General features: G+C 34.9%; 1 protein-coding gene and 1 non-coding gene across 2 annotated transcripts; both read right to left on the bottom strand.

Annotated features, from left to right (window-relative positions):
- Positions 1 to 33,353: 33,353 nt before the first annotated feature.
- LOC149072954 (CUGBP Elav-like family member 4) lies at positions 33,354 to 126,982 on the bottom strand. Its single transcript, XM_089247258.1, has 3 exons — positions 126,720 to 126,982; positions 42,824 to 42,906; positions 33,354 to 33,404 (listed from the first exon to the last, which is right to left on the bottom strand). The coding sequence occupies exons 1-3, from the start codon at positions 126,922 to 126,924 to the stop codon at positions 33,354 to 33,356; spliced, it is 339 nt and encodes a 112-aa protein (XP_089103384.1). The 5' UTR covers positions 126,925 to 126,982.
- Positions 99,824 to 99,895, bottom strand: TRNAA-AGC (transfer RNA alanine (anticodon AGC)). The gene has a single exon. It is a non-coding gene; the product is annotated as a tRNA-Ala (tRNA).
- Positions 126,983 to 144,179: the final 17,197 nt, after the last annotated feature.

Here is a 144,179-nt window from a genome sequence, read left to right as displayed (position 1 = left end):
ATGCTGATACAAAAAAGTTTCGAGCACCAACTTAAGAAAGTCTCTTTCATACTGATTTCCAGATGAAATGTTCTCCCAATCAATACCTGGGTAATTGAAATCGCCTAGTATGAGAACCCTCTTACGCTTACATATGTAGGAAATTTCATCATGCAATTTGGCGATGTAGTTTGGATCCCTATTCGGTGGATTGTAACAAACCCCAACAATAAGTTTATGACGTCTTTTGTTCTCAAGTTCAAGCCATATGGTTTCAATATCACTTCTCTGCACGTTACACTCTCTAGCCTTCAAACAGGATTTCACGTATATCAACACTCCACCCCCTTTCCTATCAGATCTATTTCTCAAAAAAGTATCGTATCCTGAGATGTGTAAGAAAGATTCATCCCCATCGTTTGCCCAAGATTCTGTAATGGCTATAAGATCCAAGCCCTCCACAACTATCATAGTTTCTAAAAAATCTTTCTTATTACCCAAGATCCTGGCATTTATTAACACACATTTTAATTTGCCCGGTGGTTTGTTGTCAATCGAGAAGCCATCCAAGTCAGAGGTGGGTAATTCCCCGTCAGTACTGTTGTGATTATCATTAACTAACCCGCATTCCCGACTACGTGGTCTGGGAGTAAAAAACCTGGCCTAAGACTATCATAAACCTCCCAGACCCCCCCCCCCTTATTTAGATGGATACCATCAGAACGAAGCCACCTATCGGTAAATGCTGGAAGCTCCAAGAACGTGACCCCAAGTGAGGAACAAATGTCCTTCAGGCCTATATTGAATTGGTGGATCCTATTCCTATACCCCCTACTACCTCTTGGCAGCACTGGAATCACTGTCACATCTGAATCCCCGTCCCTAGCAGATAATAGTAAATCCCGGTACTCTGACAGAGACTCACTAATATTCGCTCCTGCCTGATTTGTTCCCACCCACAGAATCACCCGCAAGGGCAACTTTCGGCGATGAAAAACGTCTCGAACGTTGCCAATCTTCCCCCCAGGAAGACAACAGCGCTCGAAACCGCTGATTTGACATAGAACTAACAGATAGTAACTTCCGGAAACATTATTTTATCATCCTAAATCGCATAGTTCTTATTTACAAAGCTTGTCAGCGAGTGTCTTACAGAAAACCATCAATTTGACTTGGAGTATGTTTTGTGACCAGATAGTATTACAAACGGAGAATTTAAGGGCTTTGACACTGAAATTAAAGATGATTCATATTCACGAAACCAGACTTTGCACTGGCATCGTTTTTACCTCATTTGCATTTTTCAACTCTTTCGAATTATGTTAATTTTTCAGTGTTCGTATGATGATAACAATCAGCTATGCACAGGAGCCGTTGTGAAAGTTTACACTAGAAATCTTTGCGGCCCTGAGAACGGATCAGTTCACTTTACATTGATTCCTATGGGAAAAAACGATTCGGTTTACGTACGAACTTCAGGAACGAATTAAGCTCGTAAACCTAGGGTTGGCTATAAATTGCTGCCATCAGATTATAGATGGCAAAATGTTGAGCTCCGATAAATAAGAGTGCTTTTATATCTATTTCTCTTCAATATTGTTTTCTCGCAATTTCCGAACGTTATGAACAACAAAGTAATTAATTTTCGGTATGAATAACGCTTTTAATTCCATTACTACATTTATTTATTCCCCCTCCACGTTCTCCTGCAATTTTAAAAACCATATCGATTTATAGAATGGTAACTATACCTCTCCAAAGCATTCATTAGTAAAAACTCTTTTATCGAATGTTGAGATGGGGAGAAATTCGTTCCAACGACAAACGATATTTTCAACTTGGCATTTCAAATGACGATGATTTGGTTTTTTATGATAATATTGATCAATTATTGATTATAGTAATAGAATTTGTTAAACTCCGGTTTTCCGTATTCCTACTTCTTTCACTTGCTTGAGTTTCTGTTGGGAAAATCCAAAATACTTCTCTGGTTTATTTTTTTTTTTTTTGTATTTCCATAACAGTATATCCAATGCAAGAAATGCTGTCATATGGAATACCTCAAAACCGATATCAGTAAACCTAATCGATAGCCGTGGGTGTTTCTTACATCCTACCGCAATTTTACGGAATGGTGTATGCAGGAGAGAGAGAGAGAGAGAAGAGCAAAAAAATCCATTTTCCAGAGGACGCATAATGGACCTTATTGATTTCAAAAACTTTACTTATTTTTCTTTACTGTTTTTTTTTATGGCTTTACTCTGTTTCCTAACAAAATTCTTACCATTAAACCAGTTATCATCTAAGTGCTTTTATTTTTTACCTGTGCAATATCTAATAACCCCAGCTTATCGTTTCTAACATCGATGGTATATACACACACATAAGTTGTTTATCATAAATTAGTTTCCATTACCAGTTTTACACGCAAGTATGGGAATAATAATAAAATTGATGCGTTACCAAATTGAAAAAAAAAATTAGTCTTTTATAGGTTGGATATTAGATAATATTTTTTATATATGTTTTTCTCATTCTCGTTCACTGTATACACTTGAAAGTACAGTTTTACCCCAATTTACGCAACCGCGAGTAGCGCGATTTCGGAGTTACGCGAGTTTCTGTGAAAAATTCACATTTTTCTGAAATTCAATCATAATCACAGGACTAGTGCAGAAAGGTGGGAGATTATTAAGTGTTAATTATGTAAATAATTGTTTTATTCGATTAGAACGTGATATGTGATGAAACTACGTTTATTTTTGAGACGTTGCAGTATACAAAGGTGTATACATATACTCATGGGACAGAGCCTGTGCCACGACTGGTCTCACAGTATACAAAGGTGAAAACTTTGCCGTGATGTAGAAATGGAATCCCGTGATTTGTTTGATGTCAGCCAGTTTTTCCAAGAAATGTCACAATTACCTAAAGTCCAACGAAAAAATAATTTGTTTAATGTCATGCTCTCTTTGATTACAATGCACCTGGTGTGTAACTTTCAATTAATTTCAACTCATGGCTGAAAGTTGTATTCTTGTTTCCAAACACACGCAACTCATTTCTTTCGATGGGTTAAGGTGTTATACAAATACAAAGGCAAACACAACACAACAGGCAAACTGCCCAACGAGGTGGCTGTTCAATTATGCCCATAAAATATGGATGTCAAATATAACAAAAATACAGTAACCCAAAATAAAAGCGAATCTCGCCAAAAAATAGTAATAGTTAATAATATATAATACAGTGCCACCCATAAAAAACATTGTTGTCTTATCTAAGTATGGATAGCTTCTCGATTTTTCCCACTATGTTTATCGTACTTCTTTTTGAACGTATCAATTGTGTTAGAATTCACGATCCCCCGAGGTGAGCTATCCCATTTATTAATACGCCTATTAGAAAAAACTTCCTGCGACTCCACAACCTGCAATTGTCCCTTACTAAACGATACCCTTGTCGAAATAGTTGATTGACGGTGTATTAATAACTTTTGCTCCATCTTTATATCCATCTCGTTGAAATATTTAAACACCTCAATCATATTCCTTGGACACCTGCGTTGCTACAATGTAAACATACGAAAGAAATCAAGTTTTTCTTGAGTATATGTATTTCTGTAGGTATGATCTCCAAACCCTTACAGCATATTCCAGTACAGAACGAAGTAAGCCACAGAAAAACGGAAGAATAACTTTAGGAGAACGCGAAGAGACCTTTTTAAGAATAAAACCGAGCATTCTATTCGCTTTTCTGATCACCACTGAACAATGTTCAGAAAACCTAAGACACTCGTCAATGAGCATTCCCAAATCGTTGACCCTAGTTGCATCCGGGATAATAATACCATTCACCTCGTAAGTGAAGTGTGGGTTGCTCGAACCAAAATGAGCGACCATGCACATATCAACACTAAAGGTCATGGTTCATTCATTAGTCCATGCTGCAATGATATTGAAGATCATCCGGAACAGCTCCCTATCGCTTGGATTCCCGACTAACACCATTAACTTCACGTCATCTGCGAATTTGCTAACAATCCTATCGATACCTTGATCGAGTTTATCAATAAAAAGTGAAAAAAATATGGGGTCAAGAACACTTCCTTGAGAGACCCCACTTTTGACACCTATCCAATCAGAAAATTCCCTGTTCACAATAACCGTTGTAAACGATCTCTCAACCGCGATTCTATCCAATTCAGCAAAATGGCCCCAGTCCCAATCTCATGTAAATGCTTCAAGCGTTTACCATGTTGGACCCGATCGAATGCCTTCTGGAAATCAAGATAAACTACCTCGACGTTTTTGCCATTTCCCAGAGCCTTACTTACTTGATCATAAAAGTAAAGGCGGTCAGTTACATACGACTTCCCTTTTCTGTACACAAGCTGATTATCCGACAGTACATTATTATTATCTATCCATTTCACCAATTGCTTTTTGATAATAATTTCCAAACTTTTCGAGAGGGAACTCGTCAATTCGATATCGGAACCACATTAGCAAGCTTTCAATCCCTTTGGGCGATACCTCCAGCACCACTACTCCTGTAAATTTAAGTGAGTGTCCCCAACAGTCCATTTGCACATTCCCTAAAGACCTTAGGATAAATATCATCTGGTCCTGGTGCTTTGGTTGCACATACATTTTTAGAAGTTTTAGGACTTCCACATCTTCTCCACCTGAATAGCGTTGAGGGATTTATCACCCCATGACACATCCGTACTTCGTATACATCCCCTTCTTTATTAAAAACTGACACGAAAAGTGACTGAAAGCACCACATTGCTCTCTACCCTAGATCCTTCTTTTGAGAAAGGTTTCCAACTGCCCCCTTACATACATTGTTGAAAAATGATTTTGGGTCAGCACCTATGTTATCGGCCAGCGTTGATTCAACTTTCTTCTAACTTTCCCTAATGATCCACTTCAAAGCCCTTTTTTGTTTTAGTAAATGTTCACACATCACCTGTTCCACTTTTATGCTCTCTAAAGGCCCTTTTCAAGATAAAGATTACGGTACACACTTGTTCCCTGAACCAGAGGTAGTGTGACGAACAAACGCACTTTTCTACGAACAAAGATCGTGACGTCATGCAAAACAGAGGCTAGTTATGTGCGTAACACACCAATTTTGACGTATAACAGCCAATTCCAATGGATTTTTGAAAACTCCCGTTAACCTTTCGCTCAAAAATCAAAGTTGGTTCTTCGAAGAGAAGGAACTATTCTTCTGTTATCAGCTTTATCTGAAGAAATGTTACAAAAAAACACTAACGGCATGAAACTCGTCCTCCATCGAAACATTTTCAACAGGATCCTCGGAACCAGTGGGAATGAAGTCCAAAATAGAAGTGCCTCTAGTGGTTTTTGCTAGGTGCTGATACAAACAATTATCGAGCATCAACTTAAGAAAGCCTTTCTCATATCGATCTCTGGCCAATAGGTTCTCCCAATCGATACGCAGATAATTGAAATCCCCTAATATGGCATCCCTCTTATGCTTACATATGCAGGAAATTTCTTCATGAAGAAACATTATCGAAACATTTAAAGCGTTGGGTGGGGGAAGCCCAGGTAGATGAGATACTCACCTAAAGTACCAAAGGATGTTTAGAGGTGTCGCGTGTTCGATACCTGGTCCGTTCTTGTCAGAAACTTTCCTGACACAGGGATACAACAGAAACGGCGACGTGACCACAGAAAAAGATTGCTACCGCAGGGAGTCCCACACCGAGTGGTTAGCACATCAACCTCTCGCTGAGTATAATAAAGGCTGCCGTGTTCGAAGTCGGCAATAAATTGTAGGTCCATATCTAATTAGACCTCGTGTGCAGAAAATGACCGTGGAGCGACAACAGTGATCAAATTTAAAGCGTTTAACACATGACTAGAGCCCGGAAGTTCAAGCAAAATGCCTTTTTTACCTATTTTCAAACTTTTTTTGGTAAAAATGCCTTTTTGACATCTTCGGTCCATAAATGCGTATTTTAACATAGTTTTAAATTTATTAGTGAAATTCAGAATTTGTGTAACTTGAATATCTTGTTCATTGAAAACTTCAAAAGAATTGCTCTTTTTTCAAAATTTTCCAACTCCGAAGAACCCCTTATCATCCGAAAGAACCCCCCTTCCGCAAATAAGTGATCTGAGAGATTGGTGGTGCCATGTATTGACTTTGCTTTAATCAGATTATGTTAGACGTGAATGATTTTATTTCAGATGAACCCAGCCCATGTTAGAAAAAAGCAGAAAATTAGAAATTTTCTATCAGGCTTTACATAATACGTCTCGCTCAGGCATTGGACGACGTTGTATGTGTATAGCGGACCGATGATTTTCACAAGAGGTCTTGAATTGACGTTATGGCACATGGGGTAGGAGCGGACAGGGCTCTGGTACCCATGTTGTTTTGAATTTATTTTTCGCACCATAAATGCACTGCAAAAAAGTAGTACTGTACAGTACTACTTTATACGAATATCACAGTACTGGTAGTACTGTGATATTCGATTTACTGTCACAACTGCGGTCAAATTTAGTTGGCACTTTTTCATATTTGGATTATTTTTTTACTCAAAACACAACAATTCTTAAATTCATCTGATTATGCCTACTTTTAGGAAATAATGAGCAGCTAAAGTGAAGACTACTACGATATCGATTTATGATACTTTGATTTCAAAAGAGATTACTTACTCTTCCGATCCTTTGTGTCCACCAGTGATCCTTTTACACACGCGGAAGCTACAGATCTACTTAGAGAGGATTGACAGTCCAAAACTGATTCTAAACAGCTGCTCGAAAGTATTATGCTTTTAGTAGGGATCCATCCCGTTGAAGTCTGGGATGAAATAATAACCACATAGTTTGCAAAGAGATTATAAAGCGTTTCTCAACTGCTGGAATTGGCTGAATACATATCGACAGATACAAATACTATTGTCACAACAGGCAAATTAACCACGAGGTGGTTGGAAAATAAATGAATAGATAACAAGACTATGTAAAAATGTACAAATAATCATTGTGAACGCACATACAACCTAAATATAGCAATCCTTAATGAAGAATAATAACAAACTAAAAATCTTTGACAATAGGGAAAAAAGAACAATACATAGCCAAAAAAATATAATAAATAACTTAATCATCTAAAAATGGAAAGTTTCTCAATTTTTACTAAAAGAATACCATTGTGTGAGGAAATCTACGCCTACACAAAAGGAATCTATTCCATTCATTCACAACCTCGCTGGAAAAAGCTCCCTGCGACACCAGAACCTGGAATTGTCTCTAACTTAGCAATACTGGCGTTCCCTAGTAGAAACACTTGATTGATGGTCTATCGATGTTTCTCATGGTACAATATCTATCTAATTGAACATCTTGAATGCCTCGATCATATGTTCTCTACACCTATGTTCTTCCATATAAATTATATTCAAAATAATATATGAAGTTATTCTTCACAGCTCCAAGTTCTAAACACACTAATATCAACAGCATTGAATTTATTATTGTAAAATTCAATATTTTTTTAGGAAATAAAAGAGCATATTCAACTGTGACGTCTTTATCCCTTTCAGACCGGAGAATTCATATTTAAGGAATTTTTAAGACGATTTAGCATTTTTGATGCTCAAAACATAAAAACATAAATGTCAGCAAATCTACTTTTTGTTTCAAATTTTCAATTTTTTTCATTTTATTTTTTTTGTGAAGAAATAATTAATCTCGTTCAATGTTTTTCAGACAAGATGATGCAGAATATTCAGCATTCATGTATTCATCTTCACATACATTTTTTCTAGAACTTTATAGCTAAATGTCATGTTATTATGACATTTAGCTATAAATTTAGCTGTTAATATGTCAATAGATCACACTTTTCCCGGAGAGAGAGAGAGCGACAGAGAGAGGCACTTTCTCTCCTGGCAGCCATCTTAAAAAAACGTCTGAAAGTTCAACTTCAGGCCCTTTTAACCTTGCTGCCCTTTGATTAACCCTTAACTAGCTAAGTGAGGTTATTTTGACCCCACGCATTCTTCATCTTGCTACCCCTTGAGAAAGAATTGCATCTGGACCATTTCAGTGCCTTTCAAGCTAGTTGTTAGACGTGTTTAGCAAATTTATGATGTTGTTCTACTTTTTATTCCATCCAAATCATTGATCAAAGTTTCCATGGGGTCAAAATTACCCCACCACCACATTTGCGTAAGTCTTTTTTCTCTGAGGGCAGGAGTGTTCAGATTGAAATGGCGTATCGGAAGAGTGCCAGTTTTCTCGAAAACGGCTTCAAGTTAATGGCGAAACATCAAATATCTGAATCTCAGGTGAGCATGATTGTTGTTAGTGAATTGTACGTGAGATCTGTGTGATCAACATGTCATGGTGTTGTTTAAAGTACTGTGTTTCCTACTAAGAACAAGACTAATTTTGGTGCTCATAGTAAATATTATTTTAATTTGCAAATTTTGTTTTCCGAGTATATTTCACTCATATCTGTTCGCTTTTTAATCATGGAAATTGCGTCCAAAAAAAGTTTAATATATAATTTAAAAAATTTCAAATGTCATGTATCCTTCCGTTTCTTTCGAATGTGTTTCTTAATTAAAGACCAATTTTGAGAAAATAACTAAAGAAATTTGATAAAGTATTCAGTGAATTAATTGATAGATGAATGAGAAGTGATGTAAAAAACCTATTGCTTTTATGAAAATCTCTTTTGTTGTCTTTTGAAAATTCATTAATACTTGCTGAGGTCAAAATTACCCCACAACGCACAGAATTTTGACAATGCTAGTTAAGGGTTAAATCTCCCAAAGTTTATGTTCACCATATTTCTAACTCAAAATTTACACAATTTTTTAAGTTAGGGCGCAACTCCCTGAAGTCAAAAGAAAAAATTCTACATTGCGAAAAAGCAACCACCACGTTTGTGCATGCAGGGTCTGAAAGGTTTATAGTTAAAAAAAGCAGAGTATAAAAAAACGGAGTACATAATAATAAAGAAGCTATCACGCTATGCAATTAGAAGCAAAAAAAAAACGTTTTTGGTCCAAAATGTATTTTTTAGACGTCTTTTACTAAACTAAAAACTCTTCTTTCGTACGTATATATATACTCCCGCACAAGCACGTTGTCTCAAGAAATTCCTTCAAGAGAAAAACTTGTTAACAATTGATTACATCGCTCAAAATCTTTCCGTATAAAAGTTCAGATCCCATCCTATTACTCGACAGAAAAAAAAATTGGACTCCCTTTTTACTTCAACCGATTCAATTTCATCAATGTCAGGATACACTTTTCTCTTAGACTATAAAATTTCCCGCTCATATCCTTCCCGAAAAAAAAGCCGGAGTAAAAATTCTTTTCCCCTTTTGTAGGTTTTTCATTATCGTACAGTTAATTCGAAGCCCTGAGCGTTGAAGGAATTTCCATCGGTATCGATCCCTCGACTCGTTCGTAAACAGCTGACATAGACAATTACTCATTCGCTTGTTTTATTGCTTGTAGAAGAAATTCTTAGAAGATTCAACATACCAGAAATTGCTTGCCCTACATTTCTCTTATAAGCTTCTTCTGAAGAGTTCAGACAGAAAAAATAATGTATCCATATATATATATATATATATATATATATAGAAAGAATCGTTTCGCTTCGAATCAACGCTATGCAACCGGATATATATCTATCCTGTTCCTTTTTTTTCATCTTTTTCTTCAACTCTTTTTCTTAGCTTCAAGTTGTTGCCTACCATCACTTCATTATAAAGTATCCATTTTGCATTGTGACTCAAGAGAATAGATATTTTCTTTCTCGCGAGAATTTCGCAGCCAAATAAATGAATATTTTTATCCTCAAATTCTTTCGAATAGTTTAGACCAAGAGAAAAAAGATTCTTTTCTGAAGAATATTTCGAGCGAAATAAAAATACTAGAATGCAAATAAATCCTGAACCTTAAAACCGAATATAAACGCGTGGGAAGCCCTGGTTGGGTGACAAAGACATTTACGGCAACGTGATTGGACAACGCTTCGGGCCGAATTGCGTAGGTGAAACCTACGGCTTTTAGATCAGGATTTTTTTTAAGGCATTATTTTTATCGATATTTTTGCTTGTTTACCAAAACACACACATTCGGTTTCATATGAAATATTATTCTCACAAATTTTCGAAAAGTCGTGTTTCCTTTCAAATAAGTACAACTCTATTATATATAGAATCATTTTTTCTCAAATATTATACAAAATTTAGAAACACACATTTTTGATATATTTCATAATATAGTCAACTTGAATTTTTTTTATAAAGAAAATAACTTTTCAAAACAATCATTCATTATTTCGGTTTTTTCTTTTTTATGAACACTTTGTGAAGATATGGTGTTTCCCATAAACTTCAGAGTAACTCAATGGAGCAACCAACGAAGTGTAAACAACAAGATCTCATCCTTTTACACTGTATATATATTATCTTCTAAATTATTTAATGCATCCTCATACATTTTTTGAAAGAAAGAAAAAAAAGGAAAAACCCTTAAAAAGAGGAAAAGCTCTAATGCTTTTTCTCCCCTCCCCCATTTCAGAGTAAAGAAGTTTTAAAGTGATATTTATGACTGAAAATTTTTAAGTACCTATTTCAACCTCTAGGCAGATGGTCTATTCTCCGTTTTTATGGATGCTTGATGACTTATTGAAATTTTAAACACTTATCCCCATTATGGCTCCATTTTTTCCCCTGTTTCAATTTTTTTACGTACGTTACGCTTTTACTTTTTCCTTCCCTAGAAAAGAAAAGAACTTTTTCATTTTAGTACAGATATTAGGCTTTAAAAAACGTTTCTTGAATATTTGTAGTATAGATATTAGATTTTTGGGAAATATATCCGAAAAGTGTTTCAATCAATTCATTATTGAATCTTGGAAAAAAATCGTCTGTGTTATTAAAGACGCTATTAACTAAGTATAAATTAATGACTTGATTTTATAGTTTAGTTTATTTGGTTGTGATTCATATCAAGTGTGGGTTGTTGTATAAATAATTGTTTTCCTTTCTGTGAATATGGGGATTCTTAGAATAGCAGATTCACATTAGAAATACCCGTGATATTTAAAATATGCGAAAATGGACTAATATTAGCTGAAGTTTTTCGTTTCCGAATTTACAAAGACTGCAGCTATAATCCCAGAATAAATCAGTACAGGAGACTCGTGCCAATAAATATAAAATCCACAATACCGTAATTTTGTCCCCTACTACTTTACCACACGGTATTGATCTACATCGAACACACCCTATATATTATTCTGCAACCTCGAAAAATCTAGACCTTTTTCAGTGCATAACCCACACGGGCACAAAAAGGAGTCACGTTTCTGTGTAATGCCTCCCGTGGCAACTGTCCAAGTATTCAAAATGTGGGACCTTACTCTGCACACACACACACATATATATATATAACACACACACACACACACATATGCTAGCTACTCGATCCCCAGGAACTTGGAAATAACGTAACCTGGTATCACTACTTCAACTGCGGTTATCCCCAACAAACACTTCTACGCCCTCATTTATCTCTTCTTCTCACAGTTCGCTGACTACTACTGACAGGCGGTGCGGACCGCACGCGTGGGTCAGCTTCGTGGACTTTGGTGTTGCGTTGGCCTCTGCCACCTTCGACAAAAGCGAGCTCCTTTCCTAACAGCAACGAGAATATTATGGAACGGATAGATAGTAGCGTCTGAACACACACACACACACACACTCGCCAGAGTGAGAGAGAGAGAACAAAAAAAGGCAATAAAAAAAGCGCATAACTATGTATCTGTGGCTGTACACCTCCATCAATCAGCGAACTCTAATTATAATTCTTCAAACAAACGGATTACTTGGTAATTAAAGGCTTCGGGGAATCACTAATTTATAGTTGCTCTATCTGAATTCTCCAACACTTTGTCTTCTTTAAATTTAGTAGTCGAGGGGTAATTTTCCTAACAACGCTAGTCTTTCTGGATTTTCTGGTGTTAAATTAATGGTTTCTGGTAACATAATTGATTAAAGACTTTTTTTCTTTCTCTCTTCCCCTTGCTGTTTGTGTGAACACTTTTTTTACAGAGTTTTCGAGCCATTACCTGGAATTCACAGGACTTTTGGAGTTAATTCACACGATGAGACTGGGTTGATTTTAACGTGGAGGTGCTAAATAGTTGCCTAAACTTTACCAGACGCAAACAGAAGCAACTTAATGAAAGTTTTATTTTTACTTTTTTCTTTTTTTCAGTAACAAACACGCTGTCCCCCTTAATGAGCAGAGCAAATAAACCTTAATGTTAATTATCTTCACTGAATTTGTTGAGGGAATTTTAGAAGCCTTTCCTGTCAAATTTGCTTGATATTACGCTGAATTATACTGTCCTCGAAAACGATTTCATTTTCTTAGAACGTGCAATCTCTTAGAAAGAGATTGGAGCTGTATAAATTAGCTTCAATAAAAGCATTTAACGTTGGATACGGAAAATTAATCATCTCTTCCTGTTTCTTTCTCTATTCCTTTAAACTAATGATACAAACTATTTGAAGATTTTAACGTGAATCTTTTCGCGGTAGTCCCATCGTATTTTCCGGAGATATAAGGAAATCTGATTCAGTGGAATTCTTGGTTACTCTGGTTCATCGGAATTACAAATTTCCTCATTTAAATGAATTCTTCTGAGCATTCCTGTGTTTTCTTTGAACCATATAAAACTCCCAAGAAACTAAAGTATTTTGTCAATATAGCATGCTATAAAAAATCTTTCTGTGTTTCACATATACTTTTTATAACTACCACCAATAAATACTTTTGAGGAATATGATGACTTTTCGAGATTTATACCAAATTTATGAATGGTTCTTTATTACTGAACCTGTATAAAACGATTTATATTGGACGATAACCAAAAATTTATTTTAGAGGAATATTCCTATTTTGTACATTTTTAAAGTATTTTCTGATATTTTTGTATTCAATATTCACTGGTATTTGGTATTCATTGAAATATTAATACTTATATATTAATAATTATATAAATTAGAGATAATTGGGGAATATTTTTTTTTATGTAGTACGTTCAAAGAATTTATTATATTAAAGTGATACATTACAGCATAGTTTTCCAAACTTTTTTGTTCCATCACCCCTTCTTCAAAATTTTTTCTCTTTCATCGCTCCCTACTCAAGTGAACCCATAGGATCCTATGTTAAACCAGTAGCTTTTATCGCCCCATTGGACTATTCCATCGCCCACCGAGGGGCGATATTGCCCACTTTGGGAAACACTGCGTTAGAATTCCATGTGCGACTGAATCTCTGATATTTCAGAATAATTATTATTAAGTCAGTATGTATTACTGACATGAATATGGAGCGGCTAATCAAACCAAATTACTTTATTGTCCGCAAGCGCACAATATGAAGCGCACAATTGAAGCGCAGTTCATGAGGTATCATTTCAACACTACTACTTTATTACATGTTGTACTGAGAGAGAGAGTGTGTGTGAGCGAGTTGGAGAGAGAGAGAGGACTAGGTTAAGAAATATAGAAAACAATCAATGATAGATACTCAGAATAACTTCAAATAAAAGTGATTTATTTTAGAAATATCTTGAGAGAAAGCAAAAACGACATTGTTTCGTTTTTAGCAGCGGCTGAAACAAGACTTCCAGTAACGAGACAAGAACTGACACTCACGACCATTTCTTATTTCCCTTTTTCCCCCAGTGATATTAAATTATATCAAATGAAATAAAACAGACAGAATAGTGTAAGACACGTGGATTCGAGTGAAGAATAGAAAAAAATAAAAATAAAAATGAAAACGAAAACAACTAGAGAAAAAAGCAGGACTGAAATGTTTTTCAATATCTTACACTTACTGAAGCAATCTTATCCGTTCCTCCCACTAAAAGTTAAATTCTGAAACACTGGCAAAAGCAAACAGAAAACGAAGATTTCCAAGGAAACACTTCCAAGCACCACCAACAAGACAAAAGAAACAAAAAAGTAAAATAATAATAAATATACATGTATGTATTGAAGAAGGAAAAAAAAAAAGGCAAGAGAGTGAGAAAAAAATCTTAGAGAAGAACAGAGAAAATGGAGAAATCTGACTGCATTCTAAACCTGGCAATGGCTCAACTCATCCTGATACAGGAGCCAGAGACGAACAGAATAAGAGAAAAAAAATCTAAGAAAGAGCATTCCGGTGGATAAAATAAAAGAAAAATAATAATAAAGTAAAAAACAGGCAAAGAAAGAATGGAATAAGAATAGACGGCCAATAGAAAACTATCTAGTTTTCAAAGGTTAAAAATTTAAAGCACATTTTCAAAGGAGCCTCAACGCTTCTAGTAAATAAGCACCATGCTTTAATCTTACTTCTATGTCTTTTCCTTTTTTTTAGACTTTTATCCTTTTTTTATCTTCCCCCCCCCCTTTTACCGGATCTACGTTATCGTCAAAAATAGCCGGAGAAAATTCTTATTTCGTGAAAAAGTCTCAATATCAGTTCATTCTGTTTTTTCTTTTGTGATTTCCTCTTTTTCCTCTTTTTTTTATTCCTTTTTGCCAATGTAAGTTGCCAAAAATCGTCTCTCCTCCTTCTTTTTATAACGGACTTCTAGGAGGTGATTCCGTTGCTTCAAGTAGGTCATGCATAATTTAAAAGTAAAATCATGATTTGGAACAAAAGGAATGACTGTTATAATAAAAACTTCTTTCCTTCGTGGTATTTTGTTTTCTTTTTTGTGTCTGTGTGTTTATCATTCCCTTTAGCTCCTGTTTTTCCTGATCATTTTCTATGCCATGCCCAAAAAGTCTATCTATTACTCTTTTTATCCGGTAGTTTAATTCGAAATGTGTTTTTCTTCTTTGAGGTTAGATCATTCATTTCCCTTTTCTTTTATAGTTAGAGTTGAATTAAGTAACAAATGGTTTAATGCATTCTTTTTATTCAAACAAGTCTGTGCCGTTACAGAAAAGGAAATGAATACGATTTCTCTTAAGTATCCACCCACGATTTTACATTAAATGGCAATAATCGAATGCGGGTTTTAGTGGAGGTCTCTGTAACCGTGCACACACGAAAACTGTTCTTCATAAGAAACCATTATATACGTGTTTATTTTAACTTTGAACCTTATGTGATAATTAAAAAATATTATATTCTAATTTATCGAGGATTTTTAGTTTTAATGAGGAATCGAGGAATTTAGTTTTAATGTTCAATATTTTTTTTTAACTTTTTATCTGCGTTATTATAATATTCTGATATGAATTGGTTAGTTTTTTTAGTACAGGTTTCTAAACCTGTGAGAGAATGGTTGCGGAAACTTTTCCTCCGTATCTATTTTATGCAACGTTATTATTTCACCTTCAAACCTTATACGATAATTTAAAAAAAGTATAATCTCTAATAAAAGATTTAAATTCAGTTTTAAAATTTCGTAACTTCTTTGATTTTTATCTACTTATTAAAATATTTTTAGATGGATATTCAATTAGATTTCCACAAATACATTTTCCAAATGCATGAAATAAATTTCTATAAATGACTAATTTCTTAAACTGAAAAAATTTTGTAACTTACGAAAACAATTTTCCTATAAATATAAAAATATTCCATACTCCTTAATGAATCTTTATTTTATTAAAGTTAAAGTTAAGTTAAAAATAAATATTGTTTTTCTTTTTACATTAATAGATCTGAAATTTGAAACCAAGACGTAACTAACTAAAATTTAGAAAATCGTATAAAAAATGAAAAAGCATAGTTGCGGTTTAAGTCTTTTTCCAATGTATTTTTTTCCAGAAAAATACATTTAAAATGTAGTAAAATATCTGAAATAATTAGACACCGAGATGTAAAAGAGTTATTATTAAAGGGGAAAAATGGAAAATATGTCAATTTTTTTTTCTTTCTCGAATCTTAGTATTAAAAATGTTATTAATGGAACAAGTATATTAATTTTTAATGGCGTCTTTGTATGTCTCCTACGAGAAAGAAAATTAAAAATATATTATATTTTTTTCTAATTAATGTGCGTGGGTTTTAAATTGTATTAGAATTATTATGGGCTTCTTTTGTTACATTATTTTTTGGAAACAATGCTGTAATTAAAACAAAAGCAGATAATTATATTTTTAGCTACTTATAATCAATATTTCTGTACCTATTAGTTGGAAAAATTTGTATGCAATTATTTTATTCTTATCACCTACACAATTTTTTTGACTAGGTTGCGAGAAAATAAATACAAAATTAAGTTAATTTCAATTATTTTGAAGGGGCAAAATACATTTGCAACAATTACTGGAAGTAAAAGAATGTCATTTCCCATACGATGAGCATTTGATGTCACTAACTTAACGGCAAATATGGTATTCAAAGTGCTTTAGTACATGAATGAATGAATGAACGCCAGAACTTTGCCACTGGACTTATTTCGTTGCCGAGATCTCTCCCAGCCCAGCTTCGTGGCAGAGTCTGGAACACTTTATTTAGTGTCAAAAAAACAAAAACAAAAAAAAAAACATACAAACTTTTTTACAACATATTTTCCCCGGACAATTGGGTGCTGTCGCGATTAACAAATTTTGTGGTGATTACAGACGAGATGGGATTAGGAGTTGGAGAAGTTTCGGGGTTTAGTTAAGATGAATGTACACATATTAGGATGGAGGTATGTTTTAAAAGCAATTGAGCCCCCCCCCTCCCCCAGCCATCTCATCTGTTATCTTACACTTGCCATATTATATACACAGGATACAAAAAGAAAAAGAAATGAGAATCTTATTGTGAAATAATATATATATATATGTATCCATCGGAGCGAGTCATCTCGCTTAACACCTTATTGGTGAGCAAATGGGTTTGATAAGTTGCGACTAGAAGCTAGCATCAGTTTTATTGGGTTGAGTTCACTCGCTCCGGTGGATTTAATGAAAATATACGAAATAGAAGTATTGTGTGGGGGAATATATACAATTAGGGAGCACCCGTGGCATCTCGCTTAGCACCTTATTCGGTGAGCAACATGAATACGACAATATGAGTACGCACGTGTGTTGTGGACATGAAATGCATGAACAACTTGGATAGAGGAAAGAGAAATACACACATATACAAACATTTATATACATATATATAACTGCGAGGTCGAGTCGTCTCGCCCTAAACCTATTTTGGTGAGCAATGTGGGCTTGGTTTAAATGGGGGATTGTCTGGAGAGAGCCTTAGCTAAGGATCGGCTTCGGTCTTGGTGTTTTGGTTGACTCGATCTGGCTGATTATATTTATATTTTAAAAAAAAATGAATATATATATAATATAAACTACATGTAATGGTTATTATGAAACCATTCATCTCCCACCTAGCACCCTAGCTAGAATAGCGGCATGAAGGACACTTGTGGTTATCACATTTACATCATTGTAACGGGAATGTCATAAAAATTCTTGTTCGGGTCCCGTTAGTACATGCTATATCTTGTACATGTAATGGTTATGTATTAGTAGTGGCAGTCATGTGGGTATGATTTTTGTTGTTGTTTTTATCCATTTCTGTTTCCCCCCCCCCTCTTATTTTTGTAATATTTAAAACATTATTTTATAAATCTGGTGGACAGATTTCTTGTTTTTCGTTGGCGTGTATATATCTGACAAGGCTTGTAATCCTTGCTGTTTTTTTTTTGTTTTTGATTATTTGAGTGAACCATTGTTTTCTATTGTTTTCGGAATATTTGTACATGTGTAGATGTTTTGTAAATTTGCACTCTGTTGCATAGTGAACAGGAGTACCCACCATACCGCAGGCACATTTGTCTGTTCGGCGGCGTTTCCGTTCGTGTAGATATATAGGGAATGGGCCGTGTCCTGTTATGAAGATAGTCACCTCCCTATTCCAGTTTAGTGTGTTGTATGTGACTCGAGGGACAATTTCGTGCACTTTCCTAGCTGTTGTTCCTTGTTCCCAAATTTGCTGCCATTTCTGGAGGGTTGCTTGTTTAAGTTGTCGCTTCAGGAGCGTTAGTGGGAAAGGGTTATCAAGTTTATTGTCACAGTTGATTGCAGCTTTGGCTAGAGAGTCTGCTCTCTCGTTTCCAAGATTACCTACATGGGCCTTAGTCCAACCTAGGAAAATTTTTGGGTTATTTAATAGACGCCCCACCCAATATACGTACTATTGTGTTTCTATTTGTTGGATCTAGAACGGCTATCAGAGAGAGTTATTATTAAAACTCGCTCTTCTGCTCCCGTTGCGTATTGTGCAGCTGCTTCTATCGCTAACAATTCTGCTTGGAAGTTACTATTGTTTTTATCTAGCGCTGCTTGCCACGTTTGCTTTTCTGTATTGTTTGTGTATACACAATAGGCTGCCCCGACGCCTTCATCGGTTTTGGAGCCATCTGTGTATATGTGGGTGTTTGCTAGTTTTATATCGTGGCCGTCAATCGAAATTTGATTGGGGATAGTTGAGCAGGAAGGGTGGTGGTGCCAGCCATGCTCCCGTGCTTCAAAGTTATTGGGGTCAAAGTCTAGAAGTTCTGGTTGAATGTTTTTCCTAAACCTAACTGCGTTTGTGTAGACTGCTTCCATTTGGAGCTTTAGGTGTAGTGGGCAGTTGCCTGTGATCACTTGGAGTCCGAGCGTAGCTGTTGTGCCATAGGCTCCGGTTATTGTTAAAAGAAATTTCCTCTGTGCGCTATCTAAGGCCTGTTGTGTTTTTTTGGTTGGATGCTTATACCAAGCTGAGGCGCCATGGTCCAAGAATCTCTCGACCACCGTCTTGTAGATAGTGTTCCTAATGCTTTGTGAGATGCCCCAGATTTTCCTGCTATTTTATTTAGTTTAAAATGGAAGCGAGTCGCTTTTAGTTTGCGTTCATTGATGTGTGATTCCCAGCCGAGGTCTTTTTGGATGGTTACGCCTAAATATTTGAGACTGTTTACACATTTAATATTTTTGCCATTAATTTAAATGCTTTAGTACAGTAAAAGAATGGTTTTTTTGTAGGAATCCGTGTAGTTTATTTTTAAGTGGCATCGCAAAAGTCGTATTATGACTTCGTGACCATTAAAAACATTTCCCAACTTCCGCTGAGGAATTTAGACGAGGTGCATGTGTGGCTTAGTGGTAGTAGTGCCCATTCTGATGGAGGTATCTTAATAAAACTTGGTATAGAGGATACATGAGCCATGAGGGAAAAAAGATTCAAGAAAAAAGTTAATCAATTTTTGACCATCAGGTGAAAAAGTGGCACTACTTTTTATCGCAGTTATCTTTTCCCATGGCCCACAAATAACGTATATACAAAGTTACAATGAAATACGTTCGCCACAACGGGCGCTACATAGATCGGAGTAGTGTCAGTATATAATTATACTCACACTACTCAGCTTAATTATACTGACACTACTCTGACTTATGTAGTGCCCGTTGCAGTGGACGTAAACCTCATGCAGGTTTCGACGTCACGCTGGAACGACAAAAAGTACAATAATAACTACAAAAAGACTTATTTGATTAATTATTATAAGAGTTGTTGGAAGTGGCACTCGCTGACGTCATTGCACAGTCTACAACGACGTAAAAACAATTCCCGGATGCCCTCGAAGATACCAGGTATGGTTTTGATGTCTGACGCAGCGACGATAAGTCACGCTATGAGTTCATCCGGTGTATCCACAGGCGTCGCATAAACGACTGATTTAAGGTGATCCCATAGGAAAAAGTCACATGGATTGAGATCCGGAGAACGTGGAGGCCAAGTAAAGGGTCCCGCGCGTCCAATCTAACTGCTACACGTGCTTAATACTGCAATACCGCTAATTTACGTCGTCCACAGAGCGTGATCCTACCCCAGCGCATGCGTTTCGCGACGCTGCTTACGTCAGATATGGTGAGCAAACCCACGAACGCATTCAGCGATCAACTGACATCCACCTTCCGTCTCCTCTGGACTCAGAGCCTGCGTGCGTTTTTTTGCGATTTTCACCCTCTCAACGTGGTTTGCGACACCACGTTCCATTGCAATTTTTGTTCCGCTTGATGTCAACCCTCTGAGTTTGTATAGGTTCATTAACAGAATACCCCCGTATAGTTTGATACTTTAGGTATATTCGGTATTGAATTATACCATAGTCAAGAATACGAGCTGTTTCACGAAGAGTGTCTGAAAGAAATTTAAGTTCAATGGTTGATTCTGAAATTATATACAGTACGAAAAAATATCAACAGAAAAAATTATTTTTATTCTTCTGTGAAAGGATTTACCCCCCATAACATTTGGATATAAATCATCGAGATATCGATAACTAAGTTCGATTTATTACCCCTTTTTATGTGCAAAAATGAGTCTCAAAACTTTTCAAGACTTCGAAAGGACAAGAAAAATGACAAAAATTTAACCCTTACAGCGGCAATCTCGAGATATCTTGATTAATCATCGTTATCTACGTGAATTTTTATCTAAATGTATGGAGTGTGCTTCCATAACAATAAAGAAAGACAAAAATTTAACTAATTGAATTTTCTTTGGATTTAGATTGGATTTTGGTTTTATTGGCAAAAGGACCAATTAGGTCAAACTGAACCAAAATGAATGACCAATTAAAAATAACATAAAATATGTTCTTATCGTGTCAGGGAAATAAAAGTACTTATGATAAAAAAACAATGTTGTTTGAACGTAAAATAATGACATAGATTGTAAGAAACTAACTTGTCATAAAAACCAATAGCTTTGATGAATGCATTTTCTTTAATTGGACGGGGGGGGGGGAGCTTGAAAAAAAATTAAATTTTATAGTTTATCCGAGCAACATTACACAGTGGGGGAAAAATCTCATCTAAGTTTCGCTATTTTGCGGATATTTTCTAGATCTTATAATTCAGTTTTAAAATCCATCATAGAATTTTTATTTCCCGTGAAACACCCTATACGTCAATATTTATATTCATATCTCAGCTAGAATATACACGCTCTTCTAAATTACCTGCTAATACCTTGATTTACAGAAATGACACATTTTTGGAATTTCAAAAGTTAATCCAATCAGTTGCAAAATGTTAATTGGATAACTTTTTTAACTCGCAACGGTGCTAATCAAATCACACTCCTCCAACAAACTGACGGATGAACAATTTTCCTAAGTAATAAATATCTCTTAAATTTGTTTTTTCGCTTCCAGGGAAAGTCTTTCTGTCATTGTTATTCTTTGTTCAAACCGCTATCCATGAATATTGCCTCGATGGAAATACTCTATTCTCTTCTCCGTGGAACAAAAGGCAAGTAAGTACTCTACAAATTTATAAGCACATTATTCGGATATCTAACGGGAGGATAGCCAACAGCTGAAAATAACGGCCCAGTATGGCCTTCTCTTTTCCTTTCCTCCGATTTTCCGTATCCTCTGAGCTTTTCTCAGGAAATTCTTTCGACAAAGCACATTTCTAGAATATGTACATGGGGGGGGGGGGGAACAAAAAAAAATGGAATCAGGAAAAATGGGAGATGGGAAACGAAGAGGAAAGAGAAATATCGGGAGGCTGATGGGAGGGCACTTTATTGAAAAGAGATGAAATCGGGATCTAAAACAGCGGTCCTGCAAATAAAAAATTCATCGATCAGATGGACGGAGATGATGTCCAACACATACATCGATACATCAACATTGCTGTGTTTTAAGAAGGTGATGGGTGGTGTATGTACCGTATAGGGACGCGCGTTACGCTATTGAACAAAAAGATATATTTTTATTATATATTTTTTTTTCTTCTTTCGGAGAGAAAACTGCTTGAGATACAGAAGGAAAAGAAAAAAAACTTTGGAACTATTCCGAAGAATACATATAAAAAAATAAAATTCGTACCAGGGATTTCGTTGCGGTATTGTGAAGATTAAAGAGTAAGAAGGTAGGAGACTGTGGGAAGTTTTATACCATTTTTTTTTTCCCTTAGCGAAGAAGAAAATGTACGCAACATGTACAAGGAGTTCGTGGCCCCAAGCCAAATAAAAACCTCTGAGAATCGAACTCGGATACTCCCGCACACACGACCGACCACCTTAAATTACGGTGATCCATCATTGGCGCAGAGCATAAAGACCTCCTCCGGTATCGCACGCAATAGAAGCTTTATTGTCCGCAAAATGGCTCGTAAGATAAAAGAAGATCTTGTGTGGAACAGCCAAATCGCTTCCCTCTGCCAAAAGACGACGAGATATCTGTTGAATGTTGCCGGGGAATGAATATTCATTAAACCTCTGTTTTTTGACGATGTTAGAAACCGTACGGGTATCGCGTTCATTTACCCGTTACTTCCCCTTATCTGGCTTCGGGATAGTTCTTCACCAAGCTCGAACAATCTTTTGCTAGTTATTGTGATAGTTATGCACAAATCAGGGCCATGTAGCAGGGATGGCCAACGTTTTTCAAAGCCGTGCCACGATCAAGATTATTTTCGATGCGCGTGTCACTCGACAAATTTCAACAGGCAGACCATACGTCTCGTTTTAACGGGACATGAGCATTTCATCCGGTTTTGCAAAAATATTATTCGGCTGTACTGTTACTTTCGTAAAAATGTAGAGTTTGTCACTCTTTTGAGTTCAAAATTGCTTTACTTTTTGTCATAAATTTGACTAACGCAATGTAGATTATGTATGTACGTATTATCGGTAACATTTCACCCTACCTACCCTTACCTACACCATGTTGGGCATAGACGCTGGAACCTGAGGACTCAGGGTGCTTTTTCTCCCTACTCCAATAAACTTTGTAAGAGGGCTTTGCCCTTCCCCCCCCCCCACCCCAAAGAATCCAAGGATGCTTATAGATCCAAGGTTGTATTATACCAGAGGTCTTCAACCTTTTTCAAGTCGCGAGCACTACCTATACTCATCAATCATCAAAAGAAGTGTATCCTTACGGCAAGCTTGACATACAAGTATGAAATGAGAATGATTTCAATCCCTGAATGAATTTCTACAAGTTGTTTAATCGGGACGTTGATTCAGAGCTCACGAACAGGAAATCGACACGAGTATAAAACATTCTGAGGAGCACCGTGGTGCTCGCGAGCAACAGGTTGAAGATGCCTGTATTATGCAATGCATGTTTCCCCATGCGAACGATCCTGAATCTTGAATACATTGGGACGTCCAGTAACTATGCCAGAAGATGAAAACCCGAACAGAAACTCTTTGAATAGAAAGTCATCGCATAATTATTATTTTAAGAATACCTATACCATACTAAATGTAGGCTTGGCAGCCAACAAGACCATCGTTCATAAGAAAAGGATGAATTAAAAGTTTGAGAGAATTTCTTCGATTGAAAAACGAAATAGGATTCCTTAAATTTTTGAAAGCGTTCGTATGCCACTCCTGATACCATGTCATGCCATTTGTGGCACGCGTCCCGCGGGTTGGGCACACCTGCTATATAACGAGCTTTTTTTAACACGATAACTGTTCGAGTTTTGACCGACCATCCTTTATAGTCGGTCCACCAATAAAGAGAAAAATGTTCAGTGGGCTATGACCTATTGTCTTCTCCGTCAATGATTATGTTTCCCGTGCGCTGTTGAATGCCTTTTTCTTCAAAGTGTCCCACCAGTTTCAATTTCTTATAAAATGATCTCCTTCTATATAGTAAGAGTCTTTCTTCCCTTTGAAGTAGCGCTTGCCGCCTTGGCTCAGTGGGCGCGGTCTAAGAGATACTGCGTGACGTCACTGCTCAAACATTTTTTTCTATTTTTTTTTGCAGCACACGAAATGTGTTGAACTTTTACATTTTAATTGCTTACTTTACTGTTTCTAATGAATGATTTCTCGTTCAGGTGTTGTTGGTATTTTTATAATCTTTTTATGATCTATAAGAGCTAAGAAATGGATTTAAAAACAAAGAAATAGTTTTTAAGTAATAATATATTTTGATATTATCATTCAAAATAACAATAATAATAGCTATAAACATTTTATATTAAACCTGGATTACACTATAAAAGTTTGATGAAAGTTCTTTTATAAAACTTGAAAAATGCAGCCGATAAGATTATCGGTTGCATTTGTTCGAATGTAACCAATAGCCTTATTGTAAGATATACAGAAAAACTGGCTAATTTTGCAGAGATAATGATTTTTGGAAAAATTCCCATCTCTGCTCCTACCGGGACTCGAACCCAGTCGAGTGCTCTACCATCTAAGCTATATAGTGACAGATAGAATATTTAACCAATAGAGCGCATATGATGAAAATTTTTCCAGAAATCAGTATCTACAAAATTAGCCGGTTTTTCTGTATATCTTGTATTAACAAGTGGAGAGTACATCTTTCTCTAAACAATTGGTGGTTTTCTCAAGTAAAAGATCTTTTATCAAACTTTTATAGTGCTATTCCGCCCGTACGATTTTTTTTTTCATATATTTGCTTTCCATTTTTTACGTTACTGTTGCATTGGTAATATCGAAGTCCAAGGATTATAAAAGCTACACTTAATTCAAATGAAAACAAAAGGGTAATCCAGAAAGTATTAGATAGTTCAAGAAGTTGATTGCAATTAGCTGTTTCGAGTTGGTGTTTAATCAATCCAATAAAAGTTGACGAACGGGCGTGATTCAACTAAAATAGAGATCCGAGAAAAATATTCTGAGTGGAAGTTACCTCATAAGCAAATGCAAAATTTCTTATTTGAAAATGTTTGAATGGTTAAATGAAGCAAGCCAATAAAAATACAAATACTAATGGCAATAATCGAAGGATAATTTTGGAAATAATTCAGTAAAATGAACAGTACAACGATCGCAAACTATCACAATTAACAATGTAGCAAAGCGGGTGCACTCGGTTCTGTTTGAGTAATGACTCATTGAAAGATGAAAAACTCATTTTCCATGTCGAGGAACTTTGCCGTTTTAGTTTCTTCTGCCTCTATGAACATGTATTTGAAACTGACTTTGGAAAAAAATTTTGTGGCCATAGTCGCAAAAAAATTGTGTAAATTTCGTACCTCACTTAATTGTATCCCGTGTTATTTGGATAAAAATTTTGTCGAGTTAATTAGGTTACACCTAATTAGTTACATATATTTTAACACCTAAAATATGACAAAATAAATTGGCATCACCAATATCTTGATAAATTTTCATTAAGTTCTTACAAGAGAAAATGTTTTCGGTATGATAGAGATACGAATTTTACTATATGTCATTCGTTTTTTTAGTGGGAGCATATGAAAAGTTAAATTTTTCATTTTTCTAGTTTAAAATTTATATAATACCATTATCCTAACTGAATTCTTCTCTTTTTATTGATATCATTTACATATTTTGCTTTTATTTCAGAATCAACCGTATATTCTTCATTCCCTTCGGACAATCTTCGTGAAACAGTCGTCACATCCACGAATATTGACTGAATGCTGACAAATATTAAATTTCACTAAACATTCAGGGATCATGGATTTTTGAAACCATTGGAGAACTTAATTAATTTCCTGGAAAATCACATTTTTTAGAGAAATTTCAAGTTTGCTAATGGGTAGAATTAAGTCACTGAAGATGTCAGATAATCATCAGTTAGACATATTTTTTCACTTTACAGATCTTTTCTATACGCATTTTGTTGTTTTTGGATTTCTCATGGCCTTACACACACACACACACAAGACGCTGTTCAAATTCAGGACATGACGTGCTCAAAGCAAATTCCATTTGATAAAATATTAAAAATAAGAGTGAATTTGCGTGTAGTATAACGTGCGTGTTGCGTGCTGCACAGTTTATCGACTTCAACCAAACCTAATTTATGGAAACATTACAACAACAACAACAACAGAATCAACAAAAAGAAGGAAAAACCGCAAACTTGCATCGCATGAAAAACCAAAAAAAAAAAAAAATCTACATAACAAAATTTACCGTTATCTAAAAGAATAGAACAGTGCAAAATAATGCCGTCGAATCAATTTCCCATTGCGAATAATGTTTCTGTTTGTTCTTTTCTATATGCATACATATACAGAGTCTGAAAAAAGCAGATTAAGGAAAAAAACTATGTATAAACCGTAATATTTAATGAAGAATCCTTAAACATCAATTTTTCTTTGGATATTTATTTATTCCCCTCCTCAAAGAAAGCTTATAGTGACGTGAGGTAATTTGCGTTATTCGATAATCAATAAACCTCTTTTAATTATGCACTAATCTATCCAAAAATGCTTATCTTATGAATTGTAAGTGCCGAATGAATCATTTCCTGTCAAACTAACAACAATGGTATATCAGTAAATCATCAGCCTTCATGATACCTATTAACATAAATTACTTGCTTGATTGTTTTTTTTTGTTCTTCGATGTATGATTGATAAAAATGATATTAACACAGCCGGTGTTTGTAAATATCGACTTTCAATTAAAGATTAAAAAAAAAAAACTTATATCGTTATTGATCATAACATCTCATGTTGTTTCCTCATTTCTGGAAATGTCTCATCAAAAATTTCCAGGATGTTCGTGATAAAACCTATTCAGAACATCTTAGGTAAATGACCACCTATTAGATTCAGGTGAAAAAAATAAACTGTAGTTGGTGTGTGTGTGAGATGATTATCGTTGGTACTCATGCCAAACGTTAAAGGAAAAAGAAACCTTAAATTTGGTTGCGATGTGTTAACCGAATATACTTTTCTATGTCGAGTTTGTGTATAAAAGCAACATTGTTTACAAGTAAACCGGTTAAAGTTAGAGTGGTGTAAGTCAATAATCCTCATTTTGAGAAAAAGAAGGTTCTAATAGAAATGGTGTCTTTTAGGTTCCCATGTTAAAAAAAAAAAATGAATTCATAATTTAGAGTTGCACTATTGGAGCACTATTAGTTCAATTATTTTTTTTGAAAGTGTAGCACTTCTAGATTGCATTTCTAGACTTGGTCAGAGTTGTTGAAAATGTGACTTACCCAACTTCAACCCGTTCAAGTATACATTAGTTAATAAGGTGTTATGGGTTTCAGAACGACAGGAATGACAAAGTTGTTTTTTGATGACGCAAATGTCTGGAAGTTGTTTTTCGATGGCGCGAATGTCTGAAAGTTTTTTTTTGATGGCACCAATGTCTGAAAGTTCTTTAAGAGAAAAGAAATTTGCATGCCTTAAAGTTGTTTGATTTATATAACTAGAATGCCTAAAAATTGTTCAATTTACATGACATGGATGCCTTAAAATTGTTTTTACGTTAAAAAATGACCTAAAGTTATTTTTTACATGAAAAGGGCACTTGAAGGTGTTTCCCACATGTCAGGAATGTCTCAAAGTTGTTATTTTAAAAAGACAAGAATGTCTTATAGTGGTTTGTCGCGTTGCAAGAATGTCTTGAGGTTGTAGTTTTTCACATGAGAAGAGGACGTGAAGTTGTTTTTCTTACATAAGAAGAAAAGCCGCATAAAATTCGACCATTTAACAAGAAAGCCTGATAATAGGTGTTTCAACATGAATCTGATGATTTGTGTTTCAACATGAATCTGATAATTTGTGTTTCAACATGAATCTGATAATTTGTGTTTCAACATGAATCTGATAATTTGTGTTTCAACATGAATCTGATAATTTGTGTTTCAACATGAATCTGATAATTTGTGTTTCAACATGAATCTGATAATTTGTATTTCAACATGAATCTGATAATTTGTGTTTCAACATGAATCGGATAGTTTGTGTTTTAGCATAAACCGAAAGCCTGATAATAGACATTTTAAACATGACTAGAAAGCCTCATAACAGGACTTTTACCACTATCAGGAAACCTTAATGTTCATTTTTTTCCATTAAAGAACAGAAACTCCTTCCATTGTGTTTGCCTCTAGTTTAATATAGAAATCATTTATATACGATTACTCGCAAAATTCCTCCGAACAGTCCACATCGATAAAATTTAAATATTTATCACTCTCGCATAATTCATTACCCAACAATCCTTTAGAAAGAGTGTTCATTCCTTGAAGCAATATTGTTAAATCAGACTTTTGTTGCCGTGTGGTATTAGTAAAAATATTTAACCATCTGTAAATGATGGAATGTTGTTCTGGACCGTAGTTAAGACGGCAATGCGAATATGCTAATTTCCTCGGTAAAAGCCACATTAGTAGCATTAATCGAGAGAGGAAATTAATGAGACAATAAGTCTGGAGGTGTTGTTGAGAGATTTCCGGGACATTAATATTAATAAAATTTTATCTTCTTTGGCCGCAGTTGCAAGAGTTTCTGGATTTTAGTTTTCTTTTATCAGTTTCCTTAAAAAAAAACGTCACGGTTCTTAGAAATGTCTTGGAGAAAGATTTAATTTTTCTTTCAGTTAATCATCTGAATTATTCTTTTGGGGCAAGTGGAATTATGATTCATTGGAAGTACGAAAAAGCCTGGATAACCAAACGGAGATCGATAGTTCGGAAAGAAAATTCACATTCCGCTGTGGGGAATCGAACCACCAATCTCTCACTATCCGGGCGAGTGTTTTAACCATTGAAATACAGAGGGCAGATATTGCCGTGAACAAGGAAGAGGAATGTGAATTTTTTTTTCCGAACTACATCTCTATCTCCGCTTGGTTATCCAGGCTTTCGTGTTTCGTATGAACAGCGGAGAGGGACATCGTTTCTCTCTATATGTCGCCATCTGATGGCTAACGTCGTAAGAGATATTAGCTGAGCTAGCCGGTTGTCCGTACGCAGTCTCGTTCAGCATTCATACATATGCTCTAAGGATTGAAAACATGTCTCTGTAGTTCAATGGTTAGAACGCCCGCCCGGACAGTGAGAGATTGGTGGTTCGATTCCCCACAGTGGATTTTCTTTCCGAACTACAAAGCGACGAGTGATATCGTTTCTTCTCTATATGGTTTACTGACCGCTGTTATAAAATGGATCACTAAATTGCACAAAACCTTGAATGGATGGCTCGTTAAATTTATATCTCATACTCACACACAACAACTTCAAGGTATCGAACTACGCTTAAAACGTCATTTTGGAAGAAAATATCGATTTTTTTATGATTTTAATTTTTTTCATCAGATTACATTGTGTTTGTGATTCCAAAGGCCTTGGTTTGTTTATATAACGCTTAAAACCAAAGTTATGCCTACTTTAGTATTGAGTTTTTGAATCAAGGGGAAACCGTTGTTCCTTCATCATAGTAAACTTTGAAACATTTGAAATAAATTTGACAGTATTGCTTTCCAGCTGATATTTCTGTAGCACAAGAGATTAGAAATACATAACCTTACAACTGAACGTGGTTTCAGCTCTTTGTCTATGGCATTGACAAAAATTTTGCAAGTAGGCCCATAAAGTGAAAAAAAAATTGTCTTCTTATTTTGCTCTGTTTCTTCTCGATGTTTCAAGTTTAGTGAACTATATTAATTAATTATAATCTATGCATTCTCCTGATAAATCGTACAAAGTGTTCAATAATACGAAGCATCATGAAAAAGTTATTAACATTTTTTCATATATAATACAGTATTGTGTGCCTTTTGAAACAAAAAGATCGTGTAACTTGGAACAGTATAAAACTTGAAATTTTCCTAGTTTACCTCGGAATACTCAACTTACACTAATTTTTAATAATTATTTTCTGCTTTTAAATACAATTTGTATTTTAAATTTTAGTTCTATACTTTTTCCTTATAAAAACTTTAGCTACATTCACATTTCTTTTCTTCTTTTAAGCTTCGTTTATTTTCTGATCAAATTTGTTGGAAAAAAACAAACTTTTACAAAGTAAATTTCCTTAGGAAGAGAGGGGAGAAAATACTTCATTGCTTATCTCGGTGCCAGATACAGCAAATGTTATCACGGATATTGTATCTTCAATGCAATCACACCTTTCATGAAAGGAACTGACAGAACTAAAAGATTTAGAAACAATATTTCTTTCTACAAGTATAATAATGAATAATTATGTGCATTCTTTATCTATATAAATACATTCCTACTTCCAATATTGTTACTTTAGTATATACTTTATATAGATATATATAGCCTATATTACAATCATATTTTTGTATCATTATTGTGGTATTTTATATTTCAATATATGATTTATATTTTAAAAAGTTACTTATTATATTAATTTTCCTGTAACATTTGTATTTTTTTTATCTTTGTAATTTTACCCCATTTCAAGGTGCAGCAGGGATTGCTTCACGGTACAAGACCCCTTTGTTGTAATTTGAAACATTTTTGCCTTTTCAAAAATCCATATTTTCATGATTACAATAAGAAAAAAAGGTAATTTAAAATTTATCCAATGTTTCATACAGTATGTAGTTACTGTATTACTAAAAATGAGTTTAGTGAAATTTTACGGTAAAAATTAACGGAGAAAATAAGTTTTAAAAATAATGTGCCAAGGTGTAAGTCTCCCCTAATCTGTGAATAAAAACTTTAAACGCGTTTTACGGAGAATTCTATTTTAGTCATTTTACTTTTATTTAAAAAATTCAATACGATAATTTTATAAATATTCCTACTATTTGACATGCAAATTATTTCTTCAATGATAAACATTTTTTTTTTATTTCTGTAGGGAATTAATTCAATTAGAAGTCATTGCGGCTCCTACAAAATAGATAATTAAGGAATATGTGTGTGAGAATACAAGCATTAGGAAGCTGAGCGCTTTTTCTTAGATACTAGCGGATAAAGATGAAAAATTAAATAGAACGAGAATCGCTTATCTTTAAGGATCTGCATATTTATATATATATATAGGTAGTTTTAGAAGCTTGCAAGCATATTGCATGGTTTCGTGAACGCGCCTCCACGTCAATTTCTTAGGAGTTCGAAGAAGAGCAATGAACAGAAAACGACCGCTATTTATTTTCGCATACTTTCAAAGACGTAAGTCGAAGGTGATGCTAAAGAAAGGAAAAAATAAAATAAATATAGCGAAGAGAGGGTTATATATGTTAGACGATGATGGTGATGCGTGAGTGTGTGTGTGTGACGACGAAGAATACCATTCCTTTACACACTCCAGCAAACAATGGCTCCCATTGCCACCGTCTTCACATTTTTGCCTTCTTAAAATTCACATCCTTTGCTTTTCTGGCTCAGACACATGTACATACTGGTGCTTCCCTTATCAACAAAAGAAAAATGTCTTCCTTTGTGGTTTCCCTCGTGGCAGTAAACGCGATTTTTTTTGTTTTATTTTATGTGTTTTATATTTTATTTTTATTTTATTTTTTTTATCATTTCTTTTACTTCTAAAGAGTAAGCAATGGAAAGCGGAAGTTTTAGTCGTTTTTGGTTTTTTTTTTCCCCTTTCTTACTTCCACCTTTTCCTGAACACTTTTCCTGTGAGCCTTTCCTGAGAAATTTCGATCTTTACGAAGATTCCTTTAATGATAATGACGCTTTTCGTCGCGTGTGTGTGTGGGGGGGATCGAAACAAAAGAGATTCACGAGCATCACTCTTTTGCACTTGTGAATTTCAGTTTTTACAAAGAAGAATAGGAAAAATACAACCGTGATTGTGATGAAAAACTTGTCGGGGAATCTCATCTGTATAATACACTCATGAAGTTTGCCCATAAGTAAAATTGTTTAAAACATATGTTGAAGAACCAAAGGCTATAACAAAACTGTTAAAAATGTCCGACTACCTTTTTTTATGTTTTTTTTTCCCGTAAAATGGTACTGGAGAGAAGTTCAATAACATTTTTTGATAGAAAACGTACGTCTCAAAATAAAGAAAACTATAATAAATTTTGGACTGCCTATGACATGTTCTATGAAAAAGTAATTTTTATGTCAAATTTTAAGTAAAATTCGTGTAATATTCGAAACACGATTGCAAAAAAATTCTTATGTGAATGAAATATTTTGTTATTCTCAGTATATTGAGCTAGTAATGATGCAGACTATGAACTAAATATTAAGGGATTGTACGATATTCTCATAAGTTACACACATATTTGTTGATCTGAAATTTCATTTAACATATCGTGTATAAAACACTGTAATTAGACAAATGCAAGTGATAGACCTTAGGTTTTAGTTCATAACTTTAACAATATGAGGCAAAATACCATATAAAAATTTTGTAGTAGTCATACAAAATAATACTACTGCTTCACCACCCACCGACTCCGGCCATATCGCTACATTGCAGTTTACATCCGTTATAGAGTTTGATTGGACATAAAGGCGCAATCTCTCAGTGGTCGTCATAAACTCGTTAAGGAAAATATCTTGCTATCTATATTCTTACACCCGTATTTAACCTGGGACAAGGTGGCAAACTTCAAGGTGGTAGACGAGCATAGTGCCACTACGCCACTCGGGCACTCTTGCTTGCCTTATTAGTTGAATTCTGGCTTTTGGCTTCATGCAGTGCAAAATGCGTTTTGTGGCCATATGAAGAAGTATAATTGGCAAACTACCTATATAGGAAAGAGCGTGAAATTTAGACATTTAAGATTGAAGGTCCACTTAGAAGCTTATTCAGATTGTTTTATCGGATAGACTGATGTAGGGTAATGTGTGTTCCGTAAAAGAAATGGAAATTGATTTCCCTTGGACTCAAAAGTAGCTATTTATTTTTCCCTAACGGTATGGAGCATGGTTTCCCAAACTTTTTGTTCCATTGCTCCTTTGTCCAGAATTTTTTTTCTCTCATCGCCCCAATACTCAAGCGAACCCATAGGATTCAATGTTAAACCAGTAGGTTTTATTGCCCCCTGGACCATTCCATCGCCCACACTTTGGGAAACACTATAAAATACTAATAAACCCGTCATTTTCAGGTTTAATCAGACATAATGTTCAAAAGAACAATATACGAAGTGTGGATGACTTTATACTTTACCACTATAATTTGAGAGTCATTGCTAAATTATCAACACTTAACATATGTATCCATCTATATCAGGTCACTAGTTATCTGACCCCATAATTTAATAGTAATACTCACAATCAATATTCGATGTGATCAGAATCTAATTCTTAACTTTTATTTCAACGGTAGTTTATTGATCATTTTTTGTCGCAACACGGTCATTTTCTGCACACGAGAGCTAATTAGACCGGGACTTACAATTTATTGCTGATTCTGAACGGCAGCCTTTTTTTTATACTCACCGAGAGGTTGGTGCGCCGACCTCTCGATGTGGGATTCCCTACAGTAGCAATTTTTTTCTGCAGTAATGTCGTCGTTTCTGTTGCACCCCTGTGTCAAGAAAGTTTTCCGACGAGGACGAACCGCTTATCGAACTCGCGACACATCTACACATCCTTTGGTACTTTAGGCGAGTATCTTATCGACCTGGACTACCGTGCCCTTCAACATTAGTAAAATGATATTCAAACTTGAAGAAAGAAAATAATGAGGATTAAAAACACAAGTTAACATATTAAGACAGCTAGCTGCTGTGAAAGTGCGTTCACACAACAAAGAACGGGGAATAGATAACTCACAGCACGCCAAGAACTAAATATGCGAATCATGTATAAAACTTTTTCTGTGTGTAAAACCGTAACAACTTGAACGATCCTCCGTATGGGGGCATTTTTCCGTAAAAGTAATATGAATATCAGTATAGCAAAATGAAATATACACTTGTTTTTGCAGTTCATTTCCACAAAAAATTACGAAATAAAACAGTAAAATATCTTCTCAACAAAATTATTATTTTTTTAAAGAAAACCCAAAATATATTACTGAAAGAGAGAAAGGAAAAAAAGGAACAAAAAATTTTAATGAAATGGAACAAAAAACCTAATGGAAATAATGAATAAAATAGAAGGTGGTTAAAAATCAACTGACACTAATCAGACGCATGTAGCGCCCGTTGTGGTGAACGTATTTCATTGAAACTTGGAATATATGTTATTTGGACGACGGGAAGAAGATAACTGCAATAAAAGCGCCATTTTTTCACCTGGTGGTAAAAATTGAAGTATGTTTTTTTTATTATATTGAACCTTTCATTTCCCCATGTTCCATATACACTGAAGAGCCAAAAAAAACTGGTCCACCTGCCTAATATCGTGTAGGGCCCCCGCGAGCACGCAGAAGTGCCGCAACACGACGTGGCATGGACTCGACTAATGTCTGAAGTAGTGCTGGAGGTAATTGACACCATGAATCCTGCAGGGCTGTCCATAAATCCGTAGGAGTAAGAGGGGGTGGAGATCTCTTCTGAACAGCACGTTGCAAGGCATCCCAGATATGTTCGATAATGTTCATGTCTGGGGATTTTGGTGGCCAGCGGAAGTGTCTAACGTCAGAAGAGTGTCCCTGGTGCCACTTTGTAGCAATTCTGGACGTGTGGGGTGTCGCATTGTCCTGCTGAAATTGTCCAAGTCCGTCGGAATGCACAATGGACATGAATGGGTGCAGGTGATCAGACAGGATGCTTACGTACCTGTCACCTGTCAGAGTCGTATCTAGACGTATCAGGGGTCCCATATCACGCCAACTGCACATGCCCCATACCATCACAGAGCCTCCACCAGCTTGAACAGTCCCCTGTTGACATGTAGGGTCCATGGATTCACCATGGAGGCAGTCTCCATACCCGTACACGTCCATCAGCTCGAAGCAATTGGAACCGAGACTCGTCAGACCAGGCAACGTGTTTCCAGTCCTCAACAGTCCAATGTCGGTGTTGTCGGGCCCAGGCGAGGCGTAAAGCTTTGTGTCGTGCAGTTATCAAGGGTACACGAGTGGGCCTTCGGCTCCGAAAGCCCATATCGAAGATGTTTCGTTGAATGGTTCGCACGCTGGCACTTGTTGATGGCCCAGCATTGAAATCTGCAGCAATTTGCGGAAGGGTTGCACGTCTGTCACGTTTAATGATTCTCGTCAGTCGTCGTTCGTCCCGTTCTTGCATTCCGGCCGCAGCGATGTCGTAGATTTAATTTTTTACCGGATTCCCGATATTCACGGTACACTCGTGAAATGGTCGTACGTGAAAATCCAAATTTCATTGCTACCTCGGAGATGCTATGTCCCATCTCTCGTGCGCCGACTATAACACCGCGTTCAAACTCACTTAAATCTCGATAACCTGCCATTGTAGCAGCAGTAACCGATCTAAAAACTATGCCAGACACTTGTTGTGTTATATAGGCGTTGCCGACAGCAGCGCCGTACTCCGATTGGTCCCATATCTCTTTATTTACATACGCATGCCTGTACCAGTTTTTTGGCTCTTCAGTTTATATCCTATATACACTGGTGAAATAAATTAGGAGAATTTACATATTTTATCGGATTTCATGAAAAGAACTGAACTGAATGTAAAAGCACTGCTTCTAGACAAAAATTCAAATCTTGTACGTCAAATACGTAAGCGTACACGTGTGTGTAGGCGGAGCCAGTAGAGAAACAGGCTTTATAAGAGCGCGTAAGGTAAGACGCATTTCGTTCGCTAGCACACCTCGGCGAATTTCTTGGTGTTATTTTGCAGCAATCGGTCAATTTCAAATTGTAACAGTAAAAATGAGTAACCACCAATGTTTAGATGATGGAATGAGGTGGCGAATTGTGGGGAGGCTAGAAGCAGGCCAATCTCAAGTCCAGATTTGTAGAGAGTTCAATTTAACGCCCAGCGTCGTGTGTAACTTATGGAAACAGTTCCAGGATACCGGATCGAGAGAAAGCCTGGGCAAGGTCGTCGAAGAGCCACGACGGCCAGAGAAGATCGCCATTTGTCGATGATAGCGAGGCGTAACAGGAGTGCTACAGCTTCTCAGCTCTCTCGTGACTTGTATGCAGCCACAGGAACCCGTGTATCAAGGGTGACTGTTTCCAAAAGACTTCATGAGAGAGGGTTGTTTGCAAGAAGACCTGCTGTTTGCGTCCCGCTCACTTCTACGGACAGGAGAATCCGTTTATCATGGTGCAGAGAGCTTAGAGATTGGAGTATGGATCAATGGGCGACCGTTCTCTTCACTGATGAGTATCGGTTCAGCCTAAGCACCGATTCTCGCCGTACGTTCATTTGGAGAGAACCAGGGACCCACAACCCTCCTCCGGGAACCATCCAGGGAATGAAAACAGCTTTGCTGAACGAGTGGGACCAATTGCCACAGGAAATGATAAACTGCCTTATTTCAAATATGAAATCACGCTGCGAGACCTGTATATCTGTAAGAGGGGACCATACCCCCTATTAACCCTTTTTTTTTGTTTATTCTGCAACCGTTGTTTCATACCTTCCGACTCCAACGAGTGTTGCGCACGATCATGCGTGTGTATTACAATTATTGAATAGTTATTTGTTTTGTATTGTATGTACATATCAAATTTCATTAAAATCGGTACAGTAGTTCTAGAGATAATCGACCAAGTCTGCGAATTCTCTCAATTTCTTACACCAGCGTATATACCAAGTTTCATCAAAATATCTTCATCAGAATGAGTGCTACATACGTCTGAGTAGCGTCAGTTTATTTTCAACCACCCTGTGTAGAAGAATTCTTATGATAGCTCAGAAGTTCCAGATTGCGCATGTCTGAGTATTAGACTTTTCACTCAATAAGTTTATGGATAGACTTTTTAACAATGTGCTACACCGTCGCACGGAATTCCAGTCACTAAGTTTCTAGAATAACATGGTAGTACTGGCGACGATATCTGTCTAGACATCTGATCGTAAAACTGATCCAATTGTTTGAACTTGACACTCGGGAAGGAGAAAATTTTTCAGTAAACATTGTTCTTAAGCAAGCATTACGGATTTTGGTGGTTAATTTTTATTTCTTAACTTAATTAAAGAAAACAGGTATTTTTTTACAGTTTTTATTATTTTGTCGGTTATTGTCTAGTTTCCGATTGCTTTGTCAGTGCACTGAAAAACAGTTATGGTTCTATTCTTCCTTATTGTTCGCAAGGGTAGCTATTGGAACATAGTTATTTGGTTAATAATAATTGATTATTTGACAGTGAAAACAATTATTGGCTTGGGTTTTTAAATATTTTTCTCTCGGCATTTTATTTCTGTTAATGTTTCATAGCAGTTATTTATTTTGATTCAAATAATAAATTCGGCATTCGTTTTCAACTGCTCTACAAGCTAAAGACGCAAACATAATGTTTTCAATAGACTACTTGTTTTGACTTCAAACGTTTTGGTGCGAGCCTAGTTGAGCGAGATGGTGAAAAAGAATCACAATCACGTAATTTTTCAGACTATTGTCAATTTTTTGGCTAACTGTTTTCGAATTACAACATTTTGTGACATAATATTCGTAAGTATTTTCTCGTTTGAACGAGAAAAGTTTTTCTGTAATAAGGTGCTTACTTATTGTTTTTGCACTTTTTTCCGTTTGTTTTTGTGTCTCTATTTGATACGTTGTCAACCTTTATTCACTCTCATTTTCTCACCTCTTTTTGTCATTGTTCCGCAATAATAATAATAAGAAACTTCTCACTTATCCCAACAATTTAGAACGTCAGTTACTCTGACGAGTCTAAAATTATAATTTCAAAACAATATTTTACAATAATGTCGATGTTCCAATAGTGTCACAGAGTGCTCTTGCAAACCTCGTATTCGATCATACACAATGCTAATCTTCATACAAGATAAATCTTCATATACCTAACGCACACGAATTGATGACCACCCGATTTCCACGAACCATAATCATCCTGTTCGAACTATAAATCTCAATTTCATTACCTTTCGAGAAATTAAAAAAAAAAAATCGTCGATCGACAAAGCAAACCAAGAACATCAATCTAAGCACAAATTTCTTAATCCATTCAATAGATACTAATAAATCAAAGCACTCTAATTAATCCTCATACTCCTAATTTAGTTCGAACTTCAAGAATGAAAAAAAAAACAGACAATAAGGAAGGCGAACTTTCAAAATTATTTTCTAATCCCCACTGTAAATTTTTAATGGCGTACCTTACGTTGAATGGCAAAGAGATACATTTATACTCAATTAACGTTATTGCATAACGTGATACTTAAATTTCTTAAGTTTTAACCTCAAAATTTTGGCCTTCAAAATAATTACGCAAAAACGTGTGTCCAAAATAAATTATCGCTCTTATTATGGTGTCACTAGTAAGCTCTCCCCACCACATAAAATATTCAACACAAGAAAACATGGGAAGAACCTAAAAAAATGAGATTCTATTAACGCTATTGTCTTAACCCCTCTTTTGGTTGCGAACAAAGCATATAATTTTGCTTCCGTATAATTATTCAAAATCATAAATTCCTTTTTTTCTAACTTTTTTTTTTCTTCTCCTTCGTATAATTTGTTTTTCATTTTTATTTTCTTTCAATAACGTAAAATTTGAATATTAGAGACATTGGAGCAAGAGAAAATAATGCTCCGTGTCGAACAAGACTATCATTACGCGTTTTAAAATATTAAAAGAAAACACCTGTGTCATTATTCTTGAGATGTGTTCTTCTTCTAGTGTTATTATTATTTCTTTTTTTTTTAATTTCTATTTTGAATGGGAACTAAAGAAAAATATATACGGCTAAAATTTAGACATTAGTGAATTGCTGAAAACTTCCATCTGTTCTGTCAATGGGGGGGCTTAAAGAAATATCTTTCTTTCCCCCCTCCCCCCCCCTTTCGTGTAATATTAAATTTGCAAAAATACGAATCTGCAAAAGAGAACGTGACGTGAAGAATGAAGAATAAAAGAATGCGAAGTATTTGCATAATTTAATCATTCCAGGAATTTTTTTTTTAATTTTATTTTTTTTTACGACTAGAAAACACAATTTTCGTTGTTTCGTTCTAATTTTATATATATATATACTTTTTTTTTCAAAATAGCTATTGAAGATAGAAGTAATATACGTCCCATTTTATTTTTGTTGTTGTGTGTGAATATATGTATATTTTTATATATCTGTTGTTATTTCTTGCTTTTCAACGGAATAAAAATTTCTTACATCTTCGTTTGGAATGACAAGACGGAAAAAAAAATATATGAATAAATAAAATTGTAATATTGATATTATTTCTCCGACTTTTTGAAGTATTTAAATGAGATTTTGTGTATACATATTTCATGGATGTAGCAAATATGAAAATGATCATTATTTTATTTTAATATCAATAAAAGAGATGTAACTAGCTGAACAAATGTATAAAATTTATTCAGATGTTTTCTTGGGAAATTCCTTTATTGATTTTCTAGATTCCTAATGGAAATTTTTCTTTGCATCTAAATTAAAAAAATGTCTTCTCGTATTTCGTATACGGGATGCATAGGAAAGTCCATTCAATTTGAAATAATTTGTGAACGCAGAGAGATACAGAGCTATGTAACAGAAAAAAATATAGTAAAGTGATTGGGCTCGTTCCAATGTAAAAAACAGCGGTGTTGAAACGGGGAGGAGAGGTATGAGAATTTAATTGCATGTGCTTCCAAATCTGAAGAATGTCATTCAGTAGAATCTGCCTTCCTCAAATATAGACTTACTTCGTAATATTTTGATGGAAAATTTGCCGAGATGTCAATAATAAAAAATCTTGATTGTTGTCATTTTTCAAAATTTTCTGTCCGTATACCTTTGAAAAGTAGCAAAGATCAGGGATTCCAATCATCTATATCTTGGTTATCATTATCAATACTGCGCGATCTTTCCAAGTATTTCTTGGGATGAGTTCGTAGTATTGTAATAAGAACTATTTTGTTTCAAAAATCTATAAATTTTACATAATGAAAGTGTAGTTATTACTTCCGATTGGATAATTGGGGATAAGAAAGGGCGTTTTGGTTGGCGAAATACAGTAACGTGATAACAATGGTGTTAATCGTCGTGATAACAAATGTTTTATTTGTGTTTCGCATAAAGCCACGTGATAAGACGCATGAAAACATGAATAAATAAGAACGCATTTGATTGGCTGAATAACGAGATAACAGTCGTGTTTTATTTATATTTTACATAGAGCTGTGCCTTTATAGACATGAAAACGTAAATAAGAACGCATTTGATTTATTTGCTAAATACATTTATGTGGTAGCAATAGCACTTTGTTTGTATTTCTCACAAATCCACGTCATTAAACGCATGAGAACGTAAGTGAATAAGAACGTATTTGCTAAATACGATTACGTGATAACAATAGTTCTTTGTTTGTATTCACACCATTAAATATATGCAGCAAATGAGAACGCGTTTGATTGGCTTAATAGGGTTACGTGATAACAATGATGCTTTGTTTGCGTTGCACATAAGTCACGCCATTAGATGCATGAAAACATAAATAAATAATAACGCATACTATTGGCTCAATACGATTGATTACGTGATAACAGTAGTGTTTTGTTTGTGTTTTGCATAAAATCATTAGTTACAATGAAACAATTAACAAATCAGAAGGCGGTTTGATTGGCTGAATCGAATCATCTGTTTCGATTGGATGAATCTGCCATCGGCTCCCACTATCCTTTGTTTTACGATAAATCCGGCGAAGAAAGGATGAGTTCATTACGTTAGTAGATGTTGTCGGAAGGATTTAGCTCAAACACAATCACAATTAAGTCGTCAGAATTCTTTCTAACATCCGGGGTCATCAATCAAAACGAAACATCACGTACCTCTTTTGTAAAAATTTCTAGTTTCAGGGAGATGATTCCATTTTTCCTCGCTAGGAAATTTTTTTTTTCAACTTTCCGTGAAGAACAAAAGAGATTTCCATTCAAAAAATTACCTATTCGTCATAAAACATTTACAACTAAAAACGTCTTCAGCAAAGTACATACTTTAACCAAGAGATGCACGCACGTCATCGTCGAAATGCAAGCGCGCGCCACACCAGTTCACCATTCATCCAGTACTCATCTCGAAAATTAGTCCCATTTTTTCCCCCTTTTAATCTTTTCTATTATTTATTGTACTTTCGGCCATTTTTCCAAGAAGAAAAGAAAAATTCTTTCTGTTTGGACAAGAAAATAAAGTTGTTCCCGTTTTTTTTTTTCTTCTCCTGTTCTTCTCCGTTCTTTTTCATTATCATTATTATTATTACTAAAACTACTTCTACTATCTTTCAGTACCGTGTGCCCCCTTTTAACTGCAATTTTTCTTTTTTGGTCTTATTTTTTCTGTGACATCATCTTTTTTTTTTTCTCTCCATGGATGGTTAATACCATTATCCAAGACGGTTCTCACATCCGGTCGTGATCGCGAACGGTACTCTGATGACACTCCCCACCGAGGAGCATTTCCAGAATTAACTCCGTGATTTAAATTAGGGCGTTCGTGCAGCCAGCGGTCTTTGGTCCCGGATACTTTCTCCACCTCGTACACCAAACCCACTCTATTCTCTCATCCTGGAATTCCTTTTTTCCCAGGATTTTCCTCCTCCTTCGCCCGCTTGTTCTTCTCCCCCCCCCTCTCCTGCCGCACACGGCCCTTCACCCCCGCCCCTGACGCATTCATTAATATAATGAAAGCCCCGCGGGTCCCTATCTTCATTTGAGTCCGTTTCTAGAGAGAGAGAGACATAGAAAGAGCAAATGCAAGGATTCATTTTGAAGATTAATTCCTTAAGCATAGAGACGCACTGAAGACTAGGCTTAAGCGTATAAATCTCGCCGAAAAGATTTATTTAACTAGCGGAGATTTATAGCCAAAACCCAAATACCCATAACAGAATGAAACTTGAATGAAAGCTTTGTTTTAAAGATTTAACCGTTTTGTTCACTTAATTGTCCAGAAGATCTCTCTCTCTCTCTCTCTCTCTCTCTCTTTTCAGTGGTTGATGTTTTCTAGAATATTGCGAAAAATATAAATATATACACACACATGCACTCATGGAATTGAGTTGTAAAATGTCCTGTTTTACACTGGAGAGGCTTTACAAATTGCTCAAACGATTTATTATCTCCCATATTTTATTTCGGTCTTATTATTTAAACTTCATTTGTGACATTCGCTACAAAAGAGTAAAAAAGGATAAAACACATTGTGTGTGTGTGTGTGGTGGTTCAAGGGCGCTAGAGGCAATGTAATATATTTAAAACTGTCGCACGGATGATTTTTATGTTCAAGATAAAGACTTATTTCCGAAGGCAGTCCCGTTTTTCTTTTGTTTTTTTTTCATACTCACGCACTGTAAGCTATTTACAGTATCTTTGACGATGAAATGAATGCTTAATCCATATCATAGCTTTTAAATTTGATGACGTAAAGTGATTCTAATCAGCATAGTCCTATGCCGTTATCCCCAAATTACTATTCAAAAACTGTTCTTTTTGTGAAATGGCTATATAACGTTTCAAATTTTTGTGATAAGAAGTATTTATTGCACCTGTGATATTTTAGTGAGAACGAAAAGTTTCGATTCGATGTAAAACGAGGATTATTGATGTAAAGTACTCGTAAAAACCTGAATTTAATTCTACAAGAAAAGTTTTTGACATTTCTTTCATTTTTATTTCAAAATAATTAAAAGTGTTTACTGTCATATATTCTTGAAAAAAAATGTCATCCTTACACCTCGTTCGAATGACCATTTTAGAGTCTTTACTGCAATGAATCATATCGCAACGTTAATGAAAGCACGTGGCGAGGTACACAACACAGAATTTCAATTCTATGAAACCCTTATAATTTGACTACAATGGTTAAGATTCCATAAATGAGGAAATGTATAACACAAAATAGCAGGAAATCGTATCATTTCTTTGACAACAGAGTCATTAAGTAGCTCACTGGTTAAGTTAGGTTGCAGTTTGGTGATATAAAGTATCTCGGTGGTATAAAACAGAGCTGAAATATACACTTACCCCAGGTAGTGTCTTCTGCTCATGCAGGGCGGACTGAGCCTTCAGGGCGCTGTCTCTGGCACAGTAGGTAAGAAAGGCACACCCTATAAAAGGAGAAAGAACAAATAACCAAATGAACACTGGAGTAAAACAGTCAAAACCGAATGTCACGTGGTAAAGTGTGAGTCACATGACATGATTCTCAACGTTTCGCGTGACACCGGGTGACATCTGAAAAACGCCACCAGGCGCAGAAAGACCGATAAACCGATTATTCAATGCACAAAACTTTTTTTTAGCTCCGGAGCCTGCATTAATATCCTAATTAACCACCCATCAACCAGTAATTGTGTCAAAACTCGAGGCAGCTGGAACAGCACGTAAACGGAGGAAAATCCACCGAGAATTAAAACAGAAAAGAAACAGAAAAGGTTGCAATAAAAACCTCATCGATCTCTCTTTAAATTATTCCGGCCACGTCAATTTCTTTAAAGGAAAGAAAACCTGTCGCAAGTTTAGGATCTAATAATTGTCAAGAGTCTCTTCTACCGAATATAAGACTTGACGGTGCAGAATCTTCGGTGAAACAAAATAGAAATACCAAGTTTCCAATGCACCCGTCGTCTAGAAATACATTGTAACACTCAAAAGCGTGACATATTTCGTACATTAAACAATTCCAAAGAATTATTAATAGTCTGGACGGAAACGCGAATTGATTCCTTTCGTATTCACATCAGGGATTACTAATAAAAACTATATATACACGGATTTTTATTCTAAATATAATATTTGTTGTACTAAATATAACTGCAAGACACTATAATTTCTGGAACGACGTCTTTTATGAAGTTGCTGTAATGATTCGTCGTGTCTAACCTGGCTATTTACCCCGGATTATGGTAAGAATTAAAATAGTAAAGACTACAATAAAAACTTCATCGATCTGTTTTTAAATTTATTCCAACTACGTCAATTTCTTTAAAGGAAAGAAAACCTGTCGCAAGTTTAGGATCGTAATATTATAAGGTCCGGCATCTTCGGTTAAACAAAATAGAAAAACCAAGTTTCCAATGCACCCGTCGTCTAGAAATGCATTGTAATACTCAGAATCGTGACTTGTAAAGTTTTGTGCATTAAACAATTCCAAAGTATTATTAATAGTCTCGACGGAAACACGAAATGATTCATTTTGAATTCTCATCAGGTACTAACAATAAAAACTTACACGGATTTTTATTATAAATATATGTTATATTAAATAAAACTGCAAGACACTATAATTTCTGGAACGAGGTCTTTTATGAAGTTGCTGCAATAATTCCTCGTGTGTAACCTAGCAATCTCCCCCAGATTCTCGTGTGAATTAAAACATGAAAGACTACAATAAAAACCTCATCAATCTCTTTTTAAATTATTCCAACTACTCGTCAGTTTCTTTAAAAAGTAAGAAAACTTGTCGCAAGTGTAGGATTCTGTTCTAAGACTGTATGGAATCTTCGGTGAAACAAAATAGAAATAACGAGTTTTAAAATGCACCCGTCGTCTATCAATACATTGTAACACTGAAAAGCGTGATTTGTTAAGTTTTGTGCATCAAACAATTCCGAAGAATTGTTAATAGTGTGGACGGAAACACGGAATGATTCCTTAAAGTTCTGGGAATGAGATTTTCTATGAAAGTTGCTGCAATGATTCCCCGTGTCTCACCTGGCAATCCATCCCGGATTCTGGTGAGAATTAAGCGTGCGACTACGTTCGAGGGTATTTTTCCATAAAATGGTTCTGCAGTGAATTTCAATGCCAGTATTTCCTAGAAAGTGTCTGAAAATGGTGAAAAATTAATAAATTTTGGACTACCTATGTGACATCTTTCATGAAAAAGTCGTTTTTATGTCAAATATTAAGCAAAATTCGTGTAATATTCGAAGCACGATCGAAAAAAAAACAATGAATGGAGAGCATGTTTTGTTATTTTCACAGTACATTCATATAATAATGATGCAGGTTGTGAACCAAAACTTAAGGGATTGTATGATATGCTCATAAGTTACACTCAAGTCTGCTAATGTACGTGTAAATGTTTTGAAATTTCACTCTACATATTGTCTATAAAACACTGTTATTAGACAAATATATAAGATGGACCTCAGATTCTGGTTCGTAACCTCAAAAATGAGTAGCACAAAATATTACATTAAAATTTCGTAATGATACAATGATAAGAGTTTTAGAAATCATTGTTGAAACTCAAGTAAAATTTCGAAAACAGCATTCTTCGTATAAAACACAGTTTAAATTTTTTATTCACTGGTTACTCGCATATAAAAACGCAACACTAAAGTAGAAACTACTTCGATTCTAAGCGTCATATAAACAAAACAAGGTCTGTTTTGGAATTACAAACAACAGGGCTTTCACATAAAAAGTAAAAAAAATGAAAATTGATATTTTCTTCCAAAATTCCGTTTTCAACATAGTCGGATACCTTAAAAGTATTATTTATTACCTGTTACAATAAAAACGTCATCGATCTCTCTTTAAATTATCTCAACTACGTAATTTTTCAAAAGAAGGAAAACCTGTCGCAACTTTATTACCCAATAATTGTCAAAAGTCTCTTCTAAGACTCGGTGTGGAATCTTTGGTGAAACAAAACAGAAATAACGAGTTTTCAATGCATCCGTGGTCGATACATTGTGACACATGAAACCGTGACTTGTAAAGATTTGGGCATTAAACAATTCCAAAGAATTACATTGCCCGCGTGCGCGCCACTTATTAAAATCATTTTAATCCTTACTATTTTGATTTTATTAAGCTGCTGAATTTTAAAAGCGGCGAAGCAAACATTTTTGTAAAAATCTAAAAAAATAAATGAATATATTTGTGGAAAAATATATGAGCTAAATATGCTGTATTCTAGTCAAAACTTCAGTGTTAATGAGCAGTTTATTACTAATTAATTAATTAAACGATTATAATAGCACAGGTGCATTACAGTGCATGAAGTATTCCTAAGCATGATTTCAGAGTAATTATGCTTAAATTTTTATTGAACACTTATACCAGTCTGTTTAGCAGTCTGTTATTAGTTTCTCAATAAATATTTTTGACATGATTTCTGAATCAAATTTTTTCGCTGACGTTTGCAGACACCCTTTATTGTATTTAATTGTCCATAAATGGCGATAAATTGAGGCTGTGCTCGGTTTGGAACTAGAATCCCACCCCCTCTTCCCTATTCCCCAGCTATTCCTTTATCACTTCTCCAAAAGCTTGAATACTCATTTTTCTGCAATACATGGTTTTTTAGCAAACGAATTGCACAATATTGCAAACGAATCACGAATATATAGAAATGATACCTGATAATTCATAAGGTTACATTTTATTTTGAGTTTGACGCAGTTTCTTAGCAGATGAAATACATTTTAAAAACGATTTTGATTTTTAAAAGCAGCAACGTTGATTTTATCAAACACAAATTTTATAACGTCATTCTATTAATTCGATTTCGTTTCAGCAATTAGATTTTATAAAGCGGCTGATTTTACTAACCAGTAATTTTATTAGAGGCAGGTACTGTATTAATATTCTGAATAGAAACACGAAATGATTCCTTTTTGAGTTCCCACCAGGATTCGATTTCTTGTAAATAAAAACTACATTACACGGATTTATCCTAAGTATAATATTTGTTGTACTAAATAAAACTGCAAGACACTATAATTTCTGGAACGAGGTCTTTTATGAAGTTGCTGCAATGATTCCTCGTGTCTGACCTGGCAATCTACCCCGGATTCTGGTGAGTGCAACATACATGAATTTCGGAACAGGCAGTAAAATATAAAAACAGCCGAGTAAGGTCAGATGGAAAAAAAAAAAAAAGATAAGTAAAGAGAGAGAACAGGAATAAGAAACATAGGCTGGAATAAAGATCAAAGAAAATCCCTTTTCGTCTGCTTAGCAAATGGAGCATCCAGCTACGCGTCTTGGGATATCGTAATGCCTGCACTTACATGTTGGAAAAGACCGACATACTTCTCACAGGCATGGAACGACTCCAAAAAAGCTTCTAGAGGCTCACAGAACCTTTTCCTACGTTAACTGATTTTACGGCTAATTTTCCACAACAAACGCTTCCGCTTTAGACTTAAAGGACAACAACAAAATAATAAAATAAAATTGCGTACTTTTTTTTTTTCTCCCCCGTTTTTTTTATCATTTTATTTTTATGTGCTTCTTCCACTAGAAGTTTGGCGTTTGGTCAAACAAGTACATGGAAGCAATGCGTACATTTCCTGTTCCCGCCCATAATTTCTGCACATCTAAGAAGAATCGGCTGCTCATCAAGTAGTTAGTGCACCTATTATGGAAAAAGTACGAATGTGGGTAGAATATGGTGCATCTTCATCACATGTATACCATATCTCACTTACGAATTGAATGGTATTACTATCCCGGATGCAACTAAGTTCACCGATTTGGGAAGTTTTGGATTAGGTTTTCTGAACATTGTTCAGCGGTGGTGAAAAAATCGAATAGAATGCTCGGATTCGTTATAAATGGTCTCTTAGCGTTCTTCTAAAGTCATCCTTCCGCTTTTCCGGGGCTTAGTTCATCCTGGACTGGAGTATGCCGTAAGGTTTTGGAAACCATACCTACAGAGAGACATAGACTTGGTTGAGGGGTGCAGAGAATAGCTACACGTGCTCTTGTTGGCACACAAGGCTATGAAGAAAGACTTGATTTCTTGAATACGTTTATAATGAAAGAACGCAGATATCGGAAGTTTTAAAATTTGCAACACACACACACACACATGGGTTATTAATGCACCGTCAATTAACTGCTTCCACAAAGGGACTACAGTATCGTTTAATAAGGGAGAATTCCAGGTTGTGGTGTCGCAGGAAAGGAAGTTTCTCTCTATTAGGGTTGTTAATAAACAGAATAGTTTACCTCCGGGGGGGGGGGGGGGGGGAGCATGAATTATAACACAACTGACACGTTCAAAAAGACGTTCGATAAGCATATTAGAATTAATCGAGAAGCTGTTCATTCTCAGACAAGACAACCATAATCTTTTTACGGGCAGTGCATTATATAGTATTAAATATTCGCTTTTTTTTTCCTAATATATGTTTTTATATTGGGTTGCTGTATTTTATTTATATTTGACATCCATATTATTCTTAATGGGCTTCTTTTATCAGCCACCTCGTTGGGCAATTTGTTTATTGTGGCCTTTGTGTTTGTATTTGTATTACAACGCAAGAGCGAATGACTGAGATCTCAGTCTTAACTCGTCTGACTGAAATTCAAAACTGGTTCTTCAGCTGCAGAAAGTTGCCGAGAAAAGTTGTGGAATCCTTTGCCACATTTTTTTAAAACGGGGTGAAAGAAATGGTGTTCGAATCACATCTTTTGGAAGGGATCATCATCAGGAAGGGAAAAAGCAAGAAGGGTGGGTGGCAGGGTGGCAATATTGCGCCTAAAAGAAAAGATAAAACATTTTTACCATTACAGCTGAAAGTCGCCGCACAAGAAGTTTTAAAGTGAGGACCACTTATCTATGTCTTCTGAAAACGCACGTGTTCATAATTTAGCGCATGCGTAATGTCTCACTATCCCAAATGGACACCATTTTAAATCATGTCGGCAGTGTATGCGCGTCTGTGAACATGTTGGTTACTGTGATTATGGGCATCTTTTTATCAGCCATCTCGTTGGGCATTTTGCCTGTTGTGTCGTTGTATTTGTATTTGTATGTTCAAGAAAATCAAACTACACTCTACTTGTAACTAAAAAAAGTGATTCCGTTCCTTACCGTATGAAATGTAACGATTTTAAAGATTTAAGGAAAGTACTTTTTGAATGGATAGAACAGGTAGTATTCAACGTTCTCACATTTTGAACGTACGGACTTCGGCTACTACCTCTTCAATTCCAAGGATTAAGTGCTAGCTCTGTGGAGTGTGTGTTAATAATGTCATGAGTTATTACAAACTTGGTAAATGGCTGAGACTGGTGTCTAAGGATTTAAGACAGGTCATGATAAAGTGCATAATGCACATCGTTTGAGCCGGCCATCAGTAATTGATGATGATGTGAGTGCATTAGACCAGAGGTTTCCAACGTAGAGACTCTCGCGGAACCCTGAATAGTTATGAGGCTGTTCCGTGGAACCCTTATCGATTCTGTATATTTCCAAAACAAGCAGAGTGTCCCGTAAAATTTAAGGAAATTCTGCGGTTCAAGAATCCTCACTCCTAGCGGATGACGAATTAATTTCCGAATTTTTCTACGACTTATGATTTGCGAATGAAACGTAAAATAACGTCTTATTCATCACACGGAGTTAAAACTTTTTTAAACTAGACTATTACGTGTGAAAATTTAAAATGAAGAACAGTTTTACACGCATCAAATATAACAAGAACTATTTTTTTTTCTGCAAAAGCTCTCCGGTTTCCATAACGTTTCACTTCACGGAAGTTCAGAAAAGTTCTCATGGAACCCTAAGATTCCGCGGAACATCAGTTGGAAATATTCAAAATTTAATTTTGAACGTTTCCTTCCGGTATTCTTTGAATAGTTTCGGTCATTGACGAACCTTGCCATCCCTCATGGCATTCAGACCACACATTTCACAGGCTTTGTCATCAACCTCTGCCAGTGTCAAATGTCTTGTGATAAAATAACTTCCTTACTGATATATATAACAACAAAGGACGACTCAATTTTCTTACTCATTTCCATCCTTTTGAAATTTCCGACGGACTGAAATGTTCAACAAAAAAGTTCTTAAACTTAAAATTCAAAAACTCTCAACATGAATCAAATGGCATCTATGCGTCTTAAGGCCGAACAACGCTGCTCGTTGTTCAAAATAACGGATGCACAATGTCAAAAAGATACAGTCGACGCTCAATATAACGGCCCCTTCGTCTCGTCAAAAATGGACGTTATATTGGGAGGGTGGTTATATAAAAAGTGAAACATGTGATAGTCGTTCTATGAAAACATTTGAGACTTATCTTATTGGTCGTTGTAATGGAATGGTGGCTATAATTTTGGGTCGTTATAACGAGCGTCGACTGCATTTTCAAGTGATTCTTAACTCATATTTGGATTGTGAAATGTGTATACGCCACGCTATGTGTTTCATGTCCTCCAGTAGCCTTCACACACAGTATTTACTAGACCAGCGTTTCTCAACCTGTGGACTGCGGACCAGAGGTGGACCGTGACGATGGCATAGGTCGTGCGCAATCAGACTCAGTAATACCTATAGTAATACCCATATGAGTTCAAATAAAATTACACCTTCATGTTTAGGTTCACCATACATCATCGAGCGGAAAGAATTCAGGAAATTGTGATCTTATATACGAGATATCACTAAAGTTTGCTAAAAATTGCAATTTACCGCTTTAAATGCAATTTTCTAATTACTACTAAAATTGCTGAAAGGTGTGGAAATAAAGAGCTGCGACAAATCACAGTTAAACAAAAATGTATTTCACGAAAAAATATTTAAATGATCTGATGACCAAATGTGTCATTGAGAAAAATAAAATGGAATCTTAAACAATAATTCGTAATATACGGGACGCGTTGCCAGTTGTCCTCAAAAAACTTGCCAATCACCAAACGTAATTAAAATAAAAAAATAAAAAAATTTTATGACAAAACGTGAAACTTGACAAATATGTGAGACGAATATTTATCATTAACATTATGAAAACGCTCTGTGTGTATTCACGACTTTTGCAAATATTACAAATTCAAATAAGTATCGTTGGAAAAAACGAGACAATGCATAAAAAAAATCATAACAACGAAAATTACCGGAATATCCCGTAATACGGGACACATCGGCCCATCATTTTGTTTCAGACATTTTACTGTTCCTTGTCTGCAAAAAAGTTGAGGAACATTGCACCAGACAAACACGCATAAGACTTATCAATGACACAATTCACGAGCCAAATTTGAGAGGCAGATTCAACACACACACAACTAACTCTAGAATTAAAATCGCAAAGGGTGAACATCATCAGCTAGAGACTCCACTTGTAAGAACCTACCTTCATGATTCTCATTCCATACGAAATAATGTTTCAAAAATTCTATTATAAAAACGAGAGTAGAGGAAATTCGATATGTTGCTTCCATGGTCTATATATGGCATTGACATCCACCAGAAAAGAACAAAACAACAACAACGCAATAAATCACTGAAAACATTCATATTTATGAACATCCTATATATCGATATCATTGAAAGACGTCCCTCATAAAACAAATATCCAACAATAGAGAACATTTCCTACGAAACTCTACTTGTACTTATACGCCTACTCACTCGAAAAGAAAAAAAAAATAAATAAAAGATCCAAACGATGTTGGGTAGATATTCAATACCAATGGATGACTATTTTCTTGTTGACGCAAGAACATCAAAAACATTTTCGGGAAGTAATTCTCAACATAGCACTCAAGGAGAAAAAAAAAAAAATCTATAGGAAACATTTTTTTTTCCTATCTCATCCTTTCACAACATGCTTCTGTCTGGAATGTAACAAGCTCTTAGATATCTCTAGCTACCTATCATATTTAAAGCTCGAGCCAAAGGAACCAAAAAATATTGTATAAGAAACATATATATCTACTCGAGAAAGTAACAGTCCCGTGTAAGCGTCAAAACAGCATCCCACCTACTTTGGCGTGTGTATGTGTATGAGTGTTTTCTTTTCCCAATGTGTATAAAAGCACATGTGTGTGTAAAAGTACTGTACTGTACCTTACCGACCAGAAAAGCAGTAGTCAGAAGGCGACTGAAACCTCACCACGAAATCCGATAGGGGGTAAAGCGCCATTACCTAAACGACCTATCTTCGTACCAAATCTCGGTGAATCGTCGTAAATGATGCTTCGAACTTTTATTTTTGTGCTTTTTTTTTTTCTTCTCCCGTTTTTCCCGTTTTTTTTTATTATTATTTCTGGCTGCCGACTAGTCTTCATTTCTTTCTCAAAGACTTCTAGCTCGAGCTATACACTACAGGATCTGAAAGAAAAGCCTCCAGGATAGAGCATTGACAGAAAGCGAGTCACGTCGTCTTCGGACTACGAGGAATAAAATGGGAAAAAAAAAACGGGTATAAAAAAAAGGGAAAAAAATTCCGGAATTCTTATCCGGGGTTTCCATATCTGGGCAGGGATTTTCCAGGACCTACGACAGAGAAATAATAATAATATATAAAAAAAAAAAATCTCGGAACTTTCTTTCTTAACCCGATCCTGTTTATAGATTTGATCGAATTATTATTTCATTGCTCTAACTGCTTGTTTTTATCCATTTATATATAACGTTATTTAATTCAATATCTAACCAATTATAAATCTGATAAAAATCAGGGTTTTTGCGTTATAAAAAACTTTTCACGATGATGAATTATCTTGAAAATTTTATAGGAATTAAATTAGATATATACTAATTGGTGTTGCTGAATTCCTTTTTACCTTAAAAAAATGTTTTTATTCTTGATGATGCATCTGAGTTTTTCCGTCATCGTCTTTGGTTTTGATGGATTAATTAATGGTTTAATTAATCTCTAAAAAATGATTATAGAGATTTTTTTTTGTAAATGCACACCAGAATTTGCGGATTCATAACACCGAAGTAATATATCATCTCATTTACATCACTATGAAATCGTTTCGTATTTATATTTCTTGGTATTTTTCAAGTGATTATTTTTCTCACTTTCGTGTGGTTTTTTGTGAATTAATATGATTAAAAATGATTAAATGAGAAACAAAAATGTAGCTGTTGTGAGCATATTGCGTTTTATTTCAAGAATCGGGCGATATCTCACGCAAATTTGATAACAAGGGTTGATTAATACATGATTTCAAATGTTTGATTTGAAAAATGTTTTTTGGGGATGTTAGTGTATTTAATATAAAATAAGTCATAAGTAATATAAATAAAAATTCAATGGTACTAGGTGTTCCTACTACAGGGCTGGGATTTTCTAGGACCTACGAAAGAGAAATAATAATAATATAAAAAAATTTCTTAAATATATAAAAAGGAATTTTCTTTCTTAATCTTGATACTGTTCATAGACCTGATCGAATTGTTATTTCATCGCTCTAATATGCGCGCGTGTGTGTGTGTGTTATAATCTATACAAAACATTGTTATTTTTTTCAATATCTAATCAATTGTAAATCTGATGAATCAGTGTTTTTTGCTTTATAGAAACTTTTTTCACGCGAATGAATTAGTTTAAAAATGTTACAAGGATTAAATTGGATATTATTTGTTATTGTTAAATTTTTGAATATTTTCATCCCAAAAAACGTGTGCATGGATCGGGATTTTTCCATCATCATCTTCGTCTTCGATAGATTAATTAATGATTTAATTAATCTCTGAAAATTAATTTTAAAGATTTTTTTTCTCTCTTTCTTAATGCATCATGATGTTTGCGGATGCATGACATTGAACTTATCCCGTTTCATCAGTATAAAATTGTTTCGTAATTATATTTCTTTCTTTTTTTTGTAATAAATCAATTAAAATGACGAAAAACATTAAATGAGAAACGAGACTATATCTATTGTGAGCACACACACATTGTGGTTTTCTTAATTGGGTGATATCTCGTGTGAATTTAATAATAGGTGTTGAATACTACTCTATTTAAAATGTCTAATTTGTAAAATACTGTAGTTTTTTCTGATACTGAAGTGTATTTAATATAAGTTTTAAATAAAACTTTGAGAGTACTGGGTATGTGCCTAGGTACAGGGCAGGGATTTCCCAGGACCCATCCAGAAATAACAATGGTATAAAAAATCTCTTATATAAATATAAAAAGGAATTTTCTTTCTTAACCCCCGATCCTGTTTATAGATTTGATCGAATTATTATTTCATTGCTCTAATTGATTGTGTTATCATCTATATAACACATTATTGTGTTTTCAATATCTAATCATACATAAATCTGGTAAATCGGTGTTTTTTTTGCGTTATAAAAAATGTTCACGCTGATGAACTAACTTAGAAAATGTTATTGTTAATTTTGTTAATATTTTTTACCTAAAATCCTGTATAATTGAAGAAGAATATTTTTTACCTCAAAAACTTGTGCATGGATCGCTATTTTTCCATCGTCATCTTCGTCTTTGATAGATTAATTTAATCTCCAAAATTTAATTATACAGATTTTGTTTTCTAAATACATCATGAATTTGCGGATGAATAATACTGAAGAGTTATCTCATTTACATCACTATAAAATATTTTCTTATTTATATTCCTTAGTATTTTTTGAGATTACTTTTCTCTATTTTGTGTGATTTTTTTCGGTTAAAATGGCTAAAAACAATTAAATGATAAACGAAAACGTATCTGCTGTGAGCACATTCCGTTTAATATTTAGAATTTGGTGATATCTCACATGAATTTGCTGATAAAAGGATCAATACTCTATTTTAAATCTCTAATTTTTAAATATATTTTGTGGATGTTAAAGTGTATTTGATATAAGTTTTAAATATATAGAACTTCGAGTGTAATAGGTGTTGCTAGTGCAGGGCAGCGACTTTCCAAGATCTACGGCAGAAATAATAGTAGTACTAAAAAAATACCTTAAATATAGAAAGGAATATTTCTCTCTCTCTCTCATTTCTTAACCCGATTTTGTTTATAGATTTAATCTACTTATTATTTCATTGCTCTAACTGCTTGTATTATGATCTATATAGCATTATTATTTTTCAATGCCTAACCAATTATAAATCTGAAAAATCTGTTTTTTTTTGTTTTTTTTTTGCTTTATAAACATTTTCTACGCTGATGAATTAACTTAAAAATTTTATACGATTTAAATTAGATATTAATTGGCATTATTAAATTTTGAATTATTTTTACCTTAAAAAAACTTGTTTATCGTTCATGATGTTGCGTGGATTGGAATTTTTCCATCATCATCTTCGTTTTTGATGGATTAATTTACGGTTTAATTAATCTTTCTAAAAATTAATTATGAAGAATTGTTTTTCAATTTCCTCTTACCTAGACCACGAAATTACGGATGCATAACACCAAAGGTATCGTCTCATTTACAAGAATTGTTTCGTATTAATATTCCCACTATATACATTTTTAAGTCATTATTTTTCTCATTTTTTGCGTGTATGATTTTTGCTAATTAAAGTGACTGGGAATAATCAAATGAGAAACGAAAATATATCAGTTGTAAGCACATTGCATTGTATTTGAAGAATTGAGTGATATCTCATGTGAATATACTAATAAGCGTTATTAACACGTTCACTCGTCATGTACAAAACTAGTTTTAATCTTAGCTACAAAAGCTAGCAGTAGGAATAGAGAGTTGTCAATTAGGCCCCGCAGTGAACGTGTTAATACCTAGTTTTAGCTTGCAAAACATTTTTTCGGGATGTTAATAGTGTAATTTATGTTATGAAAAAAAATTATCAAGTGTACTAGGTGTTCCTAAAAGTATTAGGCAATTTTCAAGAGAAGATAAGGTATATAGAAAAGAGTCATTTCTTCATGGGAATATAAGAGGTTTAACCCTTTGACTGTGTAAAATATTATATCTTTGCTTTTCAGTCAAGGAAAATTGATTAGAATTGCCATGATGGAATTTCAGTATGCAGGTTTTTAAGAAGTCGCATCATATTTTTTATTGAAAATTCAACTTTTAAAATATCGTGTCAATCGCACATAAATGATTGAGCAGTTGAAGTGTTAAAATACTTCATTCGACATAGTGAGTTTTAGCAGTTTTAGAAGCATTCACCTAATACATGAAAGACATTACAAGTTATGTATTACTGAGGAGGACAAGAGAGAACTTCAATCTATTATACAAACCAATTCAAATTGTTCTTATTAATATGTTAAACTTGTGTTATGTGCACCCAACATTTATTTATTTATTTATTTTTGGTTCTTTTCGTATCTGTAGCACCGTACGGTGGCGTTTGGAGCCGTTTGTAAAAATAGCTCGCATTTACACTTTCTGCCATACCGTTAGAGTTTGTCTAAGCCAAGAATCTTCAACCCATGGCCAGAGAACTAAATGTGGTCATCTGAGCTATTTGCTGTGGCCCGCCGACCAGAAAACAGCTACTTTACATAGAAAAACGATTAAGTTTGAAAAATTCGTAATATAAAGATTGCTGTATTTAGAACTCTGTGAGCTATTTTCCAGATTTAATAGTAATGGTGCACACGATACATTAAGAAGGCCACCGTAAGGAATTCGAGAACCCTAAGCCAAAACAGTTTTTGATGCCTATGATTTCATATAGGCCACATATTTTTTTGGGAGGCCTAATTCCTCATCCAAAAGGTATACATAATTATAGAATTCACCGAAATGCTATAAAATATTTCAATGAAAAAAATAATTTTAGAATTATTGAAAAAAAATAATTTCATAATTGATGAAAATAATTCATTAAAAAATAGAAACAGAGAATTACTGAAAGAAATAGTTACAGAACTATTGATAGAAATAGTAAAGTTAAAAATTATCGAGAATAATTTCAGAATTGTTAAGAGAAACTTCAGAATTGTTAAGAGAAACTTCAGAATTGTTAAGAGAAACTTCAGAATTGTTTTGGAATTTATTTGAAAATAAATAAAAAAGTGAATATTACATATATATGAAATTCAGAGTAAATGATTAATTACCGCAAATGCGAAAGTATGACTTTGTGGCCAGCGGGCTTCGAGGAAAGTTTAATTTGGTTCGCAATGTCTGAGAGGTTGAAGACCCCTGGTCTAAGTCCTTTCAAGCTACCGTGCATACATATATCTCCATCAAAGAAATAACAGTTCAAAAGTAGTCGGTTTCGATGGCAAATTAAAATTCATTTTTAAAAGGTAATCGAAGGTTCACTGAGATTACTGACATTTAGCAGGAATGCCGCAATGTCAACAATTTGATAGGAATATGCGTTGGATTCACATATGCATCTCTTTAATACCCCTTCTAATTACAACATTGTCACTGGTGAATTTGAAAGTATCTTACATCTCCAAAACTGCCCATGCGAAAACCAGAGCAAACGACGTATGTGCGATTCTCTATTGTTATACTCTATTTGTTTTCTTCTTTAGGGTGGATTCACATCTACAGACACTTACCGTGTAGTGTCAGACACGGCAATCATTCTTTAACATAAAACCAATGAACGTATTCATATCTATCACATCATAACTGCGCAGGCGCAGACAGACATTTTTATGTTGTATGCCATGTCTGACACGACACGATCATTGTCTGGAGATGTGAATCCACCCTTACACGTGTTCAGCTACAAAAACGCAAACCCCAAAGTTCCCGAACGAGTTCATACTGAAAATTGGCACAACAACGACGGAATTTGAACATTTACAGCCGACAAAAGATGATATAGAACCGAAAAAAAACTAATTTACTCTTATTCCAACATCAACCAAATATAATCACGAATTAAAAACCACAACAAACGAGTCACATTTCAAAGACATAGTGTTCAGAAAATGGTCATGGCAGTATTTGCCGCAATCGTAAGACATAAAAATGCATTCGAAAAATTATTTTATATACTAATAATAAGAATAATAAGTGAAAGAGCATTCAAGCAATTACGTTTTACGATAGTCTTACAGCAGAAAAGGGGAGAGGCACTTTCGATTCTACTCTTATCTCCAACAAACAGTATACTTTAAGAGCTAAATGGAATTCCAAATCAGAATTTTCTTTCTTTAAAACTTGTCGAAAAGCAGTTTGATTTCATTAAAATTCCCCAAAACTCTAGTGACATTCTTCCGGCATTGATAAGCGCTCTAAAAAAACACACATACACACTAAATAAATACGTCAGAGATACGAGAATTTCCCCCATCGAAAGGAACTTTATAAAACTCCCAAAACTTTCAACACATATACAAACATTCTCCATTGCAAGAGGATTTCGAATACGCTATAAATTCAGAAAATATCTACCAATCTTAATTAAAAGAAATTAAGAATTCGAGGGAAACGAGAGACTTTTACCGATATCTCATGATTCTCGAAGTATTACCACTGCTTTGTTTAATTGCTCAGTTTACTAATTCTTTCTTATTGCCTTTAATGAAGAATTATTAGGTTTCTATCAATGCCTTTTTCGGAGAAGAGTTTTCGGATGGATTTGGAAGAATCTATCCTCTTAATATATCTTTTTTCATGTATATATATATATATATATTTTCCGAGAGAGTAATTTATCTCAATTCTCCGTAAATTCGGGATAACACTAAGGTGCGCCATCCTTTTAATTGAATTTAGCTTCCTTTCCATATCTCTTTTTTTTTTTACTGCTAATAGAGAAAAAAAAGGTAAATTCTCATCTTTTTTCTCGGTTATTATTACTATTATTAATTTTTCTTGCTTAGTAATAATACGTATAAGGGAAAGGAACTTTCAACGAAGCCTCATCAATAATTTTTGCATATGAGAGAAGACTAAAAAGAATAATACTAAACATGAGTCCAATGGAAACAATGCCCCGAGAGATAGTAAGAGATAGTAAAAAAAAAATGGGAAAAACACTCATATCTATTGCCCTCTTTTTTAAGTGGTAATTTTTCCCTTGTTGTTTTTTCTCTGCGGCCCACAATTAATGAAGTACAGCATTAAAGCAATGGCAAAAAATAAAGAGAATTAAAATGTATGTATGCTTTAATACAGACGAAGAATGAGAGAATGCTAGTCGGTGATTTACCTAAACGACCCACCGAATAATTAATAATTTCCCAGAAAAATAGAAAAATAATTTTTTTTTTTGTTATTTTCTTATTTTTCCTGGGTTTTTATGAAGTTGGTAAATTTAACCAACACTTGAAATTGGTTTTTCAGTCGAGGATAAAAATAAGCTAAATTAGTTCAGTATTAATATAGTGAGAAGATAACTCTCTCCTCTATCTTTTTCTTCCTTCTAATTTAGTTCAGATTTTAATTTTGTTATAAATAGAACTTTCATTAGTACGATCCTATTTAAAAGAGACTTTAGTTTGTTGCTATTTATATACAAACTATTATTCTGAGATCACACAAACTTTAAGGGGTTATGCAGAAAATCGGAATAATTATTTTTTGTATGATTAGTTTGGGCTCTGTGAGCTCTTTGAAGCGCTTTTTAATGAAACAAATTTGTTATTTAGAATATTTTTTCCCAAGTTTTTTTATTCCTAATGCTTTTTTTCTCAATACTAAATAGCTTTGTTTGGCTTTGCAGGCTTGAAATATCTGATGGTGTATAGCTGCTACGGTGAATGTGATAAATACGGTTATTATACATAATATTTAGTTATTATGCATAATCGCCGAGCATTTTGGTTTGATAAATTTCCCTAGACTAATAACTTTTACCGGCGATCGTATGCATAGTACCCAAGCGTCGTATCGTATTTAAACTCAAGTAGTAAAAAATTAAAACTTTTACCCTCGGATTAAGCATAATACCCGAGTGTCGCGTGGGATACACATGATCAGTTGTATATATGATCGTTCAAACTCATCCATGTATATATATATCATACAAAATCAGAGAGATGGGATTTCCCATTGCTATGCCATCTGTCTGGGTGTAAAACCTATCATCAAAACTGAAAGCTGTTTGTGAGACACATGCGAATATGGGATTGCATATATCCTCTACTTCAGGCTGTCAGAACGTCGTGCCCTTTTTATTTTATAGGAGATATGTGGATGATACTTTTGCGCTTTGGGACGGTTCCAAAGAGGACTTGGAGCAATTGCTAGTCATTATGAATGATATAGATACTCATGTTCAATTCACAGCTGAATTTGAAACAAATAATGAACTGTTTTTCTTGCACGTACTAGTAACTAAACAAGAATCATATTTCCAAACCTCGGTCTATCGTAAGCCTTTCTCGGTCTCACTACCACTTCATTTTAGATCTTTCCAAAATTTCCTTTTTCGTAATTATGTCGAGAGAGCATTTAACATTTGCTGAGATCGAACATATTAGACCGTGAACTTGAAACCATCAGAGCAATTGCTAAAGACGGGGGGGGGGGGGGGTCAACACCAACTTTGTTGACGAAATGAGTAGAAAATTCGTGAAACCAGCAAGAGAAACCACTTTGAAAAATATTGCTGAGAAGCCACTCAATGAAAGTGTAGTTATACCATATGATCCAATAGTCTCACTTAAGATCAAGCCGATTCTCAAAAAAGTTTAACCTTACAGGCCATAGATGTGACTACTAAAAACTTTTGTTTCGAACCCCCTAAAGATGCTATACCACAGAATAAACAATGGGGCATTTATTATATCCCATGTGATGATTACCCTCTTGGCTACATAGGACAAACACGGAGACCCATAAAAACTAGATTAAATGAACAAATGCTCGCTGTGTTAAAAATCAAAAATGTGAAAAATCGACCATCGCCGCTCACTGCTGGCAAGAGGACCATAGATTCTATTTTCCGGAGAGTTTTTCACAAAGTGAAATCCAAGGCCGATTTAGGCTTCTACGAAGGCAAATACATCTGGGCCTTCAAAAATAAATTAGTAAACGACAGTAAATCAACACCACCGATCGCATCGCCATGGCTTAAATTCATTACGAGCGGGAATTTAAAGAATATTCGAATAGACCAATCGGATAGCTCCATTTCGCAAGCAGCCAATCGGGTTGTTGCAAAAGACTTAGACGCAGGCGCTTCGCTTCATTCTTGCCACGACGTTTGACTTGAATAGACGTAGTGTTTTTTCGTTCCGCTCAGCAACCGGGATTGAAGATTTGGTGCTCAATCCAAGTGGAATACTCGGTCAGCGTGATACTCTTATCCTCTGAAGACGACACCCATAGCGTGTCGAAATGCATTAGGAATTTTTTAGTATTTCCTGGTATTTGCCTCATCCGTTGACGATTTTTTGAGTATTATTAGGCAAAGTCATCTACTCTTACGTATGATATAATATGCATAAAAATTCATATATGTATCGTATTATTATGTCGAGATACGATCGTAAAATCTGTTATCATTATTGTGGTTCCTCCTATTTCATATTTCCTATTGAGGTCCTCTATCAAGGTTCGACTATATTCATCACACATATTAGACTCATTTAGAATTTTTTCATATTTATCAAATTAACCAATTACACTAGGGTATTATGCATAATTGCAGATAAAGACGATAAATTTCAAGTGTATATCAAAATTACCAACAACACTTGGTAATTATGCATAATCGCTGGTAAAAGCAATAAATTTATCAATCTTACCAATACTATTGGAGCTTAGGCTACATATACGGTTGTCATTCTGCATGTAATGCAGGGCCGGAAAAGTCGGAAAAAATCTAGGCGCCAAAAACATTTTTACCTCCAGTAAAAATGTCCAAAATAATGCTTCTTTTGAGGGCATAGTGACCCTCTATCATCTTTGCGGATTTGCTGCTATAAACTCTAAACATTTTGTACTGCTCTCAGCCTGCAATTTAGCAACTACGCAAAGAAAATTATAGGAGCCAATACCAATTGTTTGGTCATCATGGCGACCTGGTGGCTAGGATTTATCCAGTCCTGATGTATATATAATGGATGTAGTATTGAAGTCAAAGAAGGCTTACATATTTTCAAGCATGCCAAGCGAAAAAATTTCCTTTACAGATGGAAATAAGCAATGTAAACAGGGCCCAGCCATTTGAAGAACATCAGCGACCCTCTACAATACCTGTATGCATGTCTGCAATAAAGGAAAGGCCAATAGCTCTTGCCTATAGGCCTGGTGATGGACCTTTAATCCTTTTTACTTTAATTATTCACTAGGAAATCATTGCGGGGCCCCAATATAAAAGTCTGAACTTGGTCCATCAAAATTTCCCGTCCTGGGGGAAGAGGGGTCTTTCTCTTCATGCTTGTTTCTTAATAAGGTTTAAAGCACATCTTGTACATGAGATATTAGTACATTTGCATAAATTCAAGGGAAGACGTAGTTACGCAGTCAAGTCCGAGTCAGACCTCGTTGAGAAATTTATCTGTTGTTGCCTTCGTGTTTGTATTTGTATGTAAATTATTTTCAATGACTAGAAAACATTGTGGTTTTTATGATTTATTAGTTGAATTTATTAGTTGAAAAGCAAGCGAAAGAGGTGCAATGAAAGACAGTTGGGGCCACAGAGAGCTATGAAAACAAAAATTCAGATGTGCAGAAATGGAGCGTTCAAGTAAATAATGGTGTGAAAAGTGGGACTTTTTTTTTCCTTCAGAATCAAGCAGAACTGCATACAACCGCGCCATCTAAAACGCATGGGCCTATCTGATACTATGATTTTATGCGAGTTTGTTGATATTTATGCTGCTACTTCCAGCTAAGTGCGCCCCCCCCCCAGAACATCATTTTTCCGGGATTCCATAATGTTGAGACGAGCCTGAATAGAACCCCCCTCCCAAGAGTGAGGCACACTTAACTCTAGCCCAAGGGCCCGGAAGTAGACGTTATTTATAAGATATTTGTCAAGTATAAATTCTCAAAAAATCAGTTGAATAAGTGGTAAACTCTTGAATTAAGGTGGGAGGGTCCTGGATAGAACAGGGAGACTACAAAACGAAAACACAGTGGTGGATAGGCCATTAGAGCCTAAAAAGATCACTTGCACTCATTCATCGACCATAATTTTTTTTTTAGTGTTCCATTACGCTTTACATTTTTGACCATAACTTCAGAATTCAGTTGCTATCTATTTAGTGCTATCCTCGATATTATGAGTTTACGTTTCAGTTACTGAAGATTTTGAATTCTATAGGTAACACTATTTTCAACAAAAATAAAATTCATGTTCTCAAGAACATTTTAACGGTTTTACAGTATATTGGGGCTGCTAATTTTAAAACTGGCTTTGGTTTTCCCGAATTGGCTCCAGTTTTTGAGATAATGCATACTCCTTTGATATGCAGACACAAATTTTTTAATCGAATTTTTACTTTCAATTTTTTATTTATTTAAAAAAGTTTATTTTTACATTTTTTTACATTTTATTAAATATATTATTACATTTATATCGCCACCAGACATAGTGGTCTTCATTAATTGATATTCAGTTCATTACCGATTTACATTTCACACAGATTCAATGTGATTCGTATACTGCTTATGGTATTACTATTGAAATTTAATTTTCACTTTATCTCAAGAACTAGATAATAAAAAACTACAAATCTGACAAAACCAAAGCCAGATTTTGATTCAGCGTCCCAAAGGCATTTTAAAATCACTGAAATATCTTTGTTAATGATTTGCTTCATTTATTTACAACGCACAATTTCAATGTGACTTCTATACATGATGCTCATGTATTACCATTAAAATTTAATTTTCCCTTTACATCGAATACTAGAGCCAATCTGACAAAAAAAAATGCCAAATTCAAATTTAGTGGCCCAAAATCACCTTAAAATCACTTAAATATCCTTGTCAGTGGTTTACTATATCCATTTATAACGCATAGTTTCAATGTGATTTGTATTCTGTTTATGGTATTACTATTGAAATTCAATTTTCACGTTATGGCAAAAACTAGAGCCAATCGGAAAAAAAAACCGATGCCAGATTCGGAATTAACATCCCCATATCACTCTAAAATCATATCCATTAATTGAATGTGTGTATTTTTAAGTGATAATTCATACAAAACCTAGTAACTTAAGTCTTAATAAATGCAGCAGGAAATATTTTCAAACGACGAACTTTCGTTCACTGTGACCTTGATGTATTCGAATAATGGATAAGACTTATTGTATGCTCAAGTCACACCATCGAATCGGTCTTTTCTAGTACATTGTAATTCAAACTTCCGGAATTTCAATGATGTATGGACAGGTGCACGATCCCAGACTCTCGAATGAAAGAGAACTGGATTTTTCCCGAGAATAGGTGTCCGATTCGTAAAGTAGTGACCACTCTGGCAGGCACGCGATGTATGTAAGTTAAGTCCAACACTTGCAGAAACGGATTTGCCACGCGATATATATCGCGAGCATTTGGAAACACTCCCAAGAAATACCTATACCTCCATACAGGCAATAGAAACGCGGAGGGGAGATGGGTTTTAATTTGTCCCCTGATTGATGATGCCAGGTCTCCAATCCGACCCCAAATGCGATCTTTAGTTGATTAAGACAACATTTGGACTTCCTCCAATCGCAAGTCAAGCGCACCGGGTGCCCAATCAATTAAAACAGCAGCAAGTTAAATGCACGTGATGCAGAGGAGAACTGCTGCCCAAGGCAGAAATTCCAATCATTTTTCCTACAAGAATTTAATTGTGGCAACGTGGAGAAGGAACAGAAAAAGGGGGGGGGGGCTAACAAAATAATAATACAAAAAAATAATAATAATAACTTACCACTCCAACAATTAGGGAAGTGGCGATAAAACCCACCAATGGTAGGAAAAAAAAAATATTTTCCGTCCACGAAACAAAAGATAAAAAGGGACAACTATTGGCCGAAATTCAAATACATTTTTATGGACAGAGCATTCTTTTTTCATTTTTTTTGTTACACATGTCGACAATTTATTACATCCATAATACATAGTGGTTTGCTAGATATGGAGGCGGGTTCATCCTTAATAGATAAATTTATTCTTCTTTCAAGAAGAGCGGCAATTTTTGTCATTGCCGTAAATACTACCATTAATATATTTGTTCTGGTTTTCTTTTGTTAAAAAAATGTGCGCCATTTTTATGCTCAAAAGCTACACACAACTAAACACTATTAATCTATGGATGCCGCAGCTGTGTGTGTGTATGTCGTTGGTATTTTTGTTCGTTTTTTTTTTTAAAGTGGGATGTTCTTCCCCTCACGAGCTATAAATCGAATCATTATCTTGAAGTCATCTATTCATAAATAAGCCGCTCTTTACAAACGATAATACACTTAATATACTGATAAGAGACGAAAATTATCAGAGCTTTTATCTATAACAAACTGTAAATCGTTAACAAAGGTAATCTGCTTCTGTTGATTCTGGAGATTTCACAAAAGATTTGTCGTGTATAGGAATTTAATGAGTGATGTGAATACGAGTTTAGATGATATTTTTATTCAAGTGCCAAGAAATGTTTAGCTGCCCATTTAGAAGCCTTGAGGACTATTATGGGCATTAGACATGTAGGGACATGTTTAGTGAATATCTAGAAATTCTCATCTTATCAAGTTTCATAAATGAGAAACATATGAATTTTTCTTCTGAGAAAAATAGAACATAATATTTATATCATTCAAGACTGTCTCAATGAAATAGTAGGCTCGAGTCCTAAAAGTTTTTAGTAGTTTTTTTTCTTGAGCCAATATTTGGGAAAGAGGTATCGACATCGAAAAAGCAGACAAAATTGCATAATGTTCAGACATGCTGAAGTATATCCGCGCACACAACAAAAAAGTTGATTAAAATTCAGAATAAAAGAAAGAATCGATTTCAGAATAAATGAAAATGTAGAATCGAAGGGAGAAATAATTCTGAAATTATAAAAAAGAAAGCAATTTTCTAAATTAATAAAAGAGCAATTTTTAAGGTTATAAAAGAGAGCAACTTCTAAATTAATAAAAGAGATCAGTGTTTAAATTAATAAAAGAGATCAGTGTTTAAATTAATAAAAGAGATCAGTGTTTAAATTAATAAAAGAGATCAGTGTTTAAATTAATAAAAGAGATCAGTGTTTAAATTAATAAAAGAGATCAGTGTTTAAATTAATAAAAGAGATCAGTGTTTAAATTAATAAAAGAGATCTGTGTTTAAATTAATAAAAGCGAGCAACTTCTAAATTAATAAAAGAGAGCAACTTCTAAATTAATAAAAGCGAGCAACTTCTAAATTAATAAAAGAGAGCAACTTCTAAATTAATAAAAGCGAGCAACTTCTAAATTAATAAAAGCGAGCAACTTCTAAATTAATAAAAGAGAGCAACTTCTAAATTAATAAAATAGAGCAACTTCTAAATTAATAAAATAGAGCAACTTCTAAATTAATAAAATAGAGCAACTTCTAAATTAATAAAATAGAGCAACTTCTAAATTAATAAAATAGAGCAACTTCTAAATTAATAAAATAAAGGAACTTCTAAATTAATAAAAGAGCAGAATGAGCAGAAAATCTGAAATTATTTCTTTCAGCGTAAAAGAAATATATATATATAATTTCAGAATTAAACAAATAGATTCAAAATTGTTGAAGGAAACAATTTCAGAATTAAAGGAACAGAAAAGGAATAAAAGAAATAATTCCAGGATTAGTGAAAAAACCATTTCAGAATTGAAGAAGCAATTTCTGATATATTGGAAATTCATAATCGATGAAAAAAATGATTTCAGAATTAACAGAAGTCTTAAATATTTTTTGTGCCCATAATTTAACGGAGGCCACCCCTCTTCACCCACAGGCTTCATTGACATACCAGTTAAGACGCCACTGATCTCAGTATGGACTTTTCGAGCCATAGATAATTTCAAAAGAGGCTTGTACTTGACGTTGTGCAAAATTTGATGATAGATTTGGTGATATTTAACTTTTCAGGACAATAGTTGGGAACTGGTAAAAGGAATTTCAACATGAATGACATAGTTTGTAAGATGATCAATGCGACCTGCTGGAACCGTAGTGCTCGAGACTTAGTGAGCTGCGGAATTAATCAAAGTCGAAATGTTTTCAGCTAGAAGATTCAGTTGGCTGCCGTTAAATACCCCGTGTTCTCACAGAAATATGCGCCGTTAAATACCCCGTGTTCTCACAGAAATATGCGCCGTTAAATACCCCGTGTTCTCACAGAAATATGCTTGCTAACTGACTAGTGCCAGATTTTCGTTGGACAAATTACACAGAGTTATCAAAATATTCCTTTGTAACATAGTTACAGATGGTAAAACCTGTAGATAGGTACACAATCTAGAAATCAAACTACAATCACAATTTCGGTTAATGAAATGATGAATAACTTCTTACGGAACGGACGAAGTATAAAAGGGTTACAAAGGAAATACTGTAGTTGCATTTTCTTTTTCGAAATTTCCGAAAAATAGTTACAATCCTACTCGAGAAACAATATTAAAATTTCTAAATGTATTTTTAATCTACCAAACTACCATGCATACAGGGTGATTATAAATTCATGGGACAAACTTTAAGAGGTGTTATAAGACTTTAAAACAAGCATTTTCGGTCATAAAACATGCGGTTCGATCGCAATAGCAGAGGTGTTTTTAGAGAGTGCCCACTTCACTGAAAGTAAATATTATAGTTTTCTGACGGATATGCTGAAATAAGTGCAATCAACCGTTGGAAGGTGCAGGGTATTATACTGTTGTAAGCCTCCTCGTGGTGCAACTTGGGTGACGCAAATTCTACTACAAGGAATGGTATCGCTCGATCACTGTTTGGCACAACTTAACCTTGATGGTCCTTGCCCCCGATAAAAAAACAATTTTCAATCTAATCCTAAGGTGCATATGCAGCCTCAAATGATTAATACCACATATCGCAACAAATTCGTCGGAAAAATATGATAGGGTCAGGCGGGGTAATGGGAAAAACGGGGTAGTTGAAACCAGACAGCTGCGAGCAATTTTGTGGCTTTTACTGAAATCTAACAAACAGGGATAAGTTGGTTGTTATTGCTGGCAGCCCTGAGCCATGGGGCCTCGATAACAGCTGATAGTTAGCAACAAACAAAATTCAGTTGCACGTTTCTTTTGTTTTTCAAGTTTTGCTTCCCCACCAGCTGCTACAAAAACGTAAGGGTCAAATTAATGTTGTTATACGATTATTATCCAGTCACATTTTCATGCAGTGAAACATGCAAAACTTCTTGTTCTTTTCCATTGCAAGTCTTTCTGATGACCCATCTATCCTGTTTTCAATTACCCCGAAATGTTGACAGCGTGGGTAAATTTAAAACACAGTTTCACTTACTTCGGTTTAAACGACTGCGGAAATATAGAACTACCTAAAGAATTTTTTCGTGATCTTATACCTTTGCCTACTGAAGAAACTGATGCCCAAGATTGTGCTTTAGATCTCAGTATTAATCGACCCTGAACGTCTACCTCTGATTTGAACTGTGAAACTCCTGAAGTGACAGAAATTGCTCAAATTTCCCCATAAAACATTCTGGCCAAATGCAATATTGCCACCAAGAAAAGCCCTATCAAAGGGCTTTCCGAAATAAAGATGCACACCCTGAAAGAAGAGAGTGATAATGAACTAATGCACATTGACCAAGAATCAAGAATACTGGAAGAGGATTCTGAAGATGCCGACATGGAGGACTTTATTGTACAACTGGAAACGAACGCCTGTGAAGAGACTGAATGTATAGAACCTTCGCTTGAAGGGCTGTCTGCTGGCATATTGGTGAAAAATTGATAAATTTTCAATTAATAAAGACCAGGTGAAAACCATTCTTCCATTACCAACTATACTGAAAGATGGCAGAAACTATTTACTCTTTTCCAGGTTACATAAACGTTAGAGAAAATTGGATTTTATGTCTGAGGTACACAATTTCTTCTGTTGTTGTTTTTTTGCAAGAATCTGCCTGAAATTTTGTCGGTTGATTTTTTTATTTTGCTTTTGTAATACCTATTTCTATTATTTTCGAAATATTTATGTTAAAACTTTAGCTGGAATACACTTCATGTTTTAATAAACTGTATTTTTTGACTAAAGCGTGTCTTATTTATTTCTCTCATCTTTTTCAATAGGAGAAATTGGAAACAGGACCTAGGGGTAATTGTAAACGTAGATTGATGGAGTCGAAGATACTGTAGCTCAATATTGGAGAAAATTTAGAGTTGCAAACTCATTTTATTTCATTTTTAGGCTAGGATGTAACTGAAATGCATGCTCTCAATTACCCAAAATTTTGAGGTAATTGAAAACAGGTTTCAGTGGCTTTAAATTAACTTACTAACGCTGGTTACCTCATAGTAGTAGTTTCAAAACAAGTACAGAATATGTATAATCCTTGAAAAGAAGCAAATTTTCATTTCCAGCAGATTAATTACGTGTTATGTTCGAACTAACCAAAAATCGTTTCCAATTACCCCACCTGACCCTATTTGTTTTTGGTGAAGTGCTGTCATGCACTCTTTAAAAACACCCTCTAACCCTCTACCGCCTTTGCTATTGTGATTCGGCTGCACATTCTATGATCAAAGATCTTTGTTCAAGTGTCTTATATCACCTGTTAAAGTTTGTCCAGGAATTTAGAATCACTCTGTATTACTGAATTTCTCAGTCATGGTAACAGAAAATGATTCTTCTTAAGACAGTGGTCGGCACACCGCGGCTCGCGAGCCACATGCGGCTCCTTAGCCCCTAGAGTGTGGCTCTTCCACACAAAAAAAAAGACCACTATCGGGAACACAAACACTCCAGATTTTTGAAAAATCATGTTTAGACACGCATTTTGGACATTTTGTTCTCGCTGCTTTCCCCTCTCTAGTGAGTCATCTTTTTCACGGGCTTTTGCCGAAAGCCTGACGCTGCTGTCATGTGAAACTTCCGTGACCAATCAGGTGGGTCGAAACTAGGAAGTTCGGGAAAAAGTTGTCGAAAACGAGGCTTTTTTTTCTAAAGGTACTCGGGAGCAGATAGACGCAAAAGACGAGTCTCCTCTCGGAACATGACAGGGAGAACATGCAATGTTTTCCATACTAAGGAACGTCAACCTCTACCCGGCCATATCATAGAAGACGACGCTCCTGGGCCACCACCTCTCATGACGACTCTCTCGTGGTCACCTCTGTCCATCCGCATCCAACATCGGTCAACACTGCTAGGAGCCAACCACAAGGGACCACACCTTTGAAGACGACGCCCCTAGGTCACCGCCTCTCATGACGACTCTCCCGTGGCCACCTCTCTCCATCCGCATCCAACATCGGTCATATACAAGACGAGTGTGGATGGGAAAGTCTGAAGGGGTCGACCTCCGCGGACGTACCTCAATCAGATCGAGGACGTTTTTAGCAAAGGCCAGCTTAGGAGTACCCTAATTAAGTTAATAACAATGTACCTACCTATATAGTTTAAGTTTAAAAAAAATTGGCTCGTAAAAGAAATTTCAATCGTTGTACTGTTGATATTTGGCTCTGTTGACTAATGAGTTTGCCGACCACTGTCTTAAGAGAAAACTTGTCTTTTAATATGATGGCTGGTTATGGTGAATTTAGAATTATAGCTTGAATGCCTGTTGGAATAGTGACCAACTCAAAAAATGGTTCCATCGAACAGAAACAGATAGTTATGGCGAGACGTTCTTTCTTTACGAATGCAATCCGTACAACATCTAACTGAAAACTCTTTCAAGGGTATTGCCTTGCATGGATGAGATGTAAATAGTCTTGATTATAAGACTATTTCATTGCAAAAACTAATATACAATAAGAGTCATTCGTGATATAAAACTATGAATTCGCATCATCTTAGTCCTCCATCAAGCTAATTAGTAAGATTAGCACGCGCTAGAGCTGATTCGGCATCTTCTGTAGCCATTACGGCAAAGGATAAAAAAAAGTCGATTAGCTGAGAGAATATATGTAGAAGAGCCATCGTGAAAACAGAACGATGCCAAACTCATGAGACGACAAAAAATAAAATAAAAAGGCATGGTAAGCGAAAAACTAAAACAAAAAGAAAAAAAGCAAGAAGATACCCCCAAAAGTGTCAGACGCATTATTAGCAAAGCTTAATTATGCTCTTCTCATTGCCTATAGAAACAATTAACTCGTCACACTGAAGAATGACTCGGTCGCCTTCCACAGGCAGGGTTGCCAAAGTTCTTGTCTAAGCTTTTAGCCTCACTCCTCGTTTCCCACCAATTGGGCAGTTTTGTGTTTCTGGACTAGATCCAAATGCGGTCTTAATCAAGTTACGGTCCTCGTTCAGCTCTACAGTGTGTGTAGTAAACCTAACTAATTAATAAAAATCCTAAATTAAAATGCACGACGTTCCCTAACGCGGCACGATTCCTCCTCGCAGTTTTCACTGGTGTAAGAATTTCCAGATTTGCCAGAGCAAAAGAGAACTTTAAAGTCAGTTGCGTGTAAAGATTTTGAGCAAGATAAAGAAGATAAAATTAGATTTCGCTAATAAGTAATTCTGTCTTAATAGTCCAACCTGAGAGAGCATCGTTTAAATTGCTCGAATTTTCTGGGTTATTTCTTGCTAGAGATAAAAGTTATTCCCCGAATTCTTATTGGTCCATACTCAGCTGAAACGAACCCTTTGTAGACAATGCACGTGTTATAGACAATTATATAAAACAAACGCGTTATATAGACAATTCACGGATTAAGCTAAAATCAATAAAAGCGGCCTTAATATATTTTGTTATTACGATTAACATTATGTACATAAGTGATTTCAAAATCGATGTGCGCGATGGTGAATATTGTGCCTATCAATTTGAACTGGCAACCTCTCCGAACAAGTTGGTGCATATATACAATATATCTACATCTTTTGAGCGTTAGTTAATTATATTACACATCATGCTTCTGTTGCTCTATCCAAAAGTTCTTTAGGCTATTTTCCCGTACTTTCTCTGTTGTGTAAGAATGTTTGATCGTTGGTACCTTTAAGACAAAATCGAAGAGAATTCTTACAGTTAGAAGAATTCGAAAAGGGACAGATTAATAGAATGAGAGAAGCTGAATTATATATCGATGGTATCTAAGCCGTTCTTACCCGATTAATGGCAGGAGTTTGGACCAGTACGCACACCCTGTGACCAGGCTGATGCTCTTGACTAAGCATAAACAAAAAGGACCGTCTGTATAGTCGACAAAGCACATTCTATTGCATACCGTAGGACAGCGGTTCTCAACCGGTGCTCCTACATTTTATATGTAGTGCTATTTACTCGAGGAAAATAAAAAAATTAGTAAATTTGTAACAAAAAATTATAAATATTTTTAAATTATAAAAACATCAGTAACTTTGGTGAATAAATAAACAATAGGCTTACGGGGCTCTACCATAGAAATTATAGATCAGAAAGGGCTCAGTGAGTCAAAAAAATGTTGAGAACCGCTGGCTTATGGTAACATGCATGATTCGTATGCTTCCATCTCCACCCATTTACATCTCATACAGGGTGATTCTAAATTCATGGGACAAACTTTAAAAGGTGATATAAGAATCCTAAACAAACATTTTTGATCATAGAATGTGGCTATCGAATTGCACTATCAAAGGCGGTAGGATATTGTAATGTGGTGGGCTTTCTCATGATGCAACTTGTGCAATGTAAGTTCTACTACGAGAAGGGTTACCAACCATCCTTTTTTAAGAGGACATGTCCTCCTTTTTGATGCCATTTCAAGCATCTTTTTTTCAGAAAATTCGTCCTTTTGTCCTCCTTTTCAGTTTTCTAGAATTGTTTTTTTTTTCCTCTAGAGAAATTTTCTCCCCTACTTTAAAACATATATTTCTCCATTTATATGAGTGTTTTGTGGTTTTTTCCCACACACATCCACCAATAACCGTCGAAATGCCCAGAACGTTTCTGTTTCTACTTTTTCTAGCAGTTCTGAAAAACTATTGATGGGAAAATTTATTGTTGTAACCGGTTTCATATTGGTCGGAATAGTGGCATCACCTATTCTGAAAATTGGGATAAGTGACGTCACAAAGGATGCATGCGCAAGCGTAACCCTTACTCAGTTTTCTAATCTGGTAACCCCAACTACGAGCCATTGTGTCGTTTGATCATTGTTTGGCGCAGCATAACCTTGATGGTCCTTGCACCAATGAAAAAACAAACTCCAATAGAATCCGAAGGTGCATATGAACCCTCGAATGGTTGATAGCACATATCGCAGCAAATCCGTCGGGAGAATACATTTGTTTCTGGTGAAGTGCTGTTGTGCACTCTCTAAAAACACCCTCTACCACCTTTGCTAGTGTGATTCGATCGCACATTCTATGATCAAAACTTTTTTGTTTAATTGTGTTATATCACTTCTTCAAGATTGTCCCATGAATTTAGAATCACCCTGTATGCAGTCTACGGGTAACCCAAAATTGTGTGATAGTCTACGTCCATTTGTTCAATTCCCCGCAAAAGAGGTATCCTTTTGCTTTCGTAATGTAATGATTCACGTATATATTAACGTTAGAATCAAATATGAAATTTAATTCCACTCCAAAAATCTTCTTGGTGCTAATGTTTTGACAATTCGAAAAAGCATTGTACTTTTAAGATCATCGTTTTCCTTAATTTTCATATGATATAACTTCTTGATATTCACAAATCTTAAGCTGTCGTTTCACTTGAGCAAAAATGGAACCACCGGCTTTTCATCTTACAATTTCAGAAAATATTTTAGAATCAATCTTTAACAAATTTCCGATCAATGATACCTTCTTCAGTCAAAAATACACGGAAATTTCATAAAATAAAAGGTATAAATTTGAAGAAAAAAATCGTACATAAAAAAATAGACAGCTCGTACGGCTAACATTTATCTCACACTTCTTCTTGTTTTTCACATTACATGAACATGCTTCAAAAAAAGGAAACCAAAAGCAACGCATGATATTTCTCCAGACAATTTTTTCTTGTTTTTAAAGTCAATTTCAAAAGAAACTAGTCACTGCTTCCATCTAAATGATACACGATACGAATTCTGATATAAATCACTCGCAGTCTTTTGTATACCCATTTCTCGAAATTTTTTGATCTTTCCAAATATATAAAAGAGGGGGTAAAAAACATCAACAAGAACCTTTTATTCACTTCAGATGCACCTGAATAAACGATTACATCGTAGATCACTCAGTGTTTTACCAAGAAGAAGTTCAAAGAGAAGAAACTGGACGAAAACAAACTGCCAGATACTTCAACTAACACCATACATACAGTATGGTAAAGTTGAGGAAACGGCAAGCGAAAGATTCTATCGAAAATGTGTATGTGTGTGTGTGAGTATATATATATATATATACTTTTATAGGATGTCTTCCTGCACAGAAATTTTGGAACAATTTCTCCAGTTTTAACGGAATCCAAAGCTATTTTCACTCCATGTGAAAGCCCCATTAATCACTAGCTTCACGGAGTGGAAGAAGAAACGCAGTAAATACTGAGAATAAAAAAATCTAAGGAAAAATATATATATATATACGAAGGTATTTCATTTGGAGTTTTTCTTGAAGAAAACTTTGCTATACCAGCTTCATAAAAATCACTGGTCTGAAGGTAAAGGATTAAACAACGACAGAATAAGAAAAAAAAAATGAGTACACCCAGAAGGAAAAATAAGCAATGAAAATCTCTTTTTCATCGTTAAAAAAGAGAACAAAAACAACAAAAAATCCCGGACGGGAAACAATTCCATCAAAGCCTTAGACTTCTCCAGAGTTAGAAATAATGTGACAAGACTGCCGCAAATACCAGAGACAAAAATTGATGGGACAACTTTCTCGCTGTACACCTTTCTTCACTTTCTATGTCTTAGACTCTAAGAAAGAAGTTCACGGTGGACCGAGTCTTATCACCTTCAACCACTGAAAAATCTCGACTTTGAATCACATCCAGAAACTGACGAATATCTAGGCCATAAGATAAAAATAAAATAAAATTTCCAATCTGATATCATAGACGATATTTCATGCTTTAACTTCTTCATCTCAGAGAGAAGTTAAGTTTCAAATCCAATTTTTTTTTTCTTCAGGAAAAGTTAGAATAAATTTTTTTTTTTCTGATACAAAGACGTGATAGTCGATAGCAGATGTCGTTATCACGGTTTAAAAATGATTTTATATTTAAAAATTGTTTGCTCGGATGATCAAGATTTGGAATTAATCAAATTTTTGTGATAAGAAAAATTAATCAAAACGAAATTTTAGAAATGTAAGGAAAATTTTAAATTTAATTTGGAAATATAAAAAATGACTTGTTAATAAATTTTATTTTCATTTTCTGAAATTGTTCTTTAAATCGGTTGATTACGCATTGTGGGTGAAAAGCCCTTAAAAAAATTTAAAAATTCAACCAATAAGTGGTGTTGAAAATGAAATACTTGTTTATTACGGCATAGAGTTTTTTTTTAATCTAAATAATAAATCAATCAAAATTTCACTCACAGATGGCACTGTATCACAAAAAAAAGTCGACATAACACATGAAATGCACACAAACAGTTCATATGTTTATATTGTGATTTGTATTACATAGATATAACTATACCACGTTTTAATAAGATCACCTTATAAATCTCGGGCTACATCTAAAAAGCGCCATCTGCGAGTGAAAATTTGAAGTTTTTTCATCATTTATCAAAAAAAAAACTCTACGCCATGATGGATATTTTAGTGCAAACTGCACTTTTTTAGTCCAGTTAGTCGATTTTTAACTGATTTTTAAAATGTGTGATGGAATTTTTGAACCTCCCTGTACTTTTATATTATATATTTTGGATTCAAAATATTATAAATATTTCGGAATCGGAAAATTAGCACACAATATCTTTCCAATCGGGAAATTGCCAATTCAAAAACTAAAAATTTTTGAATGAAATTTTTCTCTAAAACTTAATGATGTAAAAATATAATAACAACGGAGTTTATATCAATTTTAGAGAGCTCCACTTATCAATATTTCCTATAAAAACGTCAACTAACTATTTTGATTCGGCAATAAAAAATTTTTTTCGATATTTTCCCGTTTCCTTCAAACAAAAACAGGAAACAAGTGTATATATATAAGGATATAAGAAGAAAAAAGCGAACTCGTGTCTTAAAAAATATTTTCATTTTCTCCTTCCAAGAAACAAGCAAAAATGTCACGGGAAAAAAATAGGAGATGAAATTCCAAAAATTCGACGTTAAGAACAGGAAAAAAAATTGGAAATAAAATTCTAAAATTCCAGGAAAAAATAATATATTTTTTTTCCTCTCGAAGCTTTTAGTTTTTATCTTTTTCCTTTCCAATCATGTTAGTACAGGTCTTTCACGGTGGCTTCCTTTCTTTACTTTATTGTTATATAGGAAAAAATACTAAGAAAATTCCTGCGAAAAAAAATTGGATTTTTTTATATTTTTCCCGGGAACTTTTAACACAATTTTTTTGCAATATTGTCAAAATTTTATATATATATGTGCCGTTTTCGAGTTTTAGCTCGTTCACTGTATTTTTGTTATTTTTTTCCCCCGCCGTGTATTTACTGTCATAACATTACACACCACGTATCGACATGTACTGACGTTCTATCGACACGTTAGCAAGTTCATGTACTTTCCGGTATTGCTATTAATCATTAAATTACCGAATTACAAGTTTCTTACTCTGTCTTAAATATTGATTTCAGTTCTATGAAGTTATTTAATTTGAACGTTTCTGGAAGTAGACTATTTACGTTTTTTTCTTGGGATTGATGAAAAATACGTTTTTAGTGAGAATCTCACATTTTTCAGGATTTTTTGTTATTTTTAGCATTTTTATCATTTATCCCGTAACTTTTAAATCTTGACGTTTTTTTAAAGTAAATTAAGGCGTCTCCTATCTAAGAAAAAAAATTTTCTTATGTAAAAATATTATTAAAAATATAATTTATCGATTGATTTATTTCAACTTTTTATTACATAAATATTCACTTGTAATGTGTAAATATTCACTTGTAATGTGTAAATATTCACTTGTAATGTGTAAATATTCACTTGTACAAAAATTTACATATCTATAATACGTATTCTTATACAAATTTTCGAAAAAAACGCATTAAAAACATCTTGTGCGAATGATAAAATTGCATGAAATCAATGTAATTGAATAAAAAATGATTCAAAATGAAGGAAAATGTTAATAATATGATGGAAAAGATTGAGATTTTATTGACTCAATCTTATTCAAAATTAAATTTTGAATTTTAATTTTTTTGAAATTTAAAAGTTTTAAATTTCTTCTTATTCCAAGTATTCATCAATGGATCTCAAATCTTTTTCATCATTTTATTAACTGAACAGTTTCATATAATTTGAATCTATTTTTATTCGATTTCGTTCAAGTCACATTATTTTGTCATGTACGCAAGCTGTTTTAATGCTGTTTTTTCAAAATTTGTAAAAAATTGAGTATTAAAGATATATAAAATTTCGTTTTAACACAGGATAGTATGTACAATTGTTTATATGCGGTAAAAATTTAAAGTAAATCACAGATGAATAATATTTCTACATGAGAAAGTTTTTTACCATGCAAGTGGGGTAGGAGAACCCTTAAGAGATTTTTTGATGCAATAAAGAGATCTGAAAATTTTATCAATCCAAATTTCATGAATCGGGACCATACAAAAATTTTGATTTTTATGCCTGTTAGTTTTTCTTTTTACTAAAATGGAACAACCATAGGAAATTTCCATTTTTTCAGATAATTTTTTTTATATTTTACTTCTATTTTAGAATTAAAATTTTTATTTCTTTCAGCCATGAAAGTATGTTTCATGGCTGAAGGCATGGCATTCACAGTATGTAAGTAACTATGTTTTTACAATAAAGTCAGTGATGAAATTAGAATAATATACACTGAAGAGCCAAAAAAACTGGTCCACCTGCCTAATATCGTGTAGGGCCCCCGCGAGACCGCAGAAGTGCCGCAACACGACGTGGCATGGACTCGACTAATGTCTGAAGTAGTGCTGGAGGTAATTGACACCATGAATCCTAATGTCCATAAATCCGTAGGAGTAAGAGGGGGTGGAGATCTCCTCTGAACAGCACGTTGCAAGGCATCCCAGATATGTTCAATAATGTTCATGTCTGGGGATTTTGGTGGCCAGCGGAAGTGTATAAAGTCAGAAGAGTGTTCCTGTAGCCACTTTGTAGCAATTCTGGACGTGTGGGGTGTCGCATTGTCCTGCTGAAACTGTCCAAGTCCGTCGAAATGCACAATGGACATGAATGGGTGCAGGTGATCAGACAGGATGCTTACGTACCTGTCACCTGTCAGAGTCGTATCTAGACGTATCAGGGGTCCCATATCACGCCAACTGCATACGCCCCATACCATCACAGATCCTCCACCAGCTTGAACAGTCCCCTGTTGACATGTAGGGTCCATGGATTAATGAGGTTGTCTCCATACCCGTACACATCCATCAGTTTGAAGCAATTGGAACCGAGACTCGTCAGACCAGGCAACTTGTTTCCAGTCCTCAACAGTCGAATGTCGGTGTTGTCGGGCCCAGGCGAGGCGTAAAGCTTTGTGTCGTGCAGTCATCAAGGGTACACGAGTGGGCCTTCGGTTCCGAAAGCCCATATCGATGATGTTTCGTTGAATGGTTCGCACGCTGACACTTGTTGATGCATTGAAATCTGCAGCATTTTGCGGAAGGGTTCCACGTCTGTCACGTTTAATGATTCTCGTCAGTCGTCGTTGGTCCCGTTCTTGCATGATCTTTTTCCGGCCGCAGCGATGTCGTAGATTTAATTTTTTACCGGATTCCCGATATTCACGGTACACTCGTGAAATGGTCGTACGTGAAAATCCAAATTTCATCGCTACCTCGGAGATGCTATGTCCCATCTCTCGTGCGCTGACTATAACACCGCGTGCAAACTCACTTAAATTTCAATAACCTGCCATTGTAGCAGCAGCAACCGATCTAACAACTATGCCAGACACTTGTTGTGTTATATAGGCGTTGCCGACCACAGCGCCGTACTCTGATTGGTTCCGCATCTCTTTATTTGCATACGCATGCCTGTACCAGTTTTTTTGGCTCTTCAGTTTATATGGAAGTCGATGAAATTAATTGATCACACTTTTGCGTAAAATTTGTTGATTTTTACTTGTTTTCTTAAGTGTATGAGATTTATTGATTATAGTTGTTAAAACCTATCGCGTGAAAAAGTGCAAAGCATACTAGTAGTTAAAATTTATTTAAAAATTTTCCAACAGCGATATGATTTTAAACAATAAGTTACATCTCCGGTAATACAACAATTTAACAAACTGTTTATACTGTTCTTATTTCCCTTCAGAATATTTTTCCTTATTCTCTTGATATTCCACGTACAAATTCTGGTATAGATATGAAAAATATATCTTAGACTTCAACTGCTTTCCGTACAAAGGCGAGTTAATGCGTCCTGATCTATTCTGCAAAAATGCAGTCGGTCGGATATAGCAATAGAAATATAAAATTTGCACAACATGTGTAACAATAAATGACAAAGTAAAATAAAGGAGCAAAAATATAAATCATTCAACTTATTCCTTCAAAAAATTTTCAGCCAAACTTTACAAAATACTGATGATATACAAAAACCGTAAAAGGGAAACTTACTCTCCAGAAAGAGAATAACAAATTTAATAACAAATAATAATAACAAATTAATTAAAAATAAAAATTTTCTTTTTGTATACATAAAAATACTCCATATTCTCTCGCAATTTAAGCGAGCCCCTTAGCCCCGATTTTGTATAGTCTGTGAGAGATGGTAATCGGCATCCACAAAATCATACATTATTACAAATTATACAAGAATGCTGAAAATTATCCTTACAAAAAACACATAAATGAATGTGAATTGTGAAAGAGAAAATTTTAAGTTGTTGGAAGAAATAATCCCAAAACCATTTAAAATTAGCACCTAATTTGTCTGAGAACTAATTAAAAGTTCAGAATAAATGAAAGAAATTATTCCAGCATACATGAAAATTCAGAATTTCAGAGTTGATGAAAATTCAGAATTCAAGAGTTGATGAAAATTCAGAATTCCAGAGTTGATGAAAATTCAGAATTCCAGAGTTGATGAAAATTCAGAATTCCAGAGTTGATGAAAATTCAGAATTCCAGAGTTGATGAAAATTCAGAATTCCAGAGTTGATGAAAATTCAGAATTTCACAAAATTGATGAAAATTCAGAATTTCACAAAATTGATGAAAATTCAGAATTTCACAAAATTGATGAAAATTCAGAATTTCACAAAATTGATGAAAATTCAGAATTTCACAAAATTGATGAAAATTCAGAATTTCACAAAATTGATGAAAATTCAGAATTTCACAAAATTGATGAAAATTCAGAATTTCACAAAATTGATGAAAATTCAGAATTTCACAAAATTGATGAAAATTCAGAATTTCACAAAATTGATGAAAATTCAGAATTTCACAAAATTGATGAAAATTCAGAATTTTAAAGTTGGGATGAAAATTCAGAATTCCAAAGTCGATGAAAATTCAGAATTCCAAAGTCGATGAAAATTCAGAATTCAAAAGTTCATGAAAATTCAGAATTTATAAAAGAAATAAAATTCTAGAATTATTTCTCACTAGATGAAAATGCAGAATTTTCAGGATTATTTCTTTCTACATGGAAATGTAGAAAATCCAGAATTTATTGAAGAAACTATTATCACCGTCGTCAGCATATTCCTCACAGACATCAACGAAAAATGTAAAATACAATTACCGTTCCAAACAGAAGCCAATAACAATCAAACACACAACGTCCAATATTACAAATTCCTACGCTCAAAGGAAAACAAAGAAGCGCAAATATACATCATTCATCTTATTCCTTTAAAAAAAAAAAAAATTTAGCCCCCCCCCTCCCCCCAAAAAAAAATGATAATATATAAAAACCGGAAAAAGAGAAACTTACTCTCCAAAAAGAGAATAACTGCCTTATTGAAATTTTCTTTTTGTTATATAAAAATACTCCATATTCTCTCGCACAATTTTTTTTTTCTTATCCTAAAGGAATGCAGTAGCCCTGATACTTATGATTTGACGGATGAAGCAAATTTAAAATGCGTCTGGAGAGTATGTATGTGAGTATTTTCATTTCTTTTTTTTGTATTATTATTTCAGTTGTAGAGAGTAGAAGAAGAATGTGAAAAAAAACAAATAATACTAAAAATAAAAGGGGAAGCCCCCCCCCCTTCACCGCAGAAGGTTTTGGCATCTCTGCGTTTGCACACCGTTGTATGAGTTGACAGCGGTCATTGTATAACGAAAACGGCCGCAGATTGAATCCAGAAGTTGGAAAATTTCCAAAGTATGTCTAAATCTCTGGTCAGATACGTACCGATAAATCTCTTTTGTTTTGTGAGTCTAACCGGGTATATACTTTTTTTATTATTATTATATATTTTTCTTTTACTTCTTCTCTGTGTGTTTGTGTGTGTGTGTTTTTTTTTCCTAGGAAAGAGGAAGATTGTGTGTGTGTGTGTGTGTGTGTGTGTGTGTGTGTGTATGTGTATATATATGATGGTTGACATGGAAAGAAAATCTTTAAACTCGAAATCTGAGATAAAAAATCTTGAGATAAGTTTCCTATTTCTTTTGTTTCTATGTATTCCTTCCCACTCCCATCTCTTCTTCTCTTCAAACAACCTCGATAGGAGAAAGTTTCTTCTTGGTCTTTTAAGTGACTGGTAATACATCTCAAAGAACTTTTTTCTAGATCTCTGTTATTTTATTTTTTTTAAATGTGTATATATTTAGAAATATGATGAGGAAAAATGAATTCGATCTCGATTTATCATTAATTACAGAGGCCTGCAACATTTTGGTCATGAAACTATCTGGAATATGTTAAATTTTACAGATTTGTTTTTGACCATGACTTGAACGTGAAATCCATTTTTCTCTATCACGTAAAGATTTTTTACAAAATTTGATTTTGTTTCACCGGAAAATATCTTACAAATTTCATATTTATTTTCTACAGAATTTTTCACATAATTTTTTAATCATCGGGAACCTTTTGACTAGAAAAAAACACTTTATTTTATATCGATTCAATTATTAAAACTTCAAGGTTGAGCTTCAGGTTTTTCAGAAATCAAAAAATTATAAAAATGACCCAAATGAAATTTAATAATGAAATCATGATTAAAAATTATAGTAAAAAAACAATTTTTTTTTTTCAAAATTCTTGTTAGTTTGTGCTGAAACAACCTCAATAGGAGAAAGTTTCTTCATGGTCTTTTATATAAATGACTCGTATGTATTTTTTCGAGAACTTTTTCTAGATCTATCTTATAATTACAAAAGTATTTATATTCATAGCCTGCAAAATTCCATTCATGAAACTATCGGGAATCTGTTAAGTTTTACCGATTTATTTTCGATCATGTCTTCAAAATTCAATTTTTCTTCATCACACAAGGATTTTTCACAATTTTTTTATGTATTTGCGCAGGAAAATACCTTAAAAACGCATTATTTCCGATTGATTATTTTTCACATACTTTTTGAATTATTCAGCAGCTTTTGACAGAAAACTATTATCTAGAAAATAAAACTCTATTTTATATTGATTCAATTATTAATTATTAATTCAAGGTTTATCTTCAGGTTTTTCATAAATTAAAAAGAAAAACAATAATAACGACCGAAAGGAAATTTGATAATGAAATCATGATTAAAAATTATGGTAAAAAAGTAAACTGTGTTGCGCACAATTCCTGTTAGTTTCTCTTCAAACAACCTTGATAGGACAGTTTCTTCTTGGTCTCTTGAGTGACTACTTCACCAAACACCAACTTTGGCCATATCGGTATATTGCAAATTACTGCCATTAGTGGTTGGAAGTGAAGGCGCTGTCTATCGGTGGCCGCCTCGAGTCCGTTAGGGAAAATATCTTATCTATATCCTCCTTTGGATTCGAACCCGGGACCCTGACAACAATCTTCACGATGGTAGACGAGCATTTTACCACCATGCCACTCGGGCCCTCTTGAGTGACTGGTACTACATCTCTCAAGAACTTATTTCTTGATCTTTCTTAAGGTATATAGTATGTATATATTCAGAAATATTATGAGAGAAAATGAAATGAATTCGATTTCGATTTATGTATGACTAATTGCATAGGCCTGCAAAATTTGAGTCGTGAAATTATCTGGAATCTGTTCAATTTTATGGATTTATTTTGGCCACGATTCCAAATATTATATCCATTTCCATCTATCATGTAAGGATTTTTCTTGAAAATGTATTTTAAACGTAAATTTTACAAGAAATGCTTCATTTTATCCTTTTAACTCCTGAATTCCAATGACATCTGTATTTACCTTAATCAAGGATAGATTTTGTCTCACCAACCTCTGTATAAAAAAACCTCATTGTGATAAAAATAAAATTATAAGAGATTTAAATCGTAAAATACTTTTGAGGTAACATTTGAATTAAATTAAATTAAAGTGACTCATCACTAATCAGTTTCGAAAAATTAAGCATTCGTGCAAAAATAATTTTTCATGAATTAAGAAAGAAAATTTTATTTTATATCGAGATAATTATTAGAAATTCAAGGTCGCGCTTCAGGTTTTTCAGAAATTAAAACGAAGTTATATCTACGAAAATGAGTTGAAATCATGATTGACGAAAACGTAGTATAACCTAATGGTGTCTAAAACTATTCCACTCAGTCAAAAATTGTTAGTTTTTGTTTTCCAAACAATCTTGGTCAGAGAAAGTTTTTTAAGTTTTTTGAGTGACTATATAGACATCTCGAGAATTTTTTTCCTAGATTTCTTTTATATTTTAAGGTGTATACATTCAGAAAAAAAGTAATAAAAAACGAATTTTTGTTCAAATCATTGATGACATGCTATTCATTCATCGCAAGGTGTTAACTATACATTTTTTCGTAATATTTGAAAATTTGCAAAAAGATAAGTATTGGAGATAGAAGTTAAACATTGTATTAACATAGTTCAAACAATCGAAAATAGATATACCTAATTTGAAATAAATCAGTAGTTAAATAATAATTTTAATATTTCTACTAGTTCAGTTTTGAGGTTAAATTTTTTTGATTGCGTACAAATGTATAATAAATCAAATATTTATCGGTATTGTTAGTAAATAAGATAAAAATGCAATTAGAAAACAGAATAGAAAATAGAGAATATTGAAGGCCACAATAAAAAATAAAATCTAGCAATTTTAAATTTTGTCTTTATCGGCGCTAAAAATTAATTTTCACTTAAAACATTCATAGTCTATGTATCTCTAAAAAAAGAATTTTTTTCGAAATTTTTCAAGCTGAAAACCGGAAATCCAGTTATATACTAAAGATATTTTACAGGAGTAGCCGATTTTTACATGTAAAAATGAAATTTTCACTTCACCCCAGAAACATGATTCCAACATCGCACCGGCCTTAAAACCCTAAACTGATAGCAACAAATCCAAACTATAAGAGCACCATCTTTTCATTCCAAAAGTTCAAGAAAGAGAGTAAAAAAAAAAACACAAATTCAGTAATTGCAAAAAAAAGCGAAAAAATCCAAAAAAAAGGGATTCCTACCTCAAAAAAAATTTACAAATGCAGTAGTAATGAGGACAAGGCCAAAAAAATATATATATTCCCGAAATTCTACAAAACTTCAAGACAGTGAAAAAAAAAAACATTTACTGATATCTGTAGGGGTGTGTTTTTTTGTTGTTGTTTTTTTGCGTCTCTCTCTCCTTTTAGTTTCATGAATATTTTTTCCCCATTTTCCAGAATTTTCTTTCGTGTATTTTTTTTTCCCTTTTCATTATTATTCTTATATGTATGTATATATATATATATAATTTTTTTTCTTATTCTTAAGACCGTGTTTCTTCTCATATCCCGTTCTCTTCTCACTCCCTCGGGCAGAATGATTAGTTGTTCTCTGAGCTGGCGTTTTTAGGAAACCCTAGGAGTCGGATACGGTTCTTCACGGCTCACTGTTCACAGTGCCATTAAAAGTATTCCCTAAACGCTCAACAGCAAACTGTTTCTCGGCTGTTGGATCTGCGCCCCATTGCGCCCCTGCCACGTAGTTTTTTTTTTTTTTTTTTCCCAGGGCTGCAGTTTTTTTTTTTAATATTTATTTATTTATTTATTATTTTTCGCAGATCTTTAATCCCTCCCCCCGTTAGCTCCCTTCTATTCTTCGTGTTCGAGTTCCCATTCTCCGCGCCCCTTGACATTTTTTATTGTTTTTTTTTTTTTGTCATTTTTTTATGTATTTATATATTAGTTACTCGTGTAACATCGAATATTAATGACATATAAGATGGCGTAAGAAAAGAGGGTCTGAAAATAAAAGTAAAAAAAAAAAAAAACTGGGCGAGAAAACTGGGAATTAACGGAGCCATTCGCGAGTACGAGAAATATTTTTTGGGAAATTGATTTGGATATGATTATGATCACGTCTCTTTCGCTCGTTTTTGAACGTTCTAGTTTCAATATTTACTGGCATAAAAATTATTGCCAAAGCATTCGTTATTGATAAAACAAATATGTAATATTTCGATCCGTTCTAAAGTAATAATGATTTCATGTGACTAGGGGCTATCGTAAAATTATTTGTAACTAAATGAGAAAAGTTAACAGGAATAATAATTTTTAATTGCATTATTGCATAAATTATTCTTTAAATAATAAATCTACTGTTTTTATGGGTTGTGATGGTATCAGATATACTCGAGTAATAATTTCAAAACCGCTGATTACTATTAAGAATTACTGACCAGTATGTGTGATAAATTTTGAATTAGTTTAAAAATTGACAGATCAGTATTGATCCTATATCGTCGGCATTCAAGCAGAAGTCACCAAGTCCAGTTTTGAGGATTTTGTCAATTGAAACATTTGAGCCGTTATAGAAAATACTAAAAATTATTTTAAAGACAGTAGGTTTACTGACCTTTCGATAACTGGTTCTTGGTTCATAATTGTTCATATCATTGAATAATTAATTGGAAAACGAATCAACTGCAGTAGTACATCAAAAGAATTTTTGTGAACTTGGTGACTTTTTTGCTTGAACGCCGATGATATGTAAAACCTAGGAGTGGTTCTTCCCGGCTCACTGTCCACAGTGCCATTAAGAGTACTCCCTAAACGCTCAACAGCAAACTGTTACTCAGCTGTTGGATCTGCGCCCCATTACGCCCCTGCCACGTAGTTTTTTCCGGACTGCATTTTTTCAAATATTTATTTATGTTTTTTCGCAGATCTTTAATCCCTCCCCGTTAGCTCCCTTCTATTCTTCTTATTTGAGTTTCCATTCTCCGCCCCCTTGACATTTTTATTTATTTTTTAAATGTATTTTTAGATTAGTTACTCATGTAACATGGAATATTAATGACAAATAAGATTCCTTAAGAAAAGAGAAACTAAAAATGAAAACAGAATTTACGATGCCATTCACAAGCTGGTCGCGGATTCTTCCTTCGGGGAATATTTTTTGGGAAATGGATTTATATATGATTGTATGTCACATCTCCTCGTTCTCAACGTTCTAGTTGCAATATTTACTGGCATGAAAATTATTGTCGAAGCAACATCGGTATTGATAGAAAAAGATGGTATTTCTATCCGTTCAAAAACAATAATGATTTCGGGCAACTTGGGCTATCTTATGAAATTTATGTGCAACTCAATAGCAGAGTTAACTAGACTGATAATTTTTAATTTCATCAAACCATTAATAACGATGTAAATAATAAATTTTCGGGTGTTATGTGATGGTATCAAATATTCTCGAATAATAATTTTTTAACAATTTGTGATTACTATCAAACATTACTGACCTACTTTTGCGTGGTATAAATTTTTAATTATTAAAAAGATTTCAGATCTCTATGTTAATTTTGTTTGTTGAAATTTTCCACGCATTGAAATTAATATATGAGAATTATGGCTTCTGATGAGCGATACTAATAATTGCCTCACTGCTCACTGTTTTCTTCTAGCACACACTTGTGTAGAAAAAACAAACTTCCAGGATGACGTGTGTTGCAGAAAAACCCTTATTTTCTCAAACGAGAACTAATATATAGAAGACATTGACTGCTAAAAATATGTGAGAGAAGAATTTTGTGTGAGAGTATGTAATAGAGTTTTCAAAAAATATAATTCCCGAATGGAGTATAATGTTTGCCTCACTGTTTGCTTTTATACGATCATGCTTGCGTTGAAGAAAACGAACTAACAGGCTGAATATAATGCAAAAAAAAAGTGATTACACCACACAATTTGATGTTACCACCACGAACAGAAATTTAGAAGGCTAAAACAGAAATTTAGATTGCTAAAAACAAGCGAAAGCAGAAATGTATCTTTCAGAAAACATAATTTCGGGGATAATTTATGTCATTTTCGCCACTGTGAATTAAATTTAGGAGACGTTGAATGCTAAAAATATGTAAGGGCAGAACTTTGTTGTGATTACGAAAAAAATGCATCAAAAATATTAATCCTTAGATAGAGTATATATTTGCCACACTGTTTGCTTTTCATTCAGCATACTTGTATTGATGAAAGCTATCTACAGGGTCAAATGTATTGTAAAAAAATGAACTGTAGCTTAAATGTAGTTATAATTGCATGGACCATTTTATGTTATCGTTGCCACAACAGAGTGAAATTTAGAAGTTATTAATTGATGTCAATTCATGTGAAGGCAGAACTTCGTGCGCGTGGGAAAATAGATTTATCAAAAAATATATAATCCCTGGTTATGCTTGTCTCACTCTTTGCTTTTCCTTCAGCATAGTTGTTTTGAAGAAAGCTAACTTACAGGCTGAAATATGATGCAGAAAAACATGCACGGATTTGATGTTATCGTTTCCCCAACTAAAATTTAGAAGTCATTAATTGATAAAAAAAAAGAACATGCGAAGACAAAAACATATTTTTTAATTTAAATTCAAAACTCGCAATTTACATCGAAAACTTTATCGAAACATGATTAAAAGTCTCAACTACAACAACTCATCATCAAAAATATCGTGGTTTAACGCAACGAGGAATTCACGTCATTACCTGATTATTATTCAACCGTAAAGCTTCGGCAAAAGTTCATAAAACTTCTTCAACTTCAACCCTTTATTTCGAAACACAAATTTCCCGCAGTTTCTACTAAATCCTACAGAATTGAGCTATCTATGCGAGAGCATACAAGGATTGCAAAGTATTTGTCTTTCAAAGGCCTTTCCTCCGAAAAGAGCGTTTAATCTTTCTCGACTGCTATCGCATCGCTCTGGAGAGTCAATGACTTTCCATCAGTAATGGCATTGATGTCGAAACATGCTCGGAATATTAACAAGTCATGCACACCACCATGAAATAAAGAGAAGGCCCTATCCCTTTCCCTCTCAACCAACGCATCTAATAAGTAAATCTTGTTAATTGCAGCAACGCGCTAACAATCCAGGGTATAGGATTAGGATAAATAATGCATTCGTAATTTATGGACGTACAATGGGAAAGGCCTCTTGTTTTATTACTAGACAATTGTCTAGACGGTATGTGTACTACGAATGCGTGACAATTTGGCCGATAAAAGAGAGCAAAAAAAAGCGAGCTCATATTATCCAGTTTGGAATTAGATTACTTTTAAAACATCATTATTCTTTTAAGATTTTATCTGCTCGGTAAAACACGTCAGAATCGTCAGTCGTCGCTGGTATTATCACTATCATTACTTTATTCAATAGTTTGGCAAAATTCCACTATGAATAAATACCCTCATTGGCATATCGGCTGATAATTACTACCGTTCCTGAAATATCTGTATCATTACCTTTCCGAGAGCCATACTATTATTACAGTCCAAATAACTACTTTGTTTATCAGGCTTCATCTTGCATAGCAAAGCGGAATTTTCTGCATCAACCCTATCAACACATAATCGATATTATTCGGCCTTTAAATGAATTTATTTTTGTGAATAATTTATCCCTGAAATTGGAAATTTTTAATACTTTTTGAACGCGTACATTGAATATATATTTGTTCTTTTTTTTTTCTTTCGGATTATTTACTTAATGCAGGGGTTCTCGAACTATGCCCCGCAAGGGTTTTTCGAAGAGACTCTTCGTTAAACTGCTCTGGGGATCAACGAATAAGCGTTGATTAGAGAGAGGGGTGTCGCGGGTGGAAAAATTTTGAAAACCCCTCTTGACATATAATGTGATTGACATACCTAGAGGGTAAGCTAAGCCCACTTAGCAGAGTTGGCGATTGTGTCAGCTGGGTCCAGACACGCCCCGCTAAGCGAAGCTGAGGATGCAAAAACCGGTTTTCGGCGGTAAAATCACCTTAGCCGCACCTCCAAAACAGGTTTTTGTACGGCTCTCCTTGGCGTACTGATGTGGGTGTGGAGCGGCTTTGAGCGTGAACATCCAAATAGTTTCAAAAACACTCAACTGTATGAAATAGTAATGATATTTTGACAGGACTTGATCTTGAACACGCTGGAGGTAACAATAGCCTAGGAGAAAAGGTATAATTCTGAGGATTGCTATACACTCAAATATCGATAAGTTGAATGTGCAGCGGCCGGCAAAAACTTCGAGTCATCATTAGGTCACCTTATTGGAAATTCGGATTTCAGAGTGGGGAAAAAAAGATTTAATAAAATAAAACAGCTCTATATATATATTAACGAATATCGTATTAGTAAAACCTGTCAAACTACTGGAGAGGAAAAAATTCGAAAAGATAAGTCATTGTAATTTAATCATACTTTATTATTGAGTGAGAATATTCAGAAATATACTAGACGTTCATGCTGTATATTATTGAAACGGACGCATATGCATGATACTCGTATAAATGAAACGAATTGTGAATAAAAAGTACACAAGATTAGGTTGAGTCAAAAAATGCTGTACTTTTTGACTGATTCTCTCTTTCTTGGCCTTTGTTCATGAAAAGTAGTTCACTTTTTGCAAGCAGACAAATAAATCCGCTAAATAAATCTGTTAAGTTCTACATATCCCTAAATGCCAAATTATATTGCTAAATGCTAAAAAAAAAACTCTATATATCCCTAAATGCCAAATTCTACTGCTAAATGCTAAAAAAAAAACTCTATATATTGCTAAATGCTATTTTTTAAATTTCTCTCACTTCCGAAAACTACTTAAAGAAGGAAAACTTCTAGTTAAGGGGAAATTTTAATACTAATATATACGAAAACGTTCTGAGGCTGAGTGGAAACTTCGACTACAAGAGATATTCGAGTTATCGGAGTTCGGCTTATCACGACTCGACTGTATATATCAATGTTATGCCATATCAATAAATATGTCAAGCATAACATGCTGGATATATTGTATTACAAAAAGAGGTATGAATTGACTCCAAATATCGAGGATGGATTGGACAATTGTCGTAGCTGGCATTTGGACAGAAATGCTCCATGTTTCCTCTACTTTTGACCCATAAGAGTTCACCTGCCTTCTGATAATATTCTTACTCATTACGCAAAGTATGTTTGATATGTAAAAATTGAATTAGTACCAGCCGTGATGATTAGTACCAGCCGTGATGATTAGTACCAGCCGTGATGATTAGCACTGCAGCGTATATGCAAATAATGTGTGACAGCGACATTCCAGGGAGCAGTATCCGACCAATCGCAACAACAATCGTAGCAGCTTCGTCACAGTACCGAAAGAAAGAGCATCTCGCGTACATGGATATTACAGATAATATTGTAACACAGGAACTTTGACACAGTAGTTTTGGTGCGTTGCCAAACAGTATCTGGTAAAACGCATGATTCGACGTCTTTATACAAATACAAGGCCACAACAGGCAAAATGCCCAACAAGGTGACTGAGGAAAGATACCCATAACAAATATGGATGTCACACGTTTCTAAAATACAGCAACTCAATTAAAAATGCAATTATAGGAATTAAAAACTATATATACATGCGCTAATATATTATACAATGCCCTTAAAAATATGTATGGTTGTCTTATTCTAAATATGTACAGATTCTTGAATTACCCCAACATGCAGCAGAGGTTTTTAAAGCAGAGGTGAATTTTTCATAGCATTTAATGTCTGATTATATTTGACTCGATATCGCATATGAATATCCAAATGGCATGGCGTCATCTTTTAACCCTTTCCACGACATATTTATTTTCACCGACCCCCCCCCCCCTTTCCCAGATTAGGTTGAAAGCTTTTCCCATAAGAAAAAATGTTCGACTGAGAAGTCAGCTTTACAAAATCCTTGGGTTGTCATTGCCAAAATAAAAGGCATTTAAAGTGCGAGATATCTCGTCGATGCCGGTGAGATAGTTAAGAAAAACTTTTTTGTAGTACCGGTTGATCACATTTCATCATGTATCACCTTCCGATTTTTCACATTGCATCATGCATCACTTTACTGATTGATCGCATTTCACATCACGCTATAGAACATTCCCATAGTACGTATTACCGGTGCACTCAACAGCCAATTTTATACTAAGACCTACTCCATCACAGCAAGACTAATAACATTATTTGAGCTGTGAATCAATTAAAATTTTTAACTGGTTAGTAAAAAATGTCTAATCGATTAATCGAATATTTTTGGTAACTATATAATATTAATTAATGCTATAAAAATGCAATTTATTCATTTCAAGCACTCATTCGCTAGATGTAAACAAGTATAGAAGTAGACTAAGAAATTAAGACTGCCACTTGAAGCAATTAAGACTCATATGCTTAACGTATTTTGTTAAAACCTGGAATTTCTTCATTTGGATCTTGTGGTTTTTTTTTTAATCGATTATTTCAAGTTCGTCAGTGATTTCGAAACTACTTTTGATCATATACTGTTACATGTTTTCCTTCAAACTCCTCCCAAATAGTACTTGTTATAATAGGAACTTGTTATTTTCAAAGAATACAAACAACTTCTGTTCATAATGGAGACAATAAATTTAGGTCTTGCCTTTTTTCTAAAATCCCATCAAACTAAATTGAAACTGAAATGATCACAATTTTTCGTTGAATGGACTTGTATTTCCTAATGCCACAAAATTTGATCAAAATATTGATTCAAATGTTTTTAAATATCACCACTTATCGAAAATATTATATATTGGTACAATAATTTAGGACATTTAATCGGTTCCGTGTTAAATGAATCAAGTCAAATTACTAACTTTTCACTCAAATTTGAATCAAACTTTAATGGGATTCATGTAGTTGATTAATTTTCAAATAAAATTTTCAACTGCGATTAACAATTGATCAATCGACCTAATTAATCGGACCGGCCCTAAGTACTATTAAGCAATATTATTTCTAAATTTATCCCAATTAAAGCTATTCTTTCAAACTACGAAATTTTCACTGGGAGTGGGCCAAAAAACAAAATTTAAAAAAAATCGGCGGGCTGGACATATTCGGACATAGGTTCATAATTAGAATTTATATGCTTAGAATAGAAGTGTGGGAATGTATTGTATACTTTAAAGACTGCCACGTGGTTCAATTGCGAATAAGAAACAATGGTTCATCCTTAACAACTGTAAGAAAATAAATACAGTGAAAAACCTCCCATAACAGACACTCTCCGTTAGCGGGCACCTCCCGTTAACGAACATTTTTGATGACGTCGAGAGGTCTCAATGTATTTTACTATCCATTAATGGACACTCCGCGTAAGCGGACAAAATCTTCGGTCCTAAGGGTGTCCGTTATCGAGAGGTTCTACTGTAAGTATATTTATAACTTTATGCATATTTATTGCATACGTGTTAAATTTTTTGCAAATGCAAAAGTTCTTAAATCAATTTCCATTTGAATTCTCACAACTATGTTTCCCATATGCAAAAAAAAAGAAACATCCCCTTTAAATAAACTTTTTAAAAAAACTAAAATTGAAAATTTTTGTACTATTATTCTGAAATATGCATCGGGCCGTAGTTTTCCCATCACTGACCTAGAGCGTCAAGAGATTGCAATCATCTATTTGCTCAAAGATCACATCTAATGCAAAGATTGGCGTAAATAATAGAATTTTCTCAAAAATTCACGGAAAATCTAATTATATTAATTCTTCAATTTTAATTAGAGGAATTCATAATTACATACGGAATAATAAGAAAATTTTCAATTACACCAAACTTCGTGAACATGTTCAAAAAAATTGCAATGACGACGCGCGTAAACCCCATAAAGTATGAAAAAACTGCAGAGGCAAATAACAGGTGCATACTTAACTAGCTGGATATGTACCCGTAAGATGTAAAGGTGGAGAAGAATGAAATAACACAGCTCTCCTGTGAATATCATTTTAATGTGTGAGAGATGCCACAACCCTCTACTCTCCATTTTAAAAAAAAAAAGAAAATCCATGTTCTTTAATAGGTAAGGTAGCGTGCGAACGAGCAATCTCTCAGGGTACGAATATACCACAAATCACTTTCGCCGTAACTAGCAGCATGTTACGCTGGTATTCCCTCAAGTCGAATCGCAGCTTCATGACGTAAATTCATGAAACGTATCACGATTCGTTTATATACGTCCGTTCTCAAGGTGCCGTCCACCTTTTTCGTACGCATTCTTATTTTTATACCGTGTATACAGCATCGTCCAATGGCCTACCTCCTGTTCCAGTACGCGCTCGTCGAATTAATAAAACTGCAATAAAAATTTCAAACAACACTCTTTATTTTAACTCCCGCCCGTTTCTTTTACGTCTTTTCTATGGCAATTTTTTTTTTCCTTTCTACTGAACACACCCTTAAAAGCATTTCACATTTCTTGGGGCAGTCGCTTTCTAAAATATTCATTGTAGCAATTTCTCTCTATATATTTTCTTTCCCAGACTCTACATCCATTTTACTTTCTACAATAGAATTTTCCCCCCTCTTCCAGTAAAGTTTTAAGAATATCTTTGGGTACATGAATGAAATATCAGTAGGTGCTTTTTTCTATTCTTATTCTATACGATAAAAGTTCAAGTATGTTTATTTGCAAGCCGATAGAGCAAATATTCTTTATTGTCCATTCCGAAATATTTGAATACGAAGAGAGAATCATTACAATTCATTTAATACGTCCTGATTGAGTTATTGTCGTACGAGTAATAATTAATTCTCAAAAATTCAGCAACTAAGTAAATATTCGATTAACGAGAAAGAATTCGGGTAGGCTGTAACGTAGACACGGCCGCAAGTTTTGAAGTCAATACGTTCTTTGGACCTACCTTCGCGTGGTGGGTACTGACATAATGAAAAGCATATCATCGGATTTATTCTTGGAATAGCTAACAGATGATACCGATGTTGTTTATATGCGTTGCGAACTTCTCGAGATATAGCGTAAAACAATTTCGTTACGAAAGCGGGCCGTAAGCGTGGTGCCCAGACCAGAAGTGGCATTGATATCAGAGTGGTATAATTGGATTTGTCTTAACTAGATCTACCCGCAGAAATACAGAACACCAATATATTCTGAATACCTCCTGAGGTATGAGCATTTAAATTATTTCGTTATGCAACTTTTTGCGAATGCAACCAGTATCGCCAGACGATTCAAAATACGTATTCACGTCAAAATCTCATTTTAAAGTCTCGACAAATCTATTTTTATTCAGCACAGAATACCCTGTATTGTATTGTCAATTATCAATATTTCAGGTGTTTAGATTGAATTAATAGAGCGGAGGGGGGGAATCTCTATTATTTTCTGAGAGAGAAATTTCGATTTACTACATGGCTAATTTTCACGAACGAATTAATCTTGTAATTCGTGGAACCACTGCTTGCCAATATCAGTCCCAAGTCTCATTATATTAACCCCGCGCGAGCTTCACAGTTGTGATAATTACAGATTACTCATTATCTTGAGTGTACATTAGTGCTAATTTGCACTGTTTAATTTTATTGAATGGAAGATGAATCATATCAACTCAGATATCAACTGGCTAAATGTGGCAGCTAAAATGAAACGATGTAATCTGCAGATGTTAGGTATCCTTGTGAATTTTCGTTTCTCTCGAAGATTTATTAACCTCTTATTGGGATATATAATCCGTTGTCTCTGAGTATAGTCTAATATTGCAATTATTTTATTACAAAAGATACATTATTCCCCCTCGTTTGGAATAACTGTATTTGCAAAAGAGTTTAACCAACACAAAACACGTTCTCATAAACTCAGCGTCACAATTTTTAATGAAGAAATGAGAATAAGGTTTAGGTTATACCTTCTAACCTAGCCCGAACGCTATGTGGTGAATTCTTACGAAGGCCAGACACTACAATCCTGATAGTAAATATCTAATGAAGTCGATATCCAGGAGAGCATATATTTGAGATATGGTTCCAATATCAATTTCACAACTGACGTCTCCAGTCTATATATAGATTCTAGACTACGGAGCAAAACTGTGGGGAAAAGAGAGTGGAAGTCCAGCCTTGAGTACTGGATCAGCATCCACAAAAGTATGGCCGTTCACATTCTACAACTTGAACTCACCAGGTCAAGGTGCCACCGCTTGAAAGTAAAAAAATCAGATTAGAATGGTTCTGTTCTGGAGATATTTAGACAAACTGTCATAAAGCTTCAGCAGTTTGGTCACATATTTGCAGAACTATAGACTGTGTAATCCACTTTGTAAAGTGGAATTTTTTTTCTCCTCATTGAAATTTTCAGTGTGATAAGATCTCGTGAGTACATAAGATACATGGACACAAACAAATTATTAGATCTAAATCTGGATTCCATTTTACAATTATGAATACCGGAGTGTGACTTGTTGTGGTGACCCGCAGCTTTATAGGAAGTTCGAATTTGGTCCATAAGGTCTGAAATGTTGAAGATCCTTGCTATAAACAATGAAACCATGGAGACCTGATATGTACCGAGATAGGTACAATTAAGGGGGTCATACTTTGTAACAAAGTGAAAGCTATTCTCTAATAAAAATTTCATTAAACATTCTAAATAGCCATTGATTTGTTTTCGATGTTTTTACACATATTTTTGATTGTTTATGCTGTCTTATATATGCCAGTATAAAAATTCATACATTTCTTAATACCTAATTTTTTGTAAATTTTCAAAAAAAAAGCATTAAAAACAGCTTGCGAGCATGACATCAATGTAAATGAATAAAAATTGATTCGAAGTAAAGGAAAGGGTACATTTCATATGAAACGAAGCGAAAGATCGAGATTTCATGGGATCAATCTTTACTGAAATTAAATTCTAAATATATATTTTTTAATTTTTAAGTTTAAAATTTAATTTTAAATAAGATTAAGTGAATGAAATTTCAATCTTTTGCTTCATTTCACGAACTGAACTTATTCCTTTATGTTTTGGATCGATTTTTATTCAATTTCATTGATTTCATGCTATTCTATTACGCACGCAAGCTGTTTTTATTGCGGTTTGTAATATATGAAATTTTATAGATTATACAGATATGTGAAATTTTATTCTGGCACATAGAAGATAGCATATACAATATAAATCTGTTGCGATATTATTTTTAATGATATTTCTATCAGAACATAGTTTTTCACAATATTAGAAGGCATGAGACCCCTTATAGTGACGGACTCGCGATGCGAGGATCCGGGTTCGAACCCCACAGTGGTGGTCGGCTGAAGTTGGTTTTCTGTGGTTCCCAACTTCAAGGCGCAAATGCAAGCCGATCTCCCTGTTAAAAAGTCTCGCCACAGAGAGCAACAGTCCTACAACGATAAATCATTCAATCATAACACTTCACTCATAGTTAGAAAAAAAAAAACTGGTGGCAGATGGCAGCACTACACATAACAAACATTACACAGAAACAAACTTTACGTCAGATTGCACTACACGTACACGCACATTCCCGCATGTACCGGTTCGTTGGGGGGTTCCGTGGGGGGTGCATTTGGGGTGTAGCAGTAGTAGGTAGGGCCTCCAAAAAATGGCTCGGGGATCCATGATGTTCTTAAGTCAGCCACCTCGTTGGGCAATTTGCCTGTTGTGGCGTTGTATTTGTATTTGTATTTAAAACACACAAACTGAATATATCCATTCGGGTACAGCCTGATTAACAAGATTAAATATTTTTATTGCAAATTTTTCTTGTTAATGTCTTTTAAAAATGCCTTTTCAAGGATTGACTGTGGTCTCGAGAGGATAATATTCGTAGCACTGAATTTTTTTCAAAGATGTGAAGTTAATACTAAGTGGGTTTATTTAAGAAACAATTTTTTTTTAATCATTAACAATTTTTTTCTGAGAAACCAGAGGTTTCCTCAAAATTTCAACAGCTAACAGAGAGAACTCGAAAATAACCAAAAATAATTTTAAACCCGAATATTTTTTCAGTAAAAAGCAAAAAATAGGAATATTTAAAAGTTTTTCACGTCAAGTATTTGACATTGCCGTAGATGAGAAGGGATTTGTTAAAAGTATGTGTGCAGGATGGATGAAAAAGCCAAAATTTTTAGGCTTCTCTTTTGTTACTGGGTCGTTCCTTTCCAAAAGAAGAAGACTTTTAACGCAAGTAACGCAACGTTAATTTTAATTAAAATCCATTTACTCTTTGCAAAACTATTCGACGCGTGAAATTTTCAAGTTTTAAGTGCTAGTTCAAGTGTAATTTTCTTGAAATTAGTCAGAGAAGAGTCATCCTCACTCTTTCTCCTATGTTTTTCGAAGCATCAACCCACACCATACAAAATAACACGAACCCATCATTGAAGGAGAGAGGAAAAAATGCGCAAAAAATTTATTTGGAATTCGTAGTTTACGAAAAAGCCGGAGAATTCGGAAAAATATTTTTTTTCAACTTTGCTTGTTTGAAATTCTCTCCGTTCTAGTTAAAATTCCAACTCGGACATATTTCCAGCTGAAATTCAGAAAAAAATAGTTTTCACGTGGATACTTGAAATTACAAGTTTCAGAAGCATTCATTTCTCATTAAAAGAATTATATTCAATGACAAGTAATTATGAAGTATATTCAGAGAGATTTAAATCTATTCCAAGAATATCTGAATTTTTTTATAAGCAATTCAATTAGGAAAGTAGCATCGTAATCATGATGAGTCAAATATACTCGAATAATAACTCAATTTAACTGAAATATTCCAGGTTTATAAACAATCTAAAATAATTTTTAAAAAAATGGGATTTTTATCACCTAAAAATCTTATGAATAAGTTATTTTTTTTCGCGAGGGAAACAAACGAAAATTAGTGCCAAATTCAAAGTAACATGAAAAAATAACAAAAAATTTAAAACTAACATTTTTTTCCCTAAAAATTCTTTTTTAATAAAATAATAATAATCTCTACTGAAAAATATTCTGGTGATATCTGATAAGGTTTGTTTTCAGATAAATTTTGAAATTCTCTCCGCTCCAGTTAAAATTCCAATTCGAACATATTTCTAGTTGAAATTCATAAAAAAAAATAGTTTTCACGTGGATACTTGGAATTACAAGTTTCAGAGAAGCATCCATTTCTCATTAAAAGAACTATATTCAATGACGAGTAATTACCAAGTATATCCAAAGAGATTTAAATCTATTCCAAGAATATCTGAATTAAATGGAATACTCAAGTATCATTTCGTATTCTTTATGAAATAACTCATGAACTATTTATTCGATAGATCCAGCAAAGGAGTTAAAAACAAACAAATAGAACCAATTAAGTCATTATCATTGAACCATCTGACATCAACACCAAGAAAGACACTTCGTCGACCTCCAAACTCCATTGGCAAAAGATCAACGATTCATAACTCAAAAGCCCAATAAAACAACATAAAACAAAAAACATGAATAAATAACCGACATGAGTTTTAAGTGAAACGTTCATTTATGTAAATTCTTCTCCCAAAAGAAAAGCTTTCAAAAAGATAGATAATTACATTTGTTAATTAGAATTCGAATGCCAAAAAAATAATAATAACGATAATACCGATAATCATAGTTTTTATAGCCTATCTCTCCGCTGTTTTGCGATTCCTAAAATGAAAGCCAATGATCGTATATTAGCTAATAAAATATTCGGATATATATATTTTTTTAGCAATATTTAATACACGGAAAATTCTTTTTTGCTTATGGAATAATTTCAATATCTGTATGGTTGCCAATTTTTGTATTTTTATTTTTTTTGATAAACAATGCAATTAGGAAAGTGGTATCGTTATCATGATGAGTCAAATATACTCGAATAATAACACAATTTAACTGAAATGTTCCAGGCTTATAAAGAACCTAAAAATTATTATAAAAAATGTGATTTTCATCACCTAAAAATCTTATCGGTGAGGTAAATATATTTTTTTTCGCGAGGGAAACCAAACGAAAGTCGGTGCCAAATTTCCAAGTAACACAAAACATGAGAAAATAACAAAATTGAAAACAAACGTTTTTTCCCCAAAAAGTCCTCTTTTTTTAAACGAAAAAAATTCTACTGGAAAAATATTACAGTGAAATCTGATAAGGATAGGGTTTGTTCAGATAAATTTTCTTTCCCGTTTTCTTTTTTTAAATTTGCCTGATCCTTTTTTAAATGAGTTCACATATAAACAAACAGTTTTTCGTGAGAAAATATATTTTTTCTCTTTCCAGTTTTTTTATTTCCCATTTAACTTTATTTTTGTTTTAAAAAAAGCGTTGTATTGAGTTTCAAGTAGGAAATTTAAAGAAAAGGGATTTTTAAATAAAACTACACCGCCTTGCTGTGAATATTCGAGGAAAACGGGTTGAGGAAAATCATTATCAGTGATTTCGTCTGTTCATTTTTCATGTTCTTCGGTAGAATGTGTGTATTTATTTTATTTCGTGAATTTGGAATTGTTTTTGCTTCTTTCTATTATTGTACTGGTTTTACTTGCGAGTTTTTCGAGTTCTCGAGGCTAATAGTGAAAGATATTCGCTAAAAATTCACCAATTTCTGAAATAATGTTACATGATGGTTTCTTGGTGCATATTCTTAGTAGACCGTTAAAGCTGCCAAGCAAAGTTGAAAACTCTAAAATGCTTCTTTGCAATGTCGTGGGTTCGGCAGGAAAGCAAAGCCCGCGGTGCCGCAGAAAAGAGAAGTACCAATGTGGTACAAGATTCATCGAAAGACTGGTTATTTGTGGAGATGGAGATTACAAGGAAGAAAATTCATCACTGCCCCCACGGGGACTCGAACCCCGGTCTCTCGCTTGCTGGACGAGTGCTCTACCATCTAAGCTATGGAAGCAGATAGAATATTTCAATCTTGGGGCGTATAATATTCTATCTGCTTCCATAGCTTAAACCGGGGTTCGAGTCCCCGTGGAGGCAGTGATGAATTTTCTTCCTTGTAATCTTCATCTCCACAAATAACCAGTCTTTCGATTAATCTTGTATTGACAAGTGGAGAGGACGTTTCCATTTACCAATGTGGTAGTTCAGGAAATCAAATTTCAAATCCATGTAGTACCGAAAAGTAAACTTTAAACGCATGTGGTACAGCAGAGAAGCAAACTTTAAACCCATATGGTACCACAGAAAAGCAAATTCTCTATAGCTGTTTGTAATGCAGAAAAGCAAAGTTATAAAAGTTGTTCTTGCTGCAGAAGAGAAAACTTCATAGTCATATGTACTGGCAGAAAAGTAAGGTTCAGTAGTAAAGTAAGTTCGGTAGAGGCGTGGTGTGAGGGCAGACGGGCAAACGGGCAGAAAAGTAAATTTCATAAATGTATGCACTGCAGCAAAGCAAGCTTCATCACAAGAAAAACCATTTTCATAACTAGATGTACTGCAGAAAAGCAAACTCCGTAACCAGATATACTGCGATGATAAAGCAAGCTCCCGTATCCCCAGATATACTACAGAAAATCAAACTTTATCTAAGTTCATGTGTGGTCTGCGAAAACACAAACTTTATATCTCAACATGTTTCAGAAATATAGATTTTAGATCTCCATGTTTTGAGGAAAAAAATCTGACCTTTCGTTTCTATTTCTTTTTTTCCCCTTTTAGCCATGAAAAAACACGGGTCAGCCCATACAGGTACACTTGCTGTGTCCACTGTCGGAAGCCCCACCAAAGGGACAGTTTGTGTTGGAATTCAATTTGTTTTCCTTCGCTATGGCATGGTCCACAGGGTGATTCTCTCAAGAATACACCCAAAAAAGTATTATTATTTTATACTAAGGGAAATACAGTGTTTTTGGATAAAATTTAGATACAAAGTGTTTTACTTCTGAAATTTGCATGCATCCATATCTGCATTTTTTTGTTCTATTTCGTGAGGCAGCTTGGCTGAAGATTATATTTATTGAAGACTAACAATTATTGTCTTTCACACAGCACAGTTCTGAAATCACTAATTATCTTCCTGAAAGCAGTTATTCTTGGTTTATCATGGTTTTTTTTTTCGTTATGGATGTAATTCTGTATCAAGAAGACACTTTGCGTTTGCATTTCATCTCGAAATATTTCTCCATTTTGAAGTATTAGCATTTTTTTTATTTTACGCACAACTCCGTTATGAAGTAAGTTAAATCCTTTACCCTGTTTGTGTTAGTGAGGGGTGACACCATGTACCTTACCAAGAATTAGCATCTTGCTAGTCGGAGAATAGCTTCTGTGATGTGTGAAACCACAAACTTTCACCTACCATATGTTCAACGATCAAAACATTTCGTACTCTATCTAGTATAAAAATGTCATTTCCAGCCTTTAAACATAAAGTATAAAAGAACGTTTCCAGAACCTTTTTAATTAAAAGCAAACAATAGATACACCTGACTCTCAAGGAATTCGTTCTTCTTGAAGAACCAGGTTTTAAATTAGATTATCGTAACAAAATGACTAACCCACCCACGTGATTAAATCCGTGAAATGTATGCATAATATTCGACAATTTGTACTTCTCCATTTCGTAATATAAATCTCTTTTCTTTACCTTACGCTGTAAAACACACTAAATTTTCCTTCAGATAGTTATCATTCAATGAGGTTTTGAACAGATTACATTTAATTACAGACACGCAGCATTTAATTACGTTCATTAATTTTCTCGAATTTGATCTCGATGCTTACGGCTATTTTCATTCGGAATTTTTTCTCACCGAAAAATAACCTTTCCAGTGTAAGTTGAATTATTTTCACAAACTTGCATTCGTTAAAAACATCATATTTTTCCATTTTAAAAATACAGTGCTTAGCTTTCTTCTGGGAATAGAAAAGAGTCCATTTGTGAAGGTGGGGTTGGAAGCAAAGAAATGTAAAGCACTAAGCCATTAGGAATGAGGCTGTGATACTTAAAAAGCCGTTGATCTTTTACGCGTCATCAGTATTATTGGTGCTCTTGGATCGGAGGCTTGTTTTGTAGCTCATTCCTGGGCACGAGGAAAATTTTTGTGACCTTATCGAAGCGTAACGTTTTAAAAGTATTTTATTGCCTTATTCCCATCGCTCAAATAACTTCCATTCTGAGTTTCTAACCCTCCTTCTCATTGGCAAAAGCCGCTTCCAGTTAAGTGTTCGAGGGGGCTTTTTAACGCTTTTCATCTAAAACCCGCTTAATGTTCGCTGAAGTATTACTAGTTTAATATCGTTAATATTCACTAACGACTCCCTGGTGACCAGTATTGACGTATCACAACGCCGCACTGTGGCTTTTGTTCACGTGGTGGAGCTGGCAGTAAGTAGGCTTCGAATAAATACCGAGGCCGGTTAAGTAACTGACAGTTTAAAGCGTTAGAAAGAAGCAAACACATCACTAAAGAGGAAATGATGGCTACCTAGTTAGCGATTTACGAGTCCAAAACAATTCCATGCCGTATTTTATGGTAAACAATTTAAATACGCGTTTTTTTATAACATTAATAAAAACAATGCTCTTTTTTTTGAAAAAAAAGGTATATCACAGTCCCATGAACATTAAAATTGACAGTACTGGGATTTTTAAACTACATGTGTATAAGTGCAATCAGTATCTAAAGCTTTGTGTAGCTGTTTCTGATTTTTGCTTCTGGTGCGAAAGTATATCTTTATGGTTTTCAAAAATTATTTATTATTTTTATGATTCCCCAATATGATTTCATGAATAATTTGTTCCGTAATTATTCGAATTACTAAAGATAAATGAATCATTTACATGAGTATTTCAGCTTAATCCCAAGCGTATTAATAAATTCATGTTACTGATGATCTTTGTATGTATTGATAATCCTAAAAGAAATGCGCTGAAAACACAAAAATTCAAAACTAGCTATTTTGAATGATTTATAGTTAAAGTAGTAACCATCGCCAGTTCGAAATGGTGAAATCTGATTTTATCACAAGTAAAATAATTTGATTTAAAGTAGATTTTTTAGTTTTTGGGGGGATAGAAAACCAATAATATAATGAGATATTAGTACCAGAAAATCCAAAATTTGTTAGAGAAAGAAAATTGTAATAGTAGCGATTGATTAAAAATACAATTAAAGAACTGGGTCTACTATATGCACCAACAAAAACAGTGTAAAAAGTTATTTGTGCTCATTTTTGAAAGATTTTGAATCAATATCTCATTTTGTATATGTTTGTTTTTAAATGATAAGAGCATTATATAGGCCGCAATATCTTCTCAAACAATTGTCGATAAACGATGAAAATGACGTTATATCATTCACTATTTTCTGAACTTATATATATTATATATTTGAACAAAACACAAGAAATGTTCACGCATAAAAGGAATGTAAAAAAATCCAACTATGACTTCAAATTGGCCCTATCTTCGGCGAGTTAAGGTAAAAACCGCATTTTCAATAAGCAAAAATTGTGAACGAATAAACAACTTTGAGTCGATTGACCTAAAAAGTCATTACTGTACCCATACTTTCAATTTAAACTTTAATCCAAATAAAGATTACATCAATCACACGAAAATAACAAAACCCTAAATCTAAACCCTCAAAGTATTAAAAAAAAACGGTTTTTCCTATCTATTTCTCACGCTAAACAAGATCAAGTATCTCGTGTTATGAGAATATTTCACTATTGGAAATAGATTCAGGTACATTAGCTTCTAATGAAGGAGAAAAATAAAACATTCCAAAAAGCAAAGCCACAGAAAATAAAACCTTATTCCGATGTCCTTAAGGCTGTACTTAGTGTTTAAAATGGCCTTTGGAAAAGAATAAACGTTTGTACGTACTTAAAACTGAAAGATAACCACGCAGGGTAAACGGAGTGGAAGTTCTGTAAGAACAGAGCACACGGATTGCTCAATAACCATTTCCGCCTGTCTACTTTTCGCATTACACACAAACCCTAAAAAATATATATATATAATAATAATAATAAAGGGTGGAAGAGACATTGGATGTAAAGGAAGGAAACGGAAACTTTTTCCTGTCTTTCTTTCTGCAAGACCAGATGGAAGGAGAGAACCCTGTGTAGTAGTCTTCTACAGTCTTTCTGGTAACTGGAGGAATGAGGAAAAAAAAAATCTAAAAAAAAAAAAGGAAAATAACAGAAGCTAGTCTAAGTCATACTTTTACACTGACAATTTTTTTTTTTTTTTAGCTTTGAGAAAAGCAATTTCCTCCTCCCGCAAATCCCCGGAACTGCTTCCCGAAATATTTGGCGAGATCAAAAGGGATTTGCCTGGAAGAATTTCCGCCTAACATGTTTTCCAATTCAAATTCCCATCGTCTTGCTTGCACAAAACAGATTGCACTGGTGGAAAAGAGATTTTATTTATTTTTATTTTATTTTTATTTTTTTACTCTCCGTTCCTATCTATCCGAGAACTCACAAAGTTCCTGGTTTTCCAAAAAAAATATATATATTTTTAGATGGATCAATTTATATATCAGTCTGCAATGAACGTCAAGCAATACAAACCTTTGACATACCTGGATACGAAAAAAAAAAAATGTTATCATTCGCTGTTGTTGTTATTTTTTGAGAATCAAACTGCTATTTTCGTTTTACAATAAGACATCAGACATCCATAACTATATTATATCCATAACTTATGTCCGTAACTATCCAACGAGTAAGAATTTCCTAGGATTTTCTCTAGGCACCGTTGAGAGAAAACAACAACAAAAAGAAACCTCTATTTTAAGTGACATACACGTCAGATAGAAACAATATATATATTTTAGTATGTACAGTCGAACTTGTTTAACTCGAAGACCTAAGTTACTGGAAGAAATTTCGGATTATCCAAGTTATCTATCGAAACTAATTAATGTAGTCTATGTAACATGACTACAAATTGCAACTTAATCATTAACATAATTATCAATTGTTAAAATTTTACTATCAGTTTCCAAATTTTAGTAATTTATAATTATAATAATTAATCTCAGCTGCTTACATTATCCCATTATTCTGCAATCACCATCACTGCAGAATTTCTCGATCATGTTCAAAGCCTGAATTACTGGAACAGTTCATGGTTATTCGTTATGAAGCTGTTTCCCAAATTTTACTTGTCACATTCGTATGCTATCAAGGAAATATACTTTCATCAACGTATTACAATTTGAACTTTCTGATAGTTTCCATACTCTTAATGACGACAAAAAGATTCAGATTTTGAATGTTGCTCCTCCGTCTATAGGTTGAAAAGCATAATCGGCATTAAGTGGTACAGTCTCAATGCACTCAAAATGAACAATGTTAAAATGTATTGATAAATTATTTTGAAAAAAAGTAGAGAAACAAATATTCACACTTTTATTAATCTTTAAAAACTAGTTGTTCGAACAATCTTGTAGAACTTTTCCAAACTAAATATGCTCATTAAAAAATTATGATTTTTTTTTTCCTCCAACTTCGAATTACCCAAAAATTCGAAAAAAAGTTCGAATTAAACAAGAAATTTTGACATTAAATTAGTTATAACACTCAAGGGGAGTTCGTAAAAGTTCGAATTATCCAAAATTCGAATTAACAAAGTTCTACTGTATATGGACGAAGTAAATTTTGATTGCTTTCCTTACAACAATGTATTTTTATTTACAGTGAAGTTACATAACAGCGCTGACTTGCAATTCACGGAAATATTGCATGATTCGAAATTCAAATTAACTAATTTCTACTGCACAGAGTGCATAGCTAACACCTCGCGGCGCAAATTACTGGCGAACCATTGAATCTAAAGCCATTAGAAATCCAATTAGAACAAGTATCCAAATACAGTGTGGACGACCTCAAATATTTCATTCATATTGCAAGGGGCCGTATAGTTATTAAAGCAATAAAAAGTATTTTTTTATACGGGCATCTTGTGCTCAAAACCCAATTAGAAATTTTTTGCCCTGTGTTTCTTGAGGCCACGAAAAACATTCCGCGTTTTCAAGTGCAATATTTGCTGAAAAATTTAAATTCAAAAATTCGAGAAAAAGGAAAAAAAGGCATAAACTAACAGAAAATGCTTTTTCCCCTCATTTATGTTTTTATTTAAACTTTTCTCACCTGTTTTTGAATTCAAATGTTCCAGCAAAAGTTGCACTTAGAAACGTGGATTTCTTTTAACTCGGAGGAGACAGAGCAACAACGTTTTTATTGGGTTTTTGAGCGAAGGGTGTCCGTGTAAAAAGTAATTTTTTCTAATTTTAACAACTATACAACCCACTTGCAATATAAATGACGTATCTGAGGTCCCCACGTTACTTGAATACTTTTTCTAATTCGAAGTATGACTCCAGAATCAACGGTTCACCAGTAATTTGTTGTAGCTATGCACCCTGTATATGGTAAACCTTCACAACACGCCCTCTTGTACCTCTACAGCAACGAACACAGATAACAACGAAGTAGTATTTGAAACAAAAGATGCATATTTAGCTTAACATGATGCACATACAGGGTGGCAATAGTTAAAGTTTGAATGTTTTAAGCTGTCTATAGCCTTAGATACCCGTCAAATAATTTTGAAGCTTTAGTAACGTCTTAATGAACGAATAGAGTTACTTTTGTGAGCTTCAAAGATAAAAAAAAAAATCTACGTATAGCTCAGCTGTGGAACAACTGTGTTTGTAAAAGAGTTTCACCAACAGAAGCACGTTCTTGTAAACTCAATTTCACAATATTCAGTGAAGCAATGAGAAAAGAACTTCGTTTGCACTTCGCTTACTAGCCCGAAGGCCATGTGGTGAATTCTTAGAAAGGCCAAATGCTGCAATGCCTATAGTACAGATCTGACGAAGTGAAATGGGTATTGGCAACGAGTCTATATCCAGGAGAGGTCCGATTCAAGTTATGATGCCAATATCTTATTTTCAATTGACATTTCCTGTCTAGAAACAGATTCTATATCACGGAGTAAACCAACCTGTGAGCACCAGCGAGTGCTTTGGCCTTAAGTAGTACTAGATCAGCATCGAAGAGCATGGATCCTCACATCCCCACAGATTGAAATTCTCAGGGTGAGGCGCTTTTGAACCTCACTTTTTGAACCGCTTGCAGTTCAAAAAGTGAGAATAAAAATGGTTCTGTTATGGAGATTTTTATATAACTTCTTTTTATTATAAAGCTTTGTATAGATCACTATAGTCCGTTTCAGGTTAACTTTGCAGTGAAAGGGAAGCTACGACGGAACCGCATCACTCGTTGCTATGGGAACGAAAGCCTCTTAACCAAGGTATCGATGCGCGGCCTCGGTAAGGTATGGCCGATTCTCCCCAATCTCACTGAGAAAAATATTTTTTACGTGTAACGTAATTGCACAGTTAAATTATTAATAATTATATAATTTAAAAACCCACTGCCGATACTTTCAGAAAATAAAGTGAGGTTTTGAAATCATTTGTTTTGTTTTTTGATTAGAAAGTGTTTTAAAATTTAGAAAAAATAATTATCTTCTATCAGCGTGTCACTTACTCTTCATTGATGTGCCGTAAGTAACACTAAAAATTTCAAAAAACAGTCATATCTTTCTGCAATATATCCCTTCCCTCAGCTGAAATTTATTTACAAAAAAAATCCAAACAATATTATGAAAGCAACGTATAATTTTAAAATACTGTATATTAACCATGGCTCTCAAAAACTTGGGGATTTTTAATTTTTTCTTAAATTTAAATGGAAAAAATTAACGTTAAATAAAATTGAAGCAGATTAACTCTGTTTTCACGTGTAAATGCAGGAATAGCACCAAATAATAATAATGATACGGAAAAGTTTAGAATTTTTCTACTCACTTTTCTTGCCGAAATTTTCGTCGCTCGACCTTACCCCCTTCCCCGAACGGTATACGTCGATGCCACTTGTTTTCACGACAGCTTTAGTCTTTTGTTACGGTTGATGTGCGGCTGCTCATGGTTATTAGGGATGATTCTTATCGAGTTTTGTTCACAGCGAGTATTCAAAAACCAAAAACATAGTATTCAGGAATCGAAGACCAGAGAACTTTAGCGTGGCTATTTCTGGTGAAAATAAAGACACAACTGTCACATAAAAGATGAAAGCTCAAACCACTGTGGATCTCCCCCACCCCCTCTCTCTCATTTGTTTTATCTGAAGAGACACTAAAGGCAAGGGGCATCTGGAGAAACAGGTGGGTGGAAGATGGTGTCCGTTCGTGTGAGTGGAAGTCGCGACTCTGTCAACACTCTCCGTGATCGGAAACTAAAACTATCCCATAAACATGGCAAAAAATAAATAATTTTAAAAAAAGGACATAAAACCAAAACTTCTGCACCCATAGAGGGCCTCTCATAACAATATCGGTGCTCTCGTAGAAGAGAAACACTGGAACACTTCTTGTAATCTATGAGTGAATATCTGAACTCACTGAAGCCTATTTTTGGGAGAAAATAACACTGATTGAACATTCGTTTTTACATAAGCCTATAACTGCATGTAAAACAATGAAAAATTGTATCGTTATCAATCATATATATTGCTCTCCCGCCCCTAGAGGCATACAGCATAAATTGTATCGTTATGGAAAATTCAACCAAATAATGAAAAAAATATATATATACAGTATACAATTGTGTAACAAAAAAAAACACGACAGTGATATTGGCGGGGAAATTTCTAGGATATCGCGCCAGAGTGTCGTCGCCGTTGCTATGGATTTTTGATAATGGTAACCAATATTTTTTATAATTTTAAAATTTTAAACAAGTAAACATCGGTTCAAAACGATGTTTTTCCAAAATCATATAAAAAATTGAAATATTCTGTATAAAGGTTCATCTTAAACCTCCGATGTATGAGAACTATATTTTGCGGCGAAGGAATACACTCTCTACCTTTCTCTTCACTGCAAAGTTAACCTGAAACAGACTATAGTTTCTGAATCACTTTCCGTGTGTCTCGCATATCAAATTAATAATCAAGTTCAATATTTCAATCTGAAAGGCATGTGGTCAGCTGATGCATTAGATAGGTCTACAGCAGTGTTTATCAACCTATGGTCCTTGACGTTGTGGCAGGTGGTCCGCAGGCGGGATAGATCACATACAGTAATTCTAATCTAAGGGATTTTATTTATTTTTATTTTATTTTTTACTCTCCATTCCTTATCTATCCAAGAACTCATCAAGTTCCAGGTTTACAAAAGAATATATTTTTAGATGGATCAACTTATGTATCAGTCTCTGAACGTCGAGCAATTCAAATCTTTGACATACCTTGGATGGAAAAAAATTTTATCACTCACTGTTGTTGTTATTATTATTATTATTGTTTTTGATCAAACTACTACTTTCGTTTTATAATAAGAGGCATCAGACATATCCATAATTATCGAACGAGTAGGAATTTTCGAGGATTTTCTTTTAGCTTCTTCGGGAGACAACAACAACAACAACAAAAATAAAGATATTTAAAAAACGAAACCGAAACCTCCCCATTTGAAGTGCCATATATGTGAGATATGGTTCTGCCTCCATGTGAAACATTGTTCTGTGTGCTGCGGATATATTTATATACCCTATCATGAAGCTTTGTATAGATCAATACTTACTGGATCACTTTCCATATCTCGCACATAAAATTAATAATCAAGCTCGATATTTCAATCTGAAAGCCTTGTGGTTAGCTGACTTAGCATTAGATCGGATTACAGTAGTGTTTCTCAACCTAAGGTCCGCGGAGGTGGTCCGTGACATTAACGCAGATGGCGCGCTGGCAGATTCGATCAGATGCAGTAATTCTAATCTAAAGAGATTCTATTTATTTATTTTTACTCCCCATTCCTATCCATATCCAAGAACTAACAAAAATCCGGGTTCCAAAAAATATTTTTCTCGACGGATCAATTTATACATCAGTCTGCAATGAACGCTAAGCAATACAAACCTTTGACATACCTGGGATACGAAAAAAATGTTATCACTCACTGTTGTTGTTGTTGTTGTTATTATTATTATTTTGGATCAAACTACTATTTTCGTTTTACAATAAGACATCAGACATGTCCGTAACTATCGAACGAGTAGGAATTTCCGAGGATTTTCTCTTAGCTCCTTTGAGAGACAACAACAACAACAAAATAAAATAAAAAATAAACCGAAACCTCTATTTGAAGTGCCATACATGTGAGATAGAAAAAAATATATATATATATATATATATTTCAGTATAAACCTTCACAACTCGCGTTACCTCTTGTACCTCTACAGCAATAAACACAGATAACAACGAAGGAGTTTTATTGGGAACTACAAGGCACCCTTCCCTTCATTGCTTGTCCCTTTTCAGCATGGCGACGACAGTAAAAAACCGGCCATAAAAATTGGAGGCTGAGAGAAAAGAGAAGAGAAATAGAAGCAAAAATATATATAAAGAGACAAGAGAGAGACCGAACTATCGCTTCCCGTCATCGCATTTTGGACTGCAAGCTCGCCAAAACGAAATAAAGCAGCGTAATTGGATGTATATTGATCGTAAAAATCCTAAAGTTTATAGTTTACGATACGTTATTTATATATATATATAGAGAGAGAATTTTTTTTCTCTATTATTTTTCTTCAAAAAAATAACAATAATAATAATAACATTCGGTGTGAGGATTTTTGAAGAATGTGTCAAATAGTATGCCATCAAAAGTTCAAAGAAAGTCTATTGTACTCTGAGGTTTTCTGTATGGATTGTCTTCGTTTGACCGTGATACATGGATTTTCTTCTTGGTTTGGATGAAGTGTGATGTTGTTTTCATTGATGGTTAGATATCTGTTTTTTTAGGGGTCGGAATCAGTGAATATGTGAATACAGTGAAACCTGTATAGCAAGGAAACAGTTATTTTCCGGATATTGTTCTGAGGTGAGCTCGGAAAGAAAAGTCATCACGTCTCCGCCGGGACACGAACCCAGGCCCTCTTGCATACCGGGCAAGCATGCTACCATCTACACCACTGGAGACACATGAATCTGCCTTCCAAATTTCACGCACTGTGTCGTGAGGCGCTGAAGTAGAGGCATTAGTAGCCTCTCTTAACTTCAGGAAATGGCCCCCGGGTGGGACGGTTTAGAGAGATATAGATGGCTTTTTTCTCAGCCAGAGATATCAAGGAAACAGTTATTTTCCGGATATTGTTCTGAGGTGAGCTCGGAAAGAAAAGTCATCACGTCTCCGCCGGGACGTGATGACTTTTCTTTCCGAGCTCACCTCAGAACAATATCCGGAAAATAACTGTTTCCTTGATATCTCTGGCTGAGAAAAAAGCCATCTATATCTCTCTGTATAGCAAGGGTTCTGAACCTGTGGGTAGTGAACCGAACTTGTATGGCATGGGTGCTTGTGAGATGGGCCGTTCAAATCTGGTTCCCACCATTGAGGTGCAAATGCGGGACGATCTTCCCGTTAAAACGTCTCGCCACAGAGAGCAACAGGCCCACAATTGTACAAATATTCCATCATTACACTTCACTTCTGAATTATAGATGACAACACTGAGAAAAATCAGACACAACACTATATACGCACTCAGATACACGCACTCACACTTCCGGTGCAACTCACTCGGAAGTAAATTGCCCACGGTGATAGAGCGGAGCTGTGCTCGGTTTGAAAGGAAGAAAAGAAAGGGTCGTTCAAATCAGGATAGTAACTAGGAATTTTTGCCGCCCCAAAACTTTAAAATTCGATAATTTTATAATACGGTGTTCTTTGTTCCCACCTAAAACTGCACCCCCTAAATTTTGCCACCAGAGACAGTTATCCCCCAGCCCCGCCCTCTAGTTACGGCCCTGGTTCAGATACACCAACAGCCAGGGGCTCTTGAGCTATAGGTCACAACCAAACTTGATTCTCGCAGGGGCTTCCTACAGATTGAGTCGTACAAATTTATAGTCCTAACAAATGCATTTAATGTGTCACTGGTTTCACTAATTTCTGAAACAAACAGTCCCTTGGGTCGCGAAGCTGATTTTGGGTCGTGACTGAAAAGGGTTAAGAATCCTTGCTATGAAGGGATTATCGTTGTATCAACAGATAACATTGTCATTGCGCGCCACCAAATTTATGTTGTTGTTGACATCTTTTCTAAATCTGCATTTTTAGTATCATCAGAAAATGCGCTTTAAAGTATTTATTCTTTACAAAAAGCTATAATTAATTAGTTGATTAATTAAAAATTCATTCAGATGCATCGCCCCTGTAGAGATGTTTACCATGTTGCACTTTTATGTCGTATAGAGAAAAAGTGGCCGTATACCAACAGCTTTATCAACATTTTCGGTGATCATGTGGCGCACAACACCGATTTTATTAGATGTCCTTCTGGATTATCGAAAACAATTTACGAAGTTAAAACTAAATTCAAGACGATTTTGATCGAAATATAAAAAACTGTTGTTATATAGGGTTTCAAAATGTTACAAAATATCGTAGTAGAGGATATCGTTGGGTCGAGAGGTGTTCAACAATAGACCCGCGGTTTCCAAACTGTGTTCCGCTGAGCACTAAGTGTTCCCCCAAAGACTTCTTGGTGCTCCGCGGAAAGAATGGAAAATAAATGAATCATTTCTCACAAAAAATATTCAAAAATTCAAATTTATTCCAGCTTAAAGCAGCTGGGAGATATCTTTTTCTTTCCGAATCGACGAAACGAAATAATGTTATTTTCAATATAATAAAATATATCGGATCAAATATTGGAGGTTTCGTTTCTGCACTAAACTGCATTTATCCAACCAGAATATGAAAAATTCTAGTGGCATTTCTTTCCGGATGAGGCCCACGCGTTAAGACGGCCCTGCGCCATATTTCATCATTGACCACTGCGCTTTTACCAACAATTTTTCAAGCCACTTCCTGAAAAGATTCTGACGCTATTCAGCTGAACGGCTGTTCAGAGTGTCAGTCATTCCATTAACCGCTATTGGTGCATTTGGAGAAATCGTATTTGCTATTAGGTCCCTATAGACTTCTCCAAATATCAAGTTCAAGGGCATTGTGGGCTTGGCATCGCCAAAGTTCAGAAAACAATTGCCAGAAACCTAACTTTTTCATCATTGCTCCAGAAATTGATATATTGAACACAGTTGGCTCGCACACTTCTAGTTAACATTCTCAGGTAAGACAACATTGTCCTGGTTAGGGATGGCAGGCAACTGTTCGAGAATTTCGAAATAAATTTACAACCCTTTACTTCACAGTTTTATTTCATTTATTGATTTATTTATATGAGATCTGGTCCGATTTTTTGAATTTATGGATCACATATATGAATCACCGGACATCAAACTTGTAAGATTTAGATATTGTTTCACGTGAAAACCGGTATAAATGAATAGATATAATTATCAATATCTCGTTGAATTGCTTCCTTATTGATTAAAGTTACGAAGTAATTTTTTTTTGGTATAGAATAAAATAGCACAAATTTTTACCTATCGACCTCTTGTGTTGATTGGGGAACATAAAAATTTCAATTCTCAACAATTTTCATTTAATGGGGATGAAATTATTACTGAATTTTAGCTAATAATTTTTATTATTTACGTGCAGCTGAGATTGTATCTTGGAATTTCTATCCCTATCAGCCATTTTTTTTGTTCGCAAGAAACACCAAGTGAACATCGCAACTACCGCCATCCCCGTTTAGATGCACACACGTGGGTGAGTGGCATTAGAACAACGTTAGGTGGCCGAACTGCAGCACGCTATGGTAGAAGAAGTAACACGCGAAGTTTTCCCTCCAAGATATTGAAGAAATTCTCTGATTTCTGAACAATCTTTTTCTTATCAAGAATTGTCTTGTAGGCCACCAAACCTATTTTTAGTATAGTACGCCTTATTAACAGAAAAATGACAACTTCCATTCAACTTTTTTATTTAATTTTATTCAAACGGAAACGCATTGAAGTAAAGTTTTGAGATAAGCAGGGCTTAGTAGCCCTACCGGCCCCCAGGCAGGAGAGGTGATGGCTCCTTACGTAGCTTGAAGTATCTGCCTACCGACATCGCCCCCACAAGGTTGGGGCTGAAAGGACTGCAGCCCCGGAGCAATTACCATGATTATTGTTTTTTCATTCTATAATGTGACTATAGAAGGGCCCGTGAGAAGTCTGGCTTGGGAACCCGCCAAAGATCCCAGCCTAGGAGGCCCCTTTCCAGTATGTGGGGGTAGATGCTCGTCTACCATCGTTAAGGTTACTGTCAGGGTCCCAGGTATCGACCACCGATAGACAGCGCCTTCATTTCCTACCCATCTCATTAATGGCAGTAAATTGCAATATAACGATATGGCCAGAGTTGGTGTTTGGTGAAGAAGAAGTAGTAGTATCGGGGGGGGGGGGTGTCACGCTTACAGATTACTACACTTATACTCGAAAATCATAGTACCAATCGCATTATCACGAGGCCCCCAGGCATTGAGACAGAATACAAAGCTACGTACACAGCCTTGCAGAAAAGTTTTATTATAGGTAGTTTGGTTTCGTTTTTAATTTGAAAACAAAAGCGTAATGGAAGAATTAAGAACCGGAAGGGGAGGCCAGGTTGCTGGACAATATCTCATATGTATGAAATTCAAGGGTGCCCCCATGAATCAATTGTATATTCGTGAATTATTTGGGGAGGGGGCAGTGTGCCCTGAGCCGTAGGATTCCGATACCTATGCGTAATATATTGTACATAAAATGAGCTTCTATCGATGCACGTACACAATTTATATTATAGGAGTATCATATTCACTGTATATGATGATTATATGAATGGATTCATCATCCGGAACAGAACAAAATTGTTTACATGTGCACGTTCAAAGATATCTGAACGCAGTGAATTGAGTATCTTACCAGTGCTTCGATGTCATGTGAAATATCTACAGAAAATGGATCTACCATAAATTCGTTTCAACAGGGATTTTGAGAAATCAAAACGAAATTTCCGAGAAAAGCTGAATTGTGTGTTTGTGTTGACGGTGATTCTAAAAGGCTAGAAGATGATGACAATGATGATGCAATTATTGGACTAAGTCCTTCAAGACGTTTTCATGAACTTTTAATTTAAACTTTTTTACAGCACTCTCATGTCCATATTGGATTTTAATATCCAAAATGGGTTCATTCTCTTTTATTTCGAATATATGGGAGAGGAATGGGGTTCTACTATACCAGGATTCACCTTAGTGAAGAAAGATCTGGAAATCTTAACCAAACCTGTATCATTTGTCCAACATGTTGATTGATTTTACCGATGTATCGGCCACAAAATGATCATAACAATTCTAAGAATGCAATACTGCAATTTCAACATATTCACATAGTGAATTACGTTTCAAGCATTAGAAGGTGGGTCCATGTACGTGTTTCATTCTGGTGATTTTACATTCTGATTATGAAATATACACGCCAAATAGGTCTGTATATAATATACACTAAACTGTCTTGAGCCTGAACGCAGGAATCCCATTGTTTGTCTAGCCCATGGATATCCTTCTCAAAAAAGGCTTAAGGCTGTGAGAGAGAGAGATTCTTTACAATGTCCTCCAATTAAGAGTCTGAAACTAAATTCCGCTGTTTCAGATGCTTTTTTGGAAAGAGGAAGATGACGAACAAGTGCAGGTTTCGGGATCACGGGTTTAAATTGTAAAATGGGTGTTCCAGTCTTTTTCAGCGAAATCCGGCAAAAAGATTTGTTGCTTGCTGAGATATTATCATGCAGGCATTATCGTGCCAAAATGCAAAACACGCACTCAACATTTCAGACTAGAGCGTTTGTTTTTACGGTACGATGCAGACATTGCAATTCCTAACTTTACGCTTAACTGTTGACGATAGCTCTGTGGTCAATGACGACGTAATTCTGAAAAAACCAGCAGGGATCTCCATGCCTTTTTTTTTCAATGATCAAGACTGATTGGGTTACTTAATTTCTTTGACATAATCATGAACAAAAATAACCAAGCTGAAGCTGTGAAAATGAACATGACGGCTTACGCGTCTTATAAATATCCCTTCTATCTGAACGTATAATCTACGGTAATGGAACCGCATGAACAATGATAACACTCAGTGCAAAACACCACATTCACCTCTAAAAAAATGTATTCCCTTCTTTCAGCAGATCTTACACCTTTTTATTTAGTAACACCTAATAGAACACCCTCTGTGGAAAAAAACACATTTACAAACTTCTATCCTACACGTAACACATTCAGCCAATTTCTTATTTTTTTAGAGATATGCAAAATTTTATACCACCATAGGATAGCATATTTAATGAGAAATATGTGAAAAACATTTCTAATAAAGAAATGGTTAAACAGTATTTTTAATGATATTTTAGCTTTTCCCAATATTAAATGGTATACGACCCCTTAAGGTATTCATGGACAAAATGACCAAGCTGAAACCGTCAGAATGAAACTGACGGCCAATGCTTCTTATAAATAATTCCATCCGAACATGTAATCTACGCTAATTTAAGCTCACATAACATCACCGATAACACGCAGCGGAAAACACTACATTCAGCTCTTAAAAAAAAATGTATTTCATTCTTTCTGCAGATTCCACCTTCTTATTTAATCACACCTAATAGAATACCGTCTAAATACCTTTCTCTGTGAAAAAAAAATAGACATTTAGAAACTTCTATCCCATGCGTAACACATTCAGCCCATTTCTTCTTCTCCGTGGTCTCTATTTCGTTTCCAATAAGATTTCACGTGACAACACTCCACAGTTATTTCAATCTGACCATCCATACATACAGATAGATAGATAAAGTCTTGAGATAAGTTACTAGCCTGTCTAATTGGAGACTCGGTATTGACCCTAACGGTCAGCAAGAAATATGCTCTTCGCGTTTATCTTCAAAACTGTCTCAATACTTTCGAGGTTGGAAGAAAAAAAAACCCCCCTCACACCTACCATCGAGACAAATTGGCTCACGGACTGCAATAAATTGAAACAGGATGTTATCTAAGGTTCTAATTCACGACCGACGATTTCGCAACGCTGGGGAAGCATGCAATGTCGATCAACAGTAGTACTATCGGTATAACCTGACGTTTTCTTTCTCGCATGACTATATATTCCGACAATCTTTATGGAAAAGGAACACGCACAACCAATCCTTTTTCTCCTACTCTTTTCTCTTTTATATATACACACAGTGTATACATACATATATATATACTGTATGTATGTGCATATAATCTAGACTTTCAGATGTCCAGAAAAACTGCAAGTTGGGTGTAGACTATTTTTAGAACTATGCTTTTTCAAACACTACTACACATACAACCAGTTGCGATAGTCTATTCCAGAACACCCCCGACGGTTTATTGATTAGACAGACATCGGACAAAATGGCTATTATAAACCTCCTGCTCAACCTAATGCGTGACAATGAGCATGCTATTTTTTTTTTATACTATCATGCTCTCGTTCTATCGGGTTATCAGTAAAAAAAAATGTTTTTAAAAGAAAATTGCCACTGACTTTGGGGTTTTTGATCTCATTAAATGATTGAAGAACTTTTTTATCGATATCGGTCGCTGATTAAATTTTCGAATCGATTTGTTTTGTTTTTTTTCTGATGAATCGTCGTTTGCGGTGGGAAGTTTTCATTTGTTTGTACCGTGATGTTTGCTTACTGTCAAAATGTCAATTATTGCGGGAAAGCATTCAATATCCATTCGTCTTCAATGTCTAACACTATAAACTTATACTGATCTATCCTTTTTTGTACGTATATGAGCATGAATGTTTGTATCTGGGTATATAGATTACAAATTTTTTTAAAATTAGACGAGATATATGGACGAAGTGAATTTGGATTGGTTTGTTTACAACATATATGCTCGACCCACGGCCAAATGTGGCCCTCGGAGTCATTCGATGTGGCCCGTGACCTCGAACCTAGTTTTATAAAAATGAACCAAAGCCGTATGAAGAGATTACTCAAGTGACCCGCTGTGCAGTTCCACATCAGTTAAGTGGCCCGCGAAAAATTTACATATCCCTTGAGTAACGTGCGGCACAGTTTTAGAGTAATTGAGTTTTCAGATTAATTAATTACGCATGTAATGTAATTAATTATGCAATAATATATTATTATATTTGATTATTAACTTTCAGATCGATTCAATGAACTTCAGTGCTATTCAGGGTCACTTAAGTGACCCACGACATATTTCTAGATCACTTAAATCACTCGGGGCACAGTTCCAGAGCACCTGAGCAGCCATGACACTTATTCATATGACTTAAATGACCTACGGTATAGTTCCAGAACACTCAAGGAGCTGCAGCACAGTTCCGGATCACTTTAAATACCCATGATACAGTTCCACACCACTTAAATGACTCACTTTCAGATCACTTTAGTGACCCGCAGCACTTTTACAGATCACTTTACCCTTCAAACCACACAGAAATTATTAACTCCCTTCGAAATTTCATATCATTTTTAATGAAGTAGGCTTTCTTCCAATTTTTAGCATCTGCAAACTGAGGGTTATAGGAAAAAATGTTCCATAGAAAAATAAACTTTAGGAAATATCTAAGCTTATCAATGCGAGAAAAAGAGTATTTAAGGAGACGAGATATCTCGTCAATGCCACTTAAAGGGTCAAGTGACCCCACGGCACAGTTCTAGATCACTCAAGCGGACCGCGGCATATTTAAGGATCACTTGAGTAACTTGCGGCGATGTTCTACATCACTCAATTAAGTGGCACGTCTTCAAACCAGTCAAGTGGCCCGCAGTCTCCTAAAGAATGAGCACCCTTGCTTTACAACAATATATTTTTATTCGCAGTGAAGTCACATAACAGCGCTGACTTTGCACATTCACGGAAATATCGACTAATAATAATGATGCAAAACACCCTCAATATAGCGTGTAAGATAGCTAGAATTTTCTTATCTTCAAAGATTTGTTGATACGGATTTAATTTTAAAATTATTAATTATGATAATTATTATTATGATTAAGTAATCATTTTATTAAGATTATGCATTGAAGCGCCAAAAAAAATGGCACAGTACTTGTACCAGTACAACTTGTAAATAAAATAGAATGCAACCAATTAACGTAATATTTGAGAGATACGGTCATTAGCATCTATATCTATCTTCCTTTCAAACCGAGCGCAACTAAAGTCTATCGCCATGGGTAATTTACTACCTAGTGAGTTGTGCCGGAAGTGTAAGTGTGTGTACCTAACAGTCTGAGTACGTATCTAGTGTGGTATCGGTTTTTTCAGTGCTGCCATCTATATTTCAGAACTGAAGTGGCTGAATATTTGTACCGTTTGTAGGCCTGTTGCTCTCTGTTGCGAGACTTTTTAACGGGGAGATTCGGCAATATTACGCGCGCTTCGAAGTTGGGGGAAAACAGAGAACCGGTTCTCGAACCCGGGACCTCGCGATGATAGTCTGTCACTGACCACTCGACCAACACAGCGGCACCTATATGAGACAACGGGTATCTAGGAAAGCCGTTAAATCGGTTTCTGCTGCTAAAAATGCGGGTTATCGCGATTTAGGTGACTTTGAACGTAGCTTATATATAGTAGTCGGTGCTCGTGAGGTGGGTCCCCGTATTTCCAAGGTAGAGATGAAATTTAGATTTTTGTGCACAACCATCGCAAGAGCGTACCGTGAAAATAAAGAATCCGGAAAAAACAAATTTCCAATAAAGGTGCGGGCTGAAAAAAGACCCTGAAGGAACGGGACCACCGACCTCTGCCAAAAATTGTTTCACAAAATGGGCTTTCAGCTCTGCCTCAAAATCATTACAGATTTCAATCTCGGGGCTTCAACAATTGTCAGCATACGAACTGTACAACGGTCCCTCCTTGATATAAGCTTTCAGAGCGAGGGCCCACTTGAGTACCTTTGATGACAGTAAGGCACGAAACTATGCACCTATCTTGGGCTCACCAGCACTGCCACTGGACTATTGAAGACTGGAAACACGTTGCCTGGTCTGAGCAGTCGTGTTTTCGGTTTTATCGCGCTGATGGACGTGTACGGGTGTATGAATAAAACCCCGTAAACCATTAACCCCGCATGTCAACAGGAGACTATTTAAGCTGGTAAAGGCTCTATCATAGTAAGGGACGGTATGTAGTTGGCATGATATGGGACCTGGAATAAGGCTAAAGATGACTCTGAATGGTGACCAGTACTTAAACACCCTTTCCGATTACTTACACCCATTCATGTCCTGTATGCATTCCGACGGGATAGGACAATTCCAACAAGGCAATACGACAGCACACACGTCGGAAGCTGCTACCGAATGGCTCCAGGAACACTCTTCTGACTTGAGCAACCGTAGGCCACTTAAATCATCAGACATTACCATTATTTTTCACATATTGGACACTTGCAACGTGCTGTATCATTGGCACTTCAGTGTATTTTATTTTGACACTTTGACGTACTGAAATCTTGCTTCACAGTAGTATGGTTATTACTGCAGTGAAGTAATACAAACTTTTTCGGTAGTTGCAGAAAAAAACGCAATTTTTTAATTTTGTTTTAAAATGATTGAATTCCAAAACCGAATTTCTTCTAATTATTCATTTATTTATAAAATATTGCTTGGCCGAGGTCTATACAAGAGAATGTGGAAGGTACAGGGTGGGCAAAAAGTCCGTAAGAACTTTAAAAATTCATAAAATCCGGAAAAATAACCGAAATAAAAAACGGTTTGCAGGGTTGGCATCGCTAGGTCACGGGATTTCTTTTAGCCAGGAAAAAAAATAACTAAAAAACGACCGATAGGTGGCGCTGTTATACACAAGTCAAAGAAAAGATACGCAAATAATGAACAGAATGCCTCCAAACCATTTATTACAGCGGCAGGTGTTCCACATGGACACCACCACAGGGGATAACACATTGCCGGCAAGTCACAAATCCAGCAACGACAGAGTGCAGCAGGTCCACATACACGGTTTGCAACGGTGAATTGGTTGTGGATTAGGAGCACACAAGTTCTTAGAACCGTCTCATTTGCATATATCCACCGAAGTTGCTCGTACTAGCGCCACCTTTCGCTAGTACGAGCGACTCTCACCCACCTTTCTACTCACCCACACTTGAGGGGGTTTTTTCCTGTCTTTAAAAAAATTACCGTGACCTAGCGATGCTAACCCTGCAACCCGTTTTTTATTTCGATTATTTTTCCGATTTTATTCATTTTTAAAGTTTCTACGGACTTTCTGCCCACCCTGTACTTGATACCTCCTTGGTGGAGAAAGGTATTGGTAGAAACTGTACAAATAATGTCTCAGATTATTGTCGGGGACACCAATTGTTAAAAGATGAAAAGGTGTTCCATTCAACAGTTTTCATAGAAATAAAACTGTATCAAAGGTTTTTTTTTTTTTTTTTTTTTTTTTTTTGTTAGACGAAAACAATTGTGCTTAATTGTACACGTTAGCATATATTCGTTTCAAGTGACCGAAAGCCGTGTAAAATATACAGTAAAACATGATATTTCTCACTGTAAAGTCTCACAGCATCCGCCTCTGACGGAGCGAATAACGTTGAAAACGATAGACGCTAACATGATGGATTGTGTTCCAAGTTTCGCGTTTCTAGAAGAATTTCCTAATTTCTCTTATCCTATTCTTTTCGTGACCATTTTCCCCCATGATTGTCATAATTCAACGCCATTTGACGAATTTTTGTTACAGTATAGTAACATGACGTTCACACTGCTGATAAGCAGTAATTTCGAAAAAAATATCCTATCATGATGAAAATTGTAAGTTCTTAGTTTTACACGGATTCCTCGAAAATTTAACTCTTACATTAATTTTTTTTTTCATTTCACCCCAATTAGTTTTTAAAGTGCTTGTACTTTTGAAATATATATGTTTCTTTTATCTATACATATAGCCATATTTCGGTGATAATATTATTATCACCGAATTATTGTCTCCTATAATATCTCCCATTATTGGTGATAATAGTTTGCTCCACGGCAATATCACTGTCTCTGCAGTGAAGACAATTTATAACTGTTGCTTCTCGGGAATAACGGATAACGTTAATAAAAAAATTCCTACACTTAAAGGCATTAGCTCTTTTATCAATTTCTTGGAAAATTTCACGAAGAGATTAAACTACATATCAATTAAGTGATAAGTAGTCTAATTCATCAAGTCCTATTAAGGAACAGTCCCAGGTTGTGGTGAAAAGCAATGAGTTTTTCTCTAATAGGGTTCGTATTAAATGGAATAGGGCTTACTTCCGGGAGTCGCGAATTCTAACACAATTGACACGTTCATTAAAAGAAGCGCGATAAACATATTAGGATAAATCTAGAAGCTATCCATACTCAGATAAGGCAACCATAATCCTTTTTAAGGGCGGTGTTTTGTATAAAATTCATAGAAAGACTGGTTATTTGTGAAGATGAAGATTACAAGGAAGAAAATTCATCTCTGCCCCCGCGGGGACTCGGACACCGGTCTCTTGCTTGCCGGACGAGTGCTCTACTATCTAAGCGATGAAAGCAGGCAGAATATTTCAACCTTGAAGCGTATATATATGTTGAAAGGCTCCGTACATGGACGGCGGCAACAATCAACTAAAAGCTCGTGAATGACAGGCCACCAAGACGAGTGCTCTCGTCCGGCAAGCGAGAGACCGGGGTTCAAGTCCTTGTGGGGGCAGAGATGAATTTTCTTCCTGGTAATCTTCATCTCTACAAATAACCAGCCGTTCTATGAATCTTGTGTTAACAAGTGGTGAGGACATTTCTATATGCAGTGTATTGTATATTATTGAATTCTTTTTTGTGATATATGCTTTTATACAGTCGAATCCTGTTATAACGAGCTCCAAGAGACCAGAGAAATCGCTTCGTAACAGCGAAATTTCGTTATAAAGGAATTGCAGATTTTTACATTGTTTCTACGCAAATTTATTTGAGGGATTAGAAAAGTTTTCGTTAAAACAACATTTTTTCGCTATAACAGTATTCGTTAAAACGGGAATTGACTGTATTTTTTTATTGGGGGGTTGCTGTGTTTTACATCCATTATATTTGACATCCATATTTTTTATCGGAATCTTTTTGCAGCCAACTAGTTGGGCAATACCTGTTGAGGCCTTTGTGTTTGTATTTGTATAAGTCACGTAAGTGAAGTCGGTTCCACAATATAACTATTATTATACAAATACAAAGGCTACAACAGGCAAACTTGTCAACGAGGTGCCTGAAAAAATTATGCCCATAAAAATATTCATATCAAACATAACCAAAATACCCATTATAAAAGCTTGTATCACCAAAAATAATTTAATAATTATAATACGCCACCCATAAAAAAGATTATATGGTTGTCTTATCTAAGTATGGATTGCTTCTCGATTTATCCCACAATACCTATCGAACTTCTTTTTAAACGTATCAATTGTGTTGGAATTCATGACCCCAGTAGGTAAGCTATTCTATTTATTGACAACCCTATTGGAGAAAAACTCCCTGCGAAAAGTCCCGTTCAAAATTTCGAAAACTTCGATTATATATCCCCCAACACTTGTGTTCTTCCAATGTAAACATATTCAAGAAATTGAGTGTTTCTTCATTGCTCAAGGCCTTGTGTTCATGTCCATGTCCTTTCTATAGGTATGGTTTCCAAAACCTCACGGTATACTCCAGTCCAGGACGAACTAAGAACTATTACAGTGAATGAGTATAACGGTTAATACTGTCGAATGTAGGGGCGTCGGAAATGTTTCGAACCTGTGGGTGCTCGTCTTGAGCTTTATATTGGAAATTACGATCTCTCAATCAATTCTGGGGGTGCCCAGACCCGAGCCACAAATTACCGTGGGTGCTCGAGCACCCACAGCACCCCCGGCTCCGACGCCACTGGTTGAATAACAGTATTAACAACACACATCTGATAGATATCATGATTTCATATTCCAGTGAGTATTATAAAATTTATTTTTCCATAATGGCGTCACACACACAACTTCACTCAAACAAAACTCATAGAATGCATCGCATCACGATTAATATTGATCAGCTCGAATGAAATCATATCAGTGTAAGTACAGAAGTATGTACTGCTAAAAAAACTGGGGAGGGGATAAATAGCGAGTGGATGCTGATAAACAGCCAACAGTTAACAAGAGAAGTGTCTTAATCAATCTCTCGGGTACCACACATTTATTTTCATTTACCCTCCGGAATATCCGAAAGATTCCATCTTCTCCACAACCGTCCGTAAACAATTCGTAAGCCCCGTCCGTTTGATATCATTGGCATATTTAAATGATGAAGCTGGTGCGTAATTATTCATTAGAAATTAAGTTTATAATCAGATTTGATTAAATTCAATCTACTCTAAAAACTTCTTGGCCGGTGAAGTTCCACCACGTGTATGGAATCAGAAGATGCAATCGCGAATCAGCCGCAGCAAAGAGCACGTGCTTGCGGAAAAGCCATCTTTTACAGAGAAGTTTCGTAAAAGAACATTTTTAAAAGGACCAGTTGAGAATTTAGTCATTTAAATTAAAAATTAATTGTTTTTCTCTCCAAGAAATAAATCCTAATAAATTCATCCTAAATGTTTTCATTCTTTCTCCGACTGTTTTTAAGACATTTAAAAAAATTCTAAAAATTCTAAAAACACAATTACGAATAATTGTTACGAATAATACGTTTTTGCTCCATTTTTGATATAGTTTAGATATATATTCGACATCCATATGTTTTACCGGCATCTTCTTTAAGCACCACGTTGGACGTTTTGCCTGTTGTGGCATTTGTATTAAAGGTTTTCAAAACATTAATTTATTTATTCACATGTTAAAATAGATGAGAATATTTATTACCCTTATTGAACTAATTTTAGTTTCAAGTTCTTTCGACTTCATTACCGTTGAATCCAAGTAAATATATATAAAAAAAATACCGCCTTATCCCAGCAATTCGGCGCTTCCTGACACAAGAACGATTCCGGTATTGAAGTCACGTGCAATCGGGCCCCATGTCAATTACGGAAACGTGGCTTTACGTATATTCTCTCCGATATAAGATACTTTACGGGAAATACCTACGACAGTCTCGGTTAGCCCTTCGATGTATCTGGAACTGGATACTACGTGTCTATTTGAAAAAATCCGATTCAATCATTTCTCTTTTTAAAAATCATCTAACAATTGAATCGACGTTGCTTTTATCTCATTCTAACAATTGAATCCAAGAAAAATTGAAACATAAATTTCAATTATGATTCTATTGTTAAAATCAAAATCTCTAAATGCATTCCCGGGGTATTAGGAATGAAACCAACTCAAAGATCTAAAGTAAATCAGTGTCGTGTTGACATCAAATTGTAGCAATCAAGTGGCCAATTTTTGGGAGGATATTAATGGTAATTAAAATTTTAGAGCATTATAAATCAAGAATTTAGTGAGTTTCACGGAAATGATATTTACGTGTTGAATAACTATTAATTTTCATGAAGGTAAAAATTCAATTAAGTAATATTGATAATTTGAGTGCTGAAACAGTGTGTCTATAAATAACTGGAGTTGTTTCGGGATTTTTTTTATGGTTTCAATAATGAAATGGGGATGTGAAAGTTCAAAGTTCCGTCGGTGAGCAGGCATTTTAAACCACGAAAGAGCCTTTACATTTTTTTTACGAACAGACCATTACATGACACGTGTATCTGGACATGAGAAAAAATTGATCCATGTCGCAGTGTGGAACCGGCAATGTACCAACAGGATTGTGCTCCATCTCGTTTCTAATCCAATGACGTGCTATATCGCGAAAGTGATAGATCACCGTAGTGAGAATAACGATCACCAACAACTGCTATCGTGGCCTCCATGTTCCTACGATTCGGTTTAGAGTATGACAAACATTTATAATCTTTTTCCTTTAATTATATGTTAGGTAATATACCCAAATTTTTTATGGATTCAGAAATATACTAGTAATATTGATCATTGAAATGCAGAAAAACAGTGTATCTATAAAGAATTAGAGTAGTTTTGTAACTTTTTTTCTGGCTGTAATATTGAAAATTGCCATTTAAAAGTTCAAAAGTTCCGTCGGTAAGGATGCGTCAAACCGCGAAAATCCTTCACCTTTTACGAACAGACCATTACATGACACGTGTATCTGTGCATGTGGGAAAATTGATTCATGTCCGCAGTTGGGAGCAAACTATGTACCAACGGGATTGTGCTTCATCCCATTTCCAATCCAACGTATTATATCACGAAAGTGATGGATCACCGTGGTGAGAATGATGATCACCGACTGCTGTCGTGATATCCACGTTCCCACAGTTCCTCTATAGCATGACAAACCTTTGTCAAAAAAAACCATCTTTTCTATTTAATTATTTCAAATACCTAAAATATATACCACTCCAATCATTTACAGACATTAATATATTTTTCATAGAAACGTAAAAATCCCTTCACATGACGTCATCCTAACATTCTACAATCACGTGGTTTCCGTTGATATATTTTCTTTTCAAAATTATCATCAAATTTCTAACTCATTTAAATCAGCCCAAATACTCAATACTATTCTAATGTTATTTTAAACTTTTTTTCATCAAATACTAAATTAACAAAATTAAGTTTTCCAATGGCAATTGATGGGAATCGCTTACCTTTGTGCATGCCCGTGTATTTGTCTTTAAGCACGGTCAGCTCGTAGATTTTGCCGAACTGTTCAAATAAAGGCCTTAAATCCTTCTCGTCAAGGTTGCGTGGTATTTGTCCGACGAACAGTTTTATCGCGTCGTGCTCTTTTGCCGGGCAGTGTGGACTGGCGTTATGCCGGGAGTCTAACACACCGTTGTGCAGAGTTGCCATGATCTGACTCAGGACAGACCTCGTATCACCACACCACAACACGCGCGGGGGCTCTCTCTCTCTCTCTCTCTCTCTCTCTCACTCACTCACTCTCTCACTCTCTCGCACTCTCTCTCTCTCTCGCTCTCTCTTTCTCTCTATTTTCGCGGCGCTGGCAGCGCGGCGCGGCAGTGTCGGTCGGTGGGAAGCGGCAGACCTCTTTTATTTTCTTCTACATACATATATATATATATATATATATATATTGCTTTCTTTTATATTATTATTATTTCAATAGTGTGTTTCTATCCAAAAACTCCCCCTTTCGTTTACTTTCATTTTTTTTAGTTATATTATTATTATTATGTGTCACCCCCCCCCTTTTGGTCACCCCCCTCCCATTAAAAACCCACGTGAATCGTGGGTGGGTGGTAGCGGCGCTACGGTAGCGCCGCTCAGCGACTCACGTTCGAAGTATGGAAATCCCACGCGGAGCATGCGTCGAAATCTGGTCTATCCACGCTTTTCTTCTTGCACATGCATTTCTTTTCTCGCGTGTGTCTCGTTGTGTGTGTGAGCCATCTTTCACCTACCAGGCCCTTTTTGCTCTTGAGCTTCCCGGTCACTCGCCTCTGGCGATCATTCTTACTTTATTTTTATTTTAGGGGGGTTTTTTTTCCGTGTTTTCGCGTCACCAGTGAGGTTTTCTCTCCTCCCTGTATATATATATACACACACACATTTATTTATTTATTTTTATTTTTATCTAACACTGGTCTGTTCATGGTGACAAACGTTCACGAGGTTGAAGATTCTCTCAACCTCGTGGAACTGTGCACCGGATCAGCTGAGCGACAGCAACGTGCCCGAAAACGGAAAATATTTTAGAACCGTTTTTCTAAGGGAGGAAAAAATACGGCACGAGAGAGCGATTTATTTTTATAATAAATATTAGTTTAAATTTTCATTATGTGTTTACAATGTTTGAAATTAGTGAAATGAAGAATTATCTATAAAATTGGAATTGGAAATATTTATCCTAATATCGATCTGATCTGCACAAGTGCAAAAAACTTTTATAAGGAAATTTTGAATAATTTGTGAATTTTTATTTATTTCAGGTTTTGTATATTATAGTAGGCCTGCATTTTAAGTATTCGAAATTGCCATGTTTTTCGAAAAACTATTCCAGTTCATGTAATAAATAGATGATGCGATCATATTTTATCACACATATTCAAATCCTTGAGTCTTGTTTCACACACTTTTTCATTTTTTAAATTCTAATAACTGGAATTTGTAATAAATTAATAATTATTTCGTTTTATTTAATAATATACATACACGTATGAAATTTTAATATTTTAAAATTGTTCTTTTTAAAGTCCTAAATTATTTTTTTTCATCGCTTCCTAACCTAAATCTCTAGTTAAGTATGACATAATCTCTATCTTGAATCTTATATAATTTTCAGTAAACTGTAATTACAATGCCAGACTAAAATGCGATCTTATTTCAAGTTAAATCCTACTGGAATCTGGAAATAACTGTAAAACAATTGTATGGTTAATCCTGATATCTATAATGAGTTAACCCTTAATGAAGGTAAAGGTTAGGTACCTTGTTAAGTACGAACCGTTTGAAAAACAGTGTTTTATTTATTTTCTGCCTTTAATTTAGATTAAAATGACCTATAAAATAATATGCATAATTATCTATCATTATCATTATTATTTTTATTTATTATAATTTTCTTCTTATTCTACTTTTTGTAATGTGGTAGATAAAGGGTTAATTCTAAGCAAGCCTAGCTCAACCACAATTCGTAATCCAAACAAAACTTTTTACTTGATCAGAAGTTTTGCGTTTTAATTTATGGATAATGATATCTAAAGGTAAAAACTCTCGCTTGATCCCAACTCAAATTTTATCAGATCTGCAATAACCCTGATGATATATGACCACAAGTATTCTAGATTGGTACCCCCGTTGTGTTAAACGTCCCTACGCAAGATGAATCGACGAGATCAGAAAAGTAGCTGGAGTCAACTGGAAGGGTAAAGCATCAGACAGAGCAAAATGGAAAAATTTAGAGAAGACATTCTCTCTCTCTCTCACCTAGCAGTGGAATGGAAATGGTTGATAATGATGATATGTTCTTACTAAACTCTTATCTAGTCTTAAATAAATATCAGGATAATAAGCCCTCACGACATATTCTAATTCAAATCGTTATCTATAGTCTTATCGTATATATTTAATTCTTATTTAGTTTTGAATAAGCCCCGGCGCCATAATAAGTGTAGTTATTTATAGTAATTTTTAGAACACAGATATATCCTGATGAACGACTATACCAAATCGCAGCATAACCCTTATCTAATCCTAAATAAACATTAAAACAACAAGTCCTTTGACGGCATCTTTACTTAAATCTTTATCTAGTCTTGAATAAAATTATATATTTATTACTCATATTTCGTAGTGAATATATTACCAAGACAATAAACTCTCACGAAATTCTCACTTAAATCCAGTGTTGTATAACCGATAAATAGTAATCATATATAATATAATAATAATCGTAACTCAAATCTTTATGTAATCTTGAGCATTTGATTAATTCCTGATGATGAATCAAAACTTAAACCCTTATCTAATCTTTAATCAACATAAAGACGCTAAACCTTGATAACATTCACCCGAAAAATGCTCGCATTCTCTTCAATAAACCTTAATATTATAATAACCTTTACCTAGTCTTGAATAAACATCAAAACCCGATTTTCCAACTCATTCCTTATCCATTCTTAACTATCTTAAAGACACTATCCCCAATTTAATTTCTAATCAACTCCTAAGTTCACCTAATCTAATCTCGAGGTATAACTTTATCTAATATTAAGTAAAGGGTTAGCATAAATGAATGGCACGATTTTAAAAACTGATACTTTCAGAACTATTGCGCATAATAGAATAGGTGATACATTGAAATAAAGAAATATATTCCAAGTTTTTTTGGTTTTTTTTGCAGTTGCAAATGTTTGATGTGTGAACCTTTCTTTACACGACAAACATCTGTGATCTGTAATCGAGTTCATTCCACACATTCTGCAGTTTTGCACAGTCAATGGTTTAAAAAATGGTTCAAAATACAGTACTGATGCGTTATTATAAGTTCATTGAGTGTTTTCGGCAATGGTAGTTTATAAACAACTGCCGAAAACACTCTAAGAACTTGAAAAACGCATCAGTGCTGCATTTAAAACTACAGGGTGAGCAAAAGGTCCGTAGAAACTGTAAAAATGACCGAAATGTAAAAATGACCGAAAAACGGCTTGCAAGGTTAGCATAGCTAGATCACGGAAATTTTTTTCGGACAGGAAAAAAAATAACTCCAGAAACAGCCGATAGGTGGCGCTGGTACGAGCGACTTTGGTGGAAATATGCAAATAAGACGGTTATAAGAACTTGCGCTCCTAATCCACAATCACTTCACCATTGTAAACCATGCATGTGGACCTGCTGCACTCTGCCGTTGCTGGATTTGTGACTCGCCTGCAATGTGTTATCCCCTGTGGTGGTGTGGTCACGTGGAACACATACTGCGGTAATAAATAATTTGGAGGCATTCTGTTCGTTATTTGCGTATCTTTTCTTCGACTTGTGTACGTCAGCGCCACTTATCGACTGTTTTTTTAGCTATTTTTTTCCTATCTTAAAAAATTCCCCGTGACCTAGCGATGCTAACCCTGCAAACCGTTTTTTATTTCGGTTATTTTTCCCGTTTTATGAATTTTTAAAGTTTTTACGGATTTTTTGCCCACACACACATTGTATTTTTAACCTCTTCGCTCCAGAGGTACACATCCTTTTTAACGGTTTTTAATGGCTTCATATATATATATATATAAATGGTTTGATATAATTATTTTATTTTAAGTTAAGACTTGAGAAATGCGTAAGCGTACCTGACTCAATTGGTCCTAGTAAATATATATATATATATATATATATATATCGACCCTTATTAATTAATTAATTAATTTTTTTCTAAATTAATTTTCTCTTTTATAAAGGAAATTTTGACATAAAATAAACACAAGTTAATAGAATTTTTTTTTCAATTTCTAGTTTTTTGACTCAGGTTTGAAGAGAATATACCATTAAGTATGAAACTGAAAAATGTGTGGAATGAACTTTATTACAGAATAGATATTTGTCGTTTTACGAAAGGTTCACACATCAAACAGTGTTTAATAGTTTTAAAAATATGAATTTTTAAAAAAACGTGTCATTAATTTCTCCTGTGTACCATGTGTCTAAATGAATCGCAACCCAAACTGTCACGCATTCTGAAGATTGCGAACCAGTCCCACCTCAAATCCTAATGCAATCTATAAACGAACCCTGAAGTAATTCAATGTTGATATAAATTTTCAAATTTCAATCCTAGATTAAAATCCTTATTTCAAAAAAAAAGTCCAATGCCTCTTTTTAAGATACAAATCTGTACATCAACTCGAGACCAAATTAAATTACATTGGTAGGATGGAATGAAAAATCATGTGTACACTCTCTTTTTGACTGAATTTTTTAACCAAAAAAATACCCAACTTCAAAAATTTTCATTATTTATTTCCGATAAATATTTGGTGAAAAAAACCATAATTAAATGTTCAAGAAAATTCTTCACGAAAATTCCCCTATGTTTATAGATAACATAATCTTATAAAATTTTGCATGGGAGAGGTAAGACTTAAAATTCTTGAAGAAGCATTTTTCGAGTCTCAAATTTTTGGAAATTTCATGTTTAAAAATTGAAAATAAACGTTGAAATAATCTTCTGTGGATTCTAACGATCAAACCGATCCAATTCTGTAGTAGAACCTCATCTAATTTTAAGTTATATCTAAATGAATCCTAACTCAAACTCTCACTCATTCTGAAGATGGCGAACCAATCTCAGCTCAAATCCCAATGCAATCTATAAACGAATCTTGACTAATTCAAAGTAGATACAAATTCCCAAATTTCAATCGTCATTCCAGAAAAATCACGTCTCTTCTTAAGATAGAAATTCTTTTGTACATCAAGTCAAGACAAAATTAAATTATATTAGATAGAGGGTGGAATGAAAAATCGCGTGATGTACTTTCCTCTCTCTCTCTCTCTCTCAACTGAATTATTCAACCAAAAAAAATACCAAATTTTAAGAATTTTCATTATTTATTTCCGAAAAATATTTGATTAAAAAAAAAAACACGTAATTAAAGTTTCAAGAAAATTCCTTATATTTTTACAAAAAAAAAAATATCATTATCTTATTAAATTTTTCATAGGAAATGTAAGACTCTTAAAACTTTAAGAAGAATTTTTCTCAAACATTTTTCGGAAATTTCATGTTTAAAAATTAAAATTCGGAGGTGGAAATATCTGTTCATCCGCTATGGATTCTAATTGATTCTATTTGTGAGAGCGAAAGGATGATAACAAATTTAAAGAAAAGAAACCATTAGAAGTACTTCAATCAATGGGAAGATTTTCTTATTTTTTGAGAAAATTTTCGTGACATATTTTCTTTTGGTGCTGCTCATCCTGTCTCATTTCATCGTTCTATGACAGCTAGTCGATGAAGGTGTAAATACAAGGTACTTTTTCTTATATATATATATACGGACAAATTTTCTTTTCTTCCCACCGTTACTATATATATGAAGAGGATTCGGTGCCACTTCCATTCTTATGTCCTTCTTTCTATGATATTTGTTCGCAAACTTAGAAAATTGGGACGCGGATACAAATGTCAGAGATTTCTGCTCCTTTTTTTTGCTTTTTTTTTCCCTGAGAGAAGGTTGTTATGGCAGCTCTTTGTACCAGAGTATATACCAAATATATTTTCTATTCTTTTTCTTTGTTCACTGGAAATGTTATGTATGTTAGTCGGAAAATAAGAAGAAAAGAAAAACGTATCCGACATCTTTCTGGATTTGAAATCTTCGAGTAGTTGTTTCGATCAGAAGTCTCTTCCGCGTATTATATCGATTCCTGAAACATTAATGTTTCTGTCGTTTATCACGATTTCTTTTTCCCGCACTTGAATATTTCGAGTGTTCAGTGTTAGAACATGATCGCTTTTAAGAGGATCTGGTTTCTGTTTTTTTTCTGGAAATTTTGGAAAGTTGGAGTGGTTTGATTCGGGATATGATAATCTTGTCAAGTCGAGATGAAAAGTTTGTCGGTTTTAAGTGCATGAGTTGATTAACTTTCGCTATTACACTGTAGTTAGGGATTATAGGTTTAAAGTAATACTGTATTGCCGTTTTGTTTTTACGAACGATTCCACGGACAGCAAGGGGAACAACTCCACATCATTTCCCAAGAACCCCGTATTTTAGCATTTTTTTTTTTTTCATTTACCAAGCTCCAAATTATACAGGGTGATTCTAAATTCATGAGACAAACTTAAATAGTGATATAAGACTCCTAAACAAACATTTTTGGTCATAGATGCGTGGTCTGTTCGCACTAGCAAAGGCGGTAGAGGGTGTTTTTAGAGAGTGCGCAACAGCACTTCACCAAAAGCAAATATTATATTTTTCTGACGGATTTCCTGCAATAAGTGTAATCAATTCGAGGGTGCAGGGTATTGAAATGTGGTAGGCCTTCTCATGGTATAACCTGGGCAATACAAATTCGACCACAAGTCATTATACAGCTGGATCATTGTTCGGCGCAGCGTAACCTTGATGGTTCTTGCAGAAAAAACCAAACTCCAATACAATCCGAAAGTGCATATGCAACCTCGAATGGTTGATATCGCAGCAAATCCGTCAGAAAAATATCATATTAGTTTTTAAGTGCTGTTGTCATAATATCATACAAGTGCACCCTCTATCGCCTTTGCTATTGTGATTTGACCGCACATTCTACGATCAAAAATGCTTGTTTAGGTGTCTTATATCCCCCCCTTAAAGTTCACCCCATGACTTTAGAATCACCCTGTATCAATATACAGTGGAACCTCGATGTAACGATATTCTGTGGGCAAACAAAATATCGTTGTAGAGCGATACCGAAAACTTTCTATGAACACAGATGGTGCCAAATACCAATACCACACGTCCTCGGAAGAACTAAAATGAGTGTGTGTGATAGATTTAAAAATATATTATAGTATATTTTTCGAGCGAAATATAAGAAAATATGTTGTAGCAATTTTGGAATATCCTCAGAAAAAATATCGTTATAGAGAGATTTATCGTAGTAGAGAATATCGTGGTATCGAAAGGTGTTTAGCATTAGACTATAGGTGATTCCAAACAAGATTTGAAAAAATATGGTTATGGAGGTATTTATCGTTATAGCAAGATTTCACTGTATCAATAAAATTAAATTAAACATAGTTGAGTCATTATGTAATAAAGTTCATCTGTTTCGTCAAACAAATCGGTATGGAGAAATAATTTTCATTGTAGAATAAAATAAAGAAAATGTCGTCGTTGATTACGGTACAGATTTTTTGTAATACAGGGTGGGCAAAAAGTCCATAGAAACTTCAAAAATGAATAAAAACCGAAATTTAAAAAAAAACGGTCTGCAGGGTTAGCATCGCTAGGTCACGGGTCGGTGCTTAGAATCGGTGCTTAGGCTGAACCGATACTCATCAGTGAAGAGAACGGTCGCCCATTAATCCCTACTCCAATCTCTATGCTCTATGCACCATGATAAACGGATTCTCCTGTCCGTAGAAGTGAGAGGGACGCAAACAGCAGGTCTTCTTGCAAACAACCCTCTCTCGTGAAGTCTTTTGGAAACAGTGACCCTTGATACACGGGTTCCTGTGGCTGCATACAAGTCACGAAGCTGAGAAGCTGTAGCACTCCTGTTACGCCTCGCTATAATCGACAAATGACGATCTTCTCTGGCCGTCGTGGCTCTTCGACGACCTTGCCCAGGCTTTCTTTCGATGGATCCGGTATCCTGGAACTGTTTCCATAAGTTACACACGACGCTGGGCGTTAAATTGAACTCTCTACAAATCTGGACTTGAGATTGGCCTGCTTCTAGCCTCCCCACAATTCGCCACCTCATTCCATCATCTAAACGTTGGTGGTTACTCATTTTTACTGTTACAATTTGAAATTGACCGATTGCTGCAAAATAACACCAAGAAATTCGCCGAGGTGTGCTAGCGAACGAAATGCGTCTTACCTTACGCGCTCTTATAAAGCCTGTTTCTCTACTGGCTCCGCCTACACATACGTGTACGCTTACGTATTTGACGTACAAGATTTGCATTTTTGTCTAGAAGCAAGGGTTTTACATTCAGTTCAGTTCTTTTCATGAAATTCGATAAAATATGCAAATTCTCTTAATTTATTTCACCAGTGTATATATAATAACAAACATCAGTATTGCATATATGTGACATTTGAGATTCGCCAGAACTCAGAAAAGTTTTTTAGTCTAAAAATAACATGGATACATGAGAAAGAAAACTGAAGGAAAAATAGTGGAAATTTCAGTTTTTTCCAACTTTACGAAATCATGGGAAAAAATTGAAAATAATTGAACTAAAGAAAGTTTTCTATTTCTCAAAGGTTTTTGGCAGCCATTACGATTTCGTTCAAATGTTCGTGACGTTTTGTGAGAAAAAGTCATAAAAAAGAGAGCATTTTTCAAATGGACGTTAAGAAGAATGGATATGAGACAAATTTCTATTACTCTAGACAATTAATGAATTAACGGAGGGCTTTCTCTCTCCCAGCTGTTCTAGACAATTAAATCTTTTGCTTAATATTAAAGAGACAGAGTAAAAAATTTTAACATATATCACAATGAAACGATTTCTCAATTTGCGCTTCATAAGAAAATGTGTCAAAACACAAAAAATTGCTGTCGAAGCTGTATATAAGATATATGAAATATTAAGAGAAATGTCCAAGAAATGTGCCATATAATGGTTGTTTCTACGTACGTAAATTTATACAATTTTTCCATGTATTTATTAATAGTTACGTGTGACATATTTGGTGGTTACAATGAAACACTGATGGTAATTAGTCGCCTGTTCTAAGGGACCGCTTCGTATTGAATCACTACTAATCACTACTATCAACAGTAGTGATTTATCAATAGTAGTGATTTATCAACAGTAACAGTGAGTAATCAACAGTAGTGATTTATGTAAGCAAAACATTTGAAATTAACGCGCCATGAGAAGAAAATGTATCTTAGTGAGGATAATTATCATGGACAAGGGGTAGTAACAGGAACGGGCTTAAGTATTTTGCGGCCCGGTGCGAAAAAAGCTTTGCGGCCCGGTGCGAAAAAAGCTTTGCGGCCCTCCGAAATAATTTTTCCCGATCCTTGAGGAGGCTGAAATATCCTCGGACTCCAGTTTCGAATGGCTATGCTAGGAACCCTGCTGCAAAATGTGGGCACCATGTCTATTAGCATGTAATGTACATCGTTAGTACATCGTAGTGCATCGTTCGAGTGAGAATTCGTCGCTCTTTCTTTCCAGCGCCCGCGGGCATCAAACCCGCGTGCACTCTTGGCTTGAACAGGACCTGTTTCTCGCACAAGGGCATTTTGCCCACAAATTTTCAGGGCGAGAAATTAGCTTAATTAGTTTGGCATTATAGGCATGGGTTCCTACCCATGGGCCTCTGCCTCAAAAACACTATTGTATAAGGGGGTCCCAAAAATAATATTTGACTAGGGCCCGAACTTATGAAATACAGGCCCTGGGTTTGGGAGGGGGTTGTCAAAATCCTAGGGTCTCCTGTCGTGGACAGAATTTTAAGCTATTGCTTTGTAAAGAAGTAAAAATTTACATAAATGCAATCAAAGTATTTTTCTTAATATAATCAAAATATTAATTTTCTCAATGTAATCAAAATATTTTTTTCAATGTAATCAAAATATTTTTTTCAATGTAATCAAAATATTTTTCCAATGTAATTAAAATATTTTTAATGCGTTTTGCGTCTCCTACAAGTTAGTGGCCCTCTGTAGTAATGTAAATAAGAAAGTAAAATTGATTTTTAGAAAACTATACTCGATGTGAGATCCTCTTCTAGTGAGCGCGTGTTGAATGATCGCGTTATCAACTGTCGCACTTAGAATGAATGTGAATGTGGCATGTCGCATGTTGGACGATTTAAATACCGATACAAGTAACACATACCACAGATGATTCAATCTGTTTACTTCAAGATTACCTTGGGACAAAAAATGATTTAGTAGATAAAAGTAGTCGAAGTACGTTGTAAAATATACACGAATATAATTAAATTCACCATCTTTAATTTTGCTCCTTCATTAAAAGTTGCATAAAACTACGACTATTTAGAAAGAAAATTGACTCAGCCTTGGACAAAATTGGTGCAAGATACAGGACAAAAATAAATATTGGAATATTAATAAAATTGTGACCCCCCCCCAACCATATACACATATCGTGACACCAGTGTCGTCTTAATGCCTGGGTCCACCCGGGCACGGCCCGAGGGCCTCACGAGGAGAGGGGTGTCAGAAAGATGAGTAGTAATTAAATTTTTCGAGAATTTCTAAGGTGGGGCCTCAGAGAAATCACTTGGCCCGTTCGTCCATGATGCTCTTTAGACGGCCTTGCGTGACACACCACTTTTTGGTGCCATCGAAACGCCTCAAGATCGAGTAAGTGTGCGCAAATGATTAAAATTTTAATTTCCAATGTTAGCGCTAATGCAAAAAATTAGGAATTCCTTTGTTAGACAATTAAAGATTTTTTTGTTATTTGATATTCTTTACTTAGTATCTGAATAATGTAAAATAAATGAACATACATGCCTGTGTGATCATAATGAACGTGACAATATCAATTAGGTAAACTTTATTAGGCAAACAAGCTGGCAATATATAGAATATACATCTAAAACTAAGTGCAAATTTTTCATTTCAAACTATCAGAAATAAATACCCAGCATTGCTCGGCCAAAATGCACGAAGTATAATAGTTAAGCCGCCGTTCACATGTGTAAGGTTGAGGGTCGCTTTGGTGATAATTACCGTCATGGCAACAAGCTCATCAAAAAAAGTCCATCTTTCTTCGGATGGATTGGTGGTCGACACCGACCTTCCTTTGCGCCACGAAAACTACTGTAAGCTCCTTCGTCAGCCATCTTGAATCAAGCACTTCCGTTAAACCCACGTAACCAGTGACGACTTCTGGAAAGAAGAGGGGGATTACCGGCATAAACTAAACGTCATGTGATTGGTTTGTAGCGAAAATTTCCGTTACCGGGAACTTCCCGGGATGTTTTATTGCACATGTGAACGGGGCACATGTACGGAGGGTATATGTGCAAAATGGGGGGGGGGTCACTTTGGTGATTATTATCTGCCTGCAGGGCCGTCTTCAGAGCATCATGGGACCCAGGGCCAAGTGTTTTTTTTGAGACCCTACCAGGTAAATTCTATAAAATTTTAACCACTTCTCATTTTTGTGAGGCCTGTTACGGGTAACTTCCCGGGATATTTTATTGCACATGTAAACGGGGCTTTACAGTGTTTATCAATGTATCTGAACATGTTTCACGGTTTAGACCAATAAAATAAAGGTTACCAACTCGACTAAATTATTAAAAAAAAGAAGTGCTATTTCTGATTACAGCAAAGCTTGGCTTCCAAGTTTTACCTTCAAAGCGGCAATGACGAGATATCTCGCTTCATTGAAAGCCTCTTATTTCAGCATTGACAAATCCAGATATTTTTTTGCAAAGTTCATTTATCAGTGGAACACTTTTCCCTTCACCGCTATTTCTGCACCTGCTGAAATCGGAGAAAAAGCCTACAGGGTGTGCTGTAAGTGCTAAAGCGGCTTCCATCATCAACCGTCCTTCATAGAGGTATGATTCCAATTTAAAAAATGCTCATAAGGTGTTCAAAAATTACACTGAACCTGTTTTGCGAGTGGAAGTACAGTGTTTCACAAAATGAAAAAATCTAAATTTTTATACGTTCCCTAAGTCCTCTAACTTCCAATTAGAAAGTTGTTGCCTGTCTTTTCTGAGCCCAACAAAAGAGGTCTTTTGTTTCTAACTGCAATATTGATTGAGATATTCGATTTCAAAAATCTGAGAAAAGTTGGGAAAGGACAGCATAAATGAGGGAAAGGAACATCATCTGTCCGTTAGTTTTTGCTGTTCTTTCATAAATTTTCCCCGATTTTTTAATTCAAGTATCTTAGTGAATATTGCACTTAAAAACAATGAGTCCTTGAGTGAGTGAGTGAGTGGGCTAGTGGGTAAGTGAGCGAGAGAGTGTGTGAGCGAGTGGGTAAGTGAGAGCGAGCGAGTCACTTAGTGAGTAAGTGAGAGCGAGCGAGTCACTTAGTGAGTAAGTGAGTGAGCGAGTAAACGGACGAGTTCGTGGGCGAATAAGTGGGAGAGCGAGTGAAATAGTGATTGAGGGAACGAGTGAGTGGACGAGTGAGCGAAGGAGTGGGCAAGCGAGCGAATGAATGAGCGAGTGGGTGTGCGAATGAGTGAGTGGGTAAGTGAGCGAGTGAATGGACGAGTGATCGAGCGAGTGGGTGAGTTGTTGGGCGAGTGAGTGAGCGAGTGAATGGACAAGTGATCGAGCGAGTGGGTGAGTTTTTGGGCGAGTGAGTGAGCGAGTGAACGGGCGAGTTTGTGGGCGAATGAGTTGAGGAGCGAGCTACTGAGTCCGTGAGCGAGTGGGTGAGTAAGTGGGTGGACGAGCGAACTACTGAGAGGGTGAGTGAGGGAGCAAGGGAAATAGTGAGGGAATTAGTGAGCGAAGAACCCTTTAATTACAAATATGTAAGTAATAAAAATTGTGTCGAAAATTATTAATTAAGTACTGTATGTTTTGAATGAAAGCTATATATATATATATATATATACACACACACACACACACCAATTAAACATGTAATGAAAAAGTTCGTCGAAAATTACATTTCCCCTAACATTTCCCCAAAAAAGGAGTGCTATTTTTTGGATTCCGTTTTTTGAAGCTCTAGTTTCACGAGCTAGTTTTCGAAAATGTTTTTTGTCATCCAAGACGATTTATATGCAAAAATTGGATTTTCAAAAACGAGATAACTTCATACAGTTTTTGAACCCAAGCATAACTTCTTTAAACAATAAGTAGCTGAGGCTATCTTTTACCAGTTTTTCTGATGGAGAAAATTAAACTTATCTTTATACATTCCCTTTATTTCATTAATTTTTTTTTCCAGCATGAGTAGTACGACATGGGTCTGGGTCATATTACCGACAGGGTCGAATTGAAAATTTTAGTTTCACCGTACACGCCACGCTCCGCAATTTCTGTCGAGATTTGCATTTCTCGAGTCGGCGACGGGCGTTGCGATCAAGATGATAAATTGCGATCAAGTAAATTTTGAAATTTCAATTTTCTCCGTATTTCTTAATTAACCCATGTCGTACTACTGAGGCTAGAAAAAAATTAATGCGACAATATTTCAAGACCCTTTGGTCCCCCCTAAATAAAAATATTTGGCTACAACCCTCCCAGGAGCCTGACATTTTCTTATAAGATCGATGGTGCATAGCATGCTTGCCCGGAATGCGAGAGCTCCTGGGTGCGAGTCCCTGTAGAGACCAGATCACTTTTCTTTCGGTGTTCACCTCTGCATAAAATCCAGAAAATATCTGTTTCCTTGGACAACCAGTTATTAACAAACTGATTTAATTAGATAATTTATCATGCACAGTTAAAACAATAATTGGTTTAATGAAGAGAAGAAAGGTTTTAAATTTTTTTCATATCTATCAGACTTTATTTCGGAATTATACATAATCACCGGCAAAAGTGATAAATGTAGCGAAATTTGACATTTTTTTATCGAGACGGTTGGTAATTATGCATAGCCACCGGTGTATCATTTTTACACACAGTAACATGTAGAAACTAATTTCGAGCGAAGCCAAACGTCGTATAAATGTGAAAGTCGTATAAACGAGGTCGCATTGTGTATCATACCTCTCCAATAGCGGACACTCCCCGTTAACGGATAAAAGTTTTGATCCCATGGGTGTCTGAGCGGTTCTACTGTTTTCTATGCTCACAAATCACACAAAAAAAAATTCGATTAATCGATTAAAAATTTTGACTAACCATTCCCTCTAATCGATTCCTAGCCCTAGTTAAAATCTTACCGACAGTAATTCCGAGTACGACAGACCGACGTGATGTCGGAGACTCATTATGTCTTCATACCAGACGGGCAGTACGTCGATAAAAAAGAAAAAGAACCTGATGACACACAGGCAATAAGCAATACTTTTCTCGCTGTACGAACAGAACAGACCCGATGGTGTTCGGTTTTTTATGGCATCACGTTGTGTTCAACTATATATGTTTTCGAGAAACGAATTACGAAACTCTTGGACATCTTATAATCGAAAGAAAAAGGAAAAGATCGAGGAGAAACTTTATTTCATGCTTATGATAGCCCTCGGTCATAAGGATAGTAAATGCAATATTCGGTGGTTAAGTGGTTTTCTTTTCTTTGAAACTACGTTTCCAAAAGATCGTATATAACGTCAATAAAAATATTTTTTTTTTTAAGTGTGTCACGAACATCATTTCAGTTTCACGAAATTAGGAGATTCTTCTGAGGATCGTGTGTAGGTCATCAAATAAATAAAGAATCTTGTAAATAATTTGTTTTTGAAAACAAAACAAAACTAGGTAATATTCAGTATTTACTGAAGTAATTAAATTATTTTCTACGCGTAATAATCGCTCAGTTTTTATCATTTATTATCATTAACGTGGGGATACCGGGGAGGGGGGGGGGTTTATGGAAAATTCACTGCCGTGAGATTCCGGAAAATTCACCGATGAGAATCACCGCTGAGAAAATTCAGCGACCAACAATTTACCGACAACAGTTCGACATGAGTCAGTGAGAAAATGAGTGAGTGAGAAATGACCGAGTGATTGAATCAGATGACACAGTAGTTGGTGAGTGAGTGACAAAGTGGTTAGTGTTGGTGAGTGAGCATACTAGTGAGTGACCAAGAGACACAGTAGGTGACCGACTGAGTGAGTAAGCGACCTAGTGAGTGAGCGTCGTGATGAGCGACCCAGTGGTAGACTGACGGATCTGAAGTGAGAGAGTGACAGAATAAGTGACCTAGTGAGTAAGTGCGTGACATGGTGATTGAGTGTGTGCAACAGAGTGAGCGAACTAGTCAGGTAGTAACACAGTAAGCGACCTAGTTAGTGAGTAACCGAGTGAGAGCTAGCAACCTAATTGTAGCATAAAAAATGCATAGAGACGTAAACCGATTGAGATCATTAGATTAACACTGAATACGTTTCTCCCTAGAAGAGACAATCACAATTTTACGAGATAACGGGCTTATATCCCACATCGGCGCAAAAGCGGGGCCATGTCTGGTTTCTTTAATACAGTGAAACCTATCGTTTGTTGAGACCGGCGGAACCAAAAAAATCGTCCGTAAAAGAGGGGAGTCTGTTAAGAGGGTTTTACTGTATTATTTATAATCTCAGTATCAAGTTCTCGAAAATTTTGCCTGCAAAGCAATCTGGCCACAATTCTTTCAAAACTGAATTCATATTTCTCTAAATTACTTGCTGCCAATCAGTATAATAAATATAATCAATAAGTATACTGCCATATCAATAAGAGCTATCGGCAATGTAGAGTACAGTATTGACATGGCAAAAAATATAACAGTAAAATATAAAAAATTCCTCGCATAATATCTTACGTAGCTAAAAGTTAAATTGGAAAAATATTGAAAATAATTCTATTTTTTATAGTGCAGGCAAGGACCAGGACAAACAGGAATCCCGAAAGCCTGTTTGGAGACCTGGAGAAAAAAAATGGCGAATAATTAGTACATCTGGTCTCCCTAAACTTCAACACAAGAGAGGAAGATGAGGGAGATAATAGCCATTGCTGACTCTGATGACAGCCTCGCTGTGGAGAGGATCTTTGGGCTAAATGATGAGGACGACCAAGATGGACTTATTCCGTTTCAAACAAACATGGGAAGAGTTCAGCTGACAAAATTCCTCTTGAGTTGGAGGAACTCGAGAACCCGATCCACCTACATTAAATTTTAATGGTGTAAATTGTAAACAAGTCAATCCTAGCAGGGCAGTCACCGGGTGACTATGTTGTCGTCTTATACTATGGAAAGAGACACCCTAGAAGAGTTACTGTGTTGGATGAAGAAGATGTCCTGGTTACCAACGATAGAGAAAAAGGGAAAGTACTAGGCTCGCCCCAAAATCAAAGATGAAGTTTTGCACAAATTATCGACTGCAGTAAATAAAATTCCTTCGCCTAAGTTCTTGTGGTCATCTAGTGGTGAGAAGGAATACTTTTGGTGGACATGAAATGACATTAACTTTAATACTTACTGAAAATTTTTTGAAATGCTATAATTAACAGTAGCTAGGTAATTTTTTTACCTTGCTCTTCTTCGTTACCTCATTCAATGCCATTTGTTCATAACCTACCTACTAATGACTATGTCCAGCTAAGATTGTTTTTGTTTAAGTTTTAAATATCGTTTGTGTTCTTAAATTAGACGGGTTTAGTTGTAAAAAAATTTAAAGAAGAGAACAAACAACTTAGTTTAAAGAACAAAATATGAAGACTGATTTAAAGACCAAATTTACAACGACTGGAGACTGCTTTAATGGCCAATTTGATGGCTAATTTGTTCTACTATGTTTCAATGAGCTATCAGCAATGTATGGTACAATATTAACGTGGCAAAAAATATAATAGTAAAATAAAAATTCCTAGCATAATATCTAACATGTTTGAAAATATGGTTTTAAGTAAAACGGTGAAAAATAGGTCGGTTTGTCATTGATTTATTACCTCTCTGTTATCACAGAAGTGGTGTGCCAACCTACCCCGCTAGTGGAGATAGTTGGCCAGACTTGACTTGATGACTTTTAAGTACTCTCAACTTCTGAGTGTTAGGTATTCAAGACTTAAAGAAATACTATAATTTAGCCGAATAGATGTAGTTTCCGTAGACATAATTGAAATTATCATAACTAAACCTCACTTGCCCACAAAAATGATAAACCACAAACTGTTGCCAACCAGTCCCCGGTCTTCCCTACTGCTTCATTATGCATTATCAAATTTATCATATATATATATATATGTTGACTTCTGGAACATACACAAATCGGTTTGACAAAAATTGGAGTGCAGCGCCATCTCGTTACGAAGTTTT

The sequence above is a fragment of the Pholcus phalangioides genome, unplaced genomic scaffold (assembly GCF_987345545.1).
Source record: "Pholcus phalangioides strain wild (caught in Gottingen) unplaced genomic scaffold, Ppha-v1.0 ptg000017l_1, whole genome shotgun sequence".
Lineage (NCBI taxonomy): Eukaryota > Metazoa > Arthropoda > Arachnida > Araneae > Pholcidae > Pholcus > Pholcus phalangioides.
Note: the sequence above shows the minus strand (reverse complement) of the source record. Positions and strands in the feature narration are given on the sequence as shown.

Excerpts from the sequence above, each read along its gene's own strand:
- LOC149072954 (XM_089247258.1), bottom strand. The coding sequence starts at position 126,924 with ATGGCAACTCTGCACAACGGTGTGTTAGACTCCCGGCATAACGCCAGT. Across the intron at positions 42,907-126,719 it reads ATACACGGGCATGCACAAAG|GGTGTGCCTTTCTTACCTAC; the intron begins GTAAGCGATTCC and ends CTCCTTTTATAG. Across the intron at positions 33,405-42,823 it reads AGCAGAAGACACTACCTGGG|TTTGAATATCATTTTACTAA; the intron begins GTAAGTGTATAT and ends TCTTTCTTCAAG.